Here is a 144,179-nt window from a genome sequence, read left to right on the forward strand (position 1 = left end):
TCATTCTAAATTAAAATGTTGAAGTTAATAAACTCCGAATATAAAATTGGGTATTAAAACGCATATACCATTGGAAAAAAATATATGTATACAATAATATACTCTTTGTAATAATAAACATCTGAAAAACTGTTTGATGACTTTACAAAATAATATAAGTATCTGTTTAAAGTATTTTCGTTATAAGAGACATTTTCTCAAGATATTTCATAGCCTCCCCTGGTCGAGCCCGTTAAGGCGCTCCCAGTGCGGTTGAGAGCTATGATGGTCGAGGGTTCGCGTCTCAGAGTCAACACGTCGGAAGAATTTTTTTTTTATATTATTGACGCTATATATAGCTATATATAGCTTCCTATATAGGAAACTATATGGGAAACAATATAGTTTCCCATATAGTTTCCTATATAGGTTTCGATATCGGAATTTTCGATAGGGGTACCAAATATGTAATTTAAAGATTCAGTACAGTTTTGCGCTAAACCTGTACTAAATATGTAATTTAAAGATTCAGTACAGTTTTACGCTAAACCTGTACTAAATACGTAATTTAAAGATTCAGTACAGTTTTACGCTAAACCTGTACTAAATACGTAATTTAAAGATTCAGTACAGTTTTACGCTAAACATTTACTCAATTGCGGACATTTACATATTTACACAACCTGTGCTAAGCTTTACGGTAAATTTTTCCAACTTGGCACGCACAGCTTTAATACAGGTTTAGGAAACTTTCGGTGCTGTGTGGGCTATATTGGGAATTGAATTACAGGTTAAAAATTCAACGAGTCCAAGAGCGTACTGTTTATTGGGTGATAATTCAATTGGTGGAAAGTATTGTATCTCTAAAATCGATGTATTGCCAGACAAGGTTAACGTTAATGAATCGTTAATTTTGCTGGTTCAATGTAAACTAAAGAAAAAAATTGTTTCTAGTCTTAATTTATACCAAAAGAGAGAGAATAGAAATTTTTTACATCCAATTGATTGCACAAGAATTTTAAACATAAATGACCACACACAAAAGTATTGTAATTTTGATATCTTTTGTGATTGTATTTTATTGTTTTTACTTTGAGATATTTTACAAGATCTGTGGGTGGTTGAAGATTTCCATAACTGTCAAAATATATAACATCATTTTTTTTCTTTTTATATGCAACCCAGTGTGTACCAATACTATTTTTACTATCTAAATTAACGTTTTAATTCAAATTTATGTGGTCCTTTAGCTCGTAATTCATCACGCATAAAAACACCTCGAAAGTGAGAAATTTTCAAAATTTTAGCATATTTAAGTAAATCAGAATTTGTTAACGCTCGATGTGGTAATTTAACAATTTTTTTCATCTTTAATTTTTTGTTTTTTTTCTTTTACAGCACATTCTAATCCGAATCCCTGCTTGTATGGATTGAGATAGAGACCTTTTCCCAAAGCTATAGATTCCATTGTTTTGTTATGACGTTGACTTTCTTCGAGTTGCTTTTTTGCTGCTTTTGCGTCGTTAACTGCTTTTGTAATTCCAGCAGCACCACCAGATAGGACCCCTATTGCACTAAGTCCAGCAAAAAGTGGTACAAGAAATGGTAGAAAACCACCAACTTTTTTTGGTACAGGTAAAATTCGAGGTTGTTTCACTTTTCGTTTTCCACCTGCGATTTTCACAGCTAAACGTGCACCTCTTAGAGCTGATTTAATAGCAGAAGATGTACTACCATTGTCGGGTGCAATGGATTTTTTTGCAGCCAAAACAATTTTTTTTAATGGAAATATAGCCTTATTGTTTTTCTTCTTAATAACTTTTCTTCTTCAATCCCACTCCTAATTTTGTTTTTAATTTCATTACGTTTGCAACAGCATAAGCTGCTGCTTTTTTACCAAGATTTGCGTCACTAGCGTGTACACGACTCCAAGCTTTTTCAGCATGTACTTTGTCTGCTGCGTGTCGATTTTCAAGGTTATTCCTATTTTGAGAATAAGCTATATCGTGTTCTTTGCAAGCTTGATCGAGAGAATTAATACCAGGATCACCGCGTGCTAATCGTTTTGCTAATTTTGTTCCAGGTCCACAATATTGATAACCATGAATATGTAGTTCCACAGGCACTGTTGATAACTTTATTTAAGAGACCTTTACCACGTTTGACAGGTTTTCGACGACTAATTGCTTTTTTCTTTACACGCATGTTGATACTCATTTCATGTTTTTTTAAAGACTAAAGTGAAAAGGTATAAAAGCGAGGTATTTATAGGTTTTTGTGTCAGTTTAAGGTACAATGTCAACCTTTGAGGATTCTAAGTGCTTTGAACTCCCATCACAACCACAAATTGAAGATTCAATTCGAGATTCAAAACTCCTGGCAATCAAAAAGTACAAAATCGAAATCGAGATACAAAATTCCTGGCATTCAAAAAGTACAAAATGTGGATACCTCTTCACGAAAGAAAAGATCTTTATGAACTGACGCATAAACAAATAGAACTCCCGTCATAACCACAAAATGAAGATTCAATTCGAGATTCAAAACTCCTGGCAATCAAAAATTACAAAATCGAAATCGAGATACAAAATTCCTGGCAGTCAAAAAGTACAAAATGTGGATACCTCTTCACGAAAGAAAAAATCTTTATGAACTGACGCATAAACAAATAAAAACCTTGTATTTATAGTTTTTCATCTCAGTACGCATCAAGATGGAGTTCAAAGAGCAATCAATAAAATTACCAGTTACAAATTTTAAAACAAAATGACGCAACAAAAGACGGAAAAAAAACGTCATGGAAATTTATTACCCAATACGGTGCGAGCTATTTTTTGTGGGCCTTCAAATTGTGGAAAAACAAATGCTCACACTACTCTTACATCCAAATGGACTACGCTTTGAAAATATCTACATCTTCTCTAAATCTTTAAATCAACCAAAGTATACATTCTTGGAGAAAACACTTCAACTAGTTGAAGGTGTTGAGTATTTTCCATTTAAAGAGTATGAAGATGTTATTTAACCTAATGAAGCTCAACCAAATTCAACAATTGTCTTTGACGATGTAGCATGTGACAAGCAGGATAGAATTAGAGCATTTTTTTCGATGGGTCGTCATAGACTTATTGATTGTTTCTATTTATGTCAAACTAATACACGAATTCCTAAGCATTTAATTCGCGATAACGTTAATTTTTTAGTAATTTTCGGACAAGATGAATTAAACCTTAAACATATATATGACGACCATGTCAGTACAGATATGTCATATACACAATTTAGAGATTTATGTTCATCTTGTTGGAATAGTGATAAATATGGCTTTGTTGTCATTGACAAAGACAGTGAACTCAATTGTGGTAGATATAGAAAGGTTTTGATTGTTTTATAATAGTTTGTGGAGTTTAAAAAACATTTTCCCTTAGTTTTTAGATTTAGTTATACTAGAGACTTTGTCTAATCAAGATGTCTTCTACAAGAATTGATTATATTTATAAACAAAAAGATCTCGCACAAAATTTGGCAAAAGCCAGCGAAGCAATTCGTCGAAAACATAAATTATTGAAATTAGGTAGAGTCCTTTGAGCGAATCCTAGCGAACCTAGTCCTAGCGAATCTGTTCTGAGTTTAGAGGATCTAGAAAATTTTAAAACAATTATTTTAACAACGAACGCTCATAAAAGACACTACAGCACTGATGGTGATATTCGTGCGAGTAAAGCCTTTAAATTTAAACATTTTATTGAAAAATTCTTATCAACTTCTAAAAAAAGTGGTAGCGATAAGAGTTCTTTAGGTGGAGGTATTATTCCACAATATATGACTGTTAAAGATGGAAATAAATTGGATTATATCTATTGAGATGATCCAAATGAATTGGTTGATCGATTACGTTTACTGTTAGTATCACAAGCAGCAGGAAATTCAAGTCATACAAACGAAATTTTATCTATTATTGAAGAATTACGAGAAGCTAACATTATTTATTAATAAATGTTAATTGAAAGAAACATTAGTTGAACAATGTCTCTCGACGTATTTGGACGTTCCTTTAGAAAAAATTCAATTCGTGGACCTCCTGGTGTTGGCTTCAAGGTTACCACTGAAGGACACTTTGATATTGAAAATAAAAAATTACGCAATATAGCTGAAGCTTCGGAAAACAATGATGTAGTAAATTTAAAATTGGTGCAAAATTTATTAGAAAAAGATGCAGAAGAATTCTACAATAGTATTGCAGTTTTAAGACAACAAGTTAATGATGCTACTTCTGCCATCACGAAATTAACGTTTGATCTGGATAAAGAATTTTTTGAAAATTTCAAAACAGAATATGATGCGAGTGTATAAACGAGTGTTTCTCAACTCTGAATTTATTTCTCAATTTGAATACAGACTAAGAGCACTTGAGAAAAAAAAATTAATCAAGAAAAATTAGCTCTCGTTAAAGAGTTACACAAGCCTGCGCACAGTGGGAAATAAATGACCCTCTGTGGACAAAAATCTACCGACAACACAAATCTTAACCGATTTTAATATTTTTTTTTTTTAAATACTCGGAGAGGTTTTTCCTGTAACGCACAACTGCGATAAATTTGATTTATTTCAAACTAACCTTAAAAATGATACCTATATTTTACCTATGATACCTATAAATTACGTTATTAGGATGGTTTAAAAAATAAAAAAATGATTAATTTTGATATAGCAGAGAGTATTGTGAACCCTTTTTGATCACTGAATGCGAATTTGACATTAAAATTGCAAAATTTTAAAATTCAAAATGGCGGGTGCAATATGGCAGGCAATGTTTTATAAAAGTCACCAAATTCACTCGAAAGTTGTTATTCAGGGGTTTTTAAGGTCGCTGGTTACGAATCTGAAGTCTGATTTCAAAAATTCAAAATTGCGGATCCAATATGGCGGATTAAAAAATTAAAAACTCATTGAATTTGCATGAAAGTTGTTACTTGGAGGTTTTTATGGTCGCTGATTACGAATCTGAAGTCAAATTTCAAAAATTCAAAATGGCGGATCCAATATGGCGATCAAATTTTTAAAAAGTTATTAATTTTTTATTTTATATCCGCTATTTTGAATTTTGACAATTTAACATCAGATTCGTCATCAGCGACCCCGAAAACTCCCGAGTAACAAGTTTTAAGCAAATATAGTGAATCTCAAATTTTTTTGGTCGCCATATTGGATCCACCATTTTGAATTTTGGAAATGTGACATCGGATTCGTAATCAGCGACCCAAAAAAACCCCGTGTAACAACTTTCATGCAAATCCAATTAATTTTTGATTTTCTTATCCGCCATATTGGATCCGCCATTTTGAATTTTTGAAATTTGACTTCAGATTCGTAACCAGCGACCTTAAAAACCCCTGAATAACAACTTTCGAGTGAATTTGGTGACTTTTATAAAACATTGCCTGCCATATTGCACCCGCCATTTTGAATTTTAAAATTTTGCAATTTTAATGTCAAATTCGCATTCAGTGATCAAAAAGGGTTCACAATACTCTCTGCTGTATCAAAATTAATCATTATTCCATTTTTTAAACCATCCTAATAACGTAATTTCATATATAGGTATCATTTTTAAGGTTAGTTTGAAATAAATCAAATTTATCGCAGTTGTGCGTTACAGGAAAAACGTCTCCGAGTATTTAGAAAAAATAAATATTAAAATCGGTTAAGATTTGTGTTGTCGGTAGATTTTTGTCCACAGAGGGTCATTTTTTTCCCACTGTGCTGCGAGAAGAAATTATTTAAGACGAAAATTTGACATTCGAGGAATCGATGAAACTTGGCAAGCCGATCTTGTGGAAATGACGACATATGCAAAGGAAAATAAAGGTTACAAATACATTTTAACTGTCATCGATATTTTCTCAAAATTTTGCCAAAAAATTTACACGTTGATCAAGGAAAAGAATTCTACAATACGCACTTTAAGAATCTCAGGAAACAATATAAAATAAATATGTATTCTACATTTAGTAATTTAAAAGCTGCAATTTGTGAACGATTTAATCGTACATTAAAAAATAAAATGTGGATGCAATTTAAAATTGGTGATAAAGTACGAATAAGTGAATTGAAATATGTTTTTGAAAAAGGATTTACACCAAATTGGACAACAGAAATCTTCAACATTGATATTGTAAATAATACTGAACCAACGACTTACTTACTAAAAGATTATCAAAATAATCCAGTTGCTGGAAATTTTTATCAGCAAGAACTCACTCCAGCTAATAATGCTGATATTTATTTAGTTGAAAAAGTAATAAAAAAACGTGGTAATAAGATTTATGTAAAATGGTTAGGTTTCGATAATTCTCACAATAGTTGGAGAGAAAATATGTAATTTTAATTTATATACATATATATATAAGAAATAAAGATTAAGGTAAGAAGAATGTAAAATAAATTGAATCACTGTATAAAATATATATATTGAGTTAGCATTTGTCGTTACAGTCGCATTTTTTAAAAAAAAAAGAAAAATAGAACGGAGTATCTATAATATTTTTTTTTTCTTTTCGTGGTACACTTTTTTCTTACTTTTTTAACATTTACAGAATATTATTTCCTATCACTTGCACTGTTGGTAAAAATGTTACAACTTCCTCACATAATTTTTTTAAATGAAATTTACAAAGTTCAGAAAACAATCGCGCAATATTAACAGAATAATGATTTCCATTTATTAAATCACCTTTGAACAATTTAAAATTTTTCTTTATATACTTTTCAATAATTTTTACATCCAAAGCACTATTTCTACTAAACATTGTTTGTCTAAGATTTTGAATAATGATATTGACACTATATTGCACAGATAACATTTCTAAATCCAATACATTTTGTTGAATGCACACTGAGAAAAAAGGTTTGAGCTGACAACAACCAAAGTTTGTTTCAGACGACTAAATAAGAAAATGAAAAAGAATTTGGTAGTCTCAACCAAACTTTGGTTGATGTCAACTAAAGTTTAGTTGTGTCAACCAAAAAATTTTAGTTGCACATATATTAAATGAAATATTTGGTTGTCAGCTCAAACCTTTTTTCTCAGTGCAGCTAATTAGATTTTTTAAAGTTTCAAACGTTGTTGCGTTAAGAGAAAATGAATGTGATTTATTGTTGTCAACTCGCTCAATAATTACCATACGCTGACTCAAGTAGATGACAAATTTTAATTCCAAATCACCAGACTGAAAAATTATTGGGTTCATTTGCTGTTGAAAGAATTTGGAAATTTCCGTAAAATAACTTAAAACAAAGTCCCACTCATCTAGAGACAAGACTATGGTTGCTCGAGGATAGCTGCTATACAAATTTACTTGTACAGATAAATTTCTCAAATTGTATACATCAATGCCAACAACAATCTGTTTGGTGAAAGATTCATTCAGATTGTATGCTGTAGACAATACTAAATAATTCTGCTGTAGATAAGCCATTATTCTGAAGCTGATAGAAACTCAAAATCGTTGTAATATCCACCTAAATATTTAAGGTATACACTTCCTTGTTGTACTTCTTGCTTCAATTTTTCAAACATTTCACCCTGTTTTTCTTCTAGAAAAATGCCTGTCATCCGTTGTGGTAGAAACAAAATATATTCGGAGTCAATCACCACGATTACTTTTGGTCCGTATTTTGTTTTAACTTTTTTCATATCAGTCAAGCGAATAACTTGACCAATTTTCAAATCTTTCATAGATTTTTTCTGTGGAAGATCTAAATTCGCTTCTTGGTTGATTTTTGTGAAATCCATTCTTTTGAAATAGACAATCTTTGTAAATCCTGACACACAATATCACTATCTTCACGAAACTTTATTAAATTCTTGATTGTTTCAATACTTTTCAACAGACCAGTCACTTTTACTTTATTTTCTTGATGCTCTTTATTTTTTTTACCATAACATTGAAAGTATAGACTGCAACTGAAAATTTGACGGAAAACAGACGCTTTTTATATTAGTAAAATACCCCACTTTTATCCCCTCTCCATCACGCACCAAACATGAATTTTGTAGGATGGTGCAAATAATGTTTTTAAGTCCCCACCACAAAATATTTCCATGAGGTCTTACTCTCACATTATTATTATTCAAAGAAATTCCTTAATCCCCACCACCAGAATTTTTTTTTTCAAAAAAAATATTCACTTTTCAAGGTTAAATCTACCCCTCCCCTCACCTTTTATTTCAGGGTTACATTCCCCTTGCCTCTTACACCCCCGCAAGTCTCCTCTTCAAGGTTACATCCCCCTCCCCTTGGGCCCCAGCAAACCTCTTTTCAAGGTTAAATCTACCCCTCCCCTCACCTTTTATTTCAGGGTTACATTCCCCTTGCCTCTTACACCCCCGCAAGTCTCCTCTTCAAGGTTACATCCCCCTCCCCTTGGGCCCCAGCAAACCTCTTTATTTCAGGGCCACATTCCCCTTACCCCTTGCACCCCCGCAAACACACTTTAGTTCAGGGTTACATCCCCCTTACCCCTTGCATACCCGCAAACCCCCTTATTTCAAGGTTACCTTCCCCCTTGCCCCTTACACCCCCGCATTTGCCACAACTCACACGGACACGCACCTACACACTCTTACACTCACACAGACACGCACTAATACTAATCTATCCAGAACCGGTGTTGTTATACTACTCTACTTCTATTAAATACTATGTATTAACTTTATTTTCAGGTCAACTGATTGTGATGGCTATGTTTTTAAAATGACAAAAATAAAAAAGGACCTCAGCCAAAATTGTGTGAAAAATGTATGCAGTATAGGATTAAAACAAGGAGAGGGTCCTTTATGTTTATTTCATAAACATTTTGCTTCCCTATTGTGTAAAGCAAAAAATTTGCTTCCTCGTGGAGGAAGTTATGAATTTCTCTAATCAATTGATTGATTTAAAACATTTCGAGTTAAAAACTGATTTAAATTAATTAAATTTTTTGAAAAATTAAGAAAATTTTAATTCACTTTGGGTGTAACATATACATTATATATACGAATCGACTTATTTCAATACAATGAATTCAATTATTTTATATATTAACTTGAATTAAAAAAACACTAAATTTTTTAGCTAAAACATGAATTTTTAATTTTTCACTTTTTATTAATTCTTAAAATTTAAATCAAATCTATACTTTGTATATACCAATCGATTCGTTTTAATGCAGGGAATAAAATAATTTCATATATAAACTTTAATTTTAATAAACACAACATTTTTTAGCTAAAATGTAAATTTTTGATTTTTTATAACTTTAATTAATTGTTTAAATTTTAATCAAATCTATACTTTATATATACCAATCGATTCGTCTTGGTGTAAGGAAAATGATTATATTATATATTACCTTAAAATTTTCTATTTAAAAATTTTTTTAATTACAAAAAAAATTTTATAAAAAAAACGATAAAATTTTTTTTAGGAGTATTTTTAAAAATCCTCTTGTCATTTTTGAGAGAATAATGTGATAAATAAGCCTACCAAATTTTATCCAAATCCATTAAAACCTGTTAAAGATATCCTGTTCACAAAAACTATCCACACACATACACATACACATACATACATCCGGACAACTTATCAGGATCTCATATAACATGTTTCTATATAGATGAAAATTTGTTATCACCATGTTTAAAAATTTTATAAACCAAAGGACTACAAAACTTCCTCCGCTAGGACGCAAAAAGAAAAAAAATATATAAATCATTAAAAAAAAAAAGGAAATTAAAGTTCAGAAGAAACGAATTCGAAATTATTACAAGACAGTAAATTGTAAAAATAAAAGATTACACTCGAAAGTAATATTTACATGTATAAAAAATTTAATTTTTTAAAAATAGTCATTCGTTTATATTAAATAATAAATGTTTCTCAAAAATATAGATTAATAGAACTAAACAAAAGGCTGAAGAATTGAGGATAAAATGTTCTACAGCAAACGAGGAGGTTTTAGAAAATGCTATTGTGTTGCTTCCAAAAAACAGAAAATATCAGTTCGAGCTTGCTTTTAAGCCTTTATATTAAAAAATATGAAGAGCATGAGATATACTTTAGAGTGAATTTATGAATGCTTATTATTACGAATAAAGAGCAAACAGCATATAAAAAACTTCAACGAGACAAAATCTTAACACTGCCATCGCCAAAAACATTGTCCACGTATTTAAGGCGCATTAACCCATTAACGACCGCCAGGACGAAAAATTTACCTTCACTTAGCAGCTGTTATTTTATATGAAAAAATAATTTAAAAAATTCAGGATAGCCCATTTCTAACGTAAAATTTATCACTCTTTTCGATTCTGAAGTCCAAATTTAATTATAATTAAATCCTTAATATTTATAACAATTTTATTGCAAAAAACATGATTTTCTGCAAAAAAATTTTTATTCAAAAAATATTTTGACATGGAAAACGACAATTAATTTCCTCCGGAACCCAAAATATCGCGTCCTCGAATACCCAGCTACAAAACTATATAGTTGAGAATTTCAAAATTTAAGATGGCGGAGGACAAAATGGCGATTTTCCACTAAAAAAGATTTAAAAAATACTATTTTGCAAAAAATAATATATTGATCAATTATTTTTATTTCTGCACCATATACTTATGTTTTTTGGGTCACTAAACACGAATACGGTAAAAGTTTTCAAAAATTCAAAATGGCGGATCCAATATGGCGGACAATTTTTTCAAAAACTCAATGGATTTATCTGAAATTTGTTACTCGGGGGTTTTTGGGGTCGCCGGTTACGATCTGAAGTTACTTTTCAATAATTCAAAATGGCGGATCCAATATGGCGGCCAATTTTTTCAAAAACTCAATGAATTTATCTGAAATTTGTTACTCGGGGTTTTTTGGGGTCGCCGGTTACGAATCTGAAGTTACTTTTCAATAATTCAAAATGGCGGATTCAATATGGCGGACAATTTTTTTAAAAACTCAATGGATTTATCTGAAATTTGTTACTCGGGGGTTTTTGGGGTCGCCGGTTACGAATCTGAAGTTACTTTTCAATAATTTAACATGGCGGAACTGAAGTAGCCTACAAATTTTAAACCCTGAAGAATATCCTTTGAAGTACGCGTCCCTTTAGAAATTTTTAGAAAAATGTTACACATTTGTATTATTTCAGTACTCCTTTGACGGTAGAAATGGTGAAGTTTTATGGTCACACAGTAATAAAATAGTAGATCAGTAATAAAAAATGTGTTCGATTTCAATATAAAGTGAAGTAATTCGAAATCAACGACCCCAAAAACTCAATAAGTATTGATTTTCAAGCAAATTCGGTGAATTTTAAAATTTGTAGGCAACTTCGGTTCCGCCATGTTAAATTATTGAAAAGTAACTTCAGATTCGTAACCGGCGACCCCGAAAACCCCCGAGTAACAAATTTCAGATAAATCCATTGAGTTTTTAAAAAAATTGTCCGCCATATTGAATCCGCCATTTTGAATTATTGAAAAGTAACTTCAGATTCGTAACCGGCGACCCCAAAAAACCCCGAGTAACAAATTTCAGATAAATTCATTGAGTTTTTGAAAAAATTGGCCGCCATATTGGATCCGCCATTTTGAATTATTGAAAAGTAACTTCAGATCGTAACCGGCGACCCCAAAAACCCCCGAGTAACAAATTTCAGATAAATCCATTGAGTTTTTGAAAAAATTGCCCGCCATATTGGATCCGCCATTTTGAATTATTGAAAACTTTTACCGTATTCGTGTTTAGTGACCCAAAAAACATAAGTATATGGTGCAGAAATAAAAATAATTGATCAATATATTATTTTTTGCAAAATAGTATTTTTTAAATCTTTTTTAGTGGAAAATCGCCATTTTGTCCTCCGCCATCTTAAATTTTGAAATTCTCAACTATATAGTTTTGTAGCTGGGTATTCGAGGACGCGATATTTTGGGTTCCGGAAGAAATTGATTGTCGTTTTCCATGTCAAAATATTTTTTAAATAAAAATTTTTTTGCCGAAAATCATGTTTTTGCAATAAAATTGTTATAAATATTAAGGATTTAATTATAATTAAATTTGGACTTCAGAATCGAAAAGAGCGATAAATTTTACGTTAGAAATGGGCTATCCTGAATTTTTTAAATTATTTTTTCATATAAAATAACAGCTGCTAAGTGAAGGTAAATTTTTCGTCCTGGCGGTCGTTAATGGGTTAAGAGTTCCTGTGGGTTTCAATTTTATATATTTAACAATTTAGAAAATATATTATATTATTAAAAAAGATGTTATTATAAAATTTATTGATATAGTTAAAATAATTATCGTGTAAAAAGATTTTAATAAAAAAATTATATTTGTTTTAAAATTGTTTATTCATTTTTCCCGTTTATACATATATTTTTTAAAACTAAAATTATATTACTTCCTAATATATAAAAGAATCAATAATTAGAAATCCTACTTCACTGAATAATATATAAAATTTAGTTAATAATATTCATTATTTTAACAATAATTCATTTACTAAAAGCTTAAAATATATTGATCAACCATTTTAAGAAAAGAGGAAATGTTACAGAAAAAGATGTCAAAATTAGGATTAATAGTCTTATAAATCTGATTTAAATGGTAACATGGTAGATAAATTGGATCCATACTTATTCCTGATGTAAGTAACATAGGTACATGAAAAGGTTCATGGGATCTCGAGGATAATCGTGGTATTTTGAAGGATATTTCGCTGAGCAGGTAGGAACAATGGATCTGAGAATTTAAAATTTAAAATAAGAATAGTAAAACTGAGATAATACGTCTCTCAGCTAAGGTTATTATATTAAATCTATGGCATAACTGCATATAATTGGATGCACGTTGAGGATAAATACCTTCCAATTTAAATGTCAAATACTTAAGGAAACGTTTTTGAATGTAATCTATGTCGTCCGAGTGATTATTAAAATAAGGATTCCAGATGATGTTCGCGTACTCAAGTTTACTTCTGACTTGTCAATTAAACAAAAGAGACAAAGTATCGGGATTCCTAAAAACCTTAGTGCAGCGAATTAAAAAACCTAAAGCTCTTGATGCACCAGCAATCATTCTAGTATAATGCTCATGGAAATTTAAACGAGAATCAAATACAACACCTAGGTCGCAGGTGGAAGACAATCTCTTTAGTTCAGTGCCATTCAATTTATAATTGAATAGTATTGGAAATTTGGCTCTGGTAAACGATAAAATGTGACATTTATCTAAGTTAATTTTAAGTTTATTAGAGACACACCAAGATGTAAACTTTTCCAGATCAGATTGTAAGTTAACAGAGTCAGAAGTATTTTTAATTTCACGAAAAATTTTTACATCATCGGCAAACATTAGGACATTTGAATTAATATCTGATACTATGTCATTCATATATATAGTAAAAAGTGGAGATCCGAAAGTAGATCCTTGTGGAACACCACGTACCGGTATCAATTTTTTCGAGTAGTGTCCTCCAACAACAACCCTGTGTTGCCTATTATATAGATAATTTAAAAGAAGAGATTGTAGAATAGGTGAGATACTAGTGATATTTAATTTGTCAGCAAGAATAGAATGATCGATGGAGTCAAAAGCCTTGGCAATATCAGTGTGTATAACGTCCACCTGGAAACCTTTTTGTAGGGCAGAATTGACAAAATGGAGAAAGGAAGCAAGGTTCGTGATTAGAGATTTTTTCTTTATTCAACCGTGTTGCTCCTCCACGACAAATGAGGCAAAAGAAATATTTAATTCTTTTTGCTTCCTCGTGGAGGAAGCTTTGTAGTCCTTTCGTTTACAAAACTTTTCAAAGTGGCGGAAACAAATTTTTTTCTTTATAGAAACATGTTATATGAGATCCTGATCAATTGTCCGGATGTATGTATGTGTGTGTGGATCCCTTTTTTGTTTAGAAGATAACTTTAACAGGTTTTAATGGATTTAGATAAAATTTGGTAGGCTCATTTATCATATTAATATCTCAAATCTGACCAAAGAATTTTGAAAAATACCCCAAAAAAAATTTTATCGTCTTTTTTCCAAAAATTTTTTTTTAATCGAAAAAATTTTTAAATAAAAAAATTTAAGGTTATATATAATAAAATCGTATTCCTTACGTCAAGACGAATCGATCGATATATATAAAGTATATATATTTGAGGTAAATGAAAGTTAATGAAAGTTAAAAAATCAAAAATTCACATTTTGGCAATAAAATTTTGTGATTTTTTAAATTGAAGTTTATATATGAAATAATTGTATTCCTTACGTCAAGACGAATCGATCGATATATATAAAGTATATATTTGAGGTACATTTAAAGAATTAATGAAAGTTAAAAAATCAAAAATTCACATTTTGGCAATAAAATTTTGCTTTCTCCACGAGGAAGCAAATTTTTTTGCTGATCGTAAAGAGGAAGCAAAATGTTTATGTAATGAACATCTGAATTTACAACTTGTTTTAACGATAATTCAAAAACTTTTGCGAAATTAGAAATAATTGCAATAGGTCGGTAGTTCGTCACTTCATTAATCTCACCAGTTCACAGTGGGCCAGAAGGCGTTCAAAACTGGCCAAAAGTCCAAATGTCTTTAAAAGTGCCTGAAACTCGTTACTCGGGGGTTTTTTGGGGTCGCTGATTACGAATCTGAAGTCAGATTTTTAAAATTTAAAATGGCGGATCCAATATGGCGGACGATTTTTTCTAAAAGCCGACCCAAATGACCTGAAATTTATTACTCGGAGGTTTTTGGGGTCGCTGATTACGAATTTATAATCAGATTTTCAATATTCAAAATGGCGGATCCAATATGGCGAATTGTTAAAGATTTTTTTGAATTGAAACGAGATCGAGAAGCAATATTTGTTGAAGATATGATAACATCTGACGTGTCCATTAATCTATAGAATATATCTTCCAAAGTTACAACTCTACTACTTTTCCTGCTGTGTTGTTGTCTGTAGTTCTTGTAATCTTTATTACGTGATTCACTTGCTTCTTCACCAAGCATTCCTACAGGCAGCATACTTGTACTTATTATATCAGAACCATGCACAAGTATCTTATGAAGTGTTGCAGTCATAGGATACGATACCACGAGTAATTTCCTACGTATATTTCGGCAGTACGAGAGCATACTTTGTCAAATTCAATTGAATTTATTGGAAGATGAATCGAAAGAGCAATCAGTATAGTTTTTAAATTTTTTAATAGCTCATGGTTTAAACCTAGACATTCAGCAAGAACTTCAGGATATTCGAATGCCCTACGAGCTGTGTTAACGTCATTAGTAGTACCTGCGCCTCCTGGTTTGGGCTTATCTACAATCAATCCTAATCTGCTTTTTAGTACCTTTTGAATTCCAGATTTTCTTGCTGAAAAGGCTGCTTTGTTTTTGGCACCTCTATCTTGCCAAACTTTGATAGGGAGTCTATAAGAAATATGGAGGCAACATTCAAAGATTCTTATCCACGCGTGCAAAGGGCTGATCCCGTGAACGAGTGAATTACTATTCGGCAAAAAAATTTCACTATTTTTATTAGACAATGTGTTGAAGGTTTTGGGTGTTGTGTGACAAACAGGGCAGGTTTGCATAGACTTTGTACCAGTTATGATGTTTAAAACCTTTCCATCTATTAAAGTTAAGAACAGGGAAAAGTGAATTTGTACGCGATATACCTCATCATCTTCATCTATTTTAATTTCTAAAACTTGTAGTTCAATTATTTGTTCTTACATATTCTTCTTTTCATCGAGAATAATTGATTTAGATTCCTTAGCAATTTGAAGTTTTACTGGACGACAAAATCTACTGAACTGTGAGGTTTTGTTATTCCATAGAATATCATTATTCTTATTCAGAAGACGCAGAGGAATTAGAGAAGTTGCAAATAAGTTGCCATCGCTAATATTTGAATCAACTGCATTTATTTTATAGTTCTGTTTGTACTCTGAATGTCCTGAACTTTCATCAAAACCCCATGAACATAATAATGTAGCCTCCATCGATTTAGTGTTCGTATTTTTCATATTCTGGAGTATAACTTCTCGTTGTAAGATCACTAATCTTTCTGCAGTATGATTTAATAATCCCTGTAATGTGACTTCTGCTTCATTTTCTTGAATCTTAATTGCTTCCTTTGGAGATCTACATTCGGATTTAGCTTCACGCACTTCGTTATAACTTGGCCAAATATCTGCACCACATAATTTTGTCCCCAAATGCATATTTGTGTACACGTTTTTGGATAAAGAGTTGTCTAACAAAACGGCAAGGGCTTCTTGAGGTGACTTTTTAGTAAGTGACTTTGGTTTTTCTAATAGTTTTCTAATTTTTTTTGGTCATTCCGGACTCTTAGATATTTCATTAATCACTCGGTATAAATCTTTGTCGCCAGAAGCTTTAGCTGCATGACGGCATGCTTGTAATATTCTTTGTGGATCGTGATTGAGATTTCTACTAATATTTGAGGCATCTCGTCTTTTTGATCGATCCAATTTTTCCTGAAATGTTAGAGTAGGTCGTCCTATAGGATTACTTGTAGCAACAGATTGCTGATTGTCATCAGTAATTTGAAAATTGGGGACTTTAAATTTAGAGTCTAGCCAACTCTCATTCTTTTTCTCAAATTTATCTTTAATTCTACAAACTTTTTTTAGTTTTATATTACGTTTAGTTCGTAAAGTTGCAAGAGAAACCTTTAAACGACTTATTCCATTTGGGCAAGCATCCTCTAATCGCACATTTAACTCTTTGAGGATATAATTTAAAGCTTGTGACAGATCACCCTCACCCGAAGGGATATTATTGAAAATCTGACGCTTTGTGAATTGACACATGGTCCACTGAGATAATCTTTGTATCAAATAATAGTTACTTAATAATCTTTAAGCCAATATAATTTAAAATAAAATACTAATTTAACTCAAAAAACAATACCACACTTCACCCCTAAAGGTTTGAAAAGACAGTATAACCTCATGATCGCACTATGCAGTGTCCACTAGTAGCATGGAATATTTTGGAAATTTTTTAACTTTTACGGCAAAAGTAGCAAAAAGTAGCACATCTATCTCAAACTATACGTTTCAAAGAGTGCTTAGAGACCTTGACCGACTTTATAGGAAGCGGAAACTAGGGGAAAAGTTATTCCGAAATGAAACATGTCATTTACGATCGCAACAAAGAAAAGAAAATAATGTCTAATCAAAACAACTGAATATGTAACTGTTTGATTTACCTGTTAATTTTAGCTCTATTGATGTTGATTAGTAGAAAATTTATGTTTAGAACCTAAAAATCCAAGTAAAAATAATTAAAACAGACATACTTTGATGTATAAAAGGTAAAACAAAAATTTTGAAAATTGAAGATGTAATCGAGTAGTGCTAATACAATAATATATTATTTGACAAAATATTTTGGATATTCGTAGCAAATCTATCTCTGAAAATGATTACATAATTGTCATCTATCAATTTAAACCTTGACTTTTGGCCAGTTTTGAATGCCTTCTGGCCCACTGTGCAGTTTTGTGAACAGGAACAACTTTAGTCTATTTCCATTCATCAGGAAAAATGCTTGACTTAATAGCTAAATTGAAAATAAAAGTTAATGGAGGAGCAAGGACAGAAGCTACTTTGTAAAAGACTTACCAGTTCATCAATATTTGTAAATTTTATAAATTTCGATAAAGAACAACTTTTGTCGTCTATGATTTTTACACTTAAATCACTTATTATTACAACTTTTTTCGTGACCTCAAAATTTTCCAATTTTAAAAAAGCAAAGTAATTTTTGGATCCTTTTACAACACACCATTTATCTGAAGGTATTTGTATTTTCTTTAAACATTTTTTGTAATCATCAAATGTACATATTTCTTTGCTTTGATAAATTTTGATTTTTTACTTTTATAAATACATAAATAGTTGCTGAAAATAAATTAATTCACAGTTAATTCTTAAAGTAGATATAATTTTTGGATAATGCTAACATATAATTTTGATTAATTAATATTCATTAATAAATAATCAATATTATTAAATTGATATAAACAGTAAGATCAATTAACTATTTGTCAGAATTTGTATGTAACTTTTTTCATTAAAATAATTTTTATACATTAATGAAATATTTAATACTTACTTTCTAAATTAATATTTTTAATGTCAATGTGATGTGTTTTCCATTGTCTCCCTTATTATTTTTTACTTAGTTTCATATTTACCGTGATATTTTACATCTTTAAACATAACCTGATCACTCAGACGCGCGTTGTCAACAAATTACTAGCAGACGATAAATTACAATTCTACATTTTCACCTGGCTTTCTCTTTCTAGTAATTCCATTCTACAATATACTAGTTTTTAAAAAAAATGTATAGAAAACTTTTTAAGAAATTAAATTAAATGTATCACTGTTGCATGTTTAGGATAGGAATCCTATGTTAATTGTTCCAAATTTGAACCCGAATATCTCAGTTTCTACCATGGATAGAGGTACTGAGTTTTTACCACTTACAAAGTACACAAAAATAAATATTTTTGCAATATTTAAGAAAAAACCATAGAAAATTGATTAGCCGAAGAACCACCTTAATACGAAATTATAGCCAGGGGCTATTATGAACAACGTCAGTTTTAATTAAATTAAACCTTTATTTTCAAATATTTGAGTTTGTCCCTTCAGGTAAATATTCTCTGACTGTTTTTCTACAGAGGGCATTAAATGTAATTATTTGATTTTTTGACAGAAAGCTGAAAAAATTCATAAAGTTGAGAAAATTAGGTTAAAATATTCAGAAATGAGCAAACTTTATAGTATTTTTTATAATTTTTTTGAGTTTTTCGCAAAATATTGCATGTAAATTTTTTGCCCATTCTTTTTTGTATTCCTGAATATCTATAAAACAAATTCCATATACCTTAAAGCCATTAAAAAAATGTTTGCTCTACTTTATAGAAGAACAGACTTTGCTGTTCATAATAGCCCCCACCGAGTATTATTACCTGCATGACTTTACGGTACTACAACTTTTACAAAATTTTTTTTTATTAAACTACAGGAAATCTTTAAAGTTATGTCCACGACGTAACTCAAAAGTTAGAAATTTTTTTTAATTTTGAATTTTGGTGAAGCGTAGAGTAAAAAAACTGGCCTTTTTCTGACCATAATAATAGCCATAAAACTTACGAGACATGTCAACTTTTGAAAATTTTCAAAAATCATTTAATATTTTAATTTCCACCAAAATACAGATTAATCCGGAGACCACTTGCAAATCGCTTATTTTTTGAAGAAGTCTTACCCATATTTCTTATTTTCATTTCTATATTTTCATTTCATTTCATTTATTGTGTTAACGGGACATGCCCTTTCATACAATAGTACTTATTATAAACTAAGTACAAATATGTATATAAAAATGTAAATATAATTATAACTAGGTTAGTGCATTATAGGTAGAATTTAGTATTAATCTACGTAATGCCGAGGTGAATCTTGTTAAATTATTATCAAATAGGTCTATTTCACTTGAAATTAAATTAGATTCTCTACTAAGTATATTAATTAAAACATTGTTCCTATAGTTAGTCCTATGAAATGCTACTGAAAAAAGTAAATAATTTCTTGTTAATCTTACTGGAACGGACAAATTTATTAATGACAGAAGAGAAGGACACTGAATAAATCCGTTTAAAAGACTGTACAAGAAACTTATATCTGCATAAAAAAATCTTGAGAAGACCATGGGGATATTTAATATAGAACGTAAGTTACTATAATCATGCGTGTACCTATCGAAAGGAATATCAAGTTGTCTTGCAGCAAATCTGAGAAATCTGTTTTGTACACGTTCAAGTCGAATAATCTGATATACGTATATTGGTGACCAAATAATACAGGCATATTCGACTATCGTTCTGACAAGAGTAAAGTATAGAACCCTTAATGTTACGGAGCTATGAAAGACTGATGCATTTCTCATTACGAATCTCAGGGACCTTAGAGCTCTTGAAACCACATCCGAGATGTGTTCATTGAAAGAAAACTCACTGCAAAAAAGCATGCCCAAGTCACGAACTCTACCCTCCCTGTGTAATTCATCATTACCGATTGTGTAATGATACAACAATGTTGTTCTTTTAGAGAAGGAAATAATAAGACTTTTATTAATGTTAATTGACATATGATTTATATCACACCATTCAGATAGTCTATCTAGGTCACCTTGAAGTGATAAATAATCTTCGTACGGATTAACAGAATTTAAGACTTCATAACATTTAAGGTCGTCGGCATACAAAAAGAAGGAAGAGTTCATGAAAATTGATTTTATGTCGTTTATCATCTTAAGTTTAGTCAACAATATACTATGATCAACCCTATCAAACGCTTTGGTTAAATCAGCATAAATTACATCAACTTGATAACCCAATTCAAGGTTAATAGTTATAAAATTTGTAAACACCCCAAGGTTTGTCAATGTCGAACGTCCCCTTACAAATCCATGTTGTTCTTCAATAATAATATTTGACACAGCAGCATATAATGATTCAAAAATTAAACTTTCAAATATTTTGGATATAGCACTTAATATTGGATATTATTTCTATTCAAAAGGAAAAGTACAAGTTTGTATCGATTTATTAAATAATATAAATAGAGGCTCTATAAGAGCATAACCACATGACTTAATAAAAGAAGGAGGTATTTTATCAGGTTCCGAGCCATTATTAACATCTAAATCTTTTATTTATTTAAATATATCATTCATAGAAATTAATATAGATTGTAAATTCACCTCAACATTATTATTAGAGAATAAGTCTGATGCTTGTGATGGAAAAGAAATATAAACTGATTTAAAATGCTTAGCAAATGATTAGATATTGATAGAGGTGTATCACCAACTTCAACTCTCAAAAACATGTGGTTTGGTATAGATTGGTTTTGTTGAGTAGAATTAACAAAATTCCAAAAATTTTTTGGATTACTGGTAATCGAATTTTCAGTTTTAGAAATATAATTATTATAAAACAACTTAGATACATTTTTACAATCAGATCGCAGTTTAGTAAACTTTAAGTAATTGAATTCAGTTTTGTTTTTAACATAATTCATATGAGAAATTTATTTTGCTAGTACCAATTTCTTTAACTCTCCAGTATACGAAGGTGGAAAGTATGAAGGTTTCATAAATTTCATCGGTATAAAAGTATCGAAAATATACAAATAATTATAAAAATTACCTACATCCTCATCTATACTATTAGAATTTAATAATTAAGTCCAATTAGTGACATTAAGCATTGATACTATACCAGCAATATTAGCATTCTTAAAATCATAAATAATACTATTTGACAGAGGCAAAGAATTATTATTATTCTGATTATCAATTGCTATGTCAATTAGAAGTGGTGAATGATAAACATCAATTGGTAAAATTGAATCATTTAGTAAATCAGTAGAAAAACAATTTGAATTACAAAAAACCAAATCTAAAATTGAACCAACTGAATTTTGATTATTATTAATTTGAATTAAATCCATGTACTGCATCATGTCAAATAATAATGTTACAATTAAATTTTGCTGGTAAGGTAAATTAGAATTTAAATCACATGGATTAATGTTACCACCAAAATTCCAGGTAATATATGGCAAGTTAAAATCACCAAGTATACAAATTAAAGAATTAGTATTATGTTTATTGTTGGGCAGTGGAAAAAGGATAACGAGCATTGTACGAGATAAATGATTTATTTAATATAATCAATGAGTAATAACGTGTAAAACGATAAACGTGTTGTCGAGTAACTAACTTGTAAAGCGCCCAGAAGGGGTCGTGATAATAAATGTAACGATGACATCTAGTGTCCAATTAAGTAAACATTAGCGGGAATTATAAAAGTGTAATGAAAATATTGAAAACCCCAACACGCCCCCTCAATATAGAATCACTTTATAATTTTATCAAAAAGTCCAAGTCCTTTAGCACAAAAATTCAATTTCGGTGATGGGAGAGACTTCGTGAGGATGTCGGCTATCATTTCTTCTGTTGGTAGATATTTTAGCTTCAATGGATAATCGGCAAGAGCACTTCTTATAAAATGATATTTGATATGAATGTGCTTTGACCGGGCATGAAACACCGGATTGGCGGCCAATTTTCCGGCAGACTGGTTGTCATTGAAAAGAGTGATGTCGACCAGGTCAAGGCACTTGATTTCTCCAAGAAAATTTATGAGAAAAATCGCTTCCTTGGCAGCTTCCGAGATGGAGACGTATTCTGCTCCGTCGATGATGTCGCAACGGTCCTTTGTTTTCGAGAACACCAGGATACAGCAGCTCCAGACAAAATAAAAGAATATCCCGAGTATGATCGAGCATCATTTTTATCGTTGCCCCAATCGGCGTCAGCATATCCAAGAAGTTTCTTGTTGTCTTTTGAAAACACTAATCTTCTGTCGAGTGATCCCTTCAGGTATCGTAATATTCTCTTTGCAGCCTCCCAATGTTGTTTCCCGTGTCGATTATTAAATTGGCTTAGGGCGTTGACGGAATAGCTGATGTCAGGACGGGTTGCAATCGAGATGTACATCAATGCACCTATCAATTCGCGGAAGGGATATCCACCGTTTTCACTGTCATCGGATGGCATTTCCAATTTGACTCCAGCAACCATCGGAGTTCTCACTGGTTTGCACTGATCCATTTTGAATCTCGATAAAACATCTGTTATGTAACCACTTTGACAAAGCGAGATTTGATCATCGGTTTGTTCAATCTGAATTCCGAGGCAGTAATCAGCATTTCCGTTGTCTTTGATCTTGAAATGAATGGAAAGGGATTTCTTGATTTCACTTACTCTTCCTGGATTGTCGGAGGCAATCAAGAAATCGTCGACGTATACAACAACGTAAGTATGACCACTTCCTCGACGGTCGACGTAAAAGCAAGGGTCTGATGTTGTCGCTTCGAGACCAATTGATTCGAGAGTATTTTTCAGTTTTATGTACCACTGGCGGCCCGCTTGACGTAGTCCGTAAATGGCTTTGTGTAGTTTGCAGGTTTGTTTTCCTGATTCGAGGTCATTCAGCATTGTTTTCGCCTTCGTGAGTGTGTCATTGTCGTTTTTATTTTTGATGATGTTTCCCAAGGCTTCTTCCAACATATCTGGCTTTTTCATGTAAATTAGGGTATCAATCTCCCCGTGAAGATAAGCAGCGGTGACGTCGAGCTGTGAAATCTTCAATTCTAATTTGACTGATAGAGCCATGAGTAAACGAAGAGATTCCATTCACGCCACCGGGGCGAATGTCTCCATGAAATCGATGTCAGGGCGTTGTGTAAAACCCTGCGCGACGACTCTGGCTTTTCTGCGATTCAATGTACCGTCTGGGTTATATTTATTTCGCAATATTACTCTGCTTCCAATGACCTTCGCGTTGATTGGCTTGTTGATCAATTCCCAAGTGTTGTTGATCAGGATACTTCTTATCTCGTCAGTAATTGCGTCCAACCACTCCTCACGATCGGGACCATTAGTAGCGTCTTTTAGGGGAATTTCGGATGCACTGCTGGCAAGATTTGCGTCGTAGAATTCGTCTTCGTCGCTGTTCCTGTGATCTTCGTCTTCTGCTTGAGCTGATTCGTTGAGACTGGATCTTTCGCTGTTGTTTGAGTTGTCTGGATCTGCAGGTTCTTCAAATCCTAGAAAAGGTGATCCACCATTGCTTGAATTTTGTGAATTAATTTGTCGTTCGAATCCTCTGAATGAGAGTTCATCAGCGCTCGAGATTGATGAATTTACTCGTTGTTCAAATCCAAGGAACGGCGGCTCATCCTCTTCTGACGTTGGACGGTTGATTTTCATTTCGAATTCGACGAAATCGTGTTTTTCTGCATTTTCGATGTTTATTTTCTTGTTTGGTATTCCAGTGTTTTGTTTTTCTGGAAAAAGAGGTTTGATGGGACTTGTTTCTTCGATTTTTTCGATGAACTTTACATCTCTTGAGATAACGGCTTTTCTTTTCTCAGGTAGCCAAATTCGGTAGGCTTTGGATTGGTCGGCGTATCCAATAAAAATTCCAGGTAATCCTCTAGGATCAAATTTACCTTTCGTTGGATTTTTGTCGAGTATGTAGACTTGATCGCCGAATGTCCGAAGATTTGAGATGTTGGGTCGTTCACCCGTCCATCTTTCGAATGGAGTTCCACTAGGTAGACCTTTGGTGATGCATCGATTTCGCGTGTAGTTGGCTGCAGCTATGGATTCTGCCCAAAATGTTAGCGATAAACCGGATTGGATGAGCATGCAACGGGCAGCTTCCACGAGAGTTCTGTTCATCCGTTCTGCCAAACCGTTTTGTTGTGGCGTATGCGGGATAGTTAAGCGATGTTTAATTCCGTGTTCCTTTAAAAGTCCACTCAATAGATTATTTACATACTCACGTCCACAGTCTGACTGAACGGATTTAATTTTGTACCAGGTTTGATTTTCGACCATGTTTTTAAATTCTAAAAACTTTTCGGTTGCTTCACTTTTTTGCTTCATAAAGTAAACTTGACACCATTTACTGAAATCGTCAGTAAATGTGATGAAATAACGCGCACCACCGTTTAACACATTTCTCATGGGGCCACAAACGTCAGTGTGCACCAGTTCCAATAATGTCGTCGATGATTTTTCCCTCTTGTTGAATGGTGTGCTAGTGAATTTTCCGGTTAAGCAGGTCGTACAATCCTTTAGGGTCGCAGAAGGGTCAAAGTCGAATCCGGTTGCGTGATTATTTGTCAACATGCTTTTCATGTCACGTTGGTTGAGATGTCCGAGTCGAGCATGCCAAACATCAATGCTTCTTTTCGTTCCGCATGTGAGGTTTGATTCTTCGGATTTTCTCAAATAAAAAAGATCACCGATTCTGTCAGCTGTTAATTTCACGCTGCTGTTTTGATCCTTCACAATCGCGTGTTCTTTTGAAAAAATAACTTCACAGTTTTGGTCCATTATTTTTGTTACCGAGATTAAATTGGTTCTGAGATCCGGCGCGTAAAGAGTGTTTTTCAGTACAACTGTGTTCGTGTTGTCGGTTTTGAGCTTTACTTCGCCTTTAGCTATTACGGGAGTTGTTTCACTATTCGCGAGTTTCACCAGTGTTTTGGTATCCGACATTTCAGAGAAAGCACTTTTATCTTTGCACAAATGTGAACTGCAGCCACTGTCGATGCACCAGAGATCACTATTCGCGCACTGAGTTTTGCTTTCGGAAAAGAAACACTGCGTGGTTTCTACATTATTAGCCGATGAATCTTCTCGAGGATTTTTATGAAAACAATCCGATTCTTTGTGACCTCTTTTTCCGCAGAATCCACAATTGAATTTCGGTTTGTTTTTGTTATTGTTGAATTTCTTTCCACCGTTGTTCCTAGTTCCATTGGCTCTCGGTCCGTCATTCCTTGCTTCGTTGGTTCTCGGTCCGTCGTTCCTTGCTCCGCTGTTTCTCGGATTGAAATGACTGCGTTTGTGGTTAACAAACATGGCGGCGTTGTCCAGTTCATCACTGCTTCGTCGAGCATTGTATTCTTCCAGAATTTTTATTTTCAGGCTCTCAGCATCTGGCAACTGATCCCGGGACTCTATGGCACATCGGAAATTGTCGAAGGTGTTAGGCAGGCTATAGAGCAACATAATCGAAAGCAGGTCTCCGTTTATTTCGACGTCCATAGAGTTCAATTTATCTACTGCATCAAAAAATTCGCCAAGGTGTGCTTTTAAATCGTCGCCCTCGGACATTTTGTGCTGTGTGAGACGTTTAAGCAGGGTTGCTTTTCGAGCGGGACCCTTTGACGCATATATTTGTTCCAATTTTGTCCAGACATCCTTGGATGTGATGCAGCCTTTTATTTGCTTAAGTTCTGAAGGGGAGATACTTAAGATGATATCTGCCTTCGCTTTTTGGTCTGCTTTTATCCACTCTTTTTGTCTGGTTTCTGATTGTGCTCGAGCTACTCCTTCTCCAGTGATTTCAGGTTTTTCTGAATCCCCGGATACGTAAATCCACGCGTCGGTTTTTATTAAAAGTGCTTCTGCCTGTATTTTCCAGGTATCATAATTATCGCGAGATAACATTTCGAGACGTACGGAATTCGTGTTAATGCAGTTCGCCATTTTGATGCAGGCTGTGCTTACACTTTCGCGTTTTTAGTCTTTTGAATATTTAACCCGAAAAAAAAATTTTCACTACACTATTAATTACCGCGGTTCTGGGCCCATAACCTGTTGGGCAGTGGAAAAAGGATAACGAGCATTGTACGAGATAAATGATTTATTTAATATAATCAATGAGTAATAACGTGTAAAACGATAAACGTGTTGTCGAGTAACTAACTTGTAAAGCGCCCAGAAGGGGTCGTGATAATAAATGTAACGATGACATCTAGTGTCCAATTAAGTAAACATTAGCGGGAATTATAAAAGTGTAATGAAAATATTGAAAACCCCAACATTTATAAATGTTTTCAATAATTCTGCACGACTCTGAGTAAACGCTTAATGCCTAGTTTGGAGGAATCTAGAAACATCCAATTATTAAAAGTTTATTATTTAGTTTAAACGTAACAAAAATATGTTCTACAACTGTTCAAGAAGAAACAATTGTAGTACTGTGTAAATTTCTTTTAACAGCTAGCAAAACACCACTTCCTCGTCAAAATCAAAAAAACCTAATTCTTGTGAATTAATATCACTATTTAATCAAGTCTCACTAAGAGCAAAAACACTATATGTACATTACACAGCCCCACAAAAAAAAAAAGTGTCGTGCGCGGCAGACCAGACTAGTCATTTCCTATGTATTTTGACGCGCTGAACACGAATCCGAAGTCCGTTTTGCTCCATCACGTCAGGATTTTTTTCTAACCTCCAAAAACCTGTCGGATTTTGAGAGGTAGGCTATTTTTTTTTAAAATTGATGGATTTACTTCAAACTTGGTATCTAGGGGTTTTTTGGGTCGCTGATGACGAATTTGAAGTTAGATTTTCAAAATTTAAAATGGCGGCTCCAATATGGCGGATTATATCGACCGTTCAAAGGTGATAATTCCGCCCTTACACACGAAACTAGGAGCAATTAAACAGTTTGTCAAAGCCTTAGATAAAAAAGGAAACTGTTTCAAATACCTGGAACAAAAGTTTCCAGAAATCTCTGATGCGAAACTAAAAGAAGGGGTTTTCGACGGAACACGTATTCGCAAATTGTTAAAAGATGAGCAATTTATCACCAAGATGAATAAAAAGGAGAAAGCCGCATGGCTTAGTTTCAAAGCAGTTGTCGAAAATTTTCTGGGTAATCACAAGAGTGAAAATTTGGAGCAAATAGTTAGTGATATGATCAAAAACTTTGGTAAGTTAGGATGCTTAATGAGCATAAAGTTGCATTACTTAGACACGCATCGGGATCAATTCCCTGAAAATTTTGGAGATTACAGTGAAGAACAAGAAGAACGATTCCATCAAGATCTGAAAGAATTTGAGCGTCGTTATCAAATCCATCAATTTTTACAAAATTCGTCCGCCATATTGGAGCCGCCATTTTAAATTTTGAAAATCTAACTTTAGATTCGTAATCAGCGACCCAAAAAACCTCTAGATACCAAGTTTGAAGTAAATCCATCAATTTTTACAAAATTCGTCCGCCATATTGGAGCCGCCATTTTGAATTTTGAAAATCTAACTTCAAATTCGTCATCAGCGACCCAAAAAACCCCTAGATACCAATTTTGAAGTAAATCCATAAGTTTTTAAAAAAATAGCCTACCTCTCAAAATCCGACAGGTTTTTGGAGGTTAGAAAAAAATCCTAACGTGATTGAGCAAAACGGACTTCGGATTCGTGTTCAGCGCGTCAAAATACATAGGAAATGACTAGTCTGGTCTGCCGCGCACGACACTTTTTTTTTGTGGGACTGTGTTACCGTCGGAAATTGTCGGTACGATTAACGTTCGAGGAGTGGAAATTCGGCGCTGACTTTAAAGCAAGATATTTCAAGTTAGAAAAAAGTTAGAGACTTCTAACTTAGATGGTTGGAAAGCTGATAAAATTCTACTTCTAAATGTATATCAAGAAAATTTTTTTCTTTTTTTTGTATTTATAACACCGAAAAGATTTCAAGCAAAAATTATGCAATTTTCGTACTGTCGTACTAATGTTCTTGACTTCGGGCATAATCTACAATAATGTATGGAAAAATTTGACAATTTTACAACATAATCTTGAAGATCTTAGCTTTAATTTGCATTTTTGAAACTTAAAAAATGTTTAGTGGTTCCTGAAATATGTTTAAAAAAAATACATTGACAAAGTTTTATGAATGTTTGTTCAAATAAAATTATTAATTTTATTTGAAATTAATAATTTATTTTAATTATTTCAAAAAATTAATTTAAAAAAGTTTTTTTGAAAAGTTATTTACAATATAAATAAGTATATATTTATTACTTAATATTAAAAATGTAGATAGTTCTTTTTCTCGCGGAAAGTGAGCCTGTCTTATTAAAAATGTGGATAAAAAACGACACTATTTACAAAGTTTTCTTCTTCTCTACCTTTTGCGATCAGTTCATATACGAAATATAGTTCTTTTAAATAAGTATTTTGAAGAAGATTGGTCACTTCGTTTGGCAGATGGCAGCTTCTTAAAAATTAATTCTCTAAAATCTCTGTACATAGGTTATAATTAACACTTAATTATCTTCTGCTCTAATTAAAAATTTTAATTACTAATAGGATACATAGGTTAATTTTTTATTATGAATCCGACGGTGTAAAGATTTCTTTTTTATTAAAATGTGATCAGTGAACCCTATGATTGTAACAAAAACCTATTTTAAATTTTTCTCGATATAAATGTAATATAAATTATTTTTTGGAATATTTGTAAACAGATCTTTTATGTTCATCAAAATCTTTTTATCATATGCAAAATATAACTTTATTTAACTTTATTTACAACATAGTAAAACTGCTTGTTTTTTCAATAAATCTTTTATATGAATGCTAATAAATATTGATATATATTCAAAAAATAATGAAGAAAAAAATATTCAGTTGCAAGAGAAGTAAACATTATTATTGCTATTATTATTATTTTATTATTATTGTTATTGCGAAAAATGAGTATATTTTATTTAAGAGCTACTACTACTACTTTCTGACAGTTGAGCTTTTTTAAGTATTTTACCGGAATGTCTTACCTTCTTTTTCGCACGAGCTGATTTCTTTTTTGACTTATTAAATACTTCTATAGCATGAATTTTATTCTTTGCTGCTTTTATTCGAGAACTTTCTTTCTGAGGTATATACTCCTCACTCCTTTTATCGAAATTTACAGCAGCCAGTTGAGATTTTTGTGTAGACGAATCTTTAAATTTTGAACAATTAGCCTCGCCTTTGAAAGTACTTTTAGAAAGCACTTGATCTTCTAATTCTTTAACAAGAAGTAACGAATCGACTTCATCATCTACTTCAGTATCATTACAATTAGCTTTTGCACTTTTTTCCTTAATACTATTTTCTTCTACCGTTCCCGATTCCATTCTACTCACAGCCGATTGAAGTCGTTTACTTAAACTGCCTTTAATATTCTTTGGTACCATTCGAAATTGAAAATATGCATCAATTCCTTTTTGAGATCTGCCTTCTGACAATTTTTTCATAATTGGATTAATTTTTTCCTCAAATTTAAGTTTATCCCAACCAAATTTTTGTTTAACATAATCAAACAAAAGATTTACATTTGGCTTTTTCCAAGTGAATTTTTCTTTGGATTCATCAACCGTTGGAAAAAGGTAAGCTTGTACCACAGATTGACTTGGAAAGCCATCTGCAATTTGTGTATTTTTTAATTTATTTCGAAGATTTGTTCTGTTTGATTCAGAAAGTTTACCCGATTTAAACCAGTCTGAAAAATTAACTAGTCCTTGAAGTAGATTTTCATCTCCCGATGGAAAGGCAGCGAGAATTTCCATAGCCGTCACAGGTCCAATGCCACGCAATCCTGAAGTGTAATCGCTTCCAACTAATAAAGCAAGCTGAATCAGTTGCTGTCTTGATAATTTGAAATGATGATGAATGTCGCAAGATCGAAATTGCAAAACGGTTTTATTGTTGTTGAAAAAATTTTTGTAAACGCACTTCGCACCAAAAAGCCAAATATCCGAATCGTCTGTTATTGTTCCATCAGTGAGGTTTATTTGTTCCAGATAAGCGCACTGAGCTTCTGCTTCCATTGGAGCTACAATGTAAGGTATTCCAAAAAGGCGAAGAAGTTCTTGTGCTTCTGTACACATTTGGTCAGTGATATTCACTGCCTGCCTTTCTAATTTTCCTATTTCTGCATTTAGTTCCTTTCGTTCGTCTTCCAATATATCCAATGTCGAAATAATATCTTTTCCAGCGAGAGGTAAAGAAATAGAATTTAAAGCTTCTGATAATTGAGAAGATGTAATGGAAGTAATATTTGATTCTACAGTTGATTCGGAAGAAGGTGATTTATTTTTAAAATCACTTTTTGATTCTTCTTTTTTACTACTTTGTTCTTCCTTGATATCTTTATTGTCCAAATTTTTCAAATCGTAATTCTCATCATTTAAATCAACAGTTTCCTTTTCCATTGTATCTGACAAATCTTTTGATTTTTCAATTTCAAAAACATCAGCAAATAGATCATTTTCTAAATTGTTGACATGTTTAACAATGATATCAAAACTGTTTTTAGTTTCATGTTTACGAGTAAAACTTGCTTCAGAAATTGAATTATCTACTTCGATAAAGTCATCATCAGAATCACTACTGTCTGAAAATATTTCTTTCACATTTGAAATATTTAAAACTTTCTCAGATATTTCTGATTTTTCTTTCAAAGAAATAGTTTTATCGACAAGTGAATCTTTTGAAATTTCATCCGAAAGTAAATTCGTATTTTTCTCCGTGCGTTTATTACAGCCAACCGTAATAAATTCTTTATCATCATTATCGCTATTTTCTGACGATATTTCTTGCACACTCGAAATATTTAAAGGTTCTTTAACTTTATCTGATATTTCCATTAAAGAGACACTTTTATCGTCAAGCAATTCGTTGGAAATTTCAGTAGAATCAGAATTTAGAAATATATTTTTTTCTGTCTCTTTATTACATAAATGTTCAATATTAGATAAAATTTGTTCGTTAGCAACAATAGATTGATGTACATTGTCAGACGTACTACTTTTTGGTTCATTAATATTGTTTTTTTTATCTTCTTTTTTTAATTTTAATGAAACTTCTAGTTTCTTATTAAACTTACGCTTCTTCTTCTTCTTCTTTCTTTTTTGTTTTATAAAATTAGAAATTTGTTCTTCAGTTAATGATGTGCACTCTAACATATATTTTTTTATTTTCTCTGTTGTGCTATTACTTTGAACACTTGTTTCAGGAATTGGATTTAAAACAATATCTACATCTGAATCCCAGTTATCGTCTTCATCCCATTCCTGCACACTTTCAGATGAAGACGTTTCTTTAAAATCGACATCACTAGGAGATAATTTTTCTATAGAAATTGGTACATTTTTTACACTTAGCTTATCGCCTTTTGTACATGTTTGTGTAGTAATGTTATTAGTTGTTTCTTGCTCTACATTTTTATCTGTAAAACAAAAAAGTTTTTATTGAATGTTTTTAAAATATAAAAAAATAGATTCCAAATTTATAATTAAAAAAAAGAACTTTTTAAAGAAAGGAAGGAAGCTTTTCAAAAAGATGATTTATGCTCTCAAAAAAGTTACAGTTATGCTATAATTGAGGACCCCGATTCTATAAGGCGCTCTTCGCTTGAGACAGCCGCCTTGCAACCAATCAGGTGGTCCAAAAATGAAAAAAATAAAATTCAAAATTAAAATTTTTTAAAAAACAAATATCAAAATTAATAAAGGTAAAAAAGTAGAAAAATTTTTACGATAATTTAATGGACTTTTAAAACATAACTCGTCGTAATTTCGACAAATATTGATGAATTTTTTTGAAATTTGGTGCAATTTATTCAGTTTATACTATGAAAGACGACAATCATAAAAAAAAATTGGTCAAGTACGAGTTGCACTCGCTTACCTAGGCTAGGGTTCCGTTCACGATTATTTAAATTTAAATATTTAAATATAATATTTTAAAGGAGTCGGCTATATTTTTCGTGAAATCTCCACGTGAAATTAAATAGCAGCTTCTTAGCTCTCAAAAAATTTCTTATTATTTATCACAGAAAAAACCTGAATTCAAATTGAGTATACATTCTATACTCAATTTGATTCGCAACAAAAATGAAACTGGTTGTTTCATTTCGAGTTCTAAGGTAAAAGTATCAAAATGAAACAGGCAAGTTTCATTTTGAGAAAAAGAAAAATGGAAAAATATTGTGAAATAACGAATAATTTTGCACAAAAACATGAAATATAATAATTACAAAGAAGTAAATAACACGCTAGACTTAATATATTTGATTAAAAATTGCTTGTAATCGCGTAATAAAATAATAAAGGAAATATGTTTTTAGGTTAGAAAAATGAAAACATGTGTTTTGACAACAGGAACGGTACTGCCAACTTAAATAATAGCGGTAAATTTAAAAACTTATGAAATTATTATTATCTACGTAAATAATAATAAATAATTTTTATTTAAAAACTTCTAAATATTCGTACTGGTCAAAATAATCTTTCTGGTGTTGTTGAAATATTAGAAACAATAATTGAAATACAAAATTACTCTGCTTATGATGCCAACTTAGAAATCTGAAATTCCAGCCAATATCATTTTGAATAACATGAAGTTTGTCCCATATTCATTTCGATACCCAAAAGAAAATGAGTTGCAACAAAAATGAGTCCAAGTTTTTTCTGTGATATTAAATAACAATAAAGTTTTAATTTTGAAAATATGTGTTTTTCAACCTCCTAATGAAAAAGTTATCGAGGGAATTTTCATTCTGGAAAAACTTCTCGCGACAAAATTTTTCCTTAAATATTCCCTCACAACAAAAGGATATTCAGGATATCCTTGGGACGTCCTGGGGATATCGATTTGTTTTCGGCGGTTTGGATATCCCTGGGATATCTTAGAGATGTCCATGGATATCCAGAGGATATCGTAGGGATATCCGAATCGCCAAAAGCAAATGGATATCCCCAGGACGTCCCAGGGATATCCTGAATATCCTTGTGTTGTGAGGGTTAAGGAAGTTTTTCCAAAAGTTTGGAATTAATTCTATAAGAAATAAAGAAGTTATAAGGAAAATAGTGAAAAACTATTTTTCCTTTTTCTTCAGCAGCAGCCATGACACTTCACGACTTAGTTTCTTCAGGGGCGTTCATATTATATAATTCGCCCAACATGCCTTTATTAATTTTAATATTTGTTTTATAAAAAAATGTCAAAGAAATAAAAAGGTGTGGATTTTTATTTCCTACAGGATAGGGTTATTGAAAAAATTTTATTTTGAATTTTATTTTTTTCCATTTTGGACCACCTGACTGGTTGCAAGGCGGCTGCCTCAAGCGTAGAGCGCCTTATAGAATCGGGGTCCTCAATTATGCTTTCAAATAGTGTCAATTATGCTATATATTATTATACTCTTAAATTTTTACTGAAGTTCTAAAATATTAAATATATCTAATAAATTAAAAATTTCGAATTATTTAAACAAAAAAGTATTTAAAATTTAAACTATGATTAAATCTATTTAAAAAAATAATACAAAGAGTTCAGCAATTTAAAACAAAAATTCAAACCAATATCAAAATTTTTAAAATTAGCAATAATTTTTTGCAAAATTCACCTTTAACGTAACAAATCATAATATTTTTAAATCTCAATTTTTTTATCAATAAAACATGATTTTTAATAGGTATACAATTAAATTATTTACTTATTTTTACATAAAAATTCTTCGAAAATTTAAATATATATTTTCAAAATTTTTAATTAAATTCTTTAATAAATTTCAATTATTTTCTAAATCTGCTATCAAATTTTCATTTATTTAACATCCTTGTAATTAAATATCTATAAAATTTTAATTTAACAATTGTAATTTTAAAACAAAATAATTCTAAACAAATTCTTCGAAAATTTTATTATCTATATTAAATCTAAATAATTATATTATTTCAAACATTTTTAACTAAAACTCAGTAAATTTTATCATTTTCAAAAATTTAAATGAATTTAGGGCAATTTTACACTACCGTCCGAAATTGTGCGAACGCTTACACCGCGAGTCCTTGAAAAACATACTCGCGTGAAAATAAAGATAACTCTAAGAGAAATTAACGTAGAGACTTTTCCCTTATAGCGTTGAAAAGCTTATTAAATTTCGAAAAAAATGATACCTATTTGAATGAGATTGCTTAAATAGGTTTAAATATATCATATTACAAAGTTGAAAAAATAATTGTAATTTTTTGCTTATTTCCTACCTTGACTTTAACCTCTTGCATGGTCCAGGAAAATCGACGAAAAAAATTGTCCTTTAACATAATTATTCCTTGAAATCTAAGCTTTCCATTGATTCCAAGAACAATAAAAAATGTTGACGAGTTTGCCAGTAGTTGAAAAAAAGGACGAGCGTGCACGAAAAAAATTCGACCGTCAATCGCTCGATTTTTCCGTCTCGCTGCCTCTTTCGTTCGTGTGCCAGGGCTGAAACAGAGAATTTTGATTAGGCGCTTTCCGGGCACCATTAATTTCATTATTTTTGCCTTTTTGTGAACATAAATTATTTGTATAACGCGAAAGATATCATAATTGTGTTATAAGTTAATTAATAATAATAACAGTCATAAAGCAGAAATTGAAAAATTGATATTGACTGCAAGAGAAAAAAATATTTCACATACATAAAGACATTAATTTTTTAATCAATCATAAATAAAATAATTATACAATTAAAGTTTTGTAAAAATTAAAATATATTTATAATCATTAAACAATTTATTATTAAGAATCAAAAACCTCGTTGATCAAATTGAATTTTTTAATAATGAAATATATAAGTTTTATTACATTTATTTAATTTTAATAACTGTATAATTAACTTATAACACAATTATGATATCTTTCGCGTCATACAAATAATTTATGTTCACAAAAAGGCAAAAATAATGAAATTAATGGTGCCCGGAAACCGCCTAATCAAAATTCTCTGTTTCGGCCCTGGCGCACGAACGAAAGAGGCAGCGAGACGGGAAAATCGAGCGATTGACGGTCGAATAATTATGTTAAAGGACAATTTTTTTCGTCGATTTTCCTGGACCATGCAAGAGGTTAAAGTCAAGGTAGGAAATAAGCAAAAAATTACAATTATTTTTTCAACTTTGTAATATGATATATTTAAACCTATTTAAGCAATCTCATTCAAATAGGTATCATTTTTTTCGAAATTTAATAAGCTTTCCAACGCTATAAGGGAAAAGTCTCTACGTTAATTTCTCTTAGAGTTATCTTTATTTTCACGCGAGTATGTTTTTCAATGACTCGCGGTGTAAGCGTTCGCACAATTTCGGACGGTAGTGTACCTCTAAAAATACTCCATTAACCAAAATTTTAAGAACCTATCTCATAAGGATGTATAAATAAGTTCTAAAAATCAATTGTTAGAACTTTCATTTAATATAAATTCTACATAGAATTTTCATTGAGCCGAATTTTATTTGTTCGAATTATTATTTTAAAGAATTTTCATTAAACTGATTTTATGTATTACAGAATTTTTATATAACCAAAAATTCCCTTCACCTAATTTTTATTTGTTTAAATTTTCATTTGTCAGAATTTTTATTTGCTCGAATTTTCATTTAACATAATAATCATTTTAATGAATTTTTATTAGGTAGAATTTCATTGCATAGAATCATTTTATTCTTTAAGACGAATTTCCATTTGTTCGAATTATTATTTAATAGAATTTCTATATAACCGATTTTCCATATTATAGAATTTATAATTAACCGAAAAATTATTGAACAGAATTTCTAATTGATAGAATTTTATTGCAAATAGCCGAACAAACAATCGACATAAAGATTTTGGCGCGATTTTTAAAATCAACAAATCAAAAACACAGCCACACAAAAAAAAATTTGTTTTCTGACCCAGAGGTCTCACTATGTGTACTTTATGTTTTTGGGGTCGCTGAATCCGAATCCGAGGTCCATTTAACCCCATCAGTTCAGGGTTTTGATATAACCCCAGAAAACAAATATGGCGGACACCTTTTGGAAAAATTCATCGGATTCGCTTGAAACTCGTTACTCGGGGGTTTTAAGGGTCGCCGATTACGAATTTGATGTCAGTTTTCAAAAATTCAAAATGGCGGATCCAATATGGCGGACACTTTTTTGTAAAATTCATCGGATTCGCTTGAAAATCGTTACTCAGGGGTTTTGGGAGTCGCCGATTATGAATTTAATGTCAGTTTTCAAAAATTCAAAATGGCGGATCCAATATGGCGGACACTTTTTTGTAAAATTCGTCGGATTCGCTTGAAAATCGTTACTCAGGGGTTTTAGGGGTCACTGAATCCCAATTTGAAGACAGTTTTCAAAAATTCAAAAGAATTACTAAAATATGTCAATTTCTACACGGGATATTAACGGAAAATATCGATATTAAATTTTATTTCAACATAAAAACTCTTAAAGAATTTGAAGCTTAAGTTCTATGCAGAGTAATTGGATCTTGCGTGTGTCTGCATCCAGGGCACCTCCACGTGGTGACGGTGGGCAACGGAGATTGTCCGCTATCCAGCTAAGTCCCTAGATAACGGCTTTGATGCCGTCATGGCAGACCCACGTAAGAAATGTGTTACGATGCAGGGACTCGGAACCCCAGTATCGGCGGTTGAGGGTGAGAAAGCAGGCTCTCAGGCGTCGAAATCCAGCAATTGCAGCTCTTTATTGGTGGGAAACTTGGCTAATGTAGAGTATACTGCGACAAGACAAAGTAACAATCTATGTCACGACTGCGATAGTAATCGTGATGTGTTTTGTTATATCTGCTGCAAGTACGAAATCAGTTCATTGCGAAAACAAATTAATGATGACGTCAAAGTCAAATACAAGGAGATTTTTGATTCAGAAATTGATGAGAATGCATGGGCTCCCAATATAATTTGCAATTGTTGTAAATTAATGCTTAACCGTTGGAAGAAAGACAAAAAAGCAATCAAATTTTCCAGTCCAGCAGAATGGAAGAAACCTCTTTGTAAAGAAGATTGCTTTTTTTGCTCAAATAAAGTTACTCAGAATTACACTTCTAAAAATAAACACAACATCGTTTATAAAACAGTAACATCAGTAAAGGCTCCAATTTTACCCAACAACAAAGAAGAAAAAACTGATTTCGAGAGCATTAACGCAGTGAGAAATTATGAATTAATGAATGTTGATGAATACGAGCCTGAAAGCGATCATGACGATAGCGACTCTGACTATTCTGCAGACACTAAAAAATCAGTCCGAAAGCTACTTTCACAGCCTGTATTAAATGATCTCATACGCGACTTAGGTTTGCCAAAAGATAGTGCGGAGTTTTTGGCTTCATTTATGAAGCAGCATGATTTCCTAGAACCAAAGACAAGGGTTTCCATATATCGAAATCGAGAATCAGACTTTCGAAAATACTTTTCTAAAGATGATGATTTTGTACTGATATAATTGGACTGATGAATGAAATGAAAAAAAATTGCTACAAAGCAACAGATTGGCGTCTTTTCATCGATTCTTCAAAAAGAAGTATTAAGGAAGTATTACTGCATAATACCAATGTTTATGCTCCTATACCTATAGCTCATTCGACTGTAATGAAAGAAAAATATGGAAATATGGAAATACTTCTGAATAAAATTGGTTACGAGCAACACAGATGGCAGATTTGTGGAGATTTCAAAATCATAACTATGTTAGTTGGGCAACAGTCTGGATTTACAAAATATCCCTGCTACTTATGTTTATGGGATAGTAGAGCTAGAAAACAGCATTACAAGATAAGAGATTGGCCTATGAGAAAGTCCCTCACACCTGGATCGCACAATGTCATTAATGAATCGCTCGTAGATCCATCAAAGGTCCTGCCTCCTCCTCTGCACATTAAGTTAGGTCTTATGAAACAGTATGTCAAAGCTCTTGATAAGACAGGTAAATGTTTCGAGTATTTACAGGCGATATTTCCTACAATTTCTGAGGTCAAAATTAAAGAAGGTATCTTTGACGGTCCTCAAATTCGAAAATTGCTTAAGGATAATGTCTTTATTAGTCAGATGAATAATGTGGAGAAAGCAGCTTGGTTGAGTTTTCGAAAGGTTGTAGAAAACTTCTTGGGAAATCGAAAAAGTCCACAATATAAAGAAATAGTGGCCAAGATGATAAATAACTATGAGAAGTTAGGATGCTTGATGAGTTTGAAACTGCATTTCTTACACTCCCATCTTGACAAGTTTCCGGAAAACGTAGGACACTTCAGCGAAGAACAAGGTGAACGATTCCACCAAGACATTAAAATTGTTGAAACTCGCTATCAGGGAGCGTGGGATGTCAATATGTTGGCAGACTTTTGCTGGATGCTCAAAAGAGAATCACTTGAACAGAACAACAAGCGTAAAAGAAATCCCCTCCACAGATCGTTTGAAGAGAAAAGAACACGATATAGTTCAAAAAAAGAAAACCATTAAAATATTATCCGCTTTTGGAGCAGCATTCTTATTTATCAATCAGCCCTCTTAAGGGCTATACATGATGTACAAAATCCGATCGAGCAACCTCCCCGCGGTGTACATCGGGTAATGCCAATGCCGACGGTACAAGGATTTAGAAAATTGGTCTTAATTAAATGAATGTAATAATAAAGTCATTTTTTGAGGTTAGAAAAAATTTCTGATTTTAATGGAGTTAAATAGACCTCGAATTCGGGTTCAGCGAACCCTAAAACCCCTGAGTAACGATTTTCAAGCGAATCCGATGAATTTTACAAAAAAGTGTCCGCCATATTGGATCCGCCATTTTCAATTTTTGAAAACTGACATAAAATTCGTAATCGGCGACCCTTAAAATCCCCGAGTAACGAGTTTCAAGCGAATCCGATGAATTTTTCCAAAAGGTGTCCGCCATATTGGTTTTCTGGGGTTATATCAAAACCCTGAACTGATGGGGTTAAATGGACCTCGGATTCGGATTCAGCGACCCCAAAAACATAAAGTACACATAGTGAGACCTCTGGGTCAGAACACAAATTTTTTTTTGTGTGGCTGTGAAATTATCCAGAAAATTGTGATTAGTTACTTTTAAAAATTGAATCGAAATCTTTCTATTGTTTGTTTGTTCAGCTATCGGCAATTTGAAACAAATTAAAATTCTATCAATTAGAAATTCTGTTAAATATAAATTCTGTAGTTTGTAGAAAAATTTGAGCAAGTTGGCAAGCTCTTACCAACAATTCTGCGTTCTACCCGTGAAATCCCTCCAAAGTTAAATTAAATTTTTTTTTAAAAAATACTTACCATTGAGAAAAATAACTCTAGACGAACTGTCAGAGGCAATTCTTAATCCAGGATTATTATGATCTGTTGTTTCTATGCCTTGTTCAGTTAAAAGTTTATCCAATTCTTCTAATGTTAAAGTTTTACTACCTCCTATTTCTTTTTCTGCAGTTTCTAAAGACTCTTGAACATGTCTACGTTTTAATAATCGTTTCATTTGAAAATTCGAAAAATCATTCAACACCTAAAATAAAAATCAATTATAGAACAATAAATATAGTATTTTTTTAAAAGATGATAATTTCTTAATTGCATTTTGAGAAGAAAGCGAAAAAGTACGTGAGATGTCGTTTATATTTTTTCAACGATAGAAATAAGAAATATCTTTTTTTAATATTCGTTTTATCCCAAAACAAAATTATAAAACAACTTTTTGGAAATAAATTTACTTCTATTAACAAATCACCATTAATTTTATTTAATTGGCAGTATATTCAGTTAAATAAGGAATTGTATGTTTTTACTCAAGTAGAAAATAGTTTTAAATGCAACGTACTGGTGGCATTTCATGAATGCGGCCCCAAGAATTTTGTTTCCTTGTATCCTTGAGGTCAGTAAGAATATCATATCTTACATCAGCAGGTAAACATCTAAATTCGTTCGTATCAATATTCACACTATGGATATTTCCTATCCATTTAGATTGTTTATGAGGACTAGATTCTTCAGAAGAATCATAGTCAGATTCATCAATAAAATCAAAATCATCGATTTGCTCTTTACTGGTACTTGGTTGTTCAATTACTGTATATAAATCATTGACTTCAGTGGATTTAACAGCTCCTTCTGAAATTTCTACTGACGAACTCCTTTGTTCTTGATCAGTTTTTCGGTCGAAAACATCATTAACAGCAAAACGTTTTATTAAGTTACTCATCAATTTAGACTGTAAATTTTTTGCTTTACTGCCTGCAATCGATTTCAGTTTCCTGCGAGTAGCCTGAAAATATAAGCAAATGTGATAAAAAAAAAATTTTTGAATTTATAATCGGAAGAAATTATATTCAACAAGAAAATCAAATTTGGCAGTACTTTTGTGAATTCAGTACTTTAGTTGTGATAAAGAACTTTATCAAATATAGAGAATATAGAGAATAACAAGAATAATGTTAATTTAAAAATTAAATAAGAAGTGAAATCTTACAATTGTATTTCTTTTAAGCATTGGAACGCCACCATCAAATACGAAAACGGGTTTTATTTTGAAGTACAGAAGTTTGCATATTCTATTAAAAAGTCCAAGAAGATGGGCATTTTGCAGAGAATCGCCTTTCCCATCTTTATAACCTTGTAAAACTTGATGTATCCATATTGAAACATCTAAAATAAAAAGTAAAATACAATATTTAAATTTTAAAAATAGTTGCTAACATTGTAATGATTGCACAGGACCAGAAAAATTTGTTACGACTCAGTCAATTGGAGTATGCATCCTAAAAGAATTTTTGATCACTATATCCAAATCCGTTGCCCATTTATCTCTATCACGTCAGAATTTTTTTTAATAATAATTTTTTATAAATTTAAACAAATTATCTATAATTTACATAAATAGGTCGACTTTTTTATGTTTAACTAACCAGGATACTAATTTTTAGTAGGGTCAGTTGGGGTAAATGGGGACAAGAAGTTTTGGAGCTTAATTTACAGTTTTAAAATTAAGTTCAACGTCAATATTTTAACCTCAGATCACCTGCAAGAGGTTTTGAGTATTGCCAGGCTTTTATCTTGACAATTGGCAGCAAGATAAAAAAAGTTATCGCTCAATGCATAAAAACTTGAAAATCAAAGTAAAACTGTTTCAGTATTTTGTCTCGCATTTCAAAGAAAACAGACTTAAAAATCATACCAAATTTTTTGCTTATTCCTTATGATTCCTATAACAGAAATTCACTTGAATTTTTGTCAATTTAGTTAATAATGACCAGCTGTCCCCATTTACCCCAAATTTTATGAAATTTTCTAAATTTTGGGGTAAATGGGGACAGTCAATTTCATGCGTTTAAAGCTTATCTAAATTTTTTTTCTGCTGCATAAAATTAATCCTGGGAACGTAAATAACAACTTTAAAAAAATAAACCTACAAATATTACCTTTTAAACGAAGAAATTTACGTAATTTGTAAAAAATAAGTTATACTCTATTCAAAAAATTAACATTTCAACAATAAAAGGTTTACAGGTCCAGTCAAAATTATTAATTAAAAACATTACCTCAGCAAGAAAAAGGGTAAAACATTTATTCATTTTTAATTGCACACCTGTATAAACATTCGAATCTTTACAGAATATAAGCTTATACGCATGTTAGTTAAAATTCTTATATAAATTGAAAAAGGTTTATGAAAGGATAATTATAATTAAATTTTAATTTTTTGAATACATTCATTTAAATCATTGTTAAATTTTCTTCTTCTTGATATCCTAATAAAGAAGGCTCAATTAATGTTAACGTTAAAAACAAATTAACACTAAAAATTCAGGTTTTTTTTAGAAAACATTAAAGGTTCTGATGCACTTACTTATTGTCAACAGCACCATTTCAAAAAAGGGTTGAAAATTCATTTTTTCGTGTTTCTAACTTTGCAAACATTTTCGGCCCAATTAAGGCTACAAGATGCAACACATATTAAGTCAAATCCCTATTTATAAACAAAAAGGGCTATGAAGGGATATTTACTATTGTAAACCAGCTTTAAATTTTCTATTTTTTAAAGTTCTAATAAAAAAAGGCTTAATTAATGCTCACGTGGGAAACAAATTTAAACAGAAAATTTAAAGCTTTTTTTAAAAGCCTATAAAGGTTCTGATACAATTACTTACTGTCAACAGCACCACTTCCAAAAAGGGCTGAAAATTAATTTTTTTGATTGTCTAACTTTGCAAACATTTTCGGCCCAATTAAGGCTACAAGATTCAACATATATTAAGTCAAATCCCTATTTATAAACAAAAAGGGCTATAAAGGGACATAAACCAGCTTTAAACTTTCTATTTTTTAAAATTTCAATAAAAAGGGCTCAATTGTTGCTCACGTCAAAAACATACTGAAACTGAAAATTTAGGTTTTTTTTTAAAAAAAAATTATAAAGGTTCTGCTACAATTACATATTATCAACAGCACCACTTCCAAAATGTGCTAAAACGTAATTTTTTTTTGAGTTTCTTATTATGCAAACATTTTCGGCTGTATAATGGCTACAAGATTCAACACATATTAAGTCAAATCCGTAGTTATAATCAAAATGGGCTATGAAGGGACAATAAGTATTGTAATCTATCTTTAAAGTTCCTGCTTGTGAAAGTTCCAATAAAAAGGGATCAATTAATCCTCATTTCAGAAATAAATTGATACTGAAAATATGTGTTATTTATTTATCTCGTTTTTAATAATAATAATAATTTGGGCATTTCGCGACTAGTAATAAAAAATTAATATTAGTTTTTTTTCTTATCAAAATTGGCATTAATTACACAGCCCCACAAAAAAAAGTGTCGTGCGCGGCAGACCAGACTAGTCATTTCCTATGTATTTTGACGCGCTGAACACGAATCCGAAGTCCGTTTTGCTCCATCACGTCAGGATTTTTTTCTAACCTCCAAAAACCTGTCGGATTTTGAGAGGTAGGCTACTTTTTTTAAAATTGATGGATTTACTTCAAACTTGGTATCTAGGGGTTTTTTTGGGTCGCTGATGACGAATTTGAAGTTAGATTTTCAAAATTCAAAATGGCGGCTCCAATATGGCGGACGAATTTTGTAAAAATTGATGGATTTACTTCAAACTTGGTATCTAGGGGTTTTTTGGGTCGCTGATTACGAATCTGAAGTTAGATTTTCAAAACTAGAAATGGAAATTCTTATATACATAATTAAGGTATTCACGTCTTTTTATGGTAGCGCACTCTTTTGTCCTCAAAGGATCTGTGTAATGGTTTTCTTTTCAAATTGGTGCCTCCAGGTACAATATCCCTTTTCAGCATCCAACAGTAGTCGGCCATCATATTTACATCCCATCTTCCTTGATAACGGACGCTCAAATTCTTTCAGATCTTGATGGAATCGTTCTCCTTGTTCTTCACTGTAATCTCCCAAATTTTCAGGGAATTGATCCCGATGCGAGTCTAAGTAATGCAACTTTATGCTCATTAAGCATCCTAACTTACCAAAGTTTTTAATCATATCACTAACTATTGCTCCCAATTTTCACTCTTGTGATTACCCAGAAAATTTTCGACAACTGCTTTAAAACTAAGCCATGCGGCTTTCTCCTTTTTATTCATCTTGGTGATAAACTGCTCATCTTTTAACAATTTGCGAATACGTGGTCCGTCGAAAACCCCTTCTTTTAGTTTCGCATCAGAGATTTCTGGAAACTTTTGTTCCAGGTATTTGAAACAGTTTCCTTTTTTATCTAAGGCTTTGACAAACTGTTTAATTGCTCCTAGTTTCGTCTGTAAGGGCGGAATTATCACCTTTGAAGGGTCGATATCGTCCGCCATATTGGAGCCGCTATTTTAAATTTTGAAAATCTAACTTTAGATTCGTAATCAGCGACCCAAAAAACCCCTAGATACAAAGTTTGAAGTAAATCCATCAATTTTTACAAAATTCGTCCGCCATATTGGAGCCGCCATTTTGAATTTTGAAAATCTAACTTCAAATTCGTCATCAGCGACCCAAAAAACCCCTAGATACCAAGTTTGAAGTAAATCCATCAATTTTTTAAAAAAATAGCCTACCTCTCAAAATCCGACAGGTTTTTGGAGGTTAGAAAAAAATACTGACGTGATGGAACAAAACGGACTTCGGATTCGTGTTCAGCGCGTCAAAATACATAGGAAATGACTAGTCTGGTCTGCCGCGCACGACACTTTTTTTTGTGGGGCTGTGTTATTAGTGATGGATAAACAGCCGTAATTGGTGTTTTAGTAAAAGTTTTACCTTCCACTGTTTTTGTCAATAACAAATAGCTGTAGAATGTCCTATTTGCTCTGTATTAAGAATGTCGCCTACAAAACGGACGGTTCCAATTAATTTATAATGAGTTTGAGGATTAACTACATCCGTAAATTCTGTAGGAGTTGACTTTATTTGTAAGTCTTCATTTTGCTGCATGTCAACTTCTAAAATTGCAAAGAGACCTATAAATAAAATAAAAAGTTATTAATATTTAACGAGTATGTTTATTTTAATATTTTTAAGCGTTACTTTCTAAATATGAAACAAGATTGGAATGATTTAGTGCTGAGATCACTGCCGTGTGTTGAGGCTACCACATGGTAACCTCAAGACACGGCAGTGGTCTCAGCACTGAATCATAGTTATTGTTCCTTCATAGCCCTTTTTTATAACTACGAATTTGACTTAATATGTGTTGAATCTTGTAGCCATTATACAGCCTAAAATGTTTGCATAATAAAAAACTCAAAAAAATTACATTTTAGCACATTTTTGAAGTGCTGCTGTTGATAATATGTAATTGTAGCAGAACCTTTATAGTTTTCTTAAAAAAAACCTAAATTTTCAGTTTCAGTATGTTTTTGACGTGAGCATTAATTAAGCCTTTTTTATTAGAACTTTAAAAAATAGAAAATTTAAAGCTGGTTTACAATAGTAAATATCCCTTTATAGCCCTTTTTGTTTATAAATAGGGATTTGACTTAATATGTGTTGCATCTTGTAGTCTTAATTGGGCCAAAAATATTTGCAAAGTTAGAAACACGAAAAAATGAATTTTCAACCCCTTTTTAAGTGGTGCTGTTGACAATAAGTAATTGCACCAGAACCTTTAGCCCTTTCGTGCCCCCGGGAAACCCATCTGACCGATTTTGTTGAAACATGTTAGTCGATAACCCATGTTAGGGTTATCGTGGTCGCTGATTCCGAATCCGATGTTAGTTTATCAAAATTCAAAATGGCGGATCCAATATGGCGGAATTTTTTTAAAAACAATTGCTTGGATTTGCTTGAATTTTGTATTCGGGGACTTTTGTGGTCGCTGACATAGACATATAGAAATGGACCTCTCACCACTGTGGAGAGACGGGATATGGATGAGTGAGAGAGAGAAAATATCAACTTATCCTGTACTTTCTCTATCTAGCAAAGTTTGATTGGTTAAAGCATTTTGTGACGTCAGCGCTCCAGGGCTGCGCTTTGTAGCAATAGTACCTTGTACATGTATCTATGGTATCTTCCAAAGATACACGTGTGAAAAATGTTGATTTAATTTTTGATTGTAAATAAGTGATTTTTAGAAATAATGGTAGTAAAGTGTTGTTATTGTCATTGGTCCTATAACAAGGACAATGGATCTGTAATTTTCCATGGGTAAGTTAGCTGGACTATTGTAAAGAAAGAAAAAATTTTGTTCTATGTAAATTTTCAAAATTTATAATTTGTGTATATAAATATGTTTATACATTGTATAAAGTTTATAATAAATAATTATAGTACACTGAAAATTTATTCTTATTCAAATTTTTTATAAAAAATTAAAATATTTCAAAAATTTAAAACTTTAATATTTTGTGGTTATTTTTGCCAGCGGCAATAGTCCAACTATCAAGAAATTAGTTGACTCTCAGAAGTGCGTAGGCGATCGAATAAATTAGGCCAGGAATAAGAATAATCCACTTTATTAGTATTAAAATATAATTGGCATGGAGAACGCCATGACACCCCTCACACGTCACACACAACTCGTCTTCACAACTCAACGGCAAAGTCGTTTCTGACTAAAATCTACGATCAAGTAGGAATCTCGATTCGGAGAGTGCGGAGAGGAGAGCGAGGGGAAAACCTAAAGGCGAATCCCCACACACTCCCCCTCGAGTGTCAACGAATTAACTATTATTTATTTTTATTAAATTTTTCTTTGGTAAAATTCGTTCATTCATACTTACAATAATTTACAAACATTCTTCCGTACGTGCGAACCTCCATGTGTAATTCATCGTTATATTTGATTATTTTTCTGTATATAGTTACAATGTCAGTCTTTTTTTTTAAAATAAAAAGAAAAAATTTTTCGTCGTGGATATTATATAAAAGTAGATTCGATGTACATCAATAATTAATATTAAAGAAATATTACATGTAATATATTTGTTATAGTGCGCTTTTTATTTTTATTTATTTTTTTACAATGAATTCATTTTTCGTCGACGGTTATTATTTTCATATTTAGAAAATTTGGCATTTGCGGTGATTAGTGCTACAGCCAAAAACTCTTAGATTTATTTTTCGTTTTTCAATTAATTGATTAAGTTTATTTTTATTATTTTGTACAATTTTAATTTCATTTATTTTGATTTTTTTTTATAATGGTTGCTTTGGTTTTTTTTTAAAATAAATCGCGAGGTGATCAGTCTCGCAATTCTGTAAGCAAATTAATTCGATAATGAATTATCTTTGCATTTATTGCAACTATCTATATAAAAAGTGACCTTTTTTGATCCCCTGCGCAAAATCGAGGGTACGAACCTCTGATGTTTTACGGGTAAATCTAAATTAGGTACATTCATGACCAAAGACGGTGGTTTATCAAAATTTTCTTTATTTTCCGAAATTTCCTGATTTTTATTTACCGGTTTCCGACGCAATATCGATGGTATGTGTTTAACCCGTTTTGGGATTGTATTAACGGGAAATTCAATTTTTTTAGATAAGTTTTGATTATCCAATTGGATCGTTTCAGGAATAGATTTCGCATTATCCGTATTATCCGGAATCTCTTCCAAAATGGGGATATCATTTCCGAGAATCACGATTTTTGAACTATTTTTTTCTTTGAATTTTTCAGATTCAACATCGATATTTGTTTCTTTTGATATGTTTTGCGGGATTATTTCCGGATTTTCGGGTTCTTGGTCAGGTAAAAAGTATGCGGGTTTTAAATTTTCGATAGAAACGCTTTTCTTCTTACCGTTTACCTCAATCTCGAATACTCTATCTGATACCCTGTTTAGAACTTTAAAAGGACCGTTATATGGTCTTTGTAAAGATAACTTTACGCCCCCAACACGCATGAGAACGTGTGTACAATCAGAAAGGTCGCGGTGGACGAAGACTTTTCGTTTGTCATTATGTGTGACTGGTACCGGTTTTAGAGTGTCCATGTATTCCTTATATTTTTTTACAAATGAATCTTGGTTTGTTTTATTATCGGATGAAAGAATAAATTCCCCAGGGATTTGGAGGGTCGTACCATAAAGATATTCAGATGGTGAAAAACCACATTTCATAACATTGGTTCTCAATCCAAGAAGAACAGTGGACAATGATTGGGTCCATGATTTACATGAGTGGCACATCAATGCTGCTTTCAAGGACCGGTGCCAGCGCTCTATCATGCCGTTGGATGCGGGATGATAGGCGGTGGTCCGTATCCTTTTGCAGCCTAATAATTTTACAAGGCCCTGCATGATACGACCTTCAAATTGGACACCTTGATCGGTTGTGATTACATCTGGAACCCCAAAACGGGAGATCCAATTATCGTAGAAAACCCTACATACGACCTCTGCGGTCATGTTGCGCATAGGAATTGCCTCTGTCCAGCGGGAGAAACGATCTATCATAGTAAGAAGATAAGAGTATCCCTCGCATGAGGGGAGAGGACCAACAATATCCATGTGCATCTTGTCCAATTTGCAATATCCTTGTTCATTGATGGCCAAACGAATTTTTGTTTTATTAATTTGTTTGTTGTTTTTATACCTGCATGAGAAAGACCGTGATAAGTTTCGAACACTTGTTTTCGCAATGAAAGCGGTAAAAGGGGTCGAAAAATGTTATTGTATGTATCGCAAACGATTAGAATTTTATTTTCCCCAAAATTGAACTTTTTTAATTTTAATCCCGTTTTACTCGTATTTTTATATTTCAGAATTTCGTCATCATTTTCCTGAGCGTAAGCGAGATCTTCGAGAGAAAAATTCGTGGGGGTCAAAATTGCTTCTACGCGAGACAATGAGTCAGCGACTAAGTTATTCTCTCCAGAAATATGCTCGATCCAGGTAGTGAATTGAGATATGAAAGATATTTGATTTCTTTGTCGAGAATTAACTTTATCATTTTTCTGCGAAAACGCTTATATCAACGGTTTGTGGTCAGTAAGGATTTTAAACGTACAACTCTCCAAATAATATTGAAAATACTTGACAGCTTCGTGAATAGCGAGTAATTCTCTGTCGTATGTGCTGTATTTTTGCTGAGTAGGTGATAATTTGCGAGAAAAGAAAGCTAATGGTTCCCAGATATTTTTGTTATTTTTTTGTTCAACGACCGCTCCTATTCCCGTATCAGACGCGTCGGTGACGAGTCGAACTTGAGCGAATTCGTTGGGATGAACCAATAACGTAGCGTCTGCGAGTTCTTTTTTAACAATTTCGAATGCTCTCTCAGAAGTCTCATTCCAAGGAATAACCCTTTTATCCCGCTTTTTTGAGTCTTTCAAATATTCTAGGAGAGGAGCCTGAGAATGAGCCGCATGAGGAAGAGATCGTCGGTAAAAGTTAATCATCCCGAGGAAGCGACGAAGATCCGATACTGTTTTTGGTTTCGGGTAATCTAAAATTGCCTTGACTTTTTCATTTGTTGGCTTAATGCCTTTTGAATTGATTGTATATCCAAGGATCTCAATTTCAGATTTTCCGAACTCGCATTTAGATGGATTAATACGTAATCCATACTCTTTTAATTTTTCAAAAACAGCACGAAGATGTTCCTCATGTTTTTTCTTGTTCGGAGAAGCTATCAAAATATCATCTATATATACATAAACGAACTCGAACTCGCCTAAAGCTTGGTATATATAGCGTTGGAAGGTTTGTCCCGCATTTCTCAAACCAAATGTGGTTGAGGTATATTCGAATAAACCGAATGGTGTAATGACCGCGGTCTTAGGGACATCTTCCGGATTAATGGGAATTTGATGGTATGCTTTATAGAGATCAATTTTAGAAAAAATTTTATTTCCATGCAAATTTGCAGAAAAATCGTGAATATGGGGTACCGGATATTTATCTGGAACGGTCTGCGCATTTAACCGGCGATAGTCGCCACAAATGCGCCATGTACCGTCTTTCTTTTTTTTCATAAGGATCGGGGTAGCCCAAGTACTGCGTGAAGGTCTACAAATGCCCAATTGGACCATTTCTCGGAGTTGATCTTTTGCGATCTTTAATTTGTCTGGTGGTAATCTGCGAGCACGTTGTGCTGCGGGGGGTCCTATGGTTTTGATATGATGAAAAACTTCAGAATTTGGGACTGTAAAATTTTGTTCTAATCGAGTTAATTCTGGAAATTCTGACAAAATTTTACTATAAGGATCAGTTTTGTCAACCAAACTCAAATCTACCAGAGAAGAAAATCCCCATTCACCCTTGATACTCAAATCCGATGTAGAGTCCACGAGTCTACGATTCTTTAAATCAACTATAAGCCCATAATGCGAAAGAAAGTCCGCGCCAATAATTGGACGAGGGACATCGGCAACACAGAAAACCCAAGAAAAATTTTTTTTAAGTCCAAAATTTAATTTAATTCTTTCCTCACCAAATGTTGTTATTTTTGTGTTATTTGCCGCGTATAGAAAAGTCTCAGATTGCTTGCGACCTCGCAAATATTTTGCAGGAAGAATTGATATATCAGATCCCGTATCGATTAGATATAAATTTCTCGACGTGCGATCACGAATGTGGAGACGACGAGAGGGGAGGCCGACAAAGTTCGTCTCTATACAGTGACGGCATTTTATTTTCCCGATTGACTTTGATTGCAACAAGAATTTTGTTGTCTGGAACAACATGGTTCTGGAGAACGATGTTGATTGCGATCATTGTAAGAGTTACGATGATATGGACTGGAGCTTCGAAATCGGTTATTAAAAGGGTTAGGTTGGTATTGATTATTATGTGAATAGTAGCCTCTACCGTAACTATTGCTACGATAATTACTTCTACCACGACCACGTCCTCTATAATTATTATTATTATTACCACGTCCAAAAGGTCGACTTCTGCCCCTTCCGCGATAAGGATTTCCGCCTTCGCGTCGGTGAGGATCACGCGACTTTCGACTATTTGATTCCTCAACTTTTGATTTTAAATTTGCTAATTCCGTAGCAAGGACTTCCAATTTATCTTCTTTTTCAGGTTTAGGTGTTTCGTTTGAAACAAGAGCATTAGAAGCTGTGGCAATCCTATCTACTTCAGCCATCTTGTCAGCTCGAGAAGCTAATTCATTTAATGTTATCCTGCTACAAGTTGAGAGCGACAATTGATGCTGATGGGGTAGTTTAGCTAAAAATATTGTTTTTAGGACATCGTCGTTACAATTACCGACGTTCAGACTTCGTAGTCGATTAAGCATTTGAGAAGGTTTCCCATCATTAGTGACATCGCCGTGTATTAATTGAAAAACGCGTGTCTCGTCTGAAACCGCAAAGTGAGAAATTAAACCTCTTTTTATTTGAGTGTAGCAATTATGTGGTCTAGGACTAATCATAACTAAGTGTCTGACGCAATTCAGTATATCGGCATCTACTTGGGACAAAACGATCTGAGACTTTGCCTCTTCGGTAACGATTCGCAATCTTTCGAAAATCGATTCTATTTGTGTGAACCATAATTCGGGATCACTTTCGCAAAATTTTGGTAATTTAATTGTATTACTATTTACCGGCACATATTGTCTATTTAACTCATTAACTGGATCATTAATCAAATTTTGCTGAACCCGATTAGGTTGTTGATTAACACGATTCTCGAATTCGCGTTCGCGTCGATTAAGTTCCTCAATTCTTTGATTGAGTTCCCGTTCGCGATCGTTAATAGCCTCCATTCTATTTTGTTGATCAGGATTGGGTGCTCCTAAAGGATCCATTCTGATTGCGTTTGGTGGAGGGTTCCGTGCGGGACCTGGTACGGGGTTTGGTGCAGGGGTATTTCGACTTTTCTCTCTTGTAATTACCATTTTATTTAAATTAAATTTAATTGTAGTACCTATTTAAATTTTATTATTTTTAATATTCGAATTATTTAAAAAGAAAAGAAATAAATAAATTATTTAATAAAATGTAGGTATAAACCCCCGAGTCTGCGCAAGGAATCAAAAGCAAAACAATTTACGAAGTCATTAGTAAATTCGATTATAAAACCTCACCAAATTGCCGGAATGATCACTATTTTGATAAATTATTAATAAATAGAATAGAAATTGTAATTTTGTTTTTTATAATGTCACCGCATAATGCCAAATTAATATTGAATTTCACCTTTTTATCTTCAAAACCATTTCGATAAATGGCAAATTCCACTTTAATCACTCGGTATACATATATGGTGACACAATAGTATCGGGTAATTTTTTTATAAATTAGATAAAATATTGTTTTAAGTTGCGCGACCAATAATCGAAAATTTTTATGTCATTAAAATAAGAATGAGAAATTTATTATTCAAATATTATTTTCGTATTTATTTATTATTTTGATTATTTATTTGAGAAATGAATGAGAAATTTATTATTCAAATATTATTTTCGTATTTATTTATTATTTTGATTATTTATTATTTTCATTATCATTATTTCGATTATCATTGTCAATTATAATTCTCCTTGAAATATATGGGGATTAATTATTTAAAGAGAATCAAATGGAAATGAAATTTCAATAAGACCGAAAAATAATTAGAAATATATATAGAAATTATTATGAAAGCAATTAGTTTCGAAGTTAATGTAAACGTAATGAATAATCTTATGTTTGATAACAACCACTTAACGAGTATGATCTACGTGTCACTGTTTGTCATGCTAAATATATAATTTAGAAATCGAAAAATGTGTACACCCTCGTTAGTAATTTCAAATCAAAAGATTACATACATTTTAAAACCAAGAAAAATCTGGAATCTAATTTCCTTTCATTTAAAATAATTTTAGTAAAATTTTGAAATTGAGAACATTTTTTATTATATTAAATTTTTTAAATTGAAATTTTGTTTGATTGATTATTTTAACTATTATGATAAAAGAAAGAATATGTATAATGACAATTTCCGATCATGGTCACGCTGGCGTTATTCTCCTACTCACACATCATATACATATACATATACATTGAAATAATTCACAATTATAAATTTTTTTGTTAAATTCAAAATTAATTTTTACTCTGTTTATTGAAGGTTTTAAAATTTTTAATTTGGAAATGAAATTTATTACGTTTTTTATTTTATCAAAGAAATATGAATTGGAAAAAACAAAAATTTTTAAAATGTTAACTTTACCGCGATTATTATTGTCCGAAAAGAAAATTTAGAATTTGCAAAATAAGTTAAAAAGAAATTTTAGATTGAAATTTTGTGAAACGGTACCTTATTACAAAAAGTTTTATGGAAACGCCGCCGTTGCTCTGCTCGTTGATCCTGGTGTTGGCATTTTTTCTCGATGATTCATGTTGTTGGAATTTGCGTTGACGGCTCCAGAATGATAAAAGATAAAATCTCACAACTTTTGTAGGGAATTAGTCTCGTACTGGATACAGAACATCATGGGTACTCCTTGCCCATGTCAGGTCCTCCCTGTTGCTCCGGAAATGGGCCCTGCACCTGGGACTCAAACATGTGCCGTGCCAGAATTCACTTCTGGTGCTGCTCCAACGAAGTCCAGTTGATTGATTTTATTGTTTTCTCGATAGGCTCCGAGAAAACAATGAATAAATTTTGTTGAGCCTCCTGGAATTTTGCTCAACCAGGGAATGAGGACGGTGTGCTTACTTGTGCGAAATTGATTTGTAGGTTATGTTCATCATGAGGTGGTGAATTTGTGAAAAATTGCAGAACTTTTGGTGTAAAATTGTACCAAAATTTTTGTAGTATTAATTTTGATGTTCATAAATGCGAAACATCGATGATGTAATTGATGATGTTGGATATTTTTCCTGCCTCGTGGTCGATAACAGCCATGCTCGGATTCGGGGTCACCAATGTGGTTATTTTTGCCAGCGGCAATAGTCCAACTATCAAGAAATTAGTTGACTCTCAGAAGTGCGTAGGCGATCGAATAAATTAGGCCAGGAATAAGAATAATCCACTTTATTAGTATTAAAATATAATTGGCATGGAGAACGCCATGACACCCCTCACACGTCACACACAACTCGTCTTCACAACTCAACGGCAAAGTCGTTTCTGACTAAAATCTACGATGAAGTAGGAATCTCGATTCGGAGAGTGCGGAGAGGAGAGCGAGGGGAAAACCTAAAGGCGAATCCCCACAATTTGTACCTATTTAAATTTCTTTTTATAAAATTACTTTTCACCGAAAAAATTCCATATTTCTTTTTCTACATTTACAAAATTCAACCATGGGTCCACCGATTCCTTCAATTCTCTCCACAGTGGTGAGCGGTCCATTTCTATATGTCTATGGTCGCTGATTATGAATTTGATGTTATTTTTTTAAAATTCAAAATGGCGGTTCCAATATGGCGGAATATTTTTTAAAAATTGCTTTGATTTGCTTAAAAATTAGTACCCGGGAGTTTTCGGAGTCGCTGATTACGAATCCGATGTTAGTTGTTCAAAATCTAAAATGGCAGGTCCAATATGGCGGAATTTTTTAAAAAATTGCTTGGATTCGCAGGTTTGCAAAAAAACAACAATTCAAAATACCTGAGAATAGGACAGAATAAGAAACTAAGAAAGAAAGAAAAAGAAAAGCTCTGAAAAGAACTGATTTTTATGTTTAGACTATTAATATCCACCTACCTGCAGGAACACAAGAAAAATTAGTAATATTTTTATCTCAAAGTTGTCTGTACCTATATACTTCTCAATTTGTCTTGATTGTGAGAGAACTAGGGTTGTAAAGTTTCATGAAATTTTCGTTGAATGAAAGTTTCATGAAAGTTTCACTGCTTCATGAAACGTTTCAAAGTTTCAAAGAAAGTGTAGGGAATATTTAAATTGTATATAATAAAATCAAATATAGTAAAAAAACTAAATATAGAATATATACATAAATAAAAAATACAAATAAATAAATATACTATATATATATTTATTTATATATATATATATATATATATAAATAAATAAATATATAACCAGACCAAATATAATAAATCCTTATTTATAATGATAATTTTTATTACAAAGAAATTACAGCTTAAACAATTTTAGCTTAGTATTCCTTAAATAAAATATTTAGTTCTTTAAATAAAATGTTTAATTTAAAACAAGTTCTGAATTAAATGTTGAAAACTAAATAACAAAAAAAGCATTTTAGTTTAGTAACAAAAACAGTCGTAAAATATTTTAGTATGCCTAAGTTAACATTTTAATGTTACTCTTCTTCCAACTCATCGATCTGCTCCACGAATTGAGCTTCCATTTCGCTATCGGACAGCTCTATTTCAACTAACTCTTCTTCTTGATAATTTGGAAGAACTCTTGAAGGCTTATTTTTAGGATTTAAAAACTGTAAAGATAGTAAATTTTAAATTATTATTTGCAGGTACAAAATAATAATAGAATAAAATTATTAAGATTTTTTGAATTTTTATACTAATTAAAACAAAGATAATTACCAGCATATTTTGTTTAATATATGTAATTTTTCCTGCTCTTTCAGTTGAGAGACGATTTGTAGTCTTATTATGTACGTTTTTGTAAGTACTATTTGTACGTTCACAAGCTGCAGACGTGGGCGGTAAACTTAAAACTTTTAATGCTATTTTTCTGAGCGATTTTCCAACGTAGCAAGATTTCCACCACATATATGGAGACATTTTATTAATAGTCAGATTTAAGGAATCTTTCTGCCAGATTCCTTCTTTTAATCTGAACATATTGCAGTCTGTCAGCACATCCTCTACAGAAATACCTTCACTTTCCGAATAAAATTCTGAAAGTCTTGTCAAACATTCGAAAGCTTCCAGTAGTTCCTGGTCTATAAGATCTTCACCACGTTTTGAGGGATCTAACAAATTCGCTAAATAATGAATTGGCTTTATGCAAAATTCGCACCTATCTTCTAAAATTTCATTGGTTTTAGCGTAATAATTCATTAAGAGATTTGAATTTCTCATCCCCTGAACATGCCTTCTTATATTCAAGAAGACTGTACATGATAAACTCATTTTCGAATCATCGCTTTCGATAATGTGAAGCCAGGAAATTATCGGTTTTAAAAGTGAAACGCATTCACTTAAAACATCCCACAAATTAGTATTTAGAATCAAGTGTTTTAAATTTCCACTTAAAATAGTTTCAACTCTGTGATCTACGCAGAGCTCACGAAGTGCAGACCTGTTTATTCGAACACTGTTCATACAAAAAAATACACTGCCGAACCTTGTCTTTCCTGGTAGTTGCAGTGAAGATTGTTGAATAGTAGATCCTAAATAATTATATTAAATATTATTAGTATGTGTAAATATAAATTATAAAAAAATTTAAGAATATATTAGTTAGGCGATCAATATAAATATTATAATGAATATAATAAATTTATTTAACAATTAAAAATAAAAATTTAATTGCACATATATTACCTGATCTTTTTGACGCTTCTTTGACCTGCTGTTGTTTTTCATTAAAAACTGCTAACAAAATTTGACTACTTTTTATTTCTCTGGCAATATTTGTTCAATGATTTTTTACTTCATCAAAGACAGCTTGAGAACAAATATCTTTGAAAAACAGATGTAATCCGTGTAGTAGACACCCGTAAGGCGTAATGTGTGGATATCTTTCTTGTACGATTTTCCAAGCTAACTTCATATAGGCAGCATTATCTGTTACTAATCCCGTAATTTTTATAGGGACAACTTCTTCAATTATTGAAAACATAATGTCTGCAATATTGTCTCCCGTATGGTGCTCAGCCCCAGTAGGGATTGTTTTGTAAAAAAAGGGTTCCGGTGTGTTTAAAATTACATTGATAATTCCTTGTCTTCTAATATTGGACCAGCCAACCATTTGAATTGCCAAAGACAAGGAAGCTGCAATTTTTTCTCCTATAGTATTTTGAATACGGGAAAACTCTGAGTCTAATAAACTATTAGACAGATCATAACGAGATGGGAGTGTAAAAGATGGTTTCAATTTATTAAAGAACTGAATCCAAAATGTGTTTTCCACAATCGAGAGAGGAGTGCTGGAACAATAAACTGCTCTGGCCATCAAAGTGACTAATTCTTTCTAAACAGACAGAAATTAATTTATTTTTACAATTTTATTTGCGACAAATCAAAACTTTATGTAATTAAATTAGTTAATAAATATTTTACTTTAAATATCTAATAGTTCTACAAGAATATTAACAAGAATATTTATTTTGACTATTTCAAAACAGTACTAAGACAAATTTTCGAAATTGTAATTAAGTAGGACAAATTTAAAAACAAAATTTTAAAATTCTATTTACAAATTTTATTAAACTCTGATTTAAGCAAATAATTCGAATTTAAATTTTTCACATAGTTTTTAGTTTTAATGGTCATGAGAAAAAATTTCGACAAATAATTAAGATGAAACTTTTTTAAATTATAGAATTTTTAAAGAAATATTACAATTATTAAAAATAATAATTAAACTTTGGAAGAGTTACAATTGAAATTCTTAGAAATAAGTCAAAAATAGTCGTATTTTCGAAAAAAATACATATAAATACTTACTTGTTGAATATCTGTTACATGTTTGTCCCGAGTAACGTATGTCTCCATTGTTTCATGCAATTTAAATTTTTTTGCAACTGAATGAGCAGATAAATTTGAATTTTCATCAGTATCATTTTCAATTTCAGTGGTAGATTCATTTTCGTCCCGATCATTGATTGATCTATCCCCACTGATTGTATTTTTAATAACTTGAGAACATTTCAAACACAATTGAATGTGTTTAATTAGTCTTGTGGTATTGTTAACGGAAATCCACTTGCAAAAATTGCAAGTTGCTTTTATATTTTGTTTGCCATTTTTCCCGTCAACGGTTGTTTTTGAAAAGTATTTATGCACTGGGTGCTTTTCTCTACCCATTTTCAATAAACTTTTAAATTTAAAATTAAATTTAAATAAAAATATGAACATAAAAACTGTTACTGTTTATTATTTTTCACTATAGTTTTCAAATTACACTGTTATATACACGGTTATATATTTACTGATTCACAGTATTTACACTGGTACCGCCCTACCGAAAGAGTGGTACTGGAATGGTACTGAATTGGACTTGGCTTGAGTTCCACTTCAGTACCACTACCTGATTACCCATAAGAAGACATTTTTAAAGTATTTCAACAATAGTTTTAAAGGTATATAAGATCAACAAACCGTCTCTCGCGAAATACGTGTAAAACAGCAAAAAAAAACATAATAGTTTGTAGAAAATTTCTGTTAAGTTTGGAAATTATATTGTAATCCCTCCTTGAACAATAGACCCCTAGGTCCTTTGTTGAAGGATTAAAATTTTAACCCGAGTTTTATTGCTTAAAAAATTTGTAATTTTAATAACTCAACTTTAAAAAATATATATTCAGATTCGTTAATATTTCCAGATTATGAATATCTAAAATTTATCATAAAATAATTACATTTAAAAAAGTTATAATTTATCTCGTATACCTTAAGTTTGATAAAAAAATGGACATCATTTTTGAATTTAGCTGACAAAGGAAATATCATATGCATAATAATGTATGAAAATAATATAAATCCATGAAAAACAAATATAATATTGAAATAAATATAAAGTTTTAGTTTAAACATATTGAAAAAGCTAGTCGCTTTTCACTTTTATGAGGGTATTAACGGTAACTCGACTCTTTTCGCAGGTAAATTTCCCAGTTCCATTTCAGTACCAAAATGCACCAAATTAGTACTGAGTTGGTACTGAGCCCTCAGTTCCAATTTCCCAGTACCAATCCAGTACCACTCTTTCGGTAGGGTAGTCTAATTAACACAAAATTTTGCTCCAAAATATTATTTTTCATAGAGTAAATAGTTAGGCATTTTTCGAGAAAAAAATACAATCGAATACAAATTAACATTTAAAAATTGAATAAATTTACAATTTTCTATTGAAACATTAATTTCTTTAAATGTCATGTCAATTTCTTTCCGATTATCTTTTCTTTTCTGAAATTATTGTCGAAAAAATGAATGTTTAAATAGATAGCATTAATAAACATTTTATCGACGGGGGCTAACTTACTTTAAAAGTTATGATTATTGGATTTTTTTTAGTAATCCTGAATGAGCCCTAAATTTTTTAACCACTTAGAAGTTAATAGGAGCAGTGCCGTAGAAGTTATGTGTGTTTCCGGCCAGCTTCAACGTGAAGCAGGCCGGAACCACGACTTTTTTTAAAAAACTGAAACTTTTCAGCTAATAATATAGAGTATTCTTAAAGGGCTTAATGAGCCCTAAATGTTTCTGCCACTTAGAAGTTAATTGGAGCAGTAATATAGAAGCTATGCGTGTTTCCGGCCAGCTTCACGGACGTGGTTGTGAGTGCCTCCGCAATTACCACAGCTAGATGCACATGTTTGAGTCATCATGTGGCGAGGAATCGCCGCACTTTGCTCATCAAGGTTTGGAACGGCACTGTTTGGCAATATAACTAAAACGGTAGCAGTTGAGACATATTCTTGGATTTGGAACATATGTTCGGACATCAAAAATGCTCTTGTAGATAGCTACTCGTGAAGGAAGGATCGTACCTGAAAAAGTCAAGAGAATTGTGTTGGATGGGACGAACGTAACTTTTCCTTGATCATCCGTTGATTTGCGATTGAAACGAATAGCATTCGTAACCTTAATTTCTTTTCCGTGTGGACCTAAAGCTTCGATGTTTTGAAGAATTTAGTCAACGGGGGTCTGCGAGGAATCGGTGATAACACCTTGATGCGAAACAAAACTGTTGGGTATAACAACAGTGAGCCCTTTCGATTTTAGGGTACTGTCCGTCACAAGCTTATTAGTAGCTCTACCCGAATTCACAACCACTCTCACTTTACCGCGGTCACTTGATTTAATCTCAACAACTTTTCCGGGGTAGAGGTTATGCAATAGTTTGCCAATAACCATGCTGTTGATGTCCTTATCTGCATCTGGTGAATTTTTGTCTCTCTGAATGAAAACAGGGCAGTTCTGTCTGTTGTTTGAATTTTCGTACTGAGGAGGAGGTGATTTCCGAATAGGGTCCATATTGTTTGTTTTTTTAACACTCGAATCGGTTTCTTTATTTTTGTGTTGATTTTCAGAAGTTGGTGGAGATGACTTCTCAGAGTGGAGATCCTTGAATTCGCCACAGTGGCGCTTTTGAGGATGGAGGTTCGAGTCGTCAGCCTCAGTACGAGACACAAAATTGGAACGCGATCTTACTATTTTGAAAGACAGCAAGCCCAATGACGCATTTTGTAACAGAGTATCTCTTCCTCACTCGCGCGCCACTCAATCTGTCTGTATTTTTTAATATCCCTTTTTCAATTTATATAAGAATTTTACCTAACATGCGTATAAGCTTATATTCTGTAAAGATTCGAATGTGTATACAGGTGTGCAATTAAAAATGAATAAATGTTTTGCCCTTTTTCTTGCTGAGGTAATGTTTTTAATTAATAACTTTGACTGGACCTGTAAACCTTTTATTGTTGAAATGTTAATTTTTTTAATAGAGTATAACTTATTTTTGTGTTTTTGTTATATCTAATATCATTATCTTTTTCCTTAAATAAAAACAAATAAAAATGTTTATAATTGTATTTTAACAGTATTTCAAATTTTGTTTTGAAAGTTAAAATTTTGTCCTTGTGTTATTTTTTTTAAATTTGAGTATAGAAGAAATTTTTTTTAGAAACTTGGAGCCCTAATTAAGCCGAAATTTTTTCTGATATTGAATTTTGCTTTCCGTCTTTTTTTAAGGGTTTTTAGCTGTGGTGCTTCCAGGTTTGAGTAAAACTGACAGCACCATGCATTTTTTTAAAAAAATAAAGAGCCAAAAATTTTTGTTTGTAGCATTAAATGAGCCCTACATTGTTCCCGTCATGATCCGATGCTTAGGTGCTGTCAGGTTTACGTAGCTCCTTAAAACATATTTTTATTAAAGCAAAAAAGTTTTAAATTACCAATGGCTAGAACTTTTCCTTCTAAAGTTTCAACTGCGGTAGGTTTCCCAGCTGGATCCAATAATCGCCATAAACCTAAAACTCCCATATTTCATCCAATCCTGCAAAGATTTTTATCTTTTAATGTAATAAAAATAATACTGCTGTATGTAATGTCCAAATTAATTTCAAAACAGGCAGGCTAAACATCATCGCGGCTGAAAATCAAATTTATATCCAAAATGTTGTTTTTCAAAACTTTTTAGAAGATACGGATTTTAAAAATTTTTTTTTAAATTTACAACGAATTTAATTTTTCAAATCGAAATCTTTTAAGTGTTATTACTTTTCTCTAATTAAGATAATTAATTTTTTCTTTTTTGACATGAAAGAGATTTCATTCCTTTAAAAAATCTGGTAGAAAAATTAAAAAAGTATTCAAAAATAACAAAATGACGGATATTTTGCTAAAAATCTTTGATTTTAAATTACTCCAAAATAATGTTTAACCCAATTTTTTTTAAATTAACACTTATTTTTCATTTTTAAACACTTATTTTATCAATTTAGAAACTTTTCTTGTTATTTGTTTTGAAAGCTGAGATTTTTTGCAACAAAACTGTATAAATATAAAAATGGGACAACATTGGGTTTGCGAGAAAATATAAAAAACAGTGCAAAAAAAATACATGAATGTAGTATAAAAAATTAGAGCTACTTTTAAGAAATTCAAAATTTCGAAAATTTTAAAAAATTCAAAAAATAGGTGAAAATTGTTTCTCACGACCGTACTAGGTTTGAAATGTTTCTAAAACAAAGGAGTTTTTTTAAATAAAAAAAATGAATGAAACAGTTTCAACAATAAAAATTTTAATTTTTAAATTGCAAAAAAATATAGTAGGAGAAAATGAGAAGTTGTGCAACAAGTTTTGTTTGTGGATCGAAAATATTATATAATTTATTTTTTTTACTATTCTACATGTGTTGTACATGTACAAACACAACTTTTGTATGTAAGTAATGCCAGTAAAACGGTGAAAATTGTAAAAAAAATTGAAAATCGAAATTTTAACTTTTAAAAGCTACTACCTCATAGGAAATAAAGAGACGCATCTTTTTTCCTTTAAGTTTTTTTGTAAAACGAATACTTTAGAAAACAATAACAAAAAAACAGAAAATTTTAAATTCTCAAAATTCATTCAATTTTTAAACATAAATCGTTGTATCGTCGATAAGTATTATAATGAATTTACTTGGAATTTTATATTTAAATGCCTTCTGATCCATAGACGGCAACAACATAATGAAAAATTTTAAAAATCAAATGTTTAATAATTTTTAATTGTTAATAGAGACCCGTCGATAATCACTGTCTCTTATATTTTCCGTCAAAAAGTCTTGAAAACTTCATTTTACGCACGAGTGTAAGATAAAAATTCTCATCTCATTAAAAAATAATAAATAAATAAAATTATGAATAAATTATTATTACACTGTAAAACGAAAGGTATTAATTTAATACCGACTTTAGGTACTAAATTGTCATTTGGTTCTATTTTGATACCTAAAATCGGTTCTATTTTAGTACTTTCTTTTTACAGTGTAATAATATTAATTAATTATTATTTGTTATTATAATTTTGACTACGAGCAAAAGTAGGATAGAAGGATATCTCGTTTTTGTTCTTATCTTCAAAAGATTTCTTTTTTTTTTGGTTAATTATTATACATTTTTTGATGACACATAATTAACTAACTTTTGGTTTGAATATTTCTATAACTTATTTTTGCTATCAGCCGCTCACTTATCAAGACTGCTTGATTAATAATCCGAAAATTTCATCAGAGCTATTTGCAAACCTTTTATAAGGTCAAATATTCAGAATTAATTAAATAACTAGGATAAGTGCATCAATTACGGCGCGTTCATAAAAAATAACTATTATTACTATTATATTTACAATAACTGTTACAAAATGATTTAAAAAAATTATTTTAATTTTTTTTTGTAGAATTACTAATAAAGATGCACGGTGAGCATAAATTAATATAAAAGATTAAAACAACCAAGATTTTCTTTCAGGATTGTATTCTAGGACAAAAAAGAAGATATATCGAGCAAAAATCAAAATCATTCATCGAGCCCTTTTTGAGAAATTTAATTTTTTCTTTAAAGTTTCAAAAAAGCAAATTAAAGCAAAGATCTTAAAGATTGTGTAAAAATTTGAAAACTTAAAAATTATTTTGTAGTTCTTGAAATATGTTAAAAAATGTTCGAGCATGTTTCTCTACAACCCCGTAGTGAGGAGGGCAAAATATTTTTTAAGTTTCAAATATGCAAATTAAAGCTAAGACCTTCAAAATTACGTTGTCATATTGGTACATTAGTACCAAAATTGGAAAATTGAATAATTTTTTCAAGAACTCTTTTGGTTGGGTGTTATAAATGCTTAAAAAAAAAAAATTTCTTGATATACATTTAAACGCAGAATTTTATCAGTTTTCCAAGCATTTAAGTTATGAGTCTCTATCTTTTTTCTAACTTAAAACATCTTGCTTTAAAGTCAGCATCAAATTTCCACTTCTCTCACGTCAGGCGTACCGACAATTTCCGACGGTACTGTAATGTATATATGATGTATTCCACGCCAAAGTGAAAGTCCATTTGCAATTGCATTTTCGATTTTTTTTCTATTAGTACTAATTAAAACTAGCTTCCATGAATTTTTTCAAATTTTTTTAACAAGCCGTTTTCGAGTTATAGAATTTTGAAAATTGGAGAATTTTCATGACTTGTAATTTTTGAATGTTCATAACTTCCTTAAAACTGTATCAATTTTAAAAGTCTTTTTTTTAAAATGTGTGTTTTTTAACGTATTTTTCAAAACAAATCAAAAAAAAAATTTTTTTTAACGATATTACTATAAAATTTTGGAGTTTTAATGATAAAAAGTCATTTTTTTCATTTGACGTATTGATCGATTTTTTTCAAAATTTTTTCAAAAAAACTACTTCTTTTTACGAAACTTTTAAACCCGATAATGGGCAAACGATTTTAAAAAAAATTTTCGATTTTTTTTTTGAAAAGTACGTTTAAAAACACACATTTTGAAAAAAAGACTTTCAAAATTGATGCATTTTTAAGGAAGTTATGAGCATTCAAAAATTACAAGTCATGAAAATTCTTCAATTTACAAAATTCCATAACTCGAAAACGGCTTCCTAAAAAAAGTTGAAAAAATTCATGGAAGCTAGTCTCAATTAGTACTAAAAGAAAAAAAATCTCAAAAAAATTGGAGATGCAATTGCAGATGGACTTACACTTTGGCGTGGAATACATCATATGAAGGACAGAATGACAAAAGGGGTCAAGCGCCAATTTATCGAAAATGAGGTTTTTGCATAAAAAAAATCAAGAAAATTCATTTACTCATTTCTGTAGAAGGATTTCCTTTTTTATTGCGTATTTAAATCAGTTTTTAATAAAAATTAAATTAATAAAATAGCCTCAAATTTACTTTATTGCAACCTGATTGAAAAACAAAAGAAAGTGGTGTGTCAATAATATTATGCATATCTTAACAAATTTAAAAACATTGCTTTTTACAAATCGAAAATGCCTCGCAGATGCGGAAAAAAATCTATTAATAAAAAAGATATTGTTAAAAAGAAACGATATGAAGGTGAAATATTTTTTAAAAGTAATGGGGAAAAAGTTTTAGCTAAAGAAGTTGTAAATCAGGTACGTATGTATATGTAACCTAAATTTTTATTTTTATTTTATTTTAATAATATTTTAATTAATAAAATTAATAATAATAATATATTTTCAATTTTAAACAATTTTAAAATCATTTTATTAATTTTTAAATATTTTTATGATTATAATAAGTGAACAATTGAATTTAAAGATGAAAGTATTGCTCAATTCCAAAGCAAGCAATTAATTCGTAATTTTCTTGAAAACAACCATTTTTTTAAAGGAATTTTTTTGTCTATTCATTTCGTCGATTCCATAGAAAGAAACTAATTTTCCAGTTTTTCTTTAAACTTTATATTTTTTTTTATAATTAATGCTTAAAGAAAATGTGCGCAGTTAATATAACCTCAAGGCACCAGTTTTTTTTAATTTTATCGTTAATATGTAGGTTTATTTCAAAAAATTCTTGTTTATTTATTAAAACATACTAATATATCGAAACGGTTTTCTCAGTTTTTTTTTTAATGACCTGCAAAATTTTTAAAAGTGTTTTTTTTTACTTCCTGTAAAAACAGTGAATTGGTGCTTTTGTCATTCTACCCTTCATATATTCTTTGCATTTCTATGATAATTATTTGCATTAAAATATTTTAAAGCGATAAAATACGCGATTTTAAAAAAAAATTAAATTTCTCAAAAGGGCTCGATAAATGATTTTGAAATTTGCTCGGAATATCTTCTTTTTTGTCCTAGAATACAATGTTGAAAGAAAATCTTGGTTGTTTTAATCTTTCATAACAATTTATTTAAGCTCACCGTGGATGTACATTTAAACAATTATTCTTATTAATTTCAGCATTATCAATTAATAAAAAGTAGATTAACAATACATTTTTAAACTCATTATTGGTTTATAAGTTTCGGTTTAGAATTTTTTTCATATATAATGTTCAGTAGATTTAAATGATCATGAAACTATTTCTAACCTTAAAATAATCATTACTATCCTGAATGTAGTAAAATCACAGAATTGTTTAACGACAATCGTTACAGAATCATGTAATATATTTCACTATTTAAACTGCAAAATTCATTACCTTTTTTTATAGTGTACAATTTAAAGGAAAATTTGTTTACTTTCTGTTAAAAACTATTTGTGGATTGTTTACACTTTTTTCATAAACATAAAGGTGAGTCCAGATGCAAACATCAAAACCACTGGGCCGTTTCCGAATAGACCTTTTGGGATCAGAAATCACGCGAAACTGACCTACCCCTGAGCCTTCTTGTGACAACCATCTTGGTTTTTTATCTCTTTCTTTTGTATATGTTAGAGAAACACGGAATGAAAACATGGCCACCACAACAAGGCTCTCACCAGATGGCGTATCGCAGTATTTCAGATCCCATTTCATGCAGATCATTTTGTCCTCTTCCAACTCATGCGTCATTGTATGCGCTAGATAAGGACAGAACGATCAGCATGAAAAGGTCTATTGGAATTTTTGTCGCACTTTTGATAAAGTGTATACTCGGGAAGAATGCAGTGTCCTTGTTTTTCCGTGCGGTCCGCATTTGCGTTACGTTTTTTAAGTCGGTTCTACAATGTACGTATACGTGAACGCGACGTGCTGACGTCACCCATTTGATTAACATTGTGACGTCAACACGTCGCGTTCACGTCACTGAAATATATACTGTATGGAACAGGCAGTCCATCTCTAACCGCGGCTTAAAGGACAGACAATCCGCAGGTATCGTTTTCTCTCTCTGTACAATGTGATGACGCGTTCTGCACATGCGCACTAACAAAACTGAGAAAGAGGACGATACCTGCGGATTGTCTCTCTCACAGCCTGGACTAGGACTGCCTGTTCCATATAGTATATAATTCAGTGGTTCACGTACACGTTCAATGTAGAGCCGACTTTAAGTCGGCTCTACAATCCATGGTACGCGATGTGCTGACGTCACCCATTTGATTAACATTGTGACGTCAGTGCGTCGCGTTCACGTCAAGCCCATTGTAGAACCGACTTTAAGTCGGCTCTACAATCCATGGTACGCGGTCACGTACACGTTCAATGTAGAACCAACTTTATATATATCGATATAGTTAAATATGGGAAGCGTCACGGAAAAGCGGACCGCTCGCTCAGTTTTCGGTGAGTGTAGAAACAGCATTAAGGCTGGTCGCACAAGATATGACGGAGCAGTGTGCAGGATGTGATTCAAATTTGATAGAAAAAGAAAAATATCGCTCTTTCTTTTTCTATCTCATTTGAAACACATCCTGCACACTGCTCGGTCTTTTCTTGTGCGACCAGCCTAAGGCGCCGTCCCATGAGGTTGGTTCTAAAGTTGGTTCTACAATAAGCGCGTCGGACGTGGACGCGATCGTGAACGTGCTGACGTCACCCATTTGAATAACATTGTGACGTCAGCACGTCCACGTTCGCGTCCACGTCCGACGCGCTTATTGTAGAACTGACTTAAAGGCGCCGTCCTATGACATTGTGAAACGCTGGCATAAAAGCGGAAAGCATGAGAACAAAAGAGATGAAGATATCTCACTATCTCTTTCGTTCTCATGCTTTCTGCTTTTACGCTGGCGTTTCACGCTGCCATGGGACGGCGCCTTAGGCTGCAGTCTCATGGCAGCGTTTTGCATTGCGTTTTGTCACTAGACCCTGAGTGTAAACATAGCAAACATATATCTGCATCTCTTTTACACTCAGGGTCTAGTGACAAAACGCAACGCAAAACGCTGTCATGGGACTGCAGCCTTTAAAGCCTTTCTCTAATATACGGAGGCTTCTACGCGCCACCTCGTAACGAGGCGAAACCAACTTATGCTCGTTTCATATATAGCAGCCGAGGTGTGACCGCTTCATAAAGGCCTTCTCCAGAATGGAGCCAAACGCATCGCAATGCTAAGCAAATGGGGATGCGTCGCGTTTGAGTTGCGTTTAGCTCCATTCTGGAAAGGGCCTAAAGTCGGCTCTACAGGTGGTTCCAGAATAGGTACAAAAGCCAAGTACAAGTGCAAGTCCAAGTGTCAATCTCATGAGTGCGAAGGGAATAGGTAGTCTATCTATCTCTCTTGCACTCATGGGATTTGCATTTGGACTTGCACTTGTACTTAGCTTTTGCACCTATTGTAGAACCTCCATACAATCCATGGTACGCGACGCGAACGTGAACGCAACGTGCTGACGTCACCCATTTGAGGTTGAGTCCAGAATAGACCAAAAACATGAACGTATACGTAACGTCACAATGTATTTGAAGTCGGTTCTACAATGGACACGTTTGTACGTGAACGTGTACGTACCGTGCTGACGTTACCCACTTGCACAACATTGTGACGTCAGCACGTTCACGTTCGCTTACAAACGTGCCCATTGGAGAACCGACTTTAAGTTCTCCAATGGGCACGTTTGTAAGCGAACGTGAACGTGCTGACGTCACAATGTTGTGCAAGTGGGTAACGTCAGCACGGTACGTACACGTTCACGTACAAACGTGTCCATTGTAGAACCGACTTAAAATACATTGTGACGTTACGTATACGTTCATGTTTTTGGTCTATTCTGGACTCAACCTGATTAACATTGTGACGTCAGCGCGTCGCGTTCACGTCAAGCCCATTGTAGAACCGACTTGATTAACATTGTGACGTCAGCACGTCGTGTTCACGTACACGTTCAATGTAGAGCCAACTTAAGGCCTTTCTCCAATAGGATCCTAAACTCTTGCGTTGCGTATGCATTGCGTCGGTTGCTATTGGCAACCAATGCTAAAATCAACGCGTCAGTAACGCAACGCAAAAGTTTAGGTTCCATTGGAGAAAGGCCTTTAAGATCCTAAACTCTTGCGTTGCGTATGCGTTGCGTCGGTTGCTATTGGCAACCTATGCTAAAATCAACGCGTCAGTCACGCAACGCAAGAGTTTAGGATCATACTGGAGAAACGCCTTAAAGGCCTTTCTCCAATAGGAACCTAAACTTTTGCGTTGCGTGACTGACGGGTTGATTTTAGCATTGGTTGCCAATAGCAACCGACGCAATGCATACGCAACGCAAGAGTTTAGGATCCTATTGAAGAAAGGCCTTAACTCATTCCTCCCGTTGCGTTTGCGATTACGATTCTGGTTAGGCTGCAGTCCCATGGCAGCGTTTTGCGTTGCGTTTTGTCACTAGACCCTGAGTGTAAACATAGCAAACATATATCTGCATCTCTTTTACACTCATGGTCTAGTGACAAAACGCAACGCAAAACGCTACCATGGGACTGCAGCCTTACGTTTCTATTCTGCGTTGGCTGACACACCCGAGATGTTTCACCCAATAGACGTTTCATATTTCGAATGTTCGACTTTAAATTATCACTAAACGGCGGGACTTTAATGTCATAATATTTATAATTAATAAATTTTTGACAGTAATTCACTCTTAAATATTGTACAGAAATGTTGAGTATTTTGTTCTTACAATTTTTATGAAAAGTTATTGGTTGGATTGAATAAATAAGACCGATTTGATTGTTTTCATCTACTTCAGGATTTTATAAATACCAATAAACCATGCAAAGTGTAATAAATTCAGTTAAAGGCACTGCACTTGGTGTTGCAGAATATTTAACTCCAATATTAAAGGTAAGAAGATGTTTGTTTATGTTTATAGAATCAAATAATAATGAACAACTTACGTCTGTTTATCATTGCATCTATCTGTCTAATATGTAACATCAATTTTCTTTGTATTTCTTTTTCATAGTAGCCTTATGGTTAAATAAAAATCTGAATTTAATAAATTTATTACTCTATAAAATATTTAAGAAATTTACATCAAATTTAGGTTATGTTTAAATTTTATGTATTTTACACTGGAAAAGAAAAAATTTAAATTATTTATGCTTAATTCATGAATATCATGAACATTTTTTATTTGTCATAAAATTTTCTTTGTTTCCTATTGTTTACCATGTTTTTGGTTATTAGAAAAATACTTTTTTCTGTCACTGGTGGGTAGAGGGACATAATGGTATCAACTGACAGTTTTATAGAATAACAAAGTACTGACAATAGAATATAAAAACCTTTGTAACAATGACATAAATTTAACGTACAAAATTGCTGCTTATTAACTATAAATTTTTAATTACTCGAAAACCATTAACTTATCATTGGTAGATCACAAATGGTTCATAAATAGATCAGTCTTAGATATTTTGGATTTATGCGTTTTTCATAAAAAATACTCATTAAATAAGAGGGTAGACTTTTACTTCTTTGTAGAAGTCTGTGGTTTTTTCCATATTTCATTTTATTGTAATATTTTATTAAGCAGATTAAGAAATTCTCAACGCTGTCCTGGAGTGGGAGAAGAAAAATAATAATTACAAAAACTTTTGAGATTAAAATTTCTTTTGTTCATAAAACGTAATGACTTACTGACAATAAAGAAAATCCAATTCTCCATCCGATATTTAAAAAAAAAAATCTCTATTAAAAAAAATTATTTGAAAAAAATAAACTTTTTTAAAAAATTAAATATTTATTTATTTTGCTTCCTCGTGGAGGAAGCTATGTAGTCCTTTCGTTTATAAAATTTTTAAAAATGGTGAAAACAAATTTTCCTCTATATAGAAACATGTTATATGAGATCCTGATCAATTGTCCGGATGTATGTATGTGTGTATGTGTGTGTGGATAGTTTTTGTGAACACGATATCTTTAACAGGTTTTAATGGATTTGGGTAAAATTTGGTAGGCTTATTTAACACATTAATCTCTCAAAAATGACGAGAGGATTTTTAAAAATACCCCAAAAAAAAAATTTTATCGTCTTTTTTCCAAAAATTTTTTTTTAATTGAAAAAAATTTTAAATCGAAAAATTTAAGGTAATATATAATATAATCGTCTTCTTTATGTCAAGATGAATCGATTGATATATATAAAGTATAGATTTGATTGAAATTTAAAGAATTAATGGAAGTTAAAAAATCAAAAATTCTCATTTTAGATAAAAAATGATGTGATTATTTAAATTCATGTTTATATATGAAATAATTTTATTCCCTGCATTAAAACGAATCGATTCGTATATATAAAGTTTATGTTACACTCAAAATTAATTAAAATTTTCTTTATTTTTCAAAAAATTTAATTAATTTAAAACATTTTTAACTCGAAATTTTTTAAATCAATCAATTGAATTGGAGAAATTCATTGCTTCCTTCACGAGGAAGCGAATTTTTTGCTTCAAACAATGAGGAAGCATAATGTTTATGAAATAAACATAAAGGACCCCCTCCTTGTTTTCTTAGCTCTGTTTTAATGTTTATCATGTACTTAAACAAATTTAAAACAAGAGTATGAAAAAACTTGAATTTTACATTACTTAAAAATATCTATTAATTTTATAAATTTAAATAAAATATGTATAATATTTGGATCAATCCACTCGTTTTTATGCTTAGAATATATTTTTGCAAAAAAATTGATTAAAATATATAAGAAAAATTTTTTTTTTTAATTACAAAATGGACTTTTTCAAAAAAATAAAAATACTTAAATTCAATTAATTATTGTAAGATTTAAACCACATAATGATTTAAATCCTCCTTCTAATTATAATAAACGATAAATAGAATTATAAAACACATAGATACAAACATTCAACACAAACATAGTTTTTTAAATTAATTTATAAATAAATTAAGAACCAAGCAAATGTCTTCATTTTAGCATTACTAAATAAATATCGAGAATATTAGGAAATACAAGGTAAAGAACCTCAATATAGAGTAAAAGTCTTGAATTTTAATAAAAGTTTCGTAAATAAAGTTCAATCACTTTATTTATTATTTATTTAGTTATACACGGGTTTACAAAGTACCCTTTATAATACAAAAAAAAGTAATAAAGAGAAAATACAATAAGGTGTAAATGAATAGTGCGAGGCCGTAGTTCAATCGATAGAATTCAAATATTTAGACAAATCATTCATGAACCTCGATTTACAATTGTCAAAAAAATCCAAATTAATCGCATGATTTGCCTCTCTACAAAGTTGTACCAATGTGGATTTACTGCCAAGATTCGAACGACTGAAAGGCACCTTAAACGTCGACTTATTTCTTAATGTTATGTAAGGAACCGACAGCGAAATTCCAGACAGTAATGCAGGGCAGTCAATTTAACCATTTAGTATATTATAAAGAAATTGGAGGTCAAGTCGCAAAAATCTATCCTGAACAGAAGGAATTTTCATAATAGAGCGTAGTTCTGTGTAATCATGACTATAATAATCATACGGTATATTTAGCTGTCTTGCAGCGAATCTCAAAAATCTATTTTGAATTCTTTCCAATCTTAACATATGACAATTATAATAAGGTGAATAAATAACAGAGAGGAATTCATAGTGAGGTTTGACTAGAGAAAAAAATAAAACCTTAAGAACGCGAAGATTAAAAAAGACTGAGGTAGATCTTACAATTTGACCAAGAACAGACAGAGACTTATTTACAACAAATGAAACATGATCATTTAATGTAAGAGTACTATCCAACATCAGTCCCAAATCCCGCTGTCGGCTTACCCTCTCCAGTGGCACTCCATCAATATTATAAAAAAAACTTGTCAACTCTGGACCTTCTGCAAAATGACATTACTGTACATTTACATGTGTTCAATGGTAAAAAATTCATAGTGGACCACAGGTACACTCTATCCAGATCGCCCTGTAAATCATACGTACTATTTTGTTCATAAATAATTTAAAAAAATTTTAAATCATCAGCAAATATTTGAAACTTACTTCTTTTAAAACAAAAATTTATGTCATTTAAGTAAATCAAAAACAAAAATGGACCTAGATGAGAGCCCTGCGGCACACCTGAAGTCGAAAAAAATTCATAAGAAAAAATACAATTAATTTTAACAACTTGCCGCCTATTACACATATAAGAAGATAACCATTTTAATTCTTTATAAATCAATGTAAGGGAAGAGTGCCGGTTGTGGGCACACTTGTTTTTTTCAATTAATGCGTATATGTAATTAAACTTTTAACACCGAAGAAAAATTGATAGCAGATATAAACTAATGAAACACCATACAAGGTGTTTTCAAAATCGCTGATTATAAATTTTATGTCGAATTGACAATTTTACAGTTGACAGCTGTTAATGCAACAGTCGAAGTTTCTAAAAAATAATTATATTTAACAAAATTAACGTTATATGAGTTTTCGAGGTCGCTCATTACGGTTATGTCAAATTGACCGTTTGCAGCTGTCAATTAAACTGTCAACTTTTCTAAAAAAAAACAGGGCTTCTTGGGTCGCTGATTACGAATATGATGTCAAATTGACAATTATTTGTCATTATATTAGGAATCAACAACCCTGACAAACCCCTGGTATACTACCATTTTTGTGAAAAATAATCACTGTTTAGAATACTTGATTGTTGAATTGACAGCTGTCAACTGACAAACTAAATTTGACATCATCTTCGTAATCAGCATTCCTGAAAACCTTTATAATATCATTTTTGTTAAAAATAATCACTTTTTTAAAAAGTTGATTATACTTTTATATTCTGAAAAAAATAATCCAAATCCCATTGAAAAATGTTAATATTTAAAAAATTTATATGCATTTTTGCATTATTAATTTCTTATATTAAATTTTTTTAATTAAAATTATATTTTAATACCTAATATTAAAAATAATAATAATTAATAATTATAACAATTAATAAAAACAATATTCCAATGGAATATTTCCACAATATTCGAATTGAATATTTTCATAATATTCCATTGCTTTATTTGAAATAATCCTTTGGAATATTTCATTGATGTTCTAAGAATATAAAAATATCCGACCTTTAGAATGTCCCTTTGGAATATTCTTGTAAGTTCGAAAAATATGATGTAATTTTTATTTTTTTCAAAAATATTGATGTATTATTCATATTAAAATATTTGTATAATTTTTTATTTGAATATTCCCAAAATATTCCAATGAAATATTCCCACAATATTCCAATGAAATATTCCCACAATATTCCAAAGAAATATTCCTGAAGTAATCCTATGAAATATCCAAATATTATTGCAACATTTCAAAAGAATATTTCAAAAAGTGGTTATTTTTATGCTCCTGGAATGTAAATGGAATATTATTTTAAAATATTCCCAATATTCTAATGAAATATTCCAAGAATGTGATTGGAATATCCCGTGTTATTCAGCAATTATCATTTTCATTTCAATTGTGGTGGTTTTCCTTCATTTTTTTGCGGATTCTCCTAGGGTGTACACAACAGGGTATTACTTTTTTTCACTAAAAATGATCACTTCCCTAATTTTTTCATAAAATCTTTCCAATTGAAGGAATCAATTTAGTTTTTTTATACAGTTACCTAAGGTCTCTAGATTGCCACTGATACACACAAGTCGCATAATATGCATTTGGTTAAAAGTTATGAGCCATAAACAAAAGGGTGCCCACATAAGCGGAACTATTCCCTTACATATTGAGCTACATAATTTCTCAATTCAAGGAGTGGCGCATCGAAGTTGAATCACGCCACTACCTAAAATTGCAAAGTTGCAAGAAGTAACTTCGCGACAATTAAATTCATTATATTTTTCCCACTCTTTTTGTCAATCAATAAAATCAATTGTCGATGAGAAATTGAGGTCTTTCAAGTGAGGTCTCCGAGTGAGACACAAAAAAAGTGTTTTAGCCGAGACACTACACTAGTGTATTCCCATGTATTTTTCGCCGCTGAATCAGAATCCGAAATCAGAATAGGCAGATTGGCTCTTGTTTTTGAGTTATACTCAAAAAAGACTAATTAAAATAAAAAAAAATTTTATGTCACTACATTAGTATATTCCCATGTGCTTCCCGCTGAATCTGAATTCAAAGTCAGAATTGTCCGATTAGCTCAAAATTTTGAGATAAACTCAAAAAACTGCACAAAAAAAGACTTAAAATAAAAAAAAATTGGTCAAGCGCTGGAACAGTCACCAGTGCCGCGCGCAGCGCGCTACTACCCGTCGAAGACTATTCTCTGTTATCGAATTATTGACTAGAATTCTTGAATATCAAATATTTTCTTTATTTTATTATTTAACAATCATATAACTTTTCATTACAACTGGTTTCTGAGAATTTTTTCAAAAAACGAATATTCATTGAATTATTTTGCAAGTAACAGAATTAGTATCACTAGAGGAAATTTTACATTCCAATGTAAAATTTTCTCTAGTGATACTAATTTATACTAATACTAATCTGGCTAAATAAAAATTTAGTTTAGCGAAAATTTAATTAAATAAGAATTTGGTTAAATAAAAATTAGGCTTTAATAAAAATTCTATTAAAAACAATTCGGTTATTCGGTAAATTCGGTAAATTTGGTTCTACGTTAAATTAATTTTCTAAAATTCAAACTTAGTACACATTGAGCGTCCCAATTAAAATCATTTCATCGAAAAGATGAAAATAATATAAAAATAATTTTATGAATTGATAAAATTAAATTTGTTCTTATAAATATACAAACAAATTTTATTTTATTGGCGATTCAAACAGCTACACTAGCGCCACAGTTGAACTAATTTAGGCGTGACTCGCTCTGTAGCACTCCATGTGTTTTAAATTATTTTTTTTTATTTAACGCTTAAAAATAATTTTACAAACGCAATAAAAATATCAGAATAATTAAATAATTTGAAATAAACTGTCAAAACAGAGACTGCTTTAGAGCGAGTCACGCCTAAATTAGTTCAACTGTGGCGCTAGTGTAGCTGTTTGAATCGCCAATGAATTTGTTATTTCATCGAAAAGATTTTAATTTGGACGCTCCATGCGTACTAAGTTTGAATTTTAGAAAATTAATTTAACGTAGAACCACATTTTTCAGTAGCAGAATTTTTATTTAACCGAATGTTTTTTAATAGATTGTTATTAAAGCCTAATTTTTATTTAACCAAATTCTTATTTAATTAAATTTTCGCTAAACCAAATTTTTATTTAGCCAAATTAGTATTAGTATAAATTATTATCATTCGATAACAGAGAATAGGCTTCGACGCATAGTTATAATAATATATATATCTATAATTTTTTCCTAAACACATGAGAAATAGTTTAAATATTAATTTGTTTATTAAATAAGCCATTTTTTTGCATAAACAATAAAGGTTAATTGAAATTTCTATTGCATTTCAAAGAGACATAATTATTCTATATGCTCACCAAATTTTATTAAATTTCGTGTGGAAATTCGGCGCTGACTTTAAAGCAAGATATTTCAAGTTAGAAAAAAGTTAGAGACTTCTAACTTAGATGGTTGGAAAGCTGATAAAATTCTTCTTCTGAATGTATATCAAGTAAATTTTTTTTTTTTGTCTTTATAACACCGAAAAGATTTCAAGCAAAAATTATGCAATTTCCATACTGTCGTACTAATGTTTTTGACTTCCGGCATAATATAGAATAATGTATGAAAAAATTTGACAATTTTACAACATAATCTTCTTTAATCTACTCGCAAAAATACGTATGTTTACAAAGTTTCATCTTCTTAGCTCCAAAACTGTAAAAGTTAAGACGGGGGACACATACTTTTTTCCGTAATTTCGAGTTTTTGGAATATAACTATGTTCAATTCAATTCCAATCGGGTTCGCTATAATTTTCCTTTAATCTACTCGCAAAATTACGTATGTATACCAAGTTTCAGCTTCTTAGCTCCAAAACTGTAAAAGTTAAGGGGGACACACACTTTTTTCCGAAATTTCGAGTTTTTAGAATATAACTATATTCAATTTAATTCCAATCGGATTCGCTATAATTTTCGTTTAATTTACTGGCGAAAATACGTATGTATACCAAGTTTATCTCAAAATTTTGAGCCAATTGGAGATTTCTGACTTTGAATTCAGATTCAGCGTGGAAAAAAATACATGGGAATACACTAATGTAGTGTCTTGGCCAAAAAAATTTTCCTTTTTTTGATTTTAATTTTTTTATCACTTTTGAGTTTATCTCAAATTTTTGAGCCAATCGGACAATTCTGACTTCGAATTCGGATTTAGCGAGAAAAAATACATGGGAATATACTATTGTAGTGACAAAATTTTTTTTTTTTTATTTCAATTAGTAATTTTGAGTCGTTTTTTGAGTATAACTTAAAAACAAGAGCTAATCTGATTTCGGATTTGAATTCAGCGGCGAAAAATATGTGAGAATACACTTGTGTAGTGCCTCGGACAAAACACTTTTTTGTGTGCTTGTGCAATTTAAAAGTAATTTTGTTGAGTTGGTTTATCGATTTAATATTGATTTTAATGATTTGATTTTGAATAATGATTTTATTGATTGATTTATTGAATACTGATTTGATTTGAATATCGATTAGATTGATTTTGAATATTGATTGAATATTGATTTTATTGATTGATTTATTAAATTTTTATTTGATTTTATTGATTTGAATACTGATTTATTATTGATTTGAAGAGTTGTTACAAAGTTACTGAGTTGAGTTTTATGAATTTAACTCAAAGTTAAGGATCTTTTCATTGTGAGAATATAAAAATAAAGAAGGAACGTTTATTTAAATTTATAAATCAGAGTAAGTTAAATATACATTATAAACACAAACACATTATTGAACACGTTTTTTTTATCTATGTAAGAAATAGTACTTTGATTCTATTTTAACTTTATAAAATATATGTTTTTCCTTGGGACTAAATTTTGGCTGTTTATTTAGACCAGTTCTCAATATTCCTTTTTCTAATTGATCAAATGAAAAGTACAAATAAGAATACAACTCTCAACGACATTCTGAATAAAAGAATGGTAGTGAATTCTAAAGTTCTTGATTTATCTGTAAAATTTTTTCTTCTACATTGTATTTCCTTAAATTTTATATTTTCTTTAATTTTCTAAAATTCTCATGTTATTAATTCATTTTCAATGTTCGTGATACAGGAAAGCAAATTCAAAGAAACTGGGGTTTTAACTCCTGAAGAATTTGTCGCAGCCGGAGAACATCTTGTCCACCACTGTCCAACCTGGCAATGGGCTGTAGGTGATGTAGATAGAGCTAAATCATATTTACCAAAAGATAAGCAATTTTTACTTACTCGTAATGTACCTTGCAGCCGTCGATGTAAACAGGTATGTAAAATATATTTTATAATATTATGGCTTAAATTTTCTTTCTTTTTTTTGTATAAAATTAATAGGTTCCGGATCTTATTTTTTATTACCTCAAATTCTGTACTTTTTAAGAAAAGTTTTAATAAATTAATATTTCTTTTCTGTAATTTAAATACGTGACAATTGAAAAGTAATTTTGTAAATAAAAAAAATTTTATATTTCAGAACGAAGCTTTTTCTTTATTTCTCTGTTCATTTTCTCTTACGAAATATTATTAATGTAATATTTAGACGGCGGGATACGGAAATTCAGAATTGTTCTTATTTTCTTCCTCGTAGGAAGCTTTATAGTGATGACAATTTTCGAACTTCCTAAAATCAATTATTTTAATAAATTTTTAATTAATATAGTTATATTTCGACATGAGGAACAAATGTCCGGATGTATGTATGTGTGTGTTGTGAATAGCACCGCTTCTTGTGTACAAATTATCTCAAACAAATGTTGACAGATCGCTCTGAAATTTTGCATTCTAATTCTACTTACTAATACCAAAAATCGGACACAAGGATTTCCAAAAATATCCACACAATTTTTTTGGGACCATTTTTTCAAAAAGTCAAAAATACATTCTTTGATAAAAAAGCTTTTTATTATAAGAATTTTACTTTATTTATTTTGAAAACGTATTCTTTGCGTTAAAACAAATTTTTTAACCTATATTAAGTTCATATTTTACCTAAATTTATAGATTAAATCATTATTTTTATTTTTTCAAAAAATTTAAATTTTTTGTTTTTGTTAAAAATTTTTTTTTCTTTTTTCTTAATAAAAATTTTCAAAAATTTTGTAAATGTAAATTAAATTAAATATTTTCTGCGAGGAAGCATAATGTTCGTGAAATGAACATCACATTTATGTAATATAAATGTCCACCCCTTCTTGTTTCCACCTTTTGTCTTAATTTTTAAAAGTAGAATTAAATTTTTGAATGCAGATTGAGTACTGTGATGAATTGGAACAAATTATAGAAATTGATGATCCAGAAGGAGGATGGGTAGATACACATCACTATGATCCAAGTCTTGGAGGAATTGATGAAAAAGTAACGGAAATGTCATTAGAAGAAACACCACAACCTTCTTCTTCGAGAGTTGATCTTGACACAGATGAAGATGACGAAGAAGCCGCTGATATGGAAGCTTTCGAAGTTAGTGGAATGCTTGATGAACAAGATAAGGTACATTTTTTAACATTACTCTGTTTCATTCTGTAAAAATGCCTCCCGTTGAAAAAATGCTATTTCAGTTGTCAATTCAATATAAAAACTCAAAAACAAGATGAAACTAATCCGCAAATTTATGCAAGATAATGCTATCTCAAAATCCAAAGCAAGAAAATAACAACTGAAATTAGCGTTCAATATGATTCTTTCTCTAAATAATTAATTAATTTATAATTAACTCTAATATGCTTACCTTATTTTTTCATTTATAAATAAGATTTTTTTGAAATCTTTTCGAAAGTTATTGAATGCGTTAAATAGTTTAATTCGATATCAATGTCCATGATTTACAAAATTTTTTAATATTTAAATTTTCTTTACTTAAATTTAATAAATAAATTTAATAATAAAAGCAATAATAGTTATTGATAACTTGATAATAATTGTAAATATAAAATAAACAAAAACTTTATTTTTAAATTTAAATATTATAAATTTTTATTGTGAAATTATATTCGAAGTTCCTATTACGTACTTATAATTTTTTTTCAAAAATAATAGCTCATTCATTAATTTATTTCAAAATAGGAATTTATTTAGTTTACTTTTATGCTTATAAAACATAATATTTTAAAGTTTTCTGTTTTTGAATTTTTTGTTACTGATTTCTCATATCACTATCGATTCAAAATTATTTACCTATTTAAACAATAAGAATATGAACGTAATAGGAACTTCGAATATATTTTCAGAATAAAAATTTATAATATTTAAATTTAAAAATAAAGTTTTTGTTTATTTTATATTTGTAAAAAATCCATAAATAAATAATTTTATATTTAATAAATAAATATATAAATTATCTTATATTTAAAAATATCAACTTCATATCCGTTTGATGAAAATTTATTATAAAGTTCGTAATTACATAATTGAAAAACAGGAAATGTAATTCAATTAATAAAAATAAATAAATTATTAATTAACTATTAATAACTAATTAATTAAATAATGAAATTAAAAATTCAGAATATGTTTATAATAAGATAATTTTTTTGCATTAAATTTTTTTAACAAATTGTGAAACATGGTTACCTTGAAACTATTTAATGTGAGTAAAAATTCTATTAAAATTTATTATATATTATTATTTTATTTAAATTTTAAACTAATATATTAATCCATTTTTAAAAAATATTTCGAGAAAAAATCATATTGAACGCTAATTTGAATTGAAGAATGATTAAGAATTGTCTTGCATAAATTTTCGGATTAGTTTCATCTTGCACTTGTTTTTGAGATTTTATAATGAATTGTCAACTGAAATAGCATTTTCCAATACCAATCCGTATTCTAAGATTTTTAATCTCAAAGCTTCTTGTTATGAGATTCAAACAATAAATTTTGAACAATATGGAAATAAAAAGATAAAAATGTTTAAGAAATAGCAACTCACGACAAAGATTTTTATATTCAATAAAGATTAATTTTATTAATTGCTTACAGTATACTGAAGGTATAGAAAAGTCAACAAAAGAGATGAGAGATTCTTTTCCAGAAGGAGAAATTATACACACACGAACTTACGACTTGCATATCACATATGATAAATATTACCAAACTCCGAGGCTATGGTTGTTTGGTTACGATGAGGTATTTTCACTATTTTATTAATACATTTTACCGTTAATAAATGTATGAGTGAAGATGGATATCACAGGTCTACAAGGTACTTTTTTATCAGATATCAGAGTGGTTCTGCAATGTATTTTTGTGTCCTGAACACGATCCCGGGTTCCAAAATTGCGTATCACGTCAGGATTTCGAGTAAAGTGGGGATAAAGTTTCCAAAAACCGCGTTTTTGAGGGATTTCAGTTTTTTTTTTCTCCTTAACCTGACGTGATAGAGACTTCTATATAGGCATAAATTAGGAGTTTGGCTCTGGCCTTCGTAGAGTATAGACGTGTTTTCGTTTTGCTCCGTGCGAGTGTGTAGTTTTATAGCTCGATTAAAACGAGATTGTTTTTATTAAAGTGTTACGTTAAACATTAACAGTTATGGAAACTACTAATAATGACTTAAGTGAAGCTTATGCTCTCAGTGCAAAGTGATGTTAAAGAATCTATGACAAAAATGGATAACATTAAGGAAGATGTAAAATCTTTAAAAAAACTCCCATGAGGAAATTCTCGAAGACTTGAAGGCCTGTAAATCAAATTGTGTTACTTTAGAAAAGAAAATCACTACTCATAGCAAAGAAATTCATTCATTAGAAAAATGATTGGAGCTTTTGGACATTAATAATAGAGCAAAGAATATTATTCTGTATAATATTCAATACTCAACAACTGAAAGAAAGAACCTGCTTGAATCTGTGCAATCGATCTTCAAAAAATCGGCTATAAATATTCCCGAGGAACACATTGAATCAATTTTTATATTAGGAAGAAATAACGGTCCTAGACCTATTTTAATAAAGTTCTCTAACCTGAAATATAGAGATTTAATATTTCAAAATGCGAAAATTCTTCGTTCAATGGATGTGTCATTCTCTGTAGATTTCACCCAAGAACAACAACAGATACGTAAAGAATTGAAACATTTTCAAAATATTTTGAACACTCAAGATAAGCAGTCTGCTATCAGAGGAACGAAATTACTTTATGATGGGAAATATTATAATCTAGCCGAGATTCGAGTATTAATCGCTGAGACAAATGAAGATAACACCACTGATGACGAAAGTTCGATTAAAACACAAAGTTCTACAGGTAGTCGGAAAAGGTTGCGAATGAAAAAACCACAAACATTGACTGATATAAAAACAAAGAAAACAAAAGTCACTTCAAATAATAATTCAATAAAATCTTTTTTCGAAAAAGGACGATGGAGAAACCTGCTCCTCCAGAAAAACATCAGCAGCTGTCCAGTGTGTCTCATCATTAAGGATTATCTTCTGGAATGTCAGGGGACTAAGTAATCTAGATGACATCTTGGACCATACTTCCGATAGTGATATAATATGTTTGAGTGAAACCTGGGCAACATCTACAACTCCTCTAACTGGATATCTACAGAACCCCGATCTCCATCTGATTTCAAGTTTGGCAAAAAAAAAACATGTCAAAGGTCATGCGAAGGGAGGTTTACTTGTGATATCTAATAAAAGGAAATATAAGATGCAATTGATAAGTATGTCAGAATAATTCATTTTTTTCAAATTAATGATCTGTAAAACTTCTCTTATAATCGGTACAATATATAATAACCCAACTTCAGAGATAACAAAATTTATAAATGATATTAAATTAGTAATATACTTCCGAAAAGGTCCCCCCTTTAAATTTAATAAAACATAGGTATTCTTACGTATTTTGGTGCGTAGATTACGAAAATCGTAGTGAAAATTGGCGCAAATTTGATTATCATGGTAAAAACCGTAAAAAACACAATAATATCATGATTTTTTGCGATTATCTCGTAAAAAACAAAACATTTCGAAAAAAGTTTTAGACAAAAGTTGTAGATCTCAAAAAAACACACATTTTATGTATTATGAATTTTTTACCAAAAGTTATTATTTTTCGAGAAAAATGGTCCGAAAGTAATTTGCGGAAATTGTGGGGTGAAGTGAAATAGTAAACACGGCCTTCGGCCGCGTAAGGTACTGCTCTCTTCTCTTTTTAAGAAATCTTGGCGAGAGGGGGTGGATGTGTCCGAAAGTAATTTGCGGAAATTGTGGGGTGGAGTCCACAGCTGCGGTAAACGCAAAATAGTAAACACGGCCTTCGGCCGGGTAAGGTACTGCTCGCTTTTCTTTTTAAAAAAAACCTTGGCGAGAGGGGGTGGATATGGCCGAAAGTATTTTGCGGAATTCGTTAGATCCTGACTAATGGTGAATATGATACTATATACGAGTCAAATAATATGTCTAACCATGACTGCTGTATATGTTTTCATTATCATGGTGTTTTTCGTTTTTTGGATTTTTCTCGAAAAATAATGATTTTTGGTAAAAAATGCTTAAAACATAAAATGTGTGTTTTTTTGAGATCTACAACTTTTGTTTAAAACTTTTTTCGAAATTTTTTGTTTTTTACGAGATAATCGTAAAAAACCATTATTTTATGGGGTTTTTTATGGGTTTTACCATGATAATCAAATTTGCGCCAATTTTCACTATGATTTTCGTAATCTATGCACCAAAATACGTAAGAATACCCGTGTTTTATTAAATTTAAAGGGGGGACCTTTTCGGAAGTACACCCGAAATATCTTTGAAATACCTAAATTTACCTCTAATAATAGGGGGTGATTTTAATTGTAAAATAGGCGAAAAGAACATTTTGGAAAATGAATTTTTCTCATATACAGACATTTCAGGTGATAGAAGTAGTGTTGATGTAAATGTAGATAAGCGTGGCGAGTTAATCACTGAATGCTTTGAAGAGTTGGGTATGTTTGTTTTGAATGGAAGGACGAAAAACGATTCACCATCTTAATACACATTTATAAGAGGTAAGAGTAGATCTATTATTGATTTTGCGTGGGCGAACCCAATTAGTGCTGATTTAATCGATGATTTCAAGGTTTTAAATGTGATAACTAAATCTGATCATTTTCCCATTGCAATGACTTTAGACAGTGATTTTGGTAAAAAATATTACAATACAACTAATAATAATTATCCTGTATTTAAATGGAATAATGAAAAGGTAGAAATTTATAAAGATAATATACAGTATCCTTCAAATACAGGTTTAGAAAAACCCTTGCCCTTGCCAATAACTTAATTATGGCTATTAAAAACGCTGCAAAAAAAGCTGAGATGGTTATTAATGGACCAAGGAAGTTTAGAGATTCTAAGCCTTGGTTTGACACCGAATGTAAAGAAACCAAAAAAATTCTTAACGCCTTACTTAAACAATGTAAACTTTCAAATTTTTTGAAGACGATTTAAGTAAATACAGTGAAAGAAAAAAAATTTATATGAAACTAATAATACAAAAAAAACAGTCATTTAGTAGTAAATTAATAGAATCTCTTTCCAAGGTAACGGACTCTAAGCAACCGAATGTATTGATTTAATTACTTGGGAAAATTATTTCGAATTTTTATATCCCTCTCGAGAGGTCTTAGTAGCTCAAATAGTAGTATCGCATAATCCTATGTTGGAATCTGAAATAACCTTGAATGAGACTATAAACAGTTAAAATAAATGCAAGGAAGGCAAGGCAGCAGGATCTGATGGTATTTCTTATGAATTTTTAAAAAACTTGCCTGCCAACCTGGTCTTATATGTTAACTCATTATTTAATAAAATAATGAAAGATGAGAAGATGCCAAAAAACTGGTCCCATTCGTTGGTAAGGATGATTTATAAAAGTGGCGAAACTTCTGTTCTTGCTAATTATCGCCCTATAGCGTTAACAAATGGTATTTCAAAGATTTTTACACAAATTTTGGCAGATCGATTAACGAATTGGACCGACAAATTGCATATTATACCGGAGTGGCAGGCTGGGTTTAGAAGAAAAAGAGGGTGTGTATCACGTTTTCACCTTGAACTCATTAATTCAGAATAGAATAAATATGGAAGGTAAAAAGTTGTATGTGCTCAAATCTGCCTTTCCTTCCTTAAATCATAATATCTTATTAGATAAGCTTTTTCACATCGGCTGCGGAACAAAATTTGTAAACATTGTAAGTGACTTTTATAGAAAAGCTAGTCTGTCAGTCAAATCGATAAAAGGAATCTCAAAGTCAGTCGATATAACAAAGGGAGTTTTGCAGGGTGAGGTTTTAAGCCCATTATTATTTTCGCTTTTTATCGCAGACTTTGAAGAGTTTTTGAAAACAAAAGGGGAAGAGGTGTACCAATCGACCATAAGACAATAATTTATCTTTTAGCGTATGCGGACGACATAGCTATACCGGCAGATACTCCAATTGAAATGAAAAAAATTCTCCTCGCTCTGGAAGAATATTGTAAAATAAATAAATTAAAAATCAATTTAAAAAAAAACAAAAATTGTAGTATTTAGAAAGGGTGGTCATTGCCATAATAAAAACATAACGACCTTTAAATATTTTAAATCTGAGGTTGAAATTGTCAATACGTATACGTACTTAGGCATACCGTTCACTCAATCTGCCCTTTTTTTACTTGCAAAAGAAGAGATGACAAAAAAGTCTAACCTAGCCAGACGAACGCTATCCAAAAAAATGCTTTCATAGATTGAGAGAGCTGGACAGGGTGAAAGGAGGTAAGATGACTGAAAGAAAATTTAATTGGGCCCGACAAGTTAGGGAATTATTTTTTGTTGAGATAGGGGCAGAGGATGAGTGGAGGAACCTTACATTGTCATCTTTACAAAAAAATAAGAAAATTTGGATAAAAAAATATATTGAAAGATGTAGAACTTTAGATTTGAAGAGAGCTTGTGACTCTTCCTCTTTTCCTCTGTACCCGCAATTAATGCCCCACTTGCAAAGGGGAATTCAGAACTTTCTCTCCTTGACAACTGTTCCGCTTAGATATATTAAGGTAGTTGTGCAGTTAAGATTATTTAACAAATATAAACCGTCAGTTAATCTAGAAAATAAAACTTTTAAATTCATTCCGGGTGAATATTGTAACTTTTGTAGTCAGAAAGTTGGAATTGGATTTGATTTTCTTTATCTTTATCATCTATGAGATAGAAGAAATAAGAGATGAGTGGATCGAGACTCTTGGAATGGCGAATACTGAGAATGTAAAAAACATAGTGGCATTTGTGAGAGAAGTTTTAAATGCGGAAATAACGGCAAGATAATATTACTATTTTTCTCTTATTTTTATAATGTTATAGGGTGTAAGATAAACGAGTTCAAACTCCTTTGTATAAATCTGTTGATTTGAAACAATAAATAATCACATATATAGGCATAAATTAAAGCTTATATCTTACACTTTGAGACTCATATGTGCAAGATAAAAAAAAAAATTTTATTTTGAAAAAAAAGGTTCAAGTCACCTAAAAAAAATTATTGGGGTCATTATCTCCATTTTTTTTAAATTCCAAAATTTTTTTTATTATGCGAATATGGGTCTTAAAATGTACGTTTCAAACTTTAATTTAAGCCTATATAGGAAACTCTATCACGTCAGGTCAAGGAGAAAAAATACTGGAAACACTTACCTTAAAAACAGGGTTTTTGGGGAATTTACCCTCATTTTTTTAAAAATTTTAATTTACCCCCTCTTTACTCAAAATTCTGACGTGATACGCAATTTCGGAATCCGGGATCATGTTCAGCACACAAAAATACATTGGAAACCTCTCCGACAACTAAAAAAAACGTCTTATTTTGTAGACCTGTGTATTTAGCAACTAAAGAAGTAGCTCATTTCTTCAAAATCTTTAAAAACTTTGTTTAATGTTCTTAGATTTATTTTAAATAAGTAAAATATCAAATAAGATATTAATAGTTTACAATATATTTTTAGAATCGAAAACCTCTCAGTGTTGATCAAATGTATGAAGATGTAAGTCAAGATCATGCCAGAAAGACTGTTACAATGGAAATTCATCCACACATTCCAGGACCACCTATGGCATCTGTACATCCCTGCAGGTCTGTGTAATACGTTATAGATAATTATAAAAAAAACAAGGCTGCGATGATTTATATCAAACGGATATTTACATTTAAATTAAGGACTTGAATATTTAAATGTTAAAAAAAATTAATATTTTATATATTTTTCAATTCAAAGTTATTTACCTTTTAAAATAAATAATTTAATTTGTATTTTCAGACATGCAGAAGTGATGAAGAAAATTATAGAGACAGTAATGGAAGGAGGAAGAGAACTTGGAGTCCACATGTATTTAATAATATTTCTTAAATTTGTTCAATCTGTTATTCCGACAATTGAATACGATTATACTCAAAATTTTATGTTACCAACCTCCACCTAAAAATTCAAATACTAATAGAATATTTACTTTCAAATTTCAATAATAGTGTTATTAAATTTTGTTATTTTAAGGAGAATTTTATTAAATTAAAAATTAAAACCAAATTTTAATAGGATGGGTGTAATAGGAAATGGACTTATTTATTTTTGTGGAAAAATGTTATTGGTGTTCAAAATCTAAGAAAATTTTCAAAACTTCAATATTAAAGGTAAAATATTTAATATTTCTATACCATAATTTAAAAAAGTATCATGGGTATGAAAGTAAATTTAAACTTTTATGCTTCACAAATAATTTTAAAAATGAATTTTTATATTATATTTTTGTCTTTTTTTATATAATAATCGATTAATATAAGTAAATTAGACTATTTTGAGCAATTACCAATGAAGAAATTGATATTATATAAATTACTTATGTGCCTTTTTATTAAATTTTCACAGCTCTCAAAATAACCCATTTTCCGTGCATCTTAACTTTAAAATTCAAATTTCTAAGTAAATAAATAAAATTTTATAAAATAATTGCCAAAAATGAATTGTACGGATATCTAATATTATTTTTACGAATTATCAGATTTTTCTAAAAATAGTCCGCAACGACTTAAGGGTGAAATGTAATGGATTGACCCAAGTTGGTTTTGAAATTTTTTTTTATGAAAAAATAATAATTTAGTAATTATTATTATTTTATTATTTATTTTTTAACCATTTAAAGTTAATTTATTTATAAACTAGAAAAGTTAATTTAGAAAATAGGAGAAACAAACCCATAATTTTGATTTGGTAAATTTTTCTAAAATATTATTTTCATAATAGAAATATTAGTTTTTGGACCAACACGGACTAAGCTCAATATACCCTCATTCGTTTGTATAAGAGTACCTCATAAGACCATAAAGTAGTTTTTCCAAAATAATAATTTATTTGTATTTACCACGTACTTTAAAAATTTAATTTGACATGCGTTTTTGAAAATTTCAGCTTACAAGTCAATATTTTGAAGGTTTCTTTTGCGGTCGCACCGCCATACTTTTCTGAAACGTTTTGTTTACTTAAGATCGACTTTTATTTGTCTTATGATTGTTTTGAAAAGCGTTATTCTGATTCATGTTCTTACACGTTGTACAGGATTAAATTAGTTTAATGAGAAACATTTGTCATTTGTTTTCGCTTTCTATTACGTAAAGCTTTTTTTTGCTTTATATTTCTCACATTTTTTAAAGCCCTCTATTAATAAGTTTCAAGCGAACCCACATGCTTTTTTTAAAAAAGTCAGTCATACTGGATCCGCCACTTTGAATTTTGAAAAAATGACATCGGATTCGTAATCAGCGATCCCTCGGTAACGATTTTGATTAATTTTGAAAAATTCTGCCGCCATATTGGATCCGCCATTTTGAATTTTTAAAAACTGAAATCGGATTCGTTATTAACGACCTCAATAACCCTCGAGTAAAAAGTTTTAAGTGAATCTGATCACTTTTCAAAAATGATATTCGTCATATTGGATCGGCCATTTCAAATTTTTAAGAACTGACATCAAATTCGTAATCAGCTACCTCAAAACCTTCTTCATGATCTAATGACGTAAACTTATACAAACGAATGAGGATAATGAGCTTAATCCGAGCTTGGCCAAAAAACCGGCCTTATTGACTCTCTCTCTCTCTCTCTTTAATTTTATTCATAAATTTTTATTATAATCTAACAATCTTATCTGATGATATAGTTAGCACGTTTTTCATTATATCAAATAATTAAAAGTAAGAATAAGATGTCTCTTTAAATTTGGACAATAGCTATTATTTCTTTTGTTTCTAAATTTATGTTATATTATTTTATTTATTATTATTATTATTTATTAATAATATTGTTTTAATATTGTTTAAGATTTAAACCGCTTTATAGTCATCGAAAAATCAGAGCACAATATGTTACCTTTAAAAATATTAAAATTTTAATCATCTGGATTAACATTTGTAATTAAATTATTAGCATTTAATTGTTGTTTTTCTATATATGTGCGCATAATAAGACACTTAGTCATATTGCAACAACAAGGTATTTCATGTTCAACTTCGGCAGAATCCAACATTGTCAGTTCCATATTATAAAATCTAGAATTTTCCTCGCTTCTATTTAAATTTAATTTATATGTCAATGGATCACTTTTAGATAATTCTATTTCACTTGGTAGAACTATAACAGTTTGTTTCCAATGTGTGGGTTCACATGACGGTGCAGTGGATAATTCAGAGCCATTTGGAAATTCAACGACAAACCATATACAAATACCTTGACACTTTCCGTCTTTTTGACAAATTGCAATAGTATTATCTCCTGATAATGTGTTTAATTCTTCCACTGTCACATCATACAAATTCAACCAGATCAAAAGGTTACTGTCACATAAAAGGTTCTCATCGTTCACAATTGATACTTCTGGTTTTAACGATTTTAAACGCCTGTGTTCTTTTCCAACGCATCTGCAATATTAATTCGTATTTATTTTATTTGAGAAAAGTTAAAGTTCCTAGGATTTACAACCCCTTCAAGGAACAAGTGGAAGTGTTTTAACATAACAGTACTTTAAGAAAATAATAATACTAAAAATCTTTTTAGTTATTTTTTTTTTGTTATGGAAGGTTTTGTATAGGTATTAAAAAATTTTCTTCCTCGTGAAGGAAGCTTTGTAGTCCGGATGTATGTATGTGTGTATGTGTGTGTGTGGATCCCTTTTTTGTTTATACGATAAATTTAACAGGTTTTAATGGATTGAGATAAAATTTAATAGGCTTATTTATCATATTAATATCTCAAAATTGACCAAAGGATTTTAAAAAATACCCAAAAAAAAAATTTTATCGTCTTTTTTCTAAATTTTTTTTTAATCGAAAAAATTTTTAAATGGCAAAATTTAAGGTGATATACAATAAAATCTTCTTCCTTACGTCATGACAAATCGATTGGTATATATAAAGTATAGTTTTGATTTAAATTTAAATTTAATGAAAGTTAAAAAATCAGTAATTCACATTTTAGCTATAAAATTTTACGTTTTAATTCAATTTAAATCATTTAAATCACCTGAATGAGTTAAAGAAATTTATTGCTTTCTCAGTGAGGAAGTATATTTTTTGCTTAACACAATGAGGAAACAAAATGTTCATGAAATGAACATAAAAGACCCCCTACTTGTTTTATATTCTACAATATACTTTTTTTCACCTACAGAAGTAAATGCTTAATTTGACAAGTAAAATCAGCTTGTTCTATTTTTTGACCTATACATTTTTTTAGGAAAAAACATGAGCTTTATGAAAATAAAAAAAATAAAAAAATGTCCATTTTATAGAAAAATGCAATTTCATTTTTTATTTGCATTTTTCAAGGTCAAATTTTTTTATTTTTAAAAATTGTTTTCAGCATTAAAAAGTGCGTAAAAAGGGATACTATAAATCTTTTAAATATGCCATGCGAGACAAAAAATCCAAACTTTGACCCCCTCTAGTTTTTACATTTGTTTAAATAAATTAATAATATTTGCTATTTGTAATTGTATCTAATCAGTTTATGCAAACTTTTAACATACAATATACGTACTTCATTTGAACACCATGAATATCGTCCCAAAAATCAAAAAATGATGGCAGTTGACAGGGTGCAGCATATAATTTAGCAATACTCGGAAACATGAGTCCATTTTCTTTAAGGAAATTGTCTCTAGCAAAAATAACAGAATCCAGCATTCCTTCGTGTATTAAATAAAAACCCATCCATTCTGATACAATAATATCTACTTTGTCAATTAAACTTAATTCAATATGCTCTACTGAACTTTCAATTACTTCTATAACATCAGTAAAGTTATTTTCAATAACAACTTCTTTAGCAATTTTAGCAACTTGACTTGCTTCTATTGCATAAACTTTCTTAGCACCAGCTTGGGCACAAAAAATTGATAAAATGCCTAAAATTAAAAAAATAGTCATCAGAATCAAAAGACAACTTTGTTTAATTTTGGTTTTAATACCTGAATCAAAAATCAAGTTTATTTAATTCTTATTCCAACATTCGAATCAAAAGTCAACTTTGTCAAGTTTTTATTTAGATTAAGTAAGTAACAAGCTTGTCACAAAATTTTCATTTTAATTTTCCTGACTGCTAGACAATATTTCGGGTTTTTACCTAACATTTTTAAATTTTCACAGATGTGAATTACTTACAATTCTTTTAATTCAATATATTCGAAAATTCAATTATTTTCAAAAATATAATTTATTATTTTAAGAATACAAATCTAAAATATAAGCCAAAAATATTAAAAATTACAAAAACTACAATTTATTTACCAAGAAAAATTTTGTACCCCCTCGACGAGATATCAACTGTTTGGGCCAAAAATGTATAAGAAAAAATGTTAATGTATTTTTATGTATTTTTTACCATAAGGTTTTTGGAGTCGCTGATTACGAATCTGACATCAGTTTTTCAAAATTCAAAGTGGAGGATCCAATATGGCTGATGACAAAATTAAAAATTAATCGGATTCTCTTGAAACTTGTTACTCGTTTTCCAGGTTGCTGATTATGTATTTGACATAAAAAAACGTTTTAAGAACGCTTTTAGAACGTTTCACGTCCGCCAAATAATGTTCTAAAAAATTTTTAAGAACATGGATGGTCTAATAATGTTCTAGAACGTTTTTTGACTGACATGAAACGATTTAAAAACGTTTTTGGAACGAACATGGTTTTTTACTCACTGGGCAGCGACCCCAAAACCCATTTTAGGAATATTGAAGAAGTTTTTATTCTTTTTTTATGTTGCGTCATAAACAGGACAGTCTTAGTTTCGCCAATATATGCGTCAGCGACAGGCAACGGATTAAAGTTTTTTTTTCAATTTTTTTCATAATATTTTTTCGACACTTAAATATTTCTAATGTGGAGTTTAAAGTATGGGAACTCTAATCTACAAAATTTTGTAAAAAAAAATTTGCCTAACTTTATTCCACATATAAAATAAAATTGAGCATCATACCAGTTCCTGCGCCAACATCCATAACAGTTTTATTTGTAAATTTATCTTTACTGTCAAAAATCGCATTTTTATACGAAAGTATTCGAGATTTATCACTTAACATCAGCTGATGAACCTATAAAAAAATACGTTATAAGAAACTAGAAATACAACAAAAAATTTGTAACTTAGATGGTTAGAAAGCTGATAGAATTCTGCGCCTGAATGTATATCAAGAAAATTTTTTTCCTTTTTTTAGTATTTATAATACCGCAAAGATTTCAAGTAAAAATAATGCAATTTTCCTACTTTTGTACTAATGTTTTTGACTCCTGGCCTAATGTAGAATAATGTATGGAAAAATTTGACAATTTTACAACATAATTTTTAAGGTCTTAGCTTTAATTTGCATTTTTGAAAATTAAAAAATGTTTTGTGGTTCCTGAAATATATTAAAAAAGGTCAGGGCCTGTTTTTCTACAACTCAGCTATCGATCATCACTTTTCGCCGCCTCGCTGCTGGGTTGTAGAAAAACATGTTCGAACATTATTTTTAACATATTTCAGGAATTACTAAACATTTTTTAAGTTTAAAAAAAGCAAATTAAAACTTTATATGCCCAAATGAACCAAAACTGGAAGATAAGGGTTAATTTTTAAAAAAGGATTAGGACTTTTTTAATAACATTGTTCAAACTATTGGAAAGTATGTAAGAAAATCTTCAAAACTCATTAAAGGGACAACTGAAATATTAAGGAGAGAGACCGCTGAAAGGCTGTTTAAGGTTGTCAATTTTTTTTCTGACAATATTGAGTATGTAAAACTGTAATATAATATGGGAAACTGAAAAACAATTAATTCATTAATAATTTTTTAAATAAAACTTTAAATCTCCAAAAATTTAAAATTTAAACTTCTGTGGCAACTTTTATTATTTTTCATTGCTGATTTTTTTACACATTTTTTTCATGATTCTAAACAATCAATTTTTTCAGAAAATAAAATTTCTGAAAAATAAAAAAAAATTGTAAAATTGTTAAAAATTACTTTTTTTTATTTTTCATAGTAAAATATGATTTTCGGTTCTAAAAAAATTGTTAAAAAAAATTCTTACCCTTAAGCCAAACTAATTATGTTTGTTTTAAATTTTATCAATTATTCCTTAAAAATTAAACTTCCACAATTTTTAATATTTTTTATCGGTAATTTTTTGTAGGTTTTTTTTCATGATTCTGAACAATCAATCGTAATGATTTTTAAAAATTTTAATATTTTCAAAAAATAAAATTTCTAAAATAATCAAAAGAATTTTTTTTTATTTTTGATAATTCACAATAATTTTAGATCCTAAATAATGACAGAAAATAAATTGACACCCCTTAACAATATTAATTTCGAATAGTAGAAATTTCACCGGTCTCTCCCCTTAACCTATTTAATTTTTCGTTGTTATAAGGCAACAATTTTTTTCGACATTATTTTTAGGATCTAAAAATATTTTAAATTATCAAAATTTAAAAAAATATATTTTTTACTATTTAAGAAATTTTATTTTTTGAAAAAATTTTTAAATCAATACTATTGATTGTTCCAAATAATAAAAAAAAGTTTGAAAAAATTAACGATGAAAAATATTAAAAATTGTAAATGTCAAATTTCCATTTTTCCTCAATTTTAAGTTCTATGAAAAAATTAGTTATTTAATGAATATTTTTTTTCTAAATTTTCATGACCAAAGTAGAAAAATAAATTTACATTATATAAATAGTAAATAAATAAATTGAAATCCTAAAAGAACGAAAATTTTATTAGTACATCCCCTTAATATGTAAATTTCAATCCATACAATTTTTGTACGTTTTTGAAAACGAGTCTTCTAAAACGTAAAAACTTAGATATTGAAAAATATTTTTGTATTTATATTTTATTTAAATTTTGTATTCTTGGCTCCAATAAACTAGAAAATTAAAACTTACATCAAAATCTTCATAACTCATAAAATATTTGTCAATATTTTGATGAATGTCAGAATTATTGCTCATTTTTTCTCTTTTACGAAAAAACGTTTAAATAAACTTATAATGTTTTCTGTGTTCAAAATTTGTTTGTTTTGTTTCATAGCACACTCGAAACCACGTGCACAGAGTTCGTCCAACTTGTGGCAAGTTTGTTAGTTCGTGCCACTTGTTGGATAGACTTGCGCCACTTGTGGAAAGTGTGACGTCTGGCGGTCTGGCGTCTGCTTCTAGTAAAAATTTCTAGGGAACTCGAAAATGAATGAAATGAGTCGAGAAATTTCAATCGAGATTTAAAATTTTTTAGATATTCTAAAAATTGTATTTTAGAATATCTATTACAATATAACTACATTAAAAAAGTGTTTTTTATAAATAAAATAAATGTTATAAACAAATTAAGTTTAAAAATAGCGTTTTTTTACAATAAATGTAATTTTGACTAAACAACAATAGGAAATAACCAAACAATAATGTCCATAAAGTTTTCGAGGTCGCTGATTACGAATCTGGCATCAGATTTTCAAAATTCAATATGGCGGATCCACACGGAGAAAATTTGTTCCGAGAGTTTTACTGAACTTAGTTCGGTAAAATTGGGATAAAACAGCAAAACGGTAATTTTCAATAATTAGTACAGTAAAATGAATTTCATAAAACTGTAATGCAAAAGGCATAAAATATTATAACACGCATATATTAGTGTCTCAAGTTCAGTTCGGGAAACCGTAAGGTACTGACAGTACATAAACTAGAACAATAGCTAAGAATATTAAGGTCCGTTTTTGATAAATCAGAATTGAAATTTCATAAATTATTTAAATTATTAATGAAGAGTTCGGTAAAACTTCAGGCAGAAATATAAAAAGTAAATATTACCATTACTGGAAATCTCAATTCACCTACTTTAATGATTCTCTGATGGTTTAGGCTGCAGTCCCATGGCAGCGTTTTGCGTTGCGTTTTGTCACTAGACCATGAGTGTAAAAGAGATGCAGATATATGTTTGCTATGTTTACACTCAGGGTCTAGTGACAAAACGCAACGCAAAACGCTGCCATGGGACTGCAGCCTTACAATTTGATACTCACATATACGAATTGAAACAGTACATCATGTTAACCTTACACCTAATACACGCAACACATTTTTATTTAACGTAATACATACTAAACGCATACATATAAAATAACGCCATACATATATATAAAGGCCATTCTCCAATAGGATCCTAAACTCTTGCGTTGCGTATGCATTGCGTCGGGTGCTATTGGCAACCAATGCTAAAATCAACGCGTCAGTCACGCAACGCAAAAGTTTAGGTTCCTATTGGAGAAAGGCCTTAATCGCTCGCTTTACATTGCTTCAGAAGGTTCGACCTGTCCTTATATATTAACCAGGATTTTAGTTTACCGCTTGTAAGAAACGTTCAAATTTTAAAGTTTTTAATTTAAATTTAGTTTTTAATTTTTTAAAGTAATTAATTCATTTTTTCTGAAATTTTTATTTAAACTTTATTTGTGATTTAAATAGAAACAAATTAATGAAAAAAAATTATTTTGTTTGTATATTAAAAATAAATTATTTTCCCTAAAATTTAATTTAAAAATATGATTTAGTTTGAAAATACATCTGAGCAAAATTCAATTTTTTGTTTATTTCACCTCTAATAATAGTTAATGAATTAAAATAATTTTTATTATGTTTTCTGAAAAATTAAAAAAAGACTGTGTAATAATAATAATATATATATATAAATAAAAGGTATAAGTTCATAAAGTGTATAAGTACATAAGTTTTACCGAACTGGACTTGAGTAGTGCACAGAAAGGAAATACTCAGGAGAGCTGGCTATAGTTATCGTAATATAAACCAATGTTTAATGATTCAAAATTTTCATATATTTACAGTACTAGCTTGTAATAAATTAAAATATCATATCAAGTTTTAACTATCATCACTACAAAAAATAAAAAAAATATTTTGAAAAATTCCTATTGTGCAACTATATCCCAACTTTCAGTTAAAATTCAGTAAAATATCCGGAACAAATTTTCTCCGTGCAATATGGCGGATGACAAAATGAAAAATTGATCGGATTTCCTTGAAACTTCTAACTCGAGGGTTTTTGGGGGCGCTGATTACGAATATGACGTTAGATTTTCAAAATTCAAAATGGCGGATCCAATATGACGGATGAGAAAATGAAAAATTTATAGGAATGGCTTGAAACTTGTTACTCGGGCGTTTTTTGGGTCGCTCGTTACGAATATGATGTTGGATTATCAAAATTCAAAATGGCGGATCCAATATGGCGGATGACAAAATGAAGAATTGATCGGATTTGCTTAAAACTTGTTATTTTGGGGGTTTTTGAGGTCGCTGATTACGAATATGACGTTGGACTTTCAAAATTCAAAATGGCTGATGACAAAATGAAAAATTGATCGGATTTGCTGTGTTTTTGATGTCGCTGTTTATGAATATGACTTTGGATTTTTATAATTCAAAATGGCGCTTTTGTATGTGTGTGTGTGTGTGTGTCTGTGATCAATTTTAACAAAATTGTCCGCTATATTGGATCCGCCATTTTGAATTTTGAAAAACTGACATCGGATTCATAATTAGCGACCCCGAAAACCCCTGAGTAACCAGTTTCGAGCGGATATGATCAATTTAAAAAAAATTGTCCACCATATATTATGGATACGCCATTTTGAATTTTGAAAATTTTTAAAATCTGGCTTCGGATTCGTAATCAGCGACCCTTAAAACCCCCTATAATGCACTTCAAAGATAAATTCCTGTTAAAGTATGTTTCAAAGTTATTATCGTTAATAATTTTAAATGATATTAATATGAGCGTAAAAGTATTTTATAATAATATTAATTATGCAATTAAAATTATATTTATAAAAAAATTGTAAATAAATAAATAAAATGTTTATTTATAATCGTAAGGACTATTCAGAACTTGACCTTGAGCCATTGAGATTTATTGGTCAAAAAGCACGACATGAGCGCTCCGATTGGTTAAATGAGTAAGAGGGGATAAAACTCCTCCCACTAACGAAAGTATATAAAGCGAGCATCTTCGGCTTGAATTTCAGAACATTTTGAGAATTGTTAGAAGCAAGACGTGTTGCGCGTAACTTCTGATTCTCAAACTAAGTATTGTAATTAACTTAGAGTAATTAAAATAAATATTATATTATAAATAATTTCAATGAAGTATTGTGAACAATATTCAAACATTTTAAGACGAATAACAATTCTTTAATTGTTATGATAATTAACTATTCCTTTAAGTCTAGGATGTGACAGAAAGTTGTTTTTTTAAGGGTCATTATAGTATGCGCTATAAATCTCAAATTCGGAAACGGCCTAGGAAAAAAAATACTTATTATTTTTCGAGTTATTTGCATTAAAAAATGAGTGCAATTTTCAATTACTCATAACTTTTTCACTTTTTGTCCTAGAAAAAAGTTTCTTAAACGTTTTTGGCTCAGAAAATATTTAAATTTATGAAAAAAAATTAATTTTGAAAAATTCAATTTTTTAAATTTATTTATTAACCCTACAAAGAGTAACTGGGGTGTCTAGATACCCCAGCAAAATTCAAATTTCGACAAATTTGGAAAATTTTTCGTTTTTATCAATTTATTTTTATTTTATCAAAAAATCAATAAAACTAATGTTTTCCTTACAAAAAAACCAATAAAAATCACTATATATAATTAGTTTTATGTCAAATGGAAACCTTTTTACACAAGTTTCAAGTTGGGGTGTCTAGACACCCCAGTTACCCTTTAGAGGTTTTAATTCATATACTTCTTCTAGGGTGTTAAAAAAATTTAATTTATTTTTAATTTTTAAACTTGTTACCGGGCACCATTTAAGCTGAAAAAATTCATGAACATTCTTTAACATGAACCAAAGCATAATGTGCCAAATTTGGCGAATACCTTATTTTTTGTTTTCCAGATATTAATTAATTAATTAATTAATAAAAATTAGTAAAAAATAAAATATTTTGCGAACAAATAAAATTAGAATAATTTTAACAACATCATTCCAATGCTTATCAAAATCCGCATTTTCAAAATGTCGCGCAACTCAAAAACCTATTTCCAAAATTATGTAACGTAACAGTCTTTTCAAAACGTTCATAGCTCTTAAATAACAAGGCGCACAGAAAAATTTATATGAACAAAAAATGTTACTACTGAACCCAAATTTTACATACAAGTATAAAAAATATTAAAAGTGTGCGATTCCAAGTGAGATTTTGACTTTTTCGGAGTAGGTTAACCGATTGCAATGAAACTTTGGAATTTTGTTATATATAGTAAGACTAATCTTTAACGTAAATTTCAGCCTAAAATATTTGTTAGTTTACGAGATTTGCAATAATAACAAAAAATTTAAAACTGCTATATCTTCCGTTCTAATAAACGGATTGAGGTCTACTTTTTTTTAAAATGTCAAGGAAAATGAGAGGAATAAATCTCTTTCAGAACATTTTTTTATAATTTTACAACTAAAAAAATTATTAAATAATAATTGAATAACTTTCGCGCGACTATTTAAAATTCAATCACTTAAACGCTAAAATAATCTTACCTGTGTTTTCTTTAATGTTCCAAAGGCTTTTTATTGTAAATGTAAGTTTAACTTAAGAAATTTTATTAATTTATTAGTATAAACAATTGAGATTTCTGCTAGTTGACGTGCAGACGACATTGCGCACGCAGCATTGTTATAAAAAAATTGTATGTTGAAATGAAAAATATAAATAAAAATATATAAATCTATCTTCTATCTACGAACAAAAAACTGTACATGGTTTAAAATAATAAAAAAGTAATGATAATATTATAATTTATTATTTTTACTATATACATATTTTTTATATTACATACCTAATAAGAATCAGGTGGAAGCCATGTAAAAACCATTTAAAAAATATGAGAAAAATTTGATACATATCTTTCCTACTTCTAAAAGGTTTTGAACTAGTTTTTAGTTATCTTTTCAGATTGGATAACTTTCAAATATAAAAACAATTATAATAAGATGAAAAGAATTTTATCTGATAGCGGTATATTGCTGAAATTCGTTTGTGAGAAATTGACCAGGTACATAAGAAGCAGGTGGACCGACAATTTCAATGGCGGGACTGTGCACTTTAATTTGCCGCATATGCGTATCTCTTCCATTTTGGTGATTACTAATAACAGCTATTTGAAGCATAAAAGTGCGAATTGGACGTTCATTTAAATCTTTGACAGGTATTACTATCCATCCATTTGGCTCATTTAAATCCATAATTTCAACTTCTTGCAGATCATTAAAATTTGTTCCAGCTCTTATACTAATTCTGCAACAAAAATATAAAGCTAAACTAAAATCCACTGTTTTTAGCCCATTTTTGGGCTCATGAATTTTGCTTTTAAACATAGTTCAAAGTATTTATATTGAGGGACATCAATATCATCAACATTTAGAGTTGAGCATAATTTTTGTTTTGAAGATACAGTGTTAAAAAAGTGTAAAAAAGTGGTTAAAATATACTAATTAAAATACGCTCAGATTCGCTTAAAACTTATTACTCTGGGGTTTTTGAGGTCGCTGATTACGAATCTGGTGTCAATTTTTCAAAATTCAAAATAGTAGATCCAATATAACGGATTTTCAAACAGATCTGAGCGATTATTAGAAATCTTGTGCCATTTTGAATTTTTGAAAACTTACGCCCGATTCGTAATCAACGACCCCAGAAACTTCCGAGTAATAAGTTTCAAGCGAACCAGAACGTATTTTAATTGTTATAATTTAACCCTCTGCCTAAGCTGATTTATCCCCAATCTAGTGTTTTTAAATGTAATTCCCATAGTCTCCACCAGGCGTCCAAATAGACGATTTTAGACGATAACGGTCATATGAGTAGGCAGAGGGTTAACCATTTTTAACTACTTTTTAACCCTTTTTTAACACTGTATCTTCAAAACAAAGATTATGCTCAACTTTTAACGTGGGCTAAATTTGTCGTCACTTTTTTATTATAATTTTCCCTTAAACAATAAACCCTATAGTCCCAATTAAAAATATTGCATATATTATTCCCAGCCTTCAAAAAGTAATTTTTTTTCCCTCTCTTCATAAAAATGATATGAGAAATTATTCCAAATCCATGTAAAATTAAAATACAAACCTCAATGTTTGTATAGTTGACTGTAACTACGACAATTTTATGAAGATTTCAGATTATAAAAATTCACAAAAAGATTAGTAAATAATGTAAAAATTGAATCACTTTTTAAAAAGAAAAGCACAATAAATTCACCTCAATTTTGGTTTATTAAATATAACTTATTTATTTAATAAGCCTCACCTAATATCAATAGCAAAAATATATGTAATTCTTACCGACTAGGAGTATAACTTTCATCTAGTTTGTAATCTGTGTATATACAAATATCCCGAATAGTAGTTTTTCTGCGAAACTGAATATTTACAAGATGTGGTAATTGTCCATCTGATTGCCAATAAGTTTCTGTTATATCATCTCGAAGTTGATCAACGCCAAAACCTGGTTTACAACTGGATAAACTCCAGATCGCTTGATTTCCCACTTCTTGCACTCTGCCCGACATTTCTTCCTGTACTGGATCTTTATCTGCTGAAAATCAATTTTCAAGATGAAAACTCTTTTATAATTTAAAAGACACATCTGTATTTAATACAGAATTCATCAGTTGTTTAAATTCTTTCTAATTTCTTACCACGAATTCAGGCTGCGAACTAAAGTAAGAATTTAGAAATATGTATAATTAAAAAAAATCTTTTTTTCAAATAGATAACCAAACTTCCCTACTGAAAATCCCCACATAGGCTCCTATATAGGAAGCCATATGGTTTCCTATACAAAATCGTATACGTAATTGGAACAGGAATTTGAATAGGAAATTAAGTAGGAATTATCATATGAATATGCACATTATATCTTAATATCATGCGCAGTAGTTTTCTTCAACTTTTTCGGCTGCGCAATAAATTTTTTTCATCTCTGTAGTCTATCAGGAACCTCTACTATTGAAAGCTATATATATTAGAGTTGAAAAAAAATTCATATTATAGGAATTGAAATAGGAATATACATAGGAATGTACATTCCTGTGTGGATGTGGATTCATATGATAATTCCGACTTAATTTCCTATTCAAATTCCTGTTCCAATTACGTATACGATTTTGTATAGGAAACCATATGGCTTCCTATATAGGGACCCATATGGGAGCCTATGTGGGAATTTACAGTGGGGTTTTGTAAAAAAAATGTTAAACTTCTACATTTTCTAAATTTCGAAGTTTTAATTTATGAAATTCATATTATGTAATCAAATCGTTTAATAAATTTTGTAAATTATTTCAGTTTCATAGAACTGAAAACATTGAAATATTTTAAAATATTTTTGTAATTGACTTTCTAATTAAATTAATAATTGATTTAAGTTTGGCTTTAGGGTCCGTGAAATAAAGAACGATGTTTTATCTTGATTTCAGACGTTTCGGCAACACATCGTTCTTTATTTCACGGACCCTAAAGCCAAACTTAAATCAATTATTAATTATAATAATAATACATATTAAAGAAAATTTGGTTCCTTATATTATCATGTATTAACCCCTTGACAGTCCATAGCCCCTATATGTCCAGAAAAAAGTCGTGCCACCTTTGTGAGTTTGGACATGTCCACCTTAGAAAAAAATACTAAACATAATTCGATTTGAGTGTCAATGGGTATACTAACCCCTACAGCACCGAAACTTTCCTAAAGATTTATTTGTTAAATGTTCGGAATATTTAATTGCAAAGTTTAGTGAAAATTGTGTAAAGATTTAAATGTCCCGATTAAATAAATGTTCAGGAAAGTTTCGCGCTAAACATTTATTCAAGTGGGACATTTAAATCTTTACACAATTTTCACTAAACATTGCAATTAAATATTCCGAACATTTTAAATAAATCTTTAGGAAAGTTTCGGTGCTGTGGGGGTAGATTTTTGGGTTCGTTGAATCTAAATTTGAGGTCAGATTTACAAAATTAAAAATGGCGGATCTAATATGGCAGAAAATTTTAAAATTGATTCGATTCATTCAAATTTCGAAACTCGGAGGTTTTTATGGAGTCGCTGAATCTAAATTTTATTTAGTATGCCATATTGAGTCGCCATAGTAGGTCCGCCATTTTGATTTTTTCAATTTAACCTCGAATTTGGATTCAGCGACCCCAAAAACTTTTAATACGATGATATATTTTTTTTTTGAAACATTTTTTTTAACCGTTTTGGGCCCATAGACGATTTTTCTACTAGACTGCGAAGGGGTTAATTAATGTTCATATATTTTTATAAATTAATATTCATAACACTTGAGCATTAAATTTCAATTTTATACGGAATATTCATTAAGAATATAGGGTAAGAGCACCAATTACGGCGAGTGCATAAATTACAGAGGGTTCATAAAACATAACTATTATTACTATTATATTTAATGTAACTGCTGCAAAATGATTTAAAAAAATTATTTTAATCTTTTTTTGATGCAATTACTAATAAAGATACACATTTAAACAATTATTAATTTAATTATTTGAGATTAAATTTTTTCCCTCCCCGTAATTGAAACATTTTTAAGATTTTCATTGGCTCCAATTACGGTAATTAAACATCTTCAAAATACACGTAATTTTGTTCATCTTAATTGATACACCGAAACTGATACAAACGCGCCGTAATAGAAAATTACGGCATTAGTTTTAATTTCTCATATTTGTTTAAATAATCGATTTTTATAAAGTTAAAATATTTTTTTAATATCTAAATAACATAAGTTCTTAGTTTAATAAGTCTTAAGTTGACTTTATACAATAGAAATGTCGAATTTTATATTTCAAAGGTGTTTTGACTAGAATCGCGCCGTAATTGGTGCATTTACCCTATATAAGTTTTAGTACAATCTTTGAATAAGACTTTTGTCACACGGAAATTTGAATACGACTTATATTATTTGGAACCTTGAATAAGAATTATATTCTCTGAGTTTCGAATAAGACTTATATTTCCTGGAATTTCGAATACGCATTATATTCCACAAAATCTTGAATAAGAATTATATTACAGATTAGAGAAGAATTTTATTTAAAAAATTTGTTAAATAATTGAATTATAAAAGACCTGATGAAGATTTACATTGTATACTAAAAAAGACGTATTATATTTAAAAATTTTGTAAAAAATGTAAAACAAAAAGTCGAAAAAGTAGTATAATCTGAGACCAAAACTAGCATCTATTAGAATTCTATTACCTAAAATTAATACCATCTAAGTGGTAAGGATATTCTTTAACTGCTATTAATATGTTTTTATTTTGGTTCATTTTTAGGAAGTAACTGAGTAGAAACATATAGAATTTAAAAAAATATTTTCAATTGGCTCCTATTAACTTCTATAGGAAAGTATGAAATTTGAAATAAATAGGATTTTCTAAAAGTCTTTAATATGATTGTATTATGGAAAAACATAAAAAAAAGAAAAAAATAAAATAGATATTTAAATTGAAGAATGCAATAATAACAAAAACACTGGTTATTATATAGAGACAACAGGCAAAACAGCCGCAATAATTATTAAACTAATTTATTTTAATTTATTATTTTGTCCTCACCTTTGTTACTCATTTTAATGAAATTCCTAAATTACAGTTAAATATTTAAGTATCTTCTGTTTTTTTATGGCTTTTACAATCAGTGGTAGACAGGAGACTCTAGTGCAGGGAGTGACTCATTGTTTGAAGGAATTTAGTTCTTCTAAATGATGTCTGGCGCTCCGATCACAATGCTGTAAAGAGCGACTATATTCTCGCTGGAATTACTTTTTGATATCTCGAACTAACGAGATATCATCGCGCTAAATTTAAATATTAAATTGTTAAACAATTAAGTTAACATAAACTTTTATTACTTTACTTCTTCTAAAGGAAAATATAAAGATGTTTATAAAAAGCATGACGAATGGAAAATAATTCCTTCACGCTTTAATACTTCTCAAATTCTCGTTTGAGTATCTCAATAATATAAACAGTTCTCAGAATTGTCGTAAATAAAGTAAAATAGAAAAGGAAATATAATTCTTAAACTTTCCTTCACTCTGAAATATAAAACCTTTAAAAGATCATAAAAAATATACCACTTGAAAACGTTATAAAACCTTTCTCCGTGGGACACTAAACACATGTTGACCAGATACAGATATAACTCGTTAAATCGAGAAAAGACACGTACTGGTCAAACAATAGATAAAATATCCGCTATGAAATACTTTTTACGTTGCATTCTAAATTCACATAAACAGTATTAAAATACAATCATCATCTACCAATATATATAGTATTAAGGCGCCGTCCCATGACAGCGTGAAACGCCGGCGTAAAAGCGGAAAGCATGAGAACGAAAGAGATAAAGATATCTCATTATCTCTTTCTATCTCATGCTTTTCGCTTTACGCCGGCGTTTTACGCTGTCATGGGACGGCGCACAGTGGGAAAAAAATGACCCTCTGTGGACAAAAATCTACCGACAACACAAATCTTAACCGATTTTAATATTTATTTTTTCTAAATACTCGGAGACGTTTTTCCTGTAACGCACAACTGCGATAAATTTGATTTATTTCAAACTAACCTTAAAAATGATACCTATATATGAAATTACGTTATTAGGATGGTTTAAAAAATGGAAAAATGATTAATTTTGATACAGCAGAGAGTATTGTGAACCCTTTTTGATCACTGAATGCGAATTTGACATTAAAATTGCAAAATTTTAAAATTCAAAATGGCGGGTGCAATATGGCAGGCAATGTTTTATAAAAGTCACCAAATTCACTCGAAAGTTGTTATTCAGGGGTTTTTAAGGTCACTGGTTACGAATCTGAAGTCAAATTTCAAAAATTCAAAATGGCGGATCCAATATGGCGGATAAGAAAATCAAAAATTAATTGGATTTGCTTGAAAGTTGTTACACGGGGGTTTTTTGGGTCGCTGATTACGAATCCGATGTCACATTTCCAAAATTCAAAATGGTGGATCCAATATGGCGACCAAAAAAAATTTAAGATTCACTATATTTGCTTAAAACTTGTTACTCGGGGGTTTTCGGGGTCGCTGATGACGAATCTGATGTTAAATTGTCAAAATTCAAAATAGCGGAAATAAAATAAAAAATTAATAACTTTTTAAAAATTTGATCGCCATATTGGATCCGCCATTTTGAATTTTTGAAATTTGACTTCAGATTCGTAATCAGCGACCCTAAAAACCTCCAAGTAACAACTTTCATGCAAATTCAATGAGTTTTTAATTTTTTAATCCGCCATATTGGATCCGCAATTTTGAATTTTTGAAATCAGACTTCAGATTCGTAACCAGCGACCTTAAAAACCCCTGAATAACAACTTTCGAGTGAATTTGGTGACTTTTATAAAACATTGCCTGCCATATTGCACCCGCCATTTTGAATTTTAAAATTTTGCAATTTTAATGTCAAATTCGCATTCAGTGATCAAAAAGGGTTCACAATACTCTCTGCTATATCAAAATTAATCATTTTTTTATTTTTTAAACCATCCTAATAACGTAATTTTATATATAGGTATCATTTTTAAGGTTAGTTTGAAATAAATCAAATTTATCGCAGTTGTGCGTTACAGGAAAAACCTCTCCGAGTATTTTAAAAAAAAAATATTAAAATCGGTTAAGATTTGTGTTGTCGGTAGATTTTTGTCCACAGAGGGTCATTTATTACCCACTGTGCGGCGCCTTTAAACAATATGTAATAATGTATGCGTATCCCCCACAGCACCGAAAATTTCCTGAAAATTTCCTCAAGATTTATTTGCAAACTTCGGAAACTTTAATTGCAAAGTTTAGAGAAAATTGTATAAAGATTTAAATGTCCAAAATGAGTAAATGTTTGGCGTAAAACTTGACGGAAGATTTAAATTAAATTTTCCAGAAATTGTCGACGCGAAAATTGAGTGAAGATTTAAATTAAAGTTTCGTGAAATGTTTGGCGTAAAAGTTGACTAAAAATTTAAATTAAATATTTATTAAAAATTTATACCGAAAGTTGAGTGAAAATGTAATTTAAATATTCAATCAACCACGTCAACTACGACAACAGCCAATTTGGAAAGGTCACTAAGTGACTCTGAAAACAAAACAAATAACGTACAGATGGACAATGGCAATATTATTATATTACCACCTCACTCCTTTGACATAGCGAAAATATTATCGCATGTACACTAAAACCCAATATACTGAATAATCCAGTCGAGACAAAAACATTTCAAAACTTATCCGATAACAAAATTCATCAAATGAATTATAATAACGACGCTTCAACAGCAGAAAATTTCAACACAGAATTATTAAAGTGTGACCTAGAGATTGAAGAACCAACTACAATTTCACAACAGACAGATGAATCTACCCAAAATAATGATAACGAAACATGCCGGGGATTCTATAATGAAGAATTAAAAGAAACAGAAATGGAAACGAATATAATAGAACAACAGGAGGAAACAACAACAGCAACAATCGACAAAAAGCTCACAAAAGAAACAATGGGTGGAAATAAAAGAAGAAGATCAGAGAAAGCAGAAAACGACACAAACGCAAGTAAAAAACAACAATTACTACATCACTCAATAATTCAACAGCCAGCAGTAGCAGTAACAGCAGCGACAACTTCGAATGCAGACACCAGCCTAGATGACTGTAGTAAGTTAAAAATAAATTCAAATGTACCGCCTTTCATAATTATTAACAACGATATTCGCGTCTTAACGGAATTAATGTTATCTAACTTTAAAAACCGAGACTTCATTTTCAAAAATTTGCACAATAAAAAAATAGCCCTCACTTTAAACAACTATGAAAATTTTAAAAAAACATTCTCTATATTAAAAATAAATAAAATTGAGTTCCATGTAGCCACCCCAAGGGAAGAAAAAATAAAAACATGGCTATTAAAGGGAATCGAGGGTGATTTCTCACACGAAGATGTTAAGGGAGAACTTTTAAGTTTAAAATTAAAAAACGTAAAATTAGTATATATTAAAAAAATAAATATAAAAGATTTCTTTAAAGTCAATAAAGGGGGGAGTGCATTCTTGGTGGGAATCACCCTCGATAGTAAATGTATAGATTTGACAACTATTGTCAGAATCCTAAATCAATCAGTTCAATGGGAAAAAATAAGAGGTAATAATCAATTACAATGTTACAATTGCCAACGATTCGGTCACGTAGCAAGATTCTGCAACAGAAATTATCGCTGCGTCAAATGCAAAGATAACCACGACCCAGGGCAATGTAAAGTAAATTTTGAGGGTGAAGACTCGGTTGATAACAGAATTTATACTTTTTGTGTAAACTCCCTATTGAAAATCCCCACATGGGAAACCACATGGGATCCTATGTCAAAAACTATGTAAAACCCCATTCCCCATATGGGAAACCACATGGGATCCCATATAAAAACTCATGGGAAATTGGGACAGGAATTGGCATAGGAAAATATCAAAACGAGGTTCCTCCATGTCATTTCCTATGTCAAATCCCATGTCAAATATCATGTTAAATACCATGTTAAATACTAATTGAGATCCTTTATCACTTTTTTGAAAAATTTTCCCATGTCAAACCCCATGTCATTTCCCAAGTAAAAACCTTTATCATTTTTTGAAAAATTTTCCCATGTCATTTCCCATGTGAAATCTTTTATCATTTTTTTGAAAAATTTTCCCATGTCAAATCCTCTTTCGCCTTATCGAAAATACCCACATAGGAAAGCATATGGGAATCCACATGGGACACCATATGGGAATCCACATGGGAAATGGAATACGATTTCATGTGCATTCTTCCAAATGATAAAACAAATAGATTTAAGCATAGGAAATCATATAAGATTTCATATAGATTCTGAAATTTCAACCTAAGATTTCACATGGATTTACATATAGGAAACGATATAGGATTTTATTCGGGAATTTTTTAGTTGGCTGCTTTATGCAGGCGGCAGTTTACAAAAAAAATTAATTATTTGATTAAATATCAAATAATAATACTTCAACTCATCTGAAAATAAAAAAAAAATTACTTTACTTCTGCCTTAGACTCTCAGCTTTTATAGTATTCCAGACTGATCTCAACTGTGAGAGAAAATATTTTCACCATCTGGTGGTGAAACAATGAAACTATAATGACGATCAACATCTATATTGAAATTTCATATGTCATTTCCCATGTCATTTCCCATGTGAAATCTTATCATTTTTTCGAAAAATTTTCCCATGTCATTTCCCATGTGAATTCCTTTATCATTTTTTTCAAAAAATTTTGCCATGTCATTTCCCATGTGAAATCTTTTATTATTTTTTGGAAAAATTTTCCCATATCAATTCCCACGTCAAACCTCATGTCATTTGCCATGTGAAATCCTTTATCGTATTCCATTTCCTCTGTGCATTCCCATATGCTTTCCCATGTGGGTATTTTCGATAGGGCGAAAGAGGATTTGTCATTGGAAAATTTGTTTTTGACATAGGATCCCATGTGGTTTCCCATGTGGGGATTTTCAATAGGGCTGCGAGCAATACGGACATCCAGCCTCATTCAGAGGATGCCCAAAATTATTAGCTCTAAAAGAAAAATGTTTAGAAAAATTAAATACTTTAAAATTAAAAAATGACCAAAAAGAAAAATATTTAAATAATTTAGTTGATAAACAAGTGTCTTTCGCAGCAGTGGTGAATAGAAATAGGAATAATAATGTAAATAATGAAAATCAATTTTAAAAAAATACACAATTAGTAACTCACCAACCTGTCAATGAAAAATTCGAAAATCAAAATAATATTAAAGTTGTTCAATACGTAGAAAAACAAAACCAAATTGAGAATTTTACACAATACAATAATGTCGACAATAATTCAAAAAGAAAAACTATTGAAAATCATGTGTCCCAAAATACGACATCAGAAAGCGATATAATGCATACAATTGTAAATAATGATTGCTTAAACAAACCCCCCAATTCAATTTCAATTTCTATCCCGGAAAATAATAGTAACAATAATGATACAAAAATAATCGCAAATATACCCTCAAATCCTAGTCTAGATACTATCCTATCCGCATTTATGAGTCAAATGAGGGGATTCATTTCTCAACAGTTGGATGGAGTCAAGAGATCGGATAAAATCAAACACTAACAAGATAGAATATATATTAAAAAAAATCGAAAATAAAAATGAATAATACGAACAATAATACTTATTTACAAACAAAAATTCAAAAATTGCAAAATTTAAAAGTATTATCAATTAACGTTAACTCACTAGTAGCGAACAATAGACGTTATAATTTATCTTTTACACTTAACAAATTAAATATTGATATAGCATTAATAGGTGAAACAAAATTAAAAAGCAGTCACAAAATAATTATTGATAACTACAACATATACAGAAACGATAGGGAAAAGGGTAAGGGCGGTGGTACTGCAATTATTATTAAAAAAACATTAGACTGTGAAAAAATTGAAACCCATACATCAGATAACAATACTAAACTGGAATCTACAATAATAAAAATCAAGCTCCATAATATGTAGAAAAAATCTTTATATTATAAGTGCGTATGCACCCGGAAACATCAGGTCGAATTATGTAGACGAACTGGAAAAAATTTTTACTGAGTTAAAATTAAATTCACTAGATATGTAACTATTATTTTCTGGCGGGAGATTTGAACTCCAAACACCCCTTCTGGGGTGATTCGAGTTCAAATACAAGGGGCACAAGCCTTTTTAACTGGTATACTTCAAACCAAATAAAATATAAAGCAACACTTTACGGCCCAGAAAATCCAACATTTCCTAGCGGTAATTCATATCTGGATCTGATCGTGTGCGACGCTCGCCTTGGGGTCATGAATCTAACAAACAATAAAATAAAAACAATCCCCTTTGAAAGTGATCACAATGCAATATTAGCAAAGTTTAGATTTCAAAACATGAATGACTTCTTGTTCTCTTCTAAGCAGGAAAACAAGAGGTTATATAACTTTAATAAGACAAACTGGGAAAAATTTAATATTAACCTACAAAAGAAAATTATAAACATCCCAGATAATAAATGCCTTAATAACGATGAAATAGACTCATGGATTTATGTCCTGACGGAGAGCGTCGCGGGCGAATTATATAAACAAACACCAGTTACTACGAAGTCAGACACGATCGGGAGATATTTGAATGAGGAAATAAAAATTTTACAAAATGCAAAGGGACAAATCTTATCACACATCCATAAGTTGAAATATAGATGGGGAGCAAACTCGAACGTTATAAAAAATCATAATAATATTTTTTAAAAAATTAAAAAAACACTAAATCATAAATTTAATAAATCAGTAAATGACTATTGGCATAATAAAATTAGTAATATTAAACCACATGGAGATGACAATATGTTTCCTCAACTAAATTCAATATTCAAAAGTAAAAATCAAGTAGAAATACCAAATTTAAACATTCCCAAAAATAAAATAGACTCTTTAATCAATGACGAAATAAATTTGACAAACTGTAAAGTAATGAACGATTCAGTAATAATCTCGAAAGCAAAGGATAAAGCCAATATTTTAGCTAAATATTTTTCAGATATAAACAATTCAATTCGGAGATCAGGCAGTGAAGGCCTGGACAGAATAATAGAAAAAACTACACTCGATTTCAAAACAAAAAACAAACTCAATTCTACTCAAACAAAACGGTTAATTTCTTTTAGTAATACAAATAGGGCCACAAGATCTGTCTTCGAAGACAATCATTTCTTTTGTAATGTTAAACTGGTAAGTTTGTTAATAAAAAAATTACATAATAAAAAATCTTCTGGATTCGATAAAATTCCAAATTTAGCACTAAAAAAGTTACCTAACCATATAATAATTAAACTCACAATCTTATTTAATAATATGTTAAATAATGGATATTTTCCCAAAGCATGGAAGATGGCTAAGGTTATCCCTTTACTAAAAAAGGAAAAGAACCCGTCTAATATCAGTAGTTATAGACCAATTAGCCTCATATATATAAAAAAAAATGTATGCATGAGGCACAAAGAAAACTACAGGAGTTATTTGTTAACATACGTAAATATTTTGCTACATGGAGATTAAACTGTAACTTTCATAAGTGTGAGACTGTCCTTCTCAGGCCGTTAGTGGATGATTTGAACAAAAAATATAAAGTAGTATGGAGAGACTTTAAAATATATTATAAAATAAACAAATCTATAAAGCATAAAAGATCTGTAAAATACTTAGGCATTTATATAGATGACAGATTAAAGTACTTAAAACACATTGACTATATTCTGGACAAAGCGAGAAAAGCATTTTTTCAGTATAAAAAATTATTTTTCTCTTCAAAATTAAATATAAAAGTAAAAATATTATGCTACATACTACTAATACGACCAATCCTGACATACGGATGTCAAGTATGGTTAGGGATTTCCCCTTCCACTACGGAGAAACTAAGATCATTTGAAAGAATGTGTTTACGTATTTGTTTGGGGGGATACAGGGACCCGGAGGCGGGCTATGAGAGGTTCCTCTCCAACGAGAAATTGTACGACGCGGCGGGGATTTCCAGATTGGATGTGTTCATCCTGCGCCTAACGCGAAATCATATCGTGAGGTCACGGAAGGAGCATCCTAATCCCCTATTGTCGGCTCCCTTCGCGAGGGATGAGGAGACCCTCAAGTATCTCGTCTCCAAGGGTTACCTTCCCCCCGAGACATTTCCTTATTTGGACAGGTACAAATATATACAAAACAATAACAATATTCCGATAATTTATCACATTCATAGACATGCGTATGACAGGAGATTACTGTATAATGACGATAACGTACAAAATAACGATAGCATAAATTTAAACTACTCCACGAACCTGCCTGCGAAGGAAAGAATCACAAATTATAGGACCCTTGCATACAAGTACAACTGGTTATTGTAATAGTATGAAATCCGGAAAACGTGTCTTATTGTATTCCCCCTACACTGCTCTGCGTGAACATGTATGGGGTGTATGCATGTGTGAATTAAAATACTGATTGTAGCGACTGAAAACAATAAATTGTATTCTTACTGTGAAATGATAGGTACATAGTGATTCATTGAGACCAAATAGTGTCTTTTTTGTGTGCGGTTGAACTCGTGTCCGTATTGGTACGACGACTTTCGTATTCTTTTTATAACTCGGTCTCATATGACTCTTTTCTCGCCGATAAAAATAAAAAAAAAATAAATAAATGAAAAAAAAACATAGATGTGTGTGTTAGAGAATGGAAATAAAAAAAATGTAAAACTAATAATGATTGATAGCGAGTGTTGACGAGTTATCCCGCTGGGATCGTTTCAACGACAAAGATAAATATTATTCCAAATTATTGTTGTTACGATGTTGGTTTGTTGCATCATATGTAAATATTTTATGTTTGTTTTCCTCAATAAACTTTTTTAAAAAAAAAATTTTTTAAAATCATAAAGTGGTTAGGGTCTTTAGCTAGCGCGCGGCGAATGTAGGTTCAATCCCCAGCACCCCATAATTTGTTTTCAAAAGTTCTTGCTCAACAAGCATGCAGTGCTTGATTCAATGTGAATCAAAGCAGAGCAACGCAATGTTTGTATATTATTTATTTTATTTTTAATCCCAGAAAGTAAATTTTTTTTATTGATAATAATAATAATAATAATAAATATCTATCTATCTATCTATTATTAATATTAATAATAATATTAATACTTCTTAAATATTATTTTTGTATTTTTTACAAATATTTTCGTCCAACCTTTTCTGAAAATTTAATTTAAATTTTTAGGAAATGTTCGTCACAAAAATTGACTGAATATTTAAAATACATTTTCACTCAACTTTCGGTATAAATTTTTAATAAATATTTAATTTAAATTTTTAGTCAACTTTTACGCCAAACATTTCACGAAACTTTAATTTAAATCTTCACTCAATTTTCGCGTCGAAAATTTCTGGAAAATTTAATTTAAATCTTCCGTCAAGTTTTACGCCAAACATTTACTCATTTTGGACATTTAAATCTTTATACAATTTTCTCTAAACTTTGCAATTAAAGTTTCCGAAGTTTGCAAATAAATCTTAAGGAAATTTTCAGGAAATTTTCGGTGCTGTGGGGGTATTTACATACGAATTTTTTGTTTAATTCCCTACCGGAAGGCTGGTACTGGATTGGTACTGGATTGGTACTGGATTGGTACTGGATTGGTACTGGATTGGTACTGGATTGGTACTGGATTGGTACTGGATTGGTACTGGATTGGTACTGGGAAATTGGAACTGAGATCTCAGTACCAACTCAGTACTAATTTGGTGCATTTTGGTACTGAAATGGAACTGGGAAATTTACCTGCGAAAAGGGTCGAGTTACCGTTAATACCCTCATAAAAGTGAAAAGCGACTAGCTTTTCCCTACCGAAAGAGTGGTACTGGATTGGTACTGGGAAATTGGAACTGAGGGCTCAGTACCAACTCAGTACTAATTTGGTGCATTTTGGTACTGAAATGGAACTGGGAAATTTACCTGCGAAAAGGGTCGAGTTACCGTTAATACCCTCATAAAAGTGAAAAGCGACTAGCTTTTCCCTACCGAAAGAGTGGTACTGGATTGGTACTGGGAAATTGGAACTGAGGGCTCAGTACCAACTCAGTACTAATTTGGTGCATTTTGGTACTGAAATGGAACTGGGAAATTTACCTGCGAAAAGGGTCGAGTTACCGTTAATACCCTCATAAAAGTGAAAAGCGACTAGCTTTTTCAATATGTTTAAACTAAAACTTTATATTTATTTCAATATTATATTTGTTTTTCATGGATTTATATTATTTTCATACATTATTATGCATATGATATTTCCTTTGTCAGCTAAATTCAAAAATGATGTCCATTTTTTTATCAAACTTAAGGTATACGAGATAAATTATAACTTTTTTAAATGTAATTATTTTATGATAAATTTTAGATATTCATAATCTGGAAATATTAACGAATCTGAATATATATTTTTTAAAGTTGAGTTATTAAAATTACAAATTTTTTAAGCAATAAAACTCGGGTTAAAATTTTAATCCTTCAACAAAGGACCTAGGGGTCTATTGTTCAAGGAGGGATTGCAATATAATTTCCAAACTTAACAGAAATTTTCTACAAACTATTATGTTTTTTTTTTTCCGTTTTACACGTATTTCGCGAGAGACGGTTTGTTGATCTTATATACCTTTAAAACTATTGTTAAAGTACTTTAAAAATGTCTTCTTATGGGTTATCAGGTAGTGGTACTGAAGTGGAACTCAAGCCAAGTCCAATTCAGTACCATTCCAGTACCACTCTTTCGGTAGGGTTTCAATATGTTTAAACTAAAACTTTATATTTATTTCAATATTATATTTGTTTTTCATGGATTTATATTATTTTCATACATTATTATGCATATGATATTTCCTTTGTCAGCTAAATTCAAAAATGATTTCCATTTTTTTATCAAACTTAAGGTATACGAGATAAATTATAACTTTTTTAAATGTAATTATTTTATGATAAATTTTAGATATTCATAATCGGGAAATATTAACGAATCTGAATATATATTTTTTAAAGTTGAGTTGTTAAAATTACAAATTTTTTAAGCAATAAAACTCGGGTTAAAATTGTAATCCTTCAACAAAGGACCTGGGAGTCTATTGTTCAAGGAGGGATTGCAATATAATTTCCAAACTTAACTGAAATTTTCTACAAACTATTATGTTTTTTTTGCTGTTTTACACGTATATCGTGAGAGACGGTTTGTTGATCTTATATACCTTTAAAACTATTGTTAAAGTACTTTAAAAATGTCTTCTTTGTGGGTTATCAGGTAGTGGTACTGAAGTGGAACTCAAGCCAAGTCCAATTCAGTATCATTCCAGTACCACTCTTTCGGTAGGCTTAAATATTTGCTGAAGCAAATTTTATTAATTGAATACATTAATATATGATAATTGGACTACAAATGTTTTTTGATCAATATAACAATATACCTATTTTAACTTTACTTGTTAATTTTTAAAAATTATAAAATTTTTTTAAAATAATAATAATAATCATCAACAAAATATGTTGATAAAATTGAAAAAAAGTAATAAGATTTTCTATTTTCATAAAACCGTATTCTATTTTTAAGATCTCAGTTAGGTTAGTTTAGCTCAGGCGTTAGGTATTCGGTTTGCGTTCGTTAGGTTGTGAGTTCGATTCCCTGCGTTTGCGAGATTTTCTTCGATAGAAGTAAATAAATATAATAAATTGTAAAAATAATAATTAAGTATGTGTAACGTAAAGATAAAAAAATGTTGTGCCATAATTTATTTTTTTAATGATAAAATATTGATTTTTTTTAATTTTTAAATATTTGTAGTCAGAATTCATGAGAAGTAAGTCAGGAATCTTCAAAACTATTTTATAGAAAGAAATGTCATTTAACATCACAAATAGTCACAGGGTTTAATGATTTATGGTATGGCCAAAAAAAAGGGTCTCTGACCCTCATAAAAAATCTGACTACTATTGACGATTCTTTTACTAAACCTCTCTTATTGTGGTGTTCTGTGACTGCAATCGTAACAAAAACAGTCTCAAAACGTCAGAGATCCTGACTAATTTTTGACGTTCTGTGATTTTATTTTTAGCAGGGCATTACAAAAATTTCTGTATCTTCAATTCTAGTAAATAAAATCTTCGTTAAATATTAAATTTTTGTATGTAACTTTTTTCTTTCTTTATACTTTTTCTAAAATTATTATACACATATCCCTTTACACTGTTTACTATATGAGAACAGCTCCCTACCGAAAGAGTGGTACTGGAATGGTACTGAATTGGACTTGGCTTGAGTTCCACTTCAGTACCACTACCTGATAACCCATAAGAAGACATTTTTAAAGTACTTTAACAATAGTTTTAAAGGTATATAAGATCAACAAACCGTCTTTCACGATATACGTGTAAAACAGCAAAAAAAATAAAATAATAGTTTGTAGAAAATTTCTGTTAAGTTTGGAAATTATATTGCAATCCCTCCTTGAACAATAGACCCCTAGGTCCTTTGTTGAAGGATTAAAATTTTAACCCGAGTTTTATTGCTTAAAAAATTTGTAATTTTAATAACTCAACTTTAAAACATATATATTCAGATTCGTTAATATTTCCAGATTATGAATATCTAAAATTTATCATAAAATAATTACATTTAAAAAAGTTATAATTTATCTCGTATACCTTAAGTTTGATAAAAAAATGGACATCATTTTTGAATTTAGCTGACAAAGGAAATATCATATGCATAATAATGTATGAAAATAATATAAATCCATGAAAAACAAATATAATATTGAAATAAATATAAAGTTTTAGTTTAAACATATTGAAAAAGCTAGTCGCTTTTCACTTTTATGAGGGTATTAACGGTAACTCGACCCTTTTCGCAGGTAAATTTCCCAGTTCCATTTCAGTACCAAAATGCACCAAATTAGTACTGAGTTGGTACTGAGATCTCAGTTCCAATTTCCCAGTACCAATCCAGTACCACCCTTCCGGCAGGGCTGTCACTAGGCGCAGCCATATATTGAAAACTTCTAAGTACATCGCTTTTCCGCTAGAGGCGTCATAATAGGAGATACGTAATTTTGGATTTAATTCTCATGCAGAGGGCCTATATGCTTAACAAGTAGTGAGTGCTCCTTATACTACTTCATGACTACAAATTAAACATATATTCTCATTTCTACACAAAGGACCCCGCACGTTTTGCATGGAAAATGGCTTTCAGCCAATTTTTCTGAAACTGTGTAGTTTTGTAGTTTAAGGCCTCCTGAACAAAAAATGTTAATGGCAAAACTTAAAATAATGGACAGTTTTTTTGCTACAATGGCTCAAAGTTAAAAAACAATAGCATTATGGGCATAGACTTTTGTGAATTTAAAACTTTTAAAACTTAATTAAATCTGCTTAAAACTCGTTACTCGGGGGTTTTTGGGGTCGCTGATTACGAAACCGAGTTTTGTTTTTTAAAATTCAAAATGGCGGATCCAATATGGCGGACGACTTTCCTAAAATCTGATTGAATTCGCATGAAACTCATCACTCGGGGGTTTTCGGGGTCGCTGATTACGAATCCGAGGTTTGTTTTTTAAAATTCAAAATGGCGGATCCAATATGGCGGACGACTTTCCTAAAATCTCAATGTAAACAGCGAAAAAAGCGCTTAAAGCCTGATTCCGTCTGATTTGGACAACAAGATCATTAACGAAAACAGCGTTAAATGCGTTATATTTCGGAAAAAGGAAGCTAAGTTTCTTCTGAAAATCAAGAAGGAAGTTGCCAAGATGGTAAAATCTAGTGACATTCAAAACAACATTAATCGCACGATCAAGTACAGACTAAAGGTTCTTCAGGACCTGATAGATTAAGCCCAGGTGAACCAAAAAAAAAACGGAAAAGGGACATACTGAACCTTACGTTTTTGTTTCGATAGTATGTAGTCGGAAGGACTGGGATGCAAAGAAAGAGCGTACTCTTGAGAAGTACTGCAATACCATCACGATTTTAACGTTACTGTAACTATTACAATTTGGCAAAGTACCTAAGTATGGAGTCATTGGCTTTTAAATCAGGCGAATTCAAGCGATTTTCCAAAAAGTCGTCGACCTTTTTTGATCAGTCATTTTGAGCTTTGAAGAACAGCCTTCACGTTCATAATAAGCGACCCCGAAAACCCCCGTATAACCATTTTCAAGAGAATTCAATGATTATTTTTTAAAATCATCGACCTTTTTTGATCCGTCATTTTGAGTTTTGAAAACCAGCCCTCAGATTCGTAATCAGCGACCCCGAAAACCCCCAAGTGATGAGTTTCATGCGAATTCAATCAGATTTTAGGAAAGTCATCCGCCATATTGGATCCGCCATTTTGAATTTTAAAAAACAAACCTCGGATTCGTAATCAGCGACCCCGAAAACCCCCCAGTGATGAGTTTCATGCGAATTCAATCAGATTTTAGGAAAGTCGTCCGCCATATTGGATCCGCCATTTTGAATTTTAAAAAACAAAACTCGGTTTCGTAATCAGCGACCCCAAAAACCCCCGAGTAACGAGTTTTAAGCAGATTTAATTAAGTTTTAAAAGTTTTAAATTCACAAAAGTCTATGCCCATAATGCTATTGTTTTTTAACTTTGAGCCACTGTAGCAAAAAAACTGTCCATTATTTTAAGTTTTGCCATTAACATTTTTTGTTCAGGAGGCCTTAAACTACAAAACTACACAGTTTCAGAAAAATTGGCTGAAAGCCATTTTCCATGCAAAACGTGCGGGGTCCTTTCACTTTTTAATTATTACTGCGTCAAGCGTGAACGTGTGCAGTACAGGCGTGTTCTGTTGTCTAGCATGATTGGTTTGGTTTTAGTTTGGTTTGGTTTTGTTTAGTGGCCTGTTGTCCCCGAGGGTCAAATAGCCATTACTTTGTTTGATAATTCTTATTTAAATTTTTGAATTTATAATGATTTTATTTACTTTGGTTGCTGATTTTAATTAATTTCTTATGTGCTTTTTCTAGTTAAACTTCTTGGTTAATCCTGGTGAATACATATGTGACTTGGTTGTGTCCAGATTGTGCAGAGCAGACAGACGTGGTTGCGTCGAACTGTTGATATATAGTGCAAATAGGTGCATTAAATTTATGAGTATATGTTCGGCTCAGTCTGTAAGCCACACTCTTATTTGTTGAATTTGGATTGTTTGGTTGAGTGGTTGTTGGAATGAGTATTGAAGAAGGAAAGGAAATTAACCCAACTCCAGCTTAACAATTAAATTTTAAAATCTGGAACATTAATTTAAATTAGTATGTCTAAAATTAAATTCAACTCATATTATTACATTGGTCTGTTTAAAGAATTTTGGAATCTCTATATGCATGCCCTCTGACAGGGATAGAGCCGCCCTTCTTATGTTTATGACTGGATCAGTGGTGTCCGAGTTGACCCCACCGAGAAAACGTAACATTCTATTTCTGCCTCGAGAGAAAAGTGTGCAATCACATAGAATTTGTCTGAGGGTAAGGTCGGGGTATCCACACTTACACGCATATTGGTACCAATTAAATCTGTAAAAATGCTCCATAGTGCGCATATGTCCAGTTCTTAAGGATGTAATTAAATTTGTGGAATATCTGTATTTACTAAACCAAGGTTTCTCTGTCTTAACGTTTATATGTTGGTAATATATGTTGTTGGATTGTGAAATAGGTTCATATGGCAAGCATAAATTCTTCCAGTGTTTGTGATCCTCATTGATCAGGTCTTTCAAGTCCTGGTACGCTGTTTTATTGCGATGTATGAAAGGAAGTTCTCCAGCTGATCTAGCGATCTCATCGGCGATTTCGTTACCCACTATACCCTGGTGGCCTGGAAATAGGATAAGACAATTGTTTAACAACTGATTTTGAATCAGTGAAAATTAGTAAATTCTCAAGATTTTCAGAAATAGCATATTGCAATGCAATATCAATAGCCATAATCTCCAATGATAGAACTGAGTGACGAGAAGACGTTCTTATTCCATACCTTATGTTAATAGAAGGAATATAAAAAGCCACCGATGATCTGCAGGTGTTTGGATTTCGGGATGCGTCGGTATAAATGCATGTATAATTTCGACCGTATGAATGTATATACGTAGATAGTCTGTCATTCAAATTATCCTGAGATTTAAGCGACTCTCCCAGAGTAGTGTCTGTGTACCCTGTGGGCAAAAAACCATGTACGTTCTAAAAACGTTTTAAGAACGTTTTTCGAACGAACATGGTTTTTTGCCTACAGGGTAGCAGATAAGATTGACTTGATCCCATGTGAGGTCGAAGTATGAGGGTTTGTGGGTTGTAAGAATGATTTCTCTCAGTCCGTCAGTATAACCGAAGGCTGATAGCAAGCCTATTTTCTCAATGGCTTTTTCTTTTTGGAACTTTTATAATTTTCGTAGAGAGTTTTCAACTTAGTGTTGAAAACACTTTCCCCCCATTGGAGGCTGCGTAGGATAGATTGTATCGCATTTTCAGACCTGTCGAAACGTGGGTGAGGAATGCCCGCTTCAGACAATAGTATAGGGACAGGAACAGATCGCAGTAGGCCGAGGAGTATTCTGATGGAGGAAAACAAGCACTTGGAGATAGCTCCTGGAAGTGACCTAAATACCGTTCTCAGAATATTGGGTGATGGACCCTTTGAATTTCTGGCAATGACCTTGAGTACATTGTTAACTCTCTTGACTCTTTGAATAATGTAGTCTATATGTGGGTGCCAGGTCAATCCCTGATCTAAGATTATACCTAAATATTTAATATTCTTGGCAGAATATAGAATTTGAGTTTGATCGGCATAATATAAAGAAATATAGGGTTGAGATTTTAAATTCTCTCTTGATTTGATAAATACTATGTATTGAGTTTTAGGAAGGGATATGTCAAGTCAAATGACTTCTTAATATTGTCGTTAGCGACTTCGATACTTTGTGCGGATGAGTATATAAGTATGTCGTCCGCATACATTACAATTTTAACCTCTTCGGAAAGGATCTCCCGAATAGACCGAAGTGCTACACTAAATAGAAATAGAGAAAGAACCCCACCTTGGGGTACGCCGATTCCAGACACATCTGGGTCCTTCTGTGAGATAAAAAAAAATAAATTCTTCTCTGAAATTAAATAACTAAGAAAGTTAATTATTCGAGTAGGGACGTCAAGTTTTTTCAGCTCCAGCCCAATGTAATCGGGTAAAATAGAACTGAATGCGCCCTTGAAGTCCAGGGCTAAGGCGGCAGTTGATTCTCCCGCCAGAAAAGAATCAAGAACGTCAACAGTAAAGGATGAAACCGCATCAATTACTGATCTTCCCCGTCGGAAACCAAACTGAAAGTCGGGCAACCAATTACAGCTCTCGGAAAGGAACTCGACTCGTCCCTGAATCAATCGCTCGAACAATTTAGAAAGGCAAGATGTGAGGGAAATGGGTCTAAAACCTCCACTATTTTTTGGTAAAAATTTGACCAAAGTATTTCGCCAGGATCCTGGGAAGGTTCCGGATTCGAACATTAAATTAAATGTGTGTAAAATTAGGTCATGCAAGGGCAGTGTTAATTTATTTAAGCTTTCATAAGATATACCATCCAGTCCCGGTGAAGACTTAATATTACTATTAAGCAGGACTGTCTGGTATTCTTCCTTCGAAAATCCCTGATTCATTGGATTATTTAAATGTTGTTCTGAAATAATTTCATGTTTTCTGGGAGGGACATCCCTTCTGATCAGTTTTTCTTTCATATCATTTAATTGTTTGTTCTCCTCCGCTGTAAACTTGTCTTTAACAACTATTCCTAATCTAGAGATCATGCTCTTGACTGTCTTCCATATGTTAGAAGTACCCTTAGAAAAATCAAATTCGCCGCAAAACTTCTCAAAAGAAGAGGCCTTGATCCTTCTCAGTTCCCGTTTGACTTTATTACTAATTATCTTGAAATTTTTTAAATTTAAATTAGACTGATTATAAAGGTATATTTTCAAAGATTCGGTTTTCTGTTTTACAAGATCATGGCAAGAAGAATTCCACCACAGTGGCTCTGTCTTTCTCATTCCTACTACATTCGAGGGAATATAAGCACCACATTCCAGTAGTGAGTCATATATAAACTCTGTAATCTTATCCATGGCTTGTTCGGGAGGTCTCTGATTTTTAATAGGCATGAATCCATCTATAAAGATAGCGGTTTTTTCGTGAAATAAATTCCAATCAACATTCTTAAGGTTAATTCTGGTGGAGTTTGATCGGGTCTCTTTGGGTCTGCAATTGAATTATCAACCAATACCGGAATATGGTCTGACTGTAGAGAATCATCATGTATTGAAAATTTAAATTGATCTATTTTATTTACTGGTACCAAGATCAAATCCAAATTGTTCGCGATTTCTCCCAATTTTGGGACAAGAGTGGGATATTTGTCGTTGATTGGAATATATTCGAGATCGTCCATGGCACTGGCGAGTCTATTCCCCTTCAAATTGGACTGCATGGAGCCTCAAGATGGGGAATGTGCATTAAAGTCCCCACAGATAACCCTAAAGTTGTTTTCATCCGTAGGAACCATAATCTCCCTCACGGTGGGCTTGGATTAAGTTCAACCCAAAAGTCTTTGCACATCACCGTTTTCTTTTGGAATTACTTCGGGGATGTCTTCTGATTATTTTAAGACAAAAATGAAAATAATCGGTGGAGGGAAACTGAAATTATCTTGATTTTTCATTTTTTTTTATAGGTTATTCTATGTAATTTCTTTAAAAAAAGGTTTCCTTCAATTTTTTTCTACAAAAGTTGTATTTCGGATTCAGTAAAGAATCTCTATGATAGTTAATGAATTTAAAAAATTTGAACTATTAAATTTGTTAATAAATAATGGAAGAACATGGTTTTTCATTCGTTTTTTGAAATTAACTCGTCTTGTAATTAATTTACACCAAAATTTTTCAAAGATAATTTGAAGTACATAAGATTATCTGTAAAACTGAAAAAAGAAGACTGTTCTACCTATTACCGTTCCTTAGATATGACACGTTGAAGTTGCTATTCAATGAAAAATTTAAACTTGGGAGCTCATTATTCGATGAATTCTTTTATTTAATATCCTAATATAACAATTATAATAAAACATAATTAAGAGGACTCTTTTTCGAATAATTTGCGATAGATAAAATTAATTTATCTTCAGTAGTATAAATTATTATTATTATTATTCATCGAATAATGAGCTCCCAAGTTTAAATTTTTCATTGAATAGCAACTTCAACGTGTCATATCTAAGGAACGGTAATAGGTAGAACAGTCTTCTTTTTTCAGTTTTACAGATAATCTTATGTACTTCAAATTATCTTTGAAAAATTTTGGTGTAAATTAATTACAAGACGAGTTAATTTCAAAAAACGAATGAAAAACCATGTTCTTCCATTATTTATTAACAAATTTAATAGTTCAAATTTTTTAAATTCATTAACTATCATAGAGATTCTTTACTGAATCCGAAATACAACTTTTGTAGAAAAAAAATTGAAGGAAACCTTTTTTTAAAGAAATTACATAGAATAACCTATAAAAAAAATGAAAAATCAAGATAATTTCAGTTTCCCTCCACCGATTATTTTCATTTTTGTCTTAAAATAATCAGAAGACATCCCCGAAGTAATTCCAAAAGAAAACGGTGATGTGCAAAGACTTTTGGGTTGAACTTAATCCAAGCCCACCGTGCCCTCCATGTGTCAACCTCTGGAATAGAGTTCGAAGGAGAATAAATCGCCAACATTTCCATAATCCCGGACCTAATGTGAACGCAGATGCCCACGATCTCTGAGCCCTGTAGATCCCCCTTATTCGTAACGACCAGATCTAACGGTGAAGTCTGCAAGCAGTTATGTACCGTAATGAGTACGCCACCACCTCTGCCTCGCAGTCGATCGGATCGATATATGTTATATCCAAATATATTAAAAGGTATATTATGACCCAACCAGGTCTCGGTAATACATAATATATGAGGTTGGATATTTGAGATTAAAATTTCAATTTCAGCTTTTTTATTGAGAACGCTCCTAGCGTTCTAATTGACAATTCTTATATTTTTTATTTCCATGTTTTTAGAAACAATTTTCAAACAATTTAAATTAACTCAAAATTTAAACGGAAGATTACATATGATAAATTCCAATACAGCAATTGAAAATGTTTGTATTAAATTAATTATAACTTTGCGTTTTGTCCCACCGGCCTAGCCAAATAATACGAAATAGAAGTGACAGTTACGTGCTGCTACAGAATGATCGACCTTATATCTGCCATATTAATCCTATAAGCAATATTTTATTTAATGATTTAAACCATTTAAGCATGGTAACATAAAACCTTAAAACTACTATATGATTCCTGTATAGCTCGGCCGAAGGCTCTTACAAAAGAGTCTTGGGAGCCAGGAATCCTCTATCTTGTGTAATGTTTTCCCGCCGAAGTTGTTCGCCATGCAGACATGCTGAAGCATGGTTGCAGGCTACCACTCAACGGGATTCATCAAAAACCAAAGGAGAACATAGAAAAGAATATTGATCTCGAGGCTTCTTTATTTCTTTCGGCCTATAATTTGTGATCAATATTGCCTTAATGGAATCTTGATTATATACTTAGGGATCTAACTCGGGCTTTCTTGGATGCTTTTTGAATTTCGTTAGTTAGACTAGGAGGTAGAGGTAGGGAGGAAATTGTGGGGGAGATTATATTGCTATCTTTGTTCCCACTGGTCCACTTTCCTACCTGTCGCCTTTTATTGTGATCGATTAATAGGAAATTTGAGTGTTTTGCAGGTGGGATAATAAAATCCATAGCAGCTGCTTGATTCCACTGGGGCTGGAGGGGAAGCTCCATTTCATCTGATGCAGACGATTTCGACGTCGAAAAGTCCATCAAATTGAGCCTTTCGTTAAAAGAAGTGTCTAGTTCAGAGTATTAATTGCCCGCTGCGTCATTGTTTATGTTAATATTTTCAGTGTTAAAATTAAAATTTGTTTGGCCTCTATCATCAGTTTCTTTGACAATCGTTTTGTCTGACTCACTAAGAGAATTATCTGGAGTTTGCTTAGATAAAATATCTTAAGCCTCCTGATAACCGACCCCTAGTTGAGTTCTAATTTTTTGGATTTCGGTTTCCCTTTGGTATACAGGACAGACGTCTGAAAATGCAGGTTGACTACCAGAACAATTGCAGCAGACAGCATTTCTCAGTCCGAAGGGACACTTATTAAGCTCGTGTACCTCACGACAAAAGACACATTTGGGGTACCTAGATCTGCACTGCGTTTCTGTGTGCCTATACCGCTGACAGTAAAAGCATCTGATCGGTTTCAATGGCACCGGGGTAAGAGGAAACTCGAAGGATGAGACAACAATGTGGCTTGGAACTGTGTTTCCGTGAAACGTTAATTCCAGAGCTTCTAACATTAGTTTATCGAATGTTACCCTACGTCTAATGCTTGATATTTTAGCAACATCTTCCGCTTACAATCTACTGACAAAATCCAAGACCGAAATGGAACAATCTATTTCTTTAATCACAGCTTTGGAGAATTTTATAGAATTAGGTATATAAATTTTAAAATTTTTAGAATGTAACAGCTCGGACTGGATAAGCAGATTAGCGTCATTGACATCGCAAGTTATTTTAACCCGATTAATGCCACTTCTTTGAATTAGGCGTTTGCCTGAAATAACCGTCTGTACAAGGTCGGCTATTGCAATAGGGTTAAGTTTGCCTACGTTTAATGATTTTACTTGACTCTCCATAAGTACTATGTACGGCGGGGGATCATCTTGTTTGAAGGTGACAGTCGGTGGCTGAAGAGGATTATTCCAAACCAAAAATTCATCCGAATATTCGAAAGTTTCTGGAGGAGCTTCTGCGTTGTTGGCCATATTTTAAATTAATTAATTTTTGGGTGAAATGAGTTTTGAGAAATTTCTTATATCATTGGAAATGATGGATAAAGAGTCTAATTCCACGGAATCCTGTGAGATAGTAGTCAAATTATCGGATTGAGAACCTCCTAGATTTCTGTTGGTGCTTACTTGTGTATTAGTGTTTATCTCGAATTTTTGTATATAAATTCATTTGTATAAGGTTACGAATTATTCAGATTTAAATATAATAATGTAAGAACTGGTCATAAAGCAGTGTAATTTCATTGATAGATTTTAAGTAGATTCTATTTCATATAATATTATACGCAGTGTGGATAGCCAGATACTTACAACTCATGATGATTGTTCCTTTTATTAGGTAAGTCTTACGAACATTAATGTATTTACCCCACTATTAAATTAGATTAGATTTCTGCCAGTAGGCCGCATACAGATGAGCTCCTGATTAGTCGTATTTTCTTAGTCTAAAAACAAATAAATATTCTAAGTATTTGTTGAAACTAAATCTAAAATAAATTTTTCGATTATACATTAATTCTTATTACTAAAATGGCCTTAACCGGAGGAACAAATTTTAATGCAATGGTGAAAACATAACACCAAATATATATTAAATTTATTTGATTTGGAATTGAGACATGTTCTTGTACCAGAACTTGTACAAGATCCTGGATATGAAAATATATTTGTACAAGAAAATGTACATGTTCTTGTTCATATTTCATTAATAGTTCATTAATGAACATGTACAAGAACTTGTACATTTTCTTCTACAAGGTTTTTCAGCCGGGCAGCCCCATTGCAGCGATCATATATTTATTTATATTTTTATACCCAAGTAGCACGATATATCAACCAGATGTCACGGTGATATCACCGAGGAATGTCACCGTGACATCAGGAAAATGTCAAAATGTCCGCCTTACGGTGATATCACACGGTGACATCGAGGTGATATCATGGTGACATCAAGGTGATATCACTGTGATATCATGGTGATATCACCGTGATATCATGTTGATATTTTACAGGGACTTAAAATTTTTAATAATTTAAAAAATAATAATAAATAAAAATAATAATAAAAATAATTAAAAAAATAATAAAAAATAATAATTTTTAAAAAATTTTAAATCCCTGTAAAATATCAACATGATATCACGGTGATATCACCATGATATCACCGTGATATGACTGTGATATCACCTTGATGTCACCATGATATCACCTCGATGTCACCGTGTGATATCACCGTAAGGCGGACATTTTGACATTTTCCTGATGTCACGGTGACATTCCCCGGTGATATCACCGTGACATCTGGTTGATATATCGTGCTACTTGGGTAGTGATTCTTCTGTAGAGATATCCGGGATAATTTTATTCAAATCTCTATAATTATTTAATTTTTGTGACATATTCCCTGGCGGATTCGATTTGCGTAATGTCTACTTAACTAAGCGGACTTTAGGTAGACATTAGGTAGACATGTAAAAAAACGTATAGAAAAGCTATTAATCGACTTATTATGATAAAAAAAAGTTGATAAAAGGGTAAATGAATGTTTATAGAGTAAATTCGTACAAAATTTGTAATTAATAAAGCATTAAATAATTAATAATGAATGGAAATGTGCGCGAGGTACCTGATCAGTTCAGCTGTACAATTATTTTCGTGCTATTTTCATAAAAAGAATATAAATTAACGGCCAAAAAAACAATTGATATTTATAAAAAAGTGTAAAATTGATTTAATTTTATTGTTTGCAATACGATATATTAAATAATAATTAAGTTTTTATCAAATGTGAATAGTGTTGTGAAAACCTGTGAAAACTAATGAGTTACTACATTACCGATCGCATATGATAATAAAAAGTTCTCGATGAGTGTAACAAAAAAGCTGCAATCATGTCCGTAATTTTGGACGAGAAACAATTATGAAATCAATAATTATTTGTATAACTTTATTCTGCATTTTAAAATTCACTTTTTATTTTCTTTCAAAGCAAAAGCTTGGAAGAAAACATGCTCGCACTGTATTGTAAAAACTGGTGGCGCCATCTCTCATATGCGATCGGTAATGTAGTAACTCATTAGTTTTCACAGGTTTTCACAACACTATTCACATTTGATAAAAACTTAATTATTATTTAATAATTCGTATTGCAAACAATAAAATTAAATCAATTTTACACTTTTTTATAAATATCAATTGTTTTTGCAGTTAATTTATATTCTTTTCATGAAAATAGCACGAAAATAATTGTACAGCTGAACTGATCAGGTACCTCGCGCACATTTCCATTCATTATTAATTATTTATTGCTTTATTAATTACAAATTTTGTACGAATTTACTCTATAAACATTCATTTACCCTTTTATCAACTTTTTTTTATCATAATAAGTCGATTAATAGCTTTTTTATACGTTTTTTTACATGTCTACCTAATGTCTACCTAAAGTCCGCTTAGTTAAGTAGACATTACGCAAATCGAATCCGCCAGGGTTTATTACTAAATTATCTAGTGTTTCGCTTCGTGAATATATTTTAGGTTTAATTTTATTTTGTTGTGAGTTTTCAGTTTCTTGTTGTGTTTTTGATGGAGTTTTTAGTGATGTGTGATTGTTTTCTTGTTCTTTGTTTGGTATTGTGTTTTGTCGCGTTGGGGGATATACTCCTTTAGTGTTTAAGAAGATTACCGCCTCTTGGAAACCCATATTTCTGATATAGCTTATTTTTGCAACTTGAAATTCGTATAAGTACCTCAGGCATGCGTTTGAGGAGGCAATGTGTTCTTCTCCGCAATTATTGCAGAGTGACGCAGCGAGTTGATTTGTACATTGGTCACTTAAATGATGTTCTGCACAAAATTCACACACAGGATGGGCAGCGCGACATTGATCCGCCATGTGTCGATATCTTTGACAATAATAACAACGGCGTGGAGGAAGCAACATTGGAACTACAGGGAAGAGATAGTCATAAATACAGAGTATACGTGGGATAGTTGGTGTGTTTAATACCACTTCAACCACATTGATTGGTTCACGTTGAGAGTTAACTCGTCTTCTCAAACAAATTATCATAGGTTGGGAAGTTTTCAATATTTGAATAAATCTCTGGGAGTTCCAATTCAACGTCAATCACCCTAACGAATCCCTTTTTGTAAAACAGGGAAATTGGGAGGGTGGTTGTGTAGTTATTATTACTTTTATTAAAATGTTCCAAAATTAGATTCGCACCTTCACGGTCTTTTGGTAAAACTTGATACACTACTAAATAAAGCTTCTAAAATTCTGTAGTTAAATTTTTGAGACCTGTAGGTTCCGGAGAAAAAAGTTCTGATCGATTTATTTTTCACTGTTTAACATTGATTCTTATGGGAATTCATTACTTTATCACATATATTTTCATACTATGAAATATTAAACAAACAGATGTTGATCAAAGTTTGTATAGTTAAAAACAGATATGCAATGAACCGGTATTGTATTTAAAAAAGGACAATAGGTTCCTGTGAGAGTTCAAAATAGTTCATTTATAAATTTTTTTTCCACTTTTTGTGATACAAAAAAGATAACTTGAAACATCTGGCAACACGGCATTTCGCGTCTTCACGGTTTCCACCGTGCGCGTGCGCTTGTCAAAGTTTTGAGGTTATGCGCGCGTTATTTCAAAAACAACAGTTGTTGACAACGTACATAACGTGAGTTGCAGTGTTGCCAGACGTTTCAAAATACCGAGCAAGTCAAATCAGACAAAAATGGTTATTGCTTTGACTAGTTCAGTGAAGGGATGGAACCTCCTTAAATTATATTATTATTATATATGGGGAAGCCATATGGGCCGGATATTTTTTGATATTTGGGATGGATGTTGGATGTGGTTGCCAAAATATTTCAAATTCACGATGTATAGGTTCAATATTTCCCAGAAGTGGGTTTTGTTGGTTATTATCATCCACGGTTTTCGCATTCATATTTTGTTGTGTTGCATATTCATTATTATCTGATTTTTTTATGGTTGTTATTAGATGAGGTACTTGATGAACTTAATATGCGTGTATTATTAAGGGTACACTTATTCGTATCTGTATTTTGATTAGAATTTGCTATTTCTGAGGTATCCCCTGCCGGAAGGGTGGTACTAGATTGGTACTGGAAAATTGGAACTGAGGGCTCAGTACCAACTAAGTACTAATTTGGGGCATTTTGGTACTGAAATGGAACTGGGAAATTTACCTGCGAAAAGGATCGAGTTACCGTTAATACCCTCATAAAAGTGAAAAGCAACTAGCTTTTTCAATATGTTTAAACTAATACTTTATATTTATTTCAATATTATATTTGTTTTTCCTGGATTTATATTATTTTCATACATTATTATGCATATGATATGTCCTTTGGCAGCTAAATTCAAAAATGATGTCCATTTTTTTGTCAAACTTAAGGTATACGAGATAAATTATAACTTTTTTTAATGTAATTATTTTATGATAAATTTTAGATATTCATAATCTGGAAATATTAACGAATCTTAATATATATTTTTTAAAGTTGAGTTATTAAAATTATAAATTTTTTAAGCAATTAAACTCGGGTTAAAATTTTAATCCTTCAACAAAGGACCTAGGGGTCTATTGTTCAAAGAGGGATTGGAATATAATTTCCAAACTTAACAGAAATGTTCTACAAACTATTATGTTTTTTTGCTGTTTTACACGTATATCGTGAGAGACGGTTTGTTAATCTTATATACCTTTAAAACTATTGTTAAAGTACTTGAAAAATGTCTTCTTATGGGTTATCAGGTAGTGGTACTGAAGTGGAACTCAAGCCAAGTCCAATTCAGTACCATTCCAGTACCACTCTTTCGGTAGGGTCCATATATGTTGCATTATTACCTGTCCCATTATTCTGCAGGGTTGTATTCTTAGTCGTTTGATTTTTCGGGGTTGAGGTGGATGTTGGTGGAATATCCTTAATTGCCAATGGGTATCTTTGCAAATTATTATTATTTTCAATTTTGTATTGTTCAAATTTATTTATTTTATTATCTATTATTTAATTTAATTTTAATTTTATTTAATTTGAATTTTTATTGTTTATCTTTACTTATTTACTGTTTTCTGCAAGACCAGGGTAGTATTTACTGTTTTGTTTAATTTTTATTTAATATTTTCGTTTTAATCAACTCACGAGACAGTGTATTTTGTTACTGAAATTTTCTGATTATTTGTGAATATTCAAATAATTGAGTTTTGTGTACCTCATTCTATAGGCAGTGTATAAATCAGTTTACAATTTTAATTTTATTTGTATAAGTTTGCTGCTAATAATACTTTATTTTGATTTTAATAGTAATTCCACAATTGTTTGCTTTATTTTAAAGGTCAAGTTTATTTACAATGATTGGTTTCTCTAACGAACATATAACGATATTCAATATCAATCTACGCGATATTACAACTTTATAATTATTATTTATTTAATGGTTTGTGTTAATTAAAAGCGTGATTATAAATTTATATTTAAATTTTATTTATAACAATGTAATTATTTATTTATATGATATTCTGACTTTACCTTTTTGTAGTTTTAATGTTGGATTTGTAGGATTTTAGGAGATTCGATGATATACGGATGTCCAGGATATTGACTTTTGCTATGATTACTTTTGTAGTTATTTACTGAATTTCAGTCCTCCGTATTACCAACTCTTCCAAATCCTTTGCTTATTTCAAGGTAGCCGGTTTTCCAAGATGGTGTGATCACGTTTTCAGTTATTTAATTTGGTTGGATTAATTATTAGGCACTATTTTATTTATTGAATGTAGCAGCTATTGGTTTATTATTTATCTGTTGTAAGTTTAATATCACGTAAATGGAATTTAAATATTTACAAGATTATTTGGCGAGAATTTCCTCGCACTACGCAAAATATGTGTACCTTCGTCAGCAACCTTGTGCCGAATCCAAAAACAGAATTATACAGGAAAGGCGTTTAAAGTCGAACGTTCTGATTGGCTCAGACGCGCCAGCGAATATCAGCCCCACTACCTTACTACTACATCGTTCCTACGTCTCACGGATACAACAAGTATACTAGTAGTAGTGGAGGTGGGGATGGTTTCTGTAGTCCGTGCTGGAACGCGATTGACATGGTCATGGGGATTCCGCTCTGGGACGTTGTCCTGATCGGTTATGTGTTTTTGTTCTTATACGTAAATCTGTGTTACTTTTTACGCGCATTCTAAAAGCGCAACGTTTTGTTCATAATATAACTGTTGGTTTTGTATCCATTCACATCGAAGTACATTTTACACACAATTAAAAATTACTTTGACATTTTATATTAAAATAAATCAGTTCTTTAAACATTTCTCAAAAGTTTAATCTTTTCTATAGCTCGAGAAATGTGCTATCACGTGCCAACCCTACCGAAAGAGTGGTACTGGAATGGTACTGAATTGGACTTGGCTTGAGTTCCACTTCAGTACAACTACCTGATAACCCATAAGAAGACATTTTTAAAGTACTTTAACAATAGTTTTAAAGGTATATAAGATCAACAAACCGTCTTTCACGATATACGTGTAAAACAGCAAAAAAAATAAAATAATAGTTTGTAGAAAATTTCTGTTAAGTTTGGAAATTATATTGCAATCCCTCCTTGAACAATAGACCCCTAGGTCCTTTGTTGAAGGATTAAAATTTTAACCCGAGTTTTATTGCTTAAAAAATTTGTAATTTTAATAACTCAACTTTAAAAAATATATATTCAGATTCGTTAATATTTCCAGATTATGAATATCTAAAATTTATCATAAAATAATTACATTTAAAAAAGTTATAATTTATCTCGTATACCTTAAGTTTGATAAAAAAATGGACATCATTTTTGAATTTAGCTGACAAAGGAAATATCATATGCATAATAATGTATGAAAATAATATAAATCCATGAAAAACAAATATAATATTGAAATAAATATAAAGTTTTAGTTTAAACATATTGAAAAAGCTAGTCGCTTTTCACTTTTATGAGGGTATTAACGGTAACTCGACCCTTTTCGCAGGTAAATTTCCCAGTTCCATTTCAGTACCAAAATGCACCAAATTAGTACTGAGTTGGTACTGAGATCTCAGTTCCAATTTCCCAGTACCAATCCAGTACCACCCTTCCGGCAGGGAACCTAACCTAAAATCTTTTCATCTCTAACTTTACCGTTGTGTTTAATCACTTTGAAAATTCCATTTATGAATCTTCGATGCTGTGGTGGGCAGTGGATTTTGTTTCGTTTTATTGATTAAATCGGCGTGGAATATATCCAGGAATAGAAGGATCAGGAAGCCTAACCTCAAAATTTGAGTACTCTATTTCCTTCAATTCATCAGGAGTTCATTTGTGATCGTAACAACAATGCAGCTTGTCCACCATAATTAGCTTAAAGTAGAATTTTTCTATGATCTACAAATTCTTAAGGTAAAAGCTGAACTTTTTATATCACACAATCATTTGACATGGATGTGCTTTATGCTTATGAGGATTTTTTAAAGTGAATTATTGCACTCTGCTATCCTTCTTTTCCTGTACTTTGCCAATTTCTCCCTTAACCTTTTTAGTTGCTTTGCTCAATTATAAATTCTAAATTTACTCCGAATTCTATATTGTATGTTTTTTTTAAATTAAAAATTAAAACAAAGTTTTTATACATTACTCAGGATTTAGTTTCTAATAAATAATTTTTTTTTAGATCTCAGAAAATGAATGAACATCTCTCGAGTCACCAAGGGGAGTTGCCGTCATCCCGGCTGAAAAAACTTGTACAAGAAAATGTACAAGTTCTTGTACATGTTCATTAATGAACTTGTACATTTTCTTGTACATGTTCGAGTAATGTTCTTGAACAAGTTCAGCATCCGGAATTGAGACATGTTCTTGTACCAGAACTTGTACAAGATCCTGGACAAGAAAATATACTTGTACAAGAAAATGTACATATTCTTGTACATATTTTTTGTGCAGGTTTCATATACATTTTCTTGTACCAGATGTGGAACATGTTCTTGTATATGTTCACTTATGTCTTTTACATTAAAAATTAAAAACTTTAAAGGCTGCGCAGTAGTTTTTTTAAGCCTTTACAGCTGCGCAATAATTTTTAGCATGCATAAGTGAAGATTCTTAATAATTATAACTTATTAAAATTTCAAATTTTTTTCAAAAACATTTTTAAACAAATGTTCTTGTACAAGAACATAAACGTGTTCATGTAAAAGTACTTGTACATGAAACCTGCACAAAAATATGTACAAGAACATGTACATTTTCTTGTACAAGTATATTTTCTTATCCAAGATCTTGTACAAGTTCTGGTATACAAGAACATGTCTCAATTCCGGATGCTGAACTTGTTCAAGAACATTACTCGAACATGTACAAGAAAATGTACAAGTTCATTAATGAACATGTACAAGAACTTGTACATTTTCTTGTACAAGTTTTTTCAGCCGGGATCTCAGTCTACTGTTTGTGAAGATGATCAACAGAATAATTCAGTTACTTCGGAAGTTAAGATTCAACATGTGTCGGGTGGGGGTGTTCTGAAACCGGGTCCTGATTTTCTTACTGGTGGCTCCTCATTCTCTAATGCAGGCCTCAGCGGGGGCAATATGCCCATGCCAATGGTTCCGTTAGGTGCTAAGAGGAAGAGAAATAATCTCCAGGGGTCCTACGATTCAAACTCTGCAAATACTTCCGCAGGTTCATATGATCATGTGCCTAAGCGAGCAAATGAAGCTCCCCAATCTGAACCGCAGACCACGAGCTCGAATCTTCTCTCTGATTTAGGGGATGATGTCCCGGACAATTTTATCCCTCCTGGATCTGTCTTGTGGGATCAGGATGATTTAGAGTGGCATAGTGTTTCGGTCACTCCTTTTTACAATGATTTTAGTCCTTCGCCTTATTTAGTTCTTATGGAAAGTACTCGTAGGGGTATGAACGTTGGTAAACTGGAACCTGTTAGTGTTATAGATCTCTTGTCTCCTCTTATTCGTGGGAAAAAGGTTATTACTAGAAATGGGAATAATCAACTTAAAATTGATTGTGAGGATTGGCAAAGTGCCAATGCTCTGGTGACTTCTAAGAACCTTATTCTTGCTGGTTTCAAAGTTTTTATTGCGGAATCTTTCCTCAGAAAGAAGGGATTCACTACCGGCTTCCCTTCTTCTAGGTCTATTAGAGACATTGTCAGAATATGTGAGGTTAATGATCTGGCGAATATTACTAATATTAAGAGGCTGGTAGACGATCGCAACAACATTTTAGATCGTGTCGAATTTACCTTTAATGGTCCTACGGTTCCTAGAAAAATTCAATTAGGCGGTTTTACGATCCAAATTACTCCAATCATTCAACGTCCTCGTAGATGTTACCGTTGTCAAAGATTTTGTCATGTGGCAAATCAGTGCAGATCAGCATATCCTTCTTGTGAATTCTGCGCTGGTCGACATCTTACCAATGTTTGTCCTAATGGTCACCTCTCTCCTTTGTGCAAAAATTGTAAACGGAATCACATCGCTTCATCTACTGAGTGTCCTATATTTAAGATGGAATTCGGGATACCCTATTGAAAATCGCCACATGGGAAACCACATGGTAAACCACATGGAAAACCACATGTAAAATCCCATTCCCATATGGGAAACCACATGGGATCCCATATAAATCCTCATGGGAAATTGGGACAGGAATTGGCATAGGAAAATATCAAAAAAAGGTTCCTCATTTCCCATGTCATTTCCTATGTCAAATCCCACGTCAAATATCATGTTAAATACCATGTTAAATACTAATTGAGATCCTTTATCATTTTTTTGAAAAATTTTCCCATGTGAAACCCCACGTCATTTCCCAAGTAAAAACCTTTATCATTTTTTTGAAAAATTTTCCCATGTCATTTCCCATATCATTTCCCATGTGAAATCCTTTATCATTTTTTTGAAAAATTTTCCCATGTCATTTCCCATATCATTTCCCATGTGAAATCCTTTATCATTTTTTTGAAAAATTTTCCCATGTCAAATCCTCTTTCGCTTTATCCAAAATACCCACATGGGAAAGCATATGGGAATCCACATGGGACACCATATGGGAATCCATATGGGAAATGGAATACGATTTCATGTGCATTCTTCCAAATGATAAAACTGTTACGCAAGTACGTAACATATATTTTTTTTTTTAAATTTTTAGTCCTAAAATGAAATTCAAAATTAATTAATTCCATTCATTTTATTTTTATAATATTTATAATTATAAAGGCACCAAAAACTGCTGTAAAATGAGTACGTCAGCAGCTGATTATCGCGCGAAAATGAACTCGGGCCTCGACAGTAAATTATTTTTTTTCTGCTTGAAAATATAATTCCAGCAACCTAAAATTATTTTATTATGATTTCAATGATTTTCAGGAAATGCTCAACATATATTTTAATTATAATTTATATCATTTTCTCCTCTCTCAATTGTATGTATGTATTATTATTATTATTATTTTTGTTGCTATTTGTGTGTAGATAAATATATTCTGCTAGTATTATTATTGTTATAAATAAGTACCTAATTAAAAAAAAAAAAAAAAAAAAAAAATTAAAGTATTCGAAATTAAAATAATGTCTTCGCATCGACGGGTGGGGGCCACCGCTGAACGCGGTCAGTGGAAGCTCCCCGCGCATCCCTCGGCATTGCGCGAGTGAGAAAGAAGATATGCTATACATAGGAATCTTTCTCTCTCTGATACATTATTGATGCGTTCTCTCTCAACCGCATAGTGTTCTCGCTTGTATTCACTATAGAGCGTGCGTCTCTTTTCACCTAACAGCCGTTCTAAGAGAAAAGGAGATACATTGTACCAGCGAATCTTTTTCTCTTAGACTAACGTTCTCAAGATAAAAATATGGAAGCTAATGATTACAAATAACGACAATAAGTGTTTTACTCATGTACTATTATTGCTTGCGGGTCTTAAATGAGTATAGATAGGCGTAGAAACCACATTAGAAATTGGACTTCTCACGAATTATGGGAAATGATATTTAGAACAAATCTACGCGATGAGCTTTTTCCATGAACGTAATTCTTCAGTTTCCGATCCTTTCTTACTTCACCCCTTTTTATTACGTATTCTGGGCCTAACAATCTTACATGCCCACGACAACACAACATCAAAGTTGTAATTGTCGCAAATGAAAAAGGGATAAAAATACCCAAAATCAAAACATTTTCCAACAAGGAAAATTCATAATATAAAGCCAAAAAAAAAAAAATATATATATAATAAAAGAAAAAAAAAACAAGTCTTTCAATAATAATTTATGCTTGATTTTTATTAAGTGACTATTATTATATTTGGCTATAACTGTTAACAGAAAACGAAAACTCAGCATTATTGGCATAGTAACAGGCCCAGAGCTCACGCCTTGTTCACGTGTTAAAAACCCTTAGTCCACAAAATTTTCCCACCTGAAGTCTCTAAACGTTCATATAAAAGTGCATCGCGGAAATCAATTAATTGCTGTACAACTCTCATTCGCGAGTCAGCTCTGAAATTCTTCAGAGGCGTAAAAACGATTTTGAGACGCCGGGACTAAGCCCGTCCGTGAGTCGGATTTCCAATTTTTACAATCCACTACATAGATAGTGATTAAAATTGGACGGACGTAAAGTTAAAATGAATACTTCACGCCGACGAAGTCCAACGGAAGTCGTCTTTAATAAAAATCCAATAATTTGAATAAAATCAAATTATTGAATTTTTGTCTTTTTGACCGGCCAGTCCGCACGTGTGGTGCCTGCGCTGTTTAAATTCGGTGGACCCGTAAGTGCATTCTTGTGCGCTACCAAATGACATTTTCGCGCTTTGATAAGTGTGTGTATTTTTTTTCGCCCGTCGGAAAGCAGCTCGAAGCCTCGCCCTCGTTAGCTTGCGATGGTATAATAAGCAGTAGAGTAAGTTTTTAAACATGTATCGTTCCATCTTCTTATCTTATTGTATTATTTCAACATTTTAAAGTCGAGATTTCTTTTATAAAATAAATGTATAAAAGGGTCTTAATTGTTTCATTGTGTCTTATCCCTTAAATTCAATTTTCGAATAACGTAACTTGGCAGTTTCTTTTAAAATAGGATACACGATCCCATAAAAATAAACGGAATTTTTAATTTCGGCAGCTTGGTGCCTCCAGGACATAAAGAATAATAATTTTTATAATTAATATTTTTCGGTTCGTAACAAGCTGATGGTGGCAGCGGTGGGATTTTTCCTTACGTTGCTGCCAGCTACGTTATCGGAACAATTAATTTTCATCAATTGTCACTTTATAGTTTTTCAAAAAATTTAATTTTGACAAAAAAATTTCACGTCTACTTTTAATTTAAAATTCTTATACTTATACCTTACTAACATTTCAAAACTAAAAATCAATCATTCTAATTTATTGAGTGATTGATTTTCTTTTCCTTGTATTGAAAGAAAAGTACATAATGACTTTGTCTTAAAAATAAATTCTGGATTATGGCTCTCCAACTTATGTTGTTGATGATGACGCAATCCTAATTTATGATTTTGGCTCTCCGACCTTGGTCGTTGATGATGACATTATCTGAGACATTGGTTCCGAAAATTCTTTCAATTAAAAGAAAAGAATAGTTAAAAACTTTAATCAACTAATTTCAAACTTCTTTTTGAGAATTGTGTAAGGGAGGATTTTTCCGAGGAAAAACCTTTCAATTTCTAATGCATTCAAAAAGTACATGACGACCTGTTTGAATTGCGAAAAATTGTGATTTTGGCTCTCCGACCTTGGTCGTTGATGATGACTCATTCACAATTTTGATTTTGGCTCTCCGACTATGTCGTTGATGATGACTAATCGAAATTCATAACAGTAACTCTGGAAATTTGTATCTTTTGAAATAAAGACAAAATTCTCATCGAGAAAACCAAAAGAAGTAATATTTTCTTTAACTGTCTAATATTTTCCTCCATTCTTTATACTTTATTTTGAAAATTCAGAAGAGAAAATTTTTGAAAGGAAAATTTTCAATTTCTTAATGCATTCAAAAAGTACATGACGACCTGTTTGAATTGCGAAAAATTGTGATTTTGGCTCTCCGACCTTGGTCGTTGATGATGACTCATTCACAATTTTGATTTTGGCTCTCCGACTATGTCGTTGATGATGACTAATCGAAATTCATAACAGTAACTCTGGAAATTTGTATCTTTTGAAAAAAAAAAAAAAAAAAATTCTCATCGAGAAAAACAGAAAGAAGTGATATTTTCTTTAACTGCCTAATATTTTCCTCCATTCTTTATACTTTACTTTGAGAATTCAGAAGAGAAAAATTTTCAAAAGGAAAATTTTCAATTTCCTAATGTATTCAAAGATTTAAGTGACAACCTGTTTGAATTGCGAAAAATTGTGAATTTGGCTCTCTGACCTTGGTCATTGATGATGACTCATTCCCAATTTTTGATTCTGGCTCTCCGACTATGTCGTTGATGATGACTAATCAAAATTCATAACAGCGAATCCTAAAAATTTGTTTCATTTTGAAATAAGAAAAATTCTCATTGCAAAAGAAAGAAACCTATTTTTTTTTCTTCTATACTTAACATGTCTTTAATAGAAATTTTTCTTTTATTTACTTTCGTGTTACTTATCGTCACCTTTTCGCTCTCTCTAATTACGGAATTATTAGGAATCTTATTTCAACTTTTCTGTTTAAGGGCCACTTTACTCTGTTAAAGAAGTAATTGAAAACTATTGATTTTTTTTATTTTTTTTGTTATGAATTATTCAAATTAGGCCAAATAAAATTAGGCCCCGTGGCCTAATACGACTAAACAAGACCTTAGAGTTTGAAGAATAGAATCGGTCAGTTTCTCGTTTAAAAGACTGAACGGAAAAATAATTTTATCATAAACAAATATTTTTTTTCATGATTAAGTTACCATGACTATTCGAGTACAATATATTTAACCTAATTTGTTTGAATCAAGAAAAAAAAAAGTTTTGTTGATTCAAATAATTATTTGGTTGATTGTAATAAATACTTGGATTTCATTTGATTATCAGCAAACGAAAATTTTTGTAATTCATAATGACAGTTATTATACATTAAGAACATTTAATATTATAGATCACATTGAATAGAAATTAATTCAACCAAAATATTTATTCAAACCAAACAAATAAGTTTAACAAAACAATTTTTTTTTTTGAATCAAACATATTTCTTTTCTTGTGAAGAACAAACTTTTTTTTCAAATGAAATAACCCATTTGGTTGATTCAAATAAAAGTATTCAACCAAGTTTTTGTTGTATCAAACAAATTTTTTTTTTGAGTGTGACAGTATATTCGGAACATCTCTGGAATAGTTAGAAATCCTTGTCAATAACGATACCAAACTTAATTATATTTGTGAGACACAACTTAAGACAGACTGCGCGATTCTTGGTTCCCGTCCGGAGACTGCATAAACGACGAATATGCAGAAATCTTAGGCATTGTTTTTCTACCAGTAAATGGAATCGAGATCTGTTTTTGTGTAGTGGACTCTTTCTTCTCACAAGATTGTCACATTACAACGGGAATAATTGGCAGACAAAGCGCCATTGAATTGGGATTACTATCATCCCAAAATTTATAAATACTGTTTAAAATTTTCTTTAAAAAAAAAAAAAAATTTTTCACTTAAGGTTTTCCCTTTAAAAGAATTGTAGCAAAACGAAGTTTTCTAATCATTAAATTAATTATAAAACTAGTTACTCTACATCGCTGTTGCCGGTACGACACCGCGAGATCGGAAATTCCTATGCTGCATTTGAATACTTTTCCGAAAAGAAAAGCGAGATAGGAAGAAAATCAAATTCTCTTTCGAAAATTCTCTAATACGGAAAAACTTAAAAGAAAATCTGAATCCTGAGAATTTCCTTAATATCCATGCAGAAAAACCGTTACAAAACGAAGTTTTAGAATCATTAAATTGATTATAAAACCAGTTACTCTCCATCGCTGTTGCCAGTACGACACCGCGAGATCGGAAATTCCTATGCTGCATTTGAATAATTTTCCGAAAAGAAAAGCGAGATAGGAAGAAAATCAAATTCTCTTTCGCATCTCGTAATATTCAAAAGCGCTGGTTTCAGTACGATCTCCCCGTGAGGAAAGCTTCTTGCTGAGTTGATATAAATGTAACGAATTCCTGACGTGGAATTAATGAAAATCAGCGAAAAGAAAGGAAAATTTTCGATAATGAATACTTTAAAATGTCCAGTATAAACGGATTTTTGCTCAATAAAAACCCTAGAGGAAAAAGAGCAGGAAAAAGGTGGGGAAAAATTGCAGGAAAAAAGAGTGCACCCACAATTACAGAAAAACAACCAGCGACAAGAGTTCCGAGTTCGGAAATTTATTATAACCTTACCGAACCGACATTAAAAATCAAACCCATTAATAAAGTGAAACCTTTGTCCCCAGTTGTCCTCCCCATAGCAGGTCCAAGTAACCCCCAGGTTCCCCCTCCACAAGCTCGAGTAATTGACCTTGAAAGAGAGGAGGAATTGGCTCGTCGCAGAATAGAACTCTTACAACAACACTTAGACGATAGTTCAAACGACTCTGACGAGACTACGGCATATGACAGTGACGTAATGATTTTGGATTGAAAATAATTAATAATTTTTCTAAAATGGTTTCACCTATTCTGACTGACAAAACACTCAAAGATTTAACACCTACGCCGACGTTGCCTTGTAACATTCCCTCAGTACTGGTTTTTTTTAAGAAAGCGAATAACCGATTCTACATCGACTATTTCCTTGAAGCAAGTTTGCAGGAATATTCCGCGGTGGCGTAAGAGAAAAGAAAATAAGAGAGATAGTTTGTTCCCCTCTCGAAAAGAAGAGACTGCCAAGTTTGCGTATAAAAAAAAGGGCACATAAGTATATGTGTATGTGTTCGTGGGCATATATATGTATGTATATATATATATATATATATATAATATATGCATGTATATTTAAACACGCATATCATCACCCCTTGTAACAATTCAATTTTTTTTAATTCCTTTTGTCAATTAAGACCCTTTTGGCAAAAATGCCGGACCATCCCGAAGACAACCCCGGCGCAAGGGGCGGGAATAATCACTCTTTATTAGAGACAGAACATGCCAACATAACACTTCGACAAATTAACCAGGACACTACGGCCGCCATGGCTTCTGTCCTCGAATGTATGACCCTACAACAGAGTACATACCACATCCCTTTCTTTGATGGAAAGAATCCACCCTTAAGAGAATTTCTACAAGATGTAGCAAATGGTGTCGTATTCACCACCGATGCCACAGAACCGGGTTTCCTTAAAGCAGTCCTTAGTAAGTTAAAGGGCGCAGCTAGGGAAAGTGTTAGAGATAAACATTTTAATAGAGTGGACGAGCTTGTCGCTCATTTGCATAAACGATTTGCATCTACAAAAAAATACCAATGGTATTTCGAAAATATAATGACAATAAGGATGAAACAAACCGAAACTGTTCGGGACTATAACGATAGGTTGCGCGGACTTCTAAGTGGTGCAAAACATGCCCTCGAAGCAAAGTACAATAGACGATTTCGCGAAGCCGATGTCCCCAACGCGCGTACTCGTGTGCTTCCTGAAAGTGAACTCCTGATACAACCGATTATAGATTGTGCCCTCGAATCTTTCATTCGCGGACTACCAGAAGAAATGTCAATTTTTGTTGACACTAGAAACCCCGTGGACTTAGAAGAGGCCTGCGAACATGCCCTTCGCGCAGAAGAGCGCCAAAAATATTCACATGACAGACAATAGAAAACCCAGTTTCGGTTCAATGAATAAATATTTTGAATTAAAATGAAAATGTAATACTTTTGCGGACTATTTTCTCATAATTAAAATTGCATTTTTCTAATTTTTATGTGCATCCTTATATTATCATATCATCATCATCGTAAATAATTAAAAAAAAAAAAAAAAAAAAAAAAAAAAAAAAAAAAAAAAAAAAAAAAAAAAAAAAAAAGGGTGGAAGATCGAAGAAAATATCTTTCAAACAGGAATTTTCCTCATTGTCAGTGGAAAAACTCGAGGAAAATTTCGAATTTTAAAAGAAAGCTTTATCGCTTATCTTTCCGAATTTTTTTTTACACTAGTTGCGCAGCTTTTAGTACAGAGCCCTAGTTATGGAACGTTACAATTGGCGCAATGTTTTAGGTGTAGAATCTGAAAAGTTTGTATCCAAAATTATTCCCCATTCGCCTTCATAATTTTGTACATCGGAAAATTTGCATGCAAGTTAGCAGGAATATTCCATGGTGGCGAAAATCATTTCTAAAATGAATTTTGTTTTTCTAAGGTAAAGAAAATAATTTTCTTTCTAAAATTTTTTCCTATTTTCTTTGTTTTCTAAATTCTGAAAGTTAAAGATCTTTTTAATAATTTTTATTCTGAAATAATTTTTCAAATTTTCCAATCTTTTCCAAAATTAAGAAAATCTAATACTCCGTTTTCTTTGTTTTCCCTTAAATTCAAAAGCGGATATAATATATAATATAATTTAATTTAATTCAATATGCTTTTATTTAAAGAGAAATGCAAGAATTTCTCACCTGGCTTTTATACATTAAAATAGAACATAAATTATATGTGCAAAATTGTCTCAGAGTGTCTTCTGTTATTTCCTTGCATATTAGGTTACGATCAGTGGCCTTGACTCATTAAATGCGAGTTTATGAAATCACGGTCAATGTCTTCGAAATTAGAGTCTTTCCGCATTCCTCAAGAGACGTCTTGTTGACAATGCTTTTGTGTATCTGAACTACCTTGTATTAATGATTAAACTCTTTATTTTCAAAATTAAAATTTATTTTTACCAATAAATTCTAACATTGTTACATTTAGTTTAGTAACTTTAACTAGGCTGATTTGGTTGTTTTAATCGAAAGGTTCGGTCAAAAATTATCCCATTATTTTATTCCATAAAATAACTTAGAATTAGAAATTAGAAAACTAATGAGTATTTGTAATTAGTTAATTTTAATAAACCTATTTATTAATGTATCTAATCTAATTTATCAATTAATAATCAATAAACAATTGTTTAATTTGTTTATTAGTAAATTAATTTCCTTTACTTAATTAAATTAATTTTACTTTATTTTTTTATGTTATTACTTTATTATTACTATTGTTTTAATTAATTAAATTAAATTAATAATTTTAATTAATTTATAATCTATTACTATTAATGTATATAATTACATATTAATTAGATTCTAATAATAATAGTATTAATTTATATATTTATTTATATTATTATTATATTATTAGAATTATAATTATAATTTACTATAATTCACTAATATTAGTAACGAATTATTTATAGGTTATTTGTAA

General features: G+C 31.1%; 6 protein-coding genes across 10 annotated transcripts; 2 read left to right on the forward strand and 4 right to left on the reverse strand.

The window, feature by feature from the left end:
* Positions 1-28,401: 28,401 nt before the first annotated feature.
* LOC127280419 (DNA excision repair protein ERCC-5) lies at positions 28,402-65,734 on the reverse strand. Of its 3 annotated transcripts, none has more exons than XM_051303379.1 (6): positions 65,582-65,734; positions 60,806-60,906; positions 40,807-40,982; positions 40,159-40,602; positions 39,624-39,846; positions 28,402-31,727 (listed from the first exon to the last, which is right to left on the reverse strand). In XM_051303379.1, exons 2-6 carry the CDS (start codon positions 60,891-60,893, stop codon positions 29,227-29,229), a joined length of 3,432 nt encoding a protein of 1,143 aa, XP_051159336.1. In that variant the 5' UTR covers positions 60,894-60,906; positions 65,582-65,734; the 3' UTR covers positions 28,402-29,226. The 3 variants fall into 3 exon arrangements, with proteins under 3 accessions (XP_051159336.1, XP_051159337.1, XP_051159338.1); XM_051303380.1 differs by having other exon boundaries at positions 65,471-65,708; XM_051303381.1 differs by lacking the exon at positions 65,582-65,734 and adding an exon at positions 62,514-62,634.
* LOC127280427 (uncharacterized) lies at positions 54,924-57,908 on the reverse strand. 2 transcript variants are annotated; one of them, XM_051303393.1, is made up of 4 exons: positions 57,357-57,908; positions 56,232-56,880; positions 55,266-56,077; positions 54,924-55,156 (listed from the first exon to the last, which is right to left on the reverse strand). In XM_051303393.1, the coding sequence occupies exons 3-4, from the start codon at positions 56,007-56,009 to the stop codon at positions 55,022-55,024; spliced, it is 879 nt and encodes a 292-aa protein (XP_051159350.1). In that variant the 5' UTR covers positions 56,010-56,077; positions 56,232-56,880; positions 57,357-57,908; the 3' UTR covers positions 54,924-55,021. The 2 variants fall into 2 exon arrangements, 1 of the variants encoding a protein (XP_051159350.1); XR_007842830.1 differs by lacking the exon at positions 54,924-55,156 and having other exon boundaries at positions 55,866-56,077.
* Positions 65,735-68,797: 3,063 nt separating the features above from the next.
* LOC127280396 (ubiquitin-like-conjugating enzyme ATG3) lies at positions 68,798-87,005 on the forward strand. Its single transcript, XM_051303354.1, has 6 exons — positions 68,798-69,141; positions 77,513-77,701; positions 78,682-78,924; positions 80,416-80,562; positions 86,400-86,527; positions 86,712-87,005. The coding sequence occupies exons 1-6, from the start codon at positions 69,070-69,072 to the stop codon at positions 86,872-86,874; spliced, it is 942 nt and encodes a 313-aa protein (XP_051159311.1). The 5' UTR covers positions 68,798-69,069; the 3' UTR covers positions 86,875-87,005.
* LOC127280397 (uncharacterized) lies at positions 80,571-83,542 on the forward strand. Its single transcript, XM_051303356.1, has 3 exons — positions 80,571-81,681; positions 81,793-82,102; positions 83,294-83,542. Exons 1-3 carry the CDS (start codon positions 81,628-81,630, stop codon positions 83,410-83,412), a joined length of 483 nt encoding a protein of 160 aa, XP_051159313.1. The 5' UTR covers positions 80,571-81,627; the 3' UTR covers positions 83,413-83,542.
* A 1,805-nt stretch (positions 87,006-88,810) lies between the features above and the next one.
* Positions 88,811-94,108, reverse strand: LOC127280395 (protein arginine N-methyltransferase 6). The gene is made up of 4 exons (XM_051303353.1): positions 93,876-94,108; positions 91,920-92,034; positions 90,480-90,846; positions 88,811-89,362 (listed from the first exon to the last, which is right to left on the reverse strand). The coding sequence occupies exons 1-4, from the start codon at positions 93,939-93,941 to the stop codon at positions 88,834-88,836; spliced, it is 1,077 nt and encodes a 358-aa protein (XP_051159310.1). The 5' UTR covers positions 93,942-94,108; the 3' UTR covers positions 88,811-88,833.
* Positions 94,109-98,781: 4,673 nt separating this feature from the next.
* LOC127280443 (anaphase-promoting complex subunit 10-like) lies at positions 98,782-103,737 on the reverse strand. Of its 2 annotated transcripts, none has more exons than XM_051303416.1 (3): positions 103,646-103,737; positions 100,344-100,593; positions 98,782-99,294 (listed from the first exon to the last, which is right to left on the reverse strand). In XM_051303416.1, exons 1-3 carry the CDS (start codon positions 103,656-103,658, stop codon positions 99,003-99,005), a joined length of 555 nt encoding a protein of 184 aa, XP_051159373.1. In that variant the 5' UTR covers positions 103,659-103,737; the 3' UTR covers positions 98,782-99,002. The 2 variants fall into 2 exon arrangements, with proteins under 2 accessions (XP_051159373.1, XP_051159372.1); XM_051303415.1 differs by having other exon boundaries at positions 100,344-100,596; positions 103,646-103,731.
* Positions 103,738-144,179: the final 40,442 nt, after the last annotated feature.

Source organism: Leptopilina boulardi, unplaced genomic scaffold, assembly GCF_019393585.1.
Source record: "Leptopilina boulardi isolate dan_hultmark-lab unplaced genomic scaffold, ZJU_Lbou_2.1 LbouV2_244, whole genome shotgun sequence".
Taxonomy (NCBI): domain Eukaryota; kingdom Metazoa; phylum Arthropoda; class Insecta; order Hymenoptera; family Figitidae; genus Leptopilina; species Leptopilina boulardi.

Excerpts from the sequence above, each read along its gene's own strand:
- LOC127280427 (XM_051303393.1), bottom strand. The coding sequence starts at position 56,009 with ATGAACAGTGTTCGAATAAACAGGTCTGCACTTCGTGAGCTCTGCGTA. Across the intron at positions 55,157-55,265 it reads ATATTAAACAAAATATGCTG|TTTTTAAATCCTAAAAATAA; the intron begins GTAATTATCTTT and ends CTATCTTTACAG.
- LOC127280419 (XM_051303379.1), bottom strand. The coding sequence starts at position 60,893 with ATGGGAGTTTTAGGTTTATGGCGATTATTGGATCCAGCTGGGAAACCT. Across the intron at positions 40,603-40,806 it reads TGCTTAAAAGAAATACAATT|GCTACTCGCAGGAAACTGAA; the intron begins GTAAGATTTCAC and ends TTATATTTTCAG. Across the intron at positions 31,728-39,623 it reads TAGAGTTATTTTTCTCAATG|ATAAAAATGTAGAGCAAGAA; the intron begins GTAAGTATTTTT and ends TTTGTTTTACAG.
- LOC127280396 (XM_051303354.1), top strand. The coding sequence starts at position 69,070 with ATGCAAAGTGTAATAAATTCAGTTAAAGGCACTGCACTTGGTGTTGCA. Across the intron at positions 78,925-80,415 it reads TGCTTGATGAACAAGATAAG|TATACTGAAGGTATAGAAAA; the intron begins GTACATTTTTTA and ends AATTGCTTACAG. Across the intron at positions 86,528-86,711 it reads GCATCTGTACATCCCTGCAG|ACATGCAGAAGTGATGAAGA; the intron begins GTCTGTGTAATA and ends TTGTATTTTCAG.
- LOC127280397 (XM_051303356.1), top strand. The coding sequence starts at position 81,628 with ATGAAGATAACACCACTGATGACGAAAGTTCGATTAAAACACAAAGTT. Across the intron at positions 81,682-81,792 it reads TAAAACACAAAGTTCTACAG|GACGATGGAGAAACCTGCTC; the intron begins GTAGTCGGAAAA and ends TTTTCGAAAAAG. Across the intron at positions 82,103-83,293 it reads ATATAAGATGCAATTGATAA|GTGATAGAAGTAGTGTTGAT; the intron begins GTATGTCAGAAT and ends CAGACATTTCAG.
- LOC127280395 (XM_051303353.1), bottom strand. The coding sequence starts at position 93,941 with ATGAGCAATAATTCTGACATTCATCAAAATATTGACAAATATTTTATG. Across the intron at positions 90,847-91,919 it reads GGATGTTGGCGCAGGAACTG|GCATTTTATCAATTTTTTGT; the intron begins GTATGATGCTCA and ends TTTTAATTTTAG. Across the intron at positions 89,363-90,479 it reads ATTCATGGTGTTCAAATGAA|ATGCGTTGGAAAAGAACACA; the intron begins GTACGTATATTG and ends TTAATATTGCAG.
- LOC127280443 (XM_051303415.1), bottom strand. Across the intron at positions 99,295-100,343 it reads GAAAGTTATACTCCTAGTCG|AATTAGTATAAGAGCTGGAA; the intron begins GTAAGAATTACA and ends TTTTTGTTGCAG.